The sequence below is a fragment of the Falco biarmicus genome, chromosome 7, assembly GCF_023638135.1.
Source record: "Falco biarmicus isolate bFalBia1 chromosome 7, bFalBia1.pri, whole genome shotgun sequence".
In the NCBI taxonomy this organism is placed as follows: domain Eukaryota; kingdom Metazoa; phylum Chordata; class Aves; order Falconiformes; family Falconidae; genus Falco; species Falco biarmicus.
The window spans coordinates 32059152-32203330 of NC_079294.1; the positions used below are offsets into that span (position 1 = coordinate 32059152).

Below are 144179 nucleotides of genomic sequence, written 5' to 3' on the forward strand. Positions count from 1 at the left end.
AAAAAAAAAAAGGTTGTAATCATGAGGCAAGATCATCATGCTTAAAAGAGATTTTTCCCATCACGTACCGTGTTCTGCGTGGAACAGCCATATCTCTTCCACCCGAAACATGTTCTCCAGGGACAAGGGAAAGAGAAGGACAGGAATGGGAAGAGAATAGGATAAAAATCAATCTCTCATGAAGTACACCAGATGTTAAGAACATTGTGTTTCAAATATTACTCCAATCTCTAACTTCTGGGATCAGTACGAGACCTCTAGGGAGGACTCTTTAACCCACATCTGCCTGTTGCCAGTTGTTGGTATTTTTGCAATATTCCTTCTCAACAGCTGCTTCTGACTGCTGTCAGAGATGGAACCTGGTCTACTGCTGCAATCTGCAATGGCAATTCCTACATTTCACAAATCACCCAGTTGCCAAACGGCTGCATGCCCTCGGCAGCTATGGAACTGGTACATGCGTATCTCATTAAAACAAGATTCTTATCACATCAACATTATAGGATTAAATATGTGGAATCATAGTTCAGTTCAGTTTCCTAGTTGAAGAAACATCTTTGTGGTTTTGACTGTCACTCAGTGAGTATCTTGCTTTCAGTCTTAGAATTAAATCTGGATAGTGTTTGATGTCACCGATTGAATTAAATCCAGCCTACTTTTGATTTATACTTTCACTCCTTTATAGGAACCTGAGAAGGAATTGTAAACTTTAAGTAGGGCTTCTGCCCTACAAACTGGGAAAATTACTGAAAACACTGAATACTGACAGAGAGAGAAGTCCTTGCTAGGATGGAATTAAAGGACAATTGTGATCATCGTCTCTAGGACTGAACAGACACAGACCAACACGAGTGCACAAGAGCAAAATGGATGCAAAATGCTGAGGATTTAAATGAAGCTTAACTACGGTGTGTTTCATGTTCTTTTTTTGCTGAGATAAATGAGTTACCAAAACCCAGTAAGTTTGGGCAAGTAAAAGAGGCAGTGCAAATATCCGAAATATCCGATGCTCATAATTTCACCCATGAACCACGCAGAGGAACATTTACAGATATACTTGGCCTGTGACACCCCTAGCAGAGGCTAACGAAGCAGGGGCTGCTGCAGTGACGGTTCACAGTGTCCCAGGCCAGCCCCTGTGTCCCGTCCCCCTGCCCCGGGTGCGTGGCTGCAAGGGGGGGGGGGAGGGGCTGGGCCCGAGACGGCGCGGGGGGGGGGGGATGCCCAGCCCAGTCCAGCCCAGCCCAGCCCAGCCCAGCCTCCTCCTGCTTCGCAAGGCATCTGTGCCATCTAGCGCCTGCTCTGCCTCGCTACCCAAACGTCCCACGTGGAGCATCCCGTGGTTGTGGGAAAGACATTCTGGGAACTAGTTAGCTGGGTAACGCTGATGAGTTTAGCTGGGTAAAGATATACCTGAGGCAGGAGATGCACAAACTCTGTGGCATCCATAGGCACGCAATCATCGAGTCATTAAACATCAGGGAGAGACGAACGCAGGTAAGTTACTTCTTTCTCCCCTTTCTGCTCTCTTTTCTTGATACATGTGAAAAAGAAAGTGCTGCAGTTTTGCCCTCTGGGAACTATGCAATGAAATTCCACTCAGAAGGCATTCAAAAATCCCTCAATGTCTTTTTAAGTGCCTCAGAGTGCTTGGATGTGTCCCTCTGGAGAGAAAGTACAAAGATTCATTAAAACAGATGTTAGAGTTGTTACTCCAGAGGTAAATCAAGCATGAAGTGCCTTAATGTTTGCCTTTTCTCTAATTAAGCCCCTACTTAATCACAGCTTTCATAAGGCTCTATTCAGATGGGTCTTCAAGAGCAACATGGCCAATGGCCTCTGCTTATCAGAGCCCCCAAAACCCTTACTCACATATTTGTAGCATACTGGGGGTCTTCAGTACAAGATGTCAAAACTATGTGACCAGAAGAGAGCGAAGGAAAATGGGCATCTTCAGTGCTGGTGGTTCCTGCTGTAGCAGAGAATTTTGTAAGGGTCATCTAGATGTTTTCATCTAAAAAGTCACCATAGTTCACAACACAGAGGAAGGCAAAACCAAAAAAAAATAAATAATCCCCCCAACCCATCATTGCCAGTTAGCCTGACTTCAGTATAGCTGTTCAAGCAAGACACCAGAGTTCCGATTTTTTCCCCCCAAGCCAATAGAAATAATAGAGCATTTTATCTGACATCACATCTGTATGGCTTCAGAAGACACAAAAAGGCTTCTGGATTACAGAAAAGTCCTTCCTTGATGTTTTCAGAGGACCGGTACACTCTCTGAAGCATGCAGCCTGCTGCCTCCTATGGGAGACAGGATCCCAGCCCGGGCAGGTCTTTGACCTGGCCAGACCAGCTGTCCCTGCGCCCTGCCTGACATGTGCAGGACAGGAGAGTCACTTGCCGAGTGAAACTCCTGCAGACAGCACTGACATTTTCATGGGAACCTAAAGATCTTATCGAAGCTGCTATGTGCAACAGCCTGAAACATCTTTAATGTCACGTGATGTTTTTAGTATGGCTGAAAAAAGCCCCACCAGGCAGCCGTGTGCCAGGCCAGAGCAGCTGAGCACATCTGCAGGGCAGCAAGCAATGCGGCAGAGATGCTGAAGGTGAGCACTCCGGCCAGATGTGGCAGAGATGCTGAAGGTGAGCACTCCGGCCAGATGCGTTTCCCCATGCTGCTGCCACATGCCTGCAGGCTGCGGCTCCCTGTTACAGCAGGATGGATCAGCTGCTTGACCAGACACTGTTCCCTGCATAGAAACAAGCGAAGGAGCAACAGGCAGTTGCAGGAAATGGGGTAAAATGTGGGCAAAGGGAATACTCTGAGAAATCTGCGAGTCTCGAGGAAACTTTCCTGCTGGCAACTACGACCATGGCTAGCAGAGCACAATGTAGAGCAGAAACAAACCCGACTGCCCCAGAAAACCCCCTCCTCTCTCGTTTTCTGCCAGTGTTTGGGTCTGTCCCAAGCCTTTCCCCGGCTCTGCCTCCGGGTGCGGGTGCGGCGGAGCCCAGCGGCTGCCAGCGGTGCGGCCAGCTCAGGCGCGCAGCTACCGCCTGTGTGCTCGCTGTCCAGCGGGGAAACCTCAGCAGAGCTGCTGCCTTAACTCTGGATTGACAGGAGGAAAGGCCAAGCTTCGGGCCTCTCGGCTCCCCTAAGGTGCTCCTGCGTGCTTGGGAAAAGGGCTGTGCGGGAGGCTCTTTGCACAGACAAGCTGACAGGCAGGTCGAGAGAATTTTGCTTGGAAGGGGAAGATACTGAAGGGAAATACCCAAACTAGGAACCCCCTAGCATTAGTGACTTGAACAGCATTGCCTCATTGTGAGATTTTTTTATATATATCATGTTAACTAGAGACATTTTAACAATTTAGATTTTGCTCCATTAGTGTTTCCAAAAAGTGAATTATCAGCAATGTAGTTACTGTGAGTATTTAATTGTCTTTTAGGAGCTCTCCTTGTCTTCTCAATCGCTGCAATACAAATGACACCTGGCAAGACTTGGGTTTAGTGCAATAGCTGAAAAAAAGAAATATGCAGAAATCTTCAAATGTAAAAAGAAGAGAGGGACTGAGAGGGATTTATATATTCAGCCATGGTAGGAACCAACAAGAGACAGTGATAACTCATGCTCTATTATTGTGATAATGCCTAGGGGAGCGGGGCAGAAAGGTGGAATGCTAACTGTAGCCAGAGGTGAGGGACTTGGATTCTGAAGTAGAACTAAGAGGAAAGCAAGGCTCTTACCATATTTAATTTCCTTCTTGCAAGGAAGAGGTAGGATTGCACAAGGAGAATAACCACCGCTTGTGCAGCACCATCACTCTGGTTAAGTTTTGTACATGGGACAAAACAGTATCTCCTTGAGAGACCTCTGTATGAAACTAATACAGGAGTTAATCCCTGTACCAGCTCATCCCTCAATGTGTCCACTGCTGCAATGTGCTGTGCACTACATAAATTAACAGCAAAGTGAATTTGTTTACTGAAAATTCAGCACTGGCTAAGAAAAGATGTACTAGCAGTTTTGCCAGAATGGGTAAAGCCAATGGCTAAAGCAGAGACCTGCTTACTTCTCACAACAGCAGCAGCCTTTTGAATTTGAAGGCCTTCTTCCAGAACCTGAGAAAAGTTTTTGAATGATCGTGGCAATTTTGTGCAAGGGCCAAACAAATGCAATGCCTGATATTCACCATTCAACAGATAAAGCCAGGATCTTTTAATGTTTTAATGAGAAAGATGTCTGCCTATTACCTAGGCGGAACACCGCCTGCTGAACTCTCAGGGTTTTAAAATGACAAATTATTTGACCCCCAAAGGGGCTCAGGCTTATGTGGGTTGGACAATCTCTTGCTTGATGCTTGTTAAGCAACCGGCACACAGGAGCCTGGTCTGCATCTGGTGGTTCTGGCTATATTAATAGTATTGGACCAGTAACTAATGAGAGCTGTCAGAAACTGGCAAGCACCGCTTGTAAAGCTGCCGCTTGAACCCAGTCCCCCATGCCCCAACACTCTAAGGTATTTGATCACTTTTTCTAAATGAGTGTTTACTTTTCACATTAACTCACCTGAAAAGTTATGTTGATTGCTTAAAAACAAAGCAGAGAGAGAACATGTAGTTCTAGCAATTGCAAGGCTACAGATGTTTTTTTCCCTGAACTCCCTCCTCCCTAACTCCTCCGCTTTGGCCATTTGGTAGAGCAAAGCACATTCACCAGCCCTGTGTGTGCCTGTGCATTAGTCCTCTGCTGGGGAAATGATGCCATATATTCAAGAGCCTGACTTGCTCTTCAGAGCATACAAAATGGTCATAAATATAAGTACGCTAAAGAGCAGGAATGTTTATTTATGGCATTGTTTGCCCAGCAGTGGAACCAGTGTCCTATGGCTGTTTGTTCTTGCACCATAGCCCTGCTCTGGGAGGCTGTAATTCATCGTGAACTGAATTCTAGTTTCACCCTCTCAGTATGAGGAACAGTTTAATTAAAAATGCAGGAATAACAAAGACAGCTGCCATTGACATACAGTAAATAAACCTTTCTCAGTCAGACCAATGCCTTACAAGAGGCAGTTTTCCCAGCCTACGTTTTTACTTTGTTGTTTGGTTTTTTAAAAATAATAAGCCCCTCTAGTATAATGAAGTATAATGGAAAATGCAAACATGTTCATCATTGCAAGCAGAAAGCTGCCCCTGGCTATTGGTAACACGCAGCCTTCTGTGTACAGAAGAGTGCTGGGATAAATGATGGTACCCTTTTCTAATAAAACAGCTCCTGATAAATGTTACTCAATGTTTATTTTTGTGCTATTGTCAATCATATTTTAAATAGGAGAAAACAACATGGGATTTCAATTTGATAAAGCTGTCCTGGTTTTTATGCTCCAAATATCAGGTCTTGATTCCCTTCTTTTTCTTTTTTTGCCAATGAACAAATGTAATTTTTGTTGTCCTTGGGTGGAAACTAAGAAGAAGAAGGGTAAGTCAATATCAGAGATCCTGTTTCAAGGCTTAAAGGAGGGTGCATTTTTTTTGGCTGACATTTAATTGAGATTTTCTTGTTTCTTTTGAAATGTGTGATGACAATGTTTTTTCCAGCTCACATTTATTTATCATTTGGTAAGTGTATACTTCATTTCTTTAATGAATGAGACAACTCCTGGAGGAAGAGCTAATGACAGTACTTTGTTCTTATATAAATATATGTAATTGTATTAGCTAAAAGCTAGGTCACATTGTGTATACTTGTATACACATATATAATTGAATGATGCAGTAGAAAATAGACTTCTGAAAACTTCTATGATGGAAAGGACATATTTTCCAATCAAGTTTATACATGTATATATGTGCAAGAATAAACTTTTACCCCATCCAGAACTCGGGAGATTTTGAGAATCTAGGAAAACAAGGAAGAAAAACAGCGAGAAGTATTTCAGCAAATTTAATTCTCGCATTTTTTTTACCTTGCCAAGAAAACCACACTGTGAGGTCACCTCAGAATTGAGAGGATGGAAATGACCTCACTTGAGTCAGCTTAAAAGTAACACTATAAGAAACAGTCTGAAATGACTGCGCCTTATACCTTGCACCTTACAACACTGTTATTACCAATACCGGTACAGAAATCTAACAGGGTTATGCTTCCCATGTTATAGAAGAAATCTGATTAACTATTCTTCGGTCTGAATAGTCTTGTTTAGCATTGTTAGCTCAGCACTAGTAGCTAAAGTAGGTGAAGCCTCAGGCTTCAAAAGCTGACCAAGAGTAAACTTTCTAATAAAACTAATGCTGCTAACACAGAACTAGCCGAATCCAGCAGATACGAGTGGAATGAAGAAGAATAAGGAATGAAGAAGATAAAACTTGCTGAAAGCTCATCCAAAACTCCTGGGGTTTCACCTGACCTTATTAAAATGTCAAAATTGTGGAGCTCCTTCAGAAGGGATGTGAGTTTATTGAAATAGTCATAACCAGTCACCATAAAAACAAAGGGAGGAAAGCTCATAGCAATCAAGTATTAAATTCCCAAGGAGGCATAAAAAAGTATTCAGAAACAAATTGACCCATTTGAAAACAGGAGTTTTATGATAATGCAGTGTCCCGTATAATACCCCTATTTTATGTGTATGCAAAAATAGGTTAGGCAACAGAGATCCAGAATATTGGTTTGTACAGGACATCAGAGCAATAAATGAACATGTGTTTGTACCTCATTTGGTGGTTCCAGACCCATCAACAATATTATTACAAATTCCAGCCTGGGCAAAATACTTCACTGTTATTGATTTAATAACTGCATTTTTTAGTATTCCTATAGCAGAAGACATCCAGCATCTGCTTGCATTTATGTGGAAAGGCCAACAACTAATGTGGACCCACTTGCTCTAAGGGATCACTGGGTCTCCTATGATATTCTGTCATTTGCATGAAGGCAGCTTGGAAGATACTACATTACCTGGAGGTTCTATACTTGCACGATATGTAGATGATTTGTTACTTGCTAGCAATACATGTGATAATTGCTTGAAAGATGCTATTTGCCCATGTACTGCTTTAGCAGGAAAAGGTCACCGTGCATCTTCCAAGCTTCAGCTGTGTCAGCAGGAAGTAAAATACTTTGGATTCATATTAAAAGGACAAAGATTAGCAGACCCAGAGCAGGTCCAGGCTATTGTAGAAATACCTCGGCTGGTAACAAGAAAACAACTGCAAGGATTTTTAGGTGCAGCAGGGTGCTGCAGACCCTGGATACTGGGGCTGGAGGGCTTAAGGAAGCCACGGACAGAAGCTACCAAGGCAGAGGAAGCGGAGCCCGTACAGTGGTGTCCGGAGAGAGCAAAGGCTTTCCAAACTGTAACATGAATTTTAGCTTTAGCTCCAGCGGGTGAATTGCTGGATTACGCCAGGTCCCGCAGCTGTCAGCGCGGGCGGGCAGGGGCGCGGGCGGGCAGGGGCGCGGGCGGGCAGGGGCGCGCTGCGCAAAGCTGGGCGCACAGCGCCCCCCCGTGGCTGCGCGCTCAGCGCAGCGGCGCCCTGTGGCGCAGGGACTCCCTCCGGCCTGAAAGCGATAGCAGCCACAGGGCCTGTCACAGAAGGCAGCAGACCGTTAGTCCTGGGTCACCCAACAACCCGTGTGTGTACTGCATGAAGGACAGCTGATCCTTAAGCAACGAGCTACACCAGCATTGTCCCCAGAAAGAGCGCATCGCTACGGATTACTGATTTTAAACGCAGCTAATACTACTTTGAAAAGATGTCACGTTTTGAATGCAGCAACCTTACTGTCTGTTCCCTCTGATCGCGACTGTGCTAAGGCAGTGTTTCACCCCAGCTGCCTACAGCAAGACCTGCAGGATCAGCCTCGAGAGAACCTAGATCTAACCCTGTTCTCTGATGGATCTTCACACTACGCAAATGGAAAACACCACACAGGCTGTGCAGTGGTGAGAAACGTAGAGGTACTTGTAGCAGAACCCCTACAACCCTTGGTGAGTGCCTGAGGGGCTGAATTAACTGCATTGGCCAGGGCAGCCTGGTGACATCACCAGCAGGTTACTACTTATACTTACTCTAAATATGCTTTTGGAGTGTGTCATGCAATGGGTACGCCATGGAAAGAACAAGGGGGTTCCTTACCTCATGGGGAAAGAATATTTCTGAAAGAACAGAAATCCAGATGCTGTTGGAAGCTGTTAAGCTTCCAAGGGAAATGGCTGTAGTACCCTGTCTAGCTCAAGCCAACGGATCCAGCAAAATTTAAATAAATAATGAATTGGCAGATAAAGCAACTAAAGCTGCTGCCCGCCAATGTATACGTGAGTGTCTACTGTAACAGCTCACTCTGATGATGATTGGCCAGAGATCAATAATCCAGCCCAAACACAGGCACAGATTACTCAGGAAGAACGAGCTCAATGGGAAAGTTGGGAAGCTGAGAAAGATGAAACTGGAATTTGGACTATTGGGGGAAAACCCTTTTTATCAAGAAACTATTTCATGACTTTGGCTAGGTGGTTTCATGATAAAACACACCAAGGAATGACAGCAATTGTTAGCTAGATTGAAAAAGTGTGGGCAGCCCCCAGAATACATACGGCAGTAAAAAGGATTGTGAATTTTTGTTCCACGTGTTGGAAGTTTTCCAACGCAAAACCCAAACAGGAGGTGGGAGGACAACCATAAGCATACTTCCCATTCCAAAGATTGCAAATCGATCATGCTGACATGCCTCCTGCGAGTAGATTTAAGCACCTGCTAGTAATCGTGGATCAACTCTCAGGACGGGTAAAAGCTTTTCCCACCAGGAAAACTGATACTGCAGGAATTGTCAAAGCACTCATAGGAAATCATTCCTGGATATGGAATACCTGAAACCATAGAATCCAATAGAGGTTCTCATTTTTCAGTGGGAATACTAAACGCTATCTATGAAAGTTTACTAATACAGCAACAACTACACATTCCATATCATCTGCAGTCCTCAGGAGAGGTGGAAAGAATGAATAGGACTCTCAAAACTAAATTTGCTTGAACTTGTAGTCAGGTAGGTTTGAAATGGCCTGAAGTTTTAGGAATAGTGCTACAGGATATTACAAAGACCCCTCGCCAACATTTAGGGTTGTCATCAGCAGAGTGTTTGGGCAGGCACTTAGCTGTACCTGGGACCTTTGTCCCTGCTAGGACCAGCCTCTAAGTTTGAGATGAATGAGTCACCAAATTTGTATTTGGGATACAAAAATATCTACAAGAAAAGAGGGCACAAGCCAGATGGTTTCAACCAGTATGAGCTGGAATGGCAGCGTATGACATCCAGTCTGGAGATGCAGTAATGATAAAAGTCCACTTTTGCAAAACAAAGCTGCACCCTAAATGAGGGGGTCTGTATTGTGTTACGAACTTCTTACTTTGCTGTAAAGCTTTCAGAAAAGGATAACTGGATTCACGACTCTCATGCTAACTGCCAAAAGGTTATCAGTTAGATAGACCATCATCAACCCTGTGGGACTTTGTCAATCCTACCTCAGAGACTGAAACTGGAACCATTTGAGTTCATAAAGGCTGAAGGAAATCCCAGAACCACATCATTTTTGTTTTCCTTCTAGAACAAACTGGACCAGGGAGTCGCCTGCTTCTTGACCTAGCGGACCATCAGATACTGGAAATCAAGGACAGTGTCCTGTTTGGTGTTTCCACCATCCTTACAGACTGGAAATCACCCCAGGCTCAGTTCCAAGAGGGAAGGATTTGAGATGGCATTAGCATGTCTTGCTTTCATTATCCTGCAATAGTTGTGGCCCATGTCGTCCTGGGTGGTGTATTAATAACTGTTATAGAGGTCATTGGGAAAACCGTCATTGAGGATGGAGTTGGGGAAATATAACCAGAAGAGGCACAGCCAGATACATAAGCTGCTGCTGTGTATGCAGGTGGCACCAAGTGCCCAGTGAAGAAGTGTTAGCCATAAAGCTCAATTTTTTATTATTAGATTATCTTCTATAGCTTCTTAAATAGGAAATAGAGTGCTTACCCTAGTTCTGGCATTAACCCTTCTTTGTATAGATGTTCTGATTCTTTTTCTTTTCTAGAAACTCAAGGACCAAGGAAACAATGAAAAGAGAATGAGGTAACTTCAGAAGGTTGTCAGCCCAGTGACAGTGAAAACCAGTGAGAAATCAAGGGACCACCAACAAGAACTAAGTGATTGGACTTGGGGATCGGTTGCTGGGTGGTATGAATATAATTGAGGGGCACGATCTGGGGTAGGGGTCCCTCTCTTGAAGCACCCAGCTTGAGTTGTAACCTAAGAACGAGTAAAGAGGAATTAGAAACCTTCATTCAACTTTACATTAATCAGCAGAACCCTAGTGTCGGACCTGTTACGGCGGCCGGTGCGCTCAGATCCATAACACCTATCAATACTAAAATTGCTTATACTGGTGTAGGCACTCTCATAAGGAAAGGAAAATAAACTCTACTCCTACAAAAGCATCGACAGTACTGATTAGACTGATATAATTACATCAATAATAAAAGACCATCAGACCTCTACTTAGCCCAGTGGTACCAAAGCCCGTTTATACTTTGCAGTGCCCTTTCCCCTTTTCCAACCCAGGATTTGGGTCTGTGTTCTGTAACTGCAGCCTTCGCCTACAGAAACTTGGCAGTTCGTAAAATCTAAAGTTGGTTGCTCTGGAAACAGACTGCAATTTCTTCCAGCTTCACAGCAAGAGCTGCTGAACTCCAAGACAAGCGTAGCATCTCTGCTCAGTTGCTTCCCCAGGCCGATGATTTTTCCTCAGGAGTCACAGATCATTTCCTCCTTCTTACCCATCTATAAGGCCAGCCCCAGGAGGAGCTTTTGATTGACTTGAGGAAACACTGAAGCCTTGAAGTACCTTTCACAAAAGGAAGCTGGCACAGGACATCTCACACGGGCCCAAAAAATACCAGACAACATCTGCCCGAGTATCAGAAGGAGGCATGGAAGGGATCTATAGAGGATTATAGAATCAGGACCATTTCCTAAAAGAGAGCCCTTCTGCTTGGCACCTCCCTTCTCCCCATCCTACGACCTCTGACAACATCCTACGTTTCTATGAGGACTATTGGATATTACTTACATGTTGCCTGCTTGTCAGTCTGTTACTAGTCACTGAACTCTGGTCTTCCGAGCTCCATCCTTTACCCAGCCATCATCAAAATATTTGGAATTGCTCGGGCACCCAAAACACACCCCGCTGGCACAGGACAAAGCTGTGGGTGTTTAACACCCAAGAAAGCACCCCCGTTTCTTACCAGATTTTCCTCCTAGTGTCAGGCAGTATGAGGTGAGATCATCGGAAAGCATCCTTTTCCCATCTTCTCTCCCGCTTGGGGACCTGGATGCAGAGCGACCACAGTACGCACGTAGTACCCAGCTCTTTCTCAGTAAGGTGCAGATTACCTTCCCTACGGCACGGCAAGGCAGCACTCCTGCTTCGGCTTTGCTAACTTGCTGTTCTACTAACGCACAGGGGAAGAGAGAAAGAAAAGACTAGGGAAACATCAGGAAACTGCTGTCTTACCTGCAAGATCCTGCCCAAACCATCTCCTCAGCAGATGTCTTGAACAACACGGACTCTTTATTCTCTTGATCCGAGTATAACAGACCAGGAACTCTGTGTCAAGGATGAGGTCAACCGGCCCCATGTATTCACAAAATAAAAACGAAGGCTCAGAAGCTATTAGGTTTCCGTTTTCTGTTATGTAGTACTGGTTTCTCTGTATCAGCTTGGCCCCTACCAACACTGCTGAACTCACGCTTTTATTAATCTACTTGGAAGTTGCTGTGACAGCCTAAATAGACTTAATTAGTCCTTTAATTAATGCGTATTTTAGTAGATATAAGCTGTCACAAAACACCAGATTACTTGAGGCCTTAGCATAACTGCTGTGCCAGCAGAGCATTATAGAAACCATTCAATACTATGTATTTCATTAAATACTAGAATGAAATTGCCCATATGTACTTGATATAGAAAACTTCATCTCTAATTTGCACCAGTGATACACATGCAAATGATCAGAGCTGGAGAAAACATTCTCCTTTGCCTTCCTCTCTTCCTGCAGTAACCTAGTTCACATTAAAGGAGGGCAGCCAAGCGGTAATATTTTCCAGTTTCCATTTAATAATTTGTTTAAGTTAGCTAAAGCAACTATAAGGTTTTTCCTCTAGGTAGAAGACTCAGAGTATCCTAGTAAGATAAAGACAAGGCAAAGAAGACAGTCACAAGAGAGCTTTCAGTGCTAGACAAGTATTCTTTTTAAGACACGGAGATATTTTTAGGGTCCAAGCTCTGCTTGAGCTCCTGTGGGGGTGCAGCATCAGCAGATTAAGCAGTGAGAACTCATGCTGAGCTACATCAGAGGCTGCAGGAGAAAACCAGTACCAGAGTATGCCCCACAGGCGAGCATGGAGAAGGTGAGGAGGGCAGAAGTGTCATGGTCCATCTTGAAGAGACTTAGCAAGGCAGTGGACTGGAAGTGAGAACTAACTAGGTGGTTAAACACAGGGAAACAGAAGCAGCTGAAAAACTTCACAGCAGTGATGGAGAGGAAGTAACGATACTCTCATTGTCCACCCAGCTGAGCTCTCCTCATGATCATTTGGAATTAGAAATTGCCAAAACTGTCCTACCTTATGCAGGTTTTCAGACAGTGGAGAAGATGCAGAGTTCATGTCAGAATCCAGCCTTGATTTTGCTGATGAATTGTAAGCAAAAATACATCAGAAGATGCAGAAAGGTCCACCTGGTCTTCAATCCCTTCAGGGATGCAAACCCAGTGCAAGTTCCCTTTCCATAATGTAAGAATGTGATTAAAATGGCACAGAAAAGGAATGAGGGCATGCTTGCCTTTGCTTAGTTCCTTTCTTCAGCTTTCCTTACAAGCAAATTTATTTAAATTCTTGGTTTTATTTTTCAGATGTCACATTAACCCCTAAGTGTGTCATCTTTTCACATGGGTGAGGAAACAAAAGCTTACCAACTCTTCCCCCAAAAAACCTTACCCCCTCTACTCAAAGGGCATGAGACAGTATGTTGCAGGGAGAGCTTCATACATAATTGATAAGCTCTGCATGCTTATGATTAAATTCTCACAGCTCTTCTTCAGTAACGCAAGGAAGCAAGAGAAAAGCCCTCCAGAGATGGGGGAGGGGGCTTCACTTATTTGCATAGATGAAAGTGCAGAGTTTGCTGCTCTTACACAACCAGCAAGTGGTTGGAGGGGGCACTCAACTCCACACATTTCTCTTTGACCAGCTGAGCAAACTGGTACCTCCTATCACAGCAGTGACACTGGTTCTATTCTGTACTGTATGAGACAAAAACTCAGCCCAACGTAGAGCTGGCAGGTCAAGGTTCCCTGTGCTCCCACCAATACAGAACCCACTGCCATGCCTCAAACTTTTGGGTGCTTTTCCGCCTCTCCTTGACCGCTAAGTGCAAACAGCATCAGCTATGAGGAATTCAGAAATCTCAACTAACTGAAAACAGACACAGGCTTTGGGTTTTATAGCAGATATCATTTAACAAAAATTCAAAATATAATTTTCTGAAATATTTTTTATAATAATTTAAAAAATTGTTTTCCCAGGTCAGGTTTAAATGATTTAAAAGCACAATTATTAGGAAGTACTCTTCAAAAGTGACATTTCACAACATCATTTTTTCCATTAAAGCAAAGGTCATGGTTCTAACGTGTTCAAATACAGACTTAACTCCAAATATTAATTAAGAAAACACCAAGTAGCAACACTTCTTCCTCAAAAATATACGTATCTCCCAAGGTCAGCCCATTGCCACCTTTACTTTTTTTGCACAAACTAAAACATATTAACACAGGACTAAGGAAATTAGACCCAGGAGAACAGAACAGAGAAATATTATCATCAGAGGAGAAAGAAAACTGGGAGAGATATCCATAACCAGAATTGTAGACTCGCTGGTAACACTACCTATATTCGCTGCCTTTCTCACTGAAGTAGCTGCAGTAAAAGCCAAACCTCCCATTACCACCAGTTCAGATTCTATTCAGACTGTATACAGCCTATCTTTGCCTGTCCTTTAAGGACATGAAAATTCAAATTAAGTTTTATCATTACAGTATGCCCACAGTGAAATTTCACCCAGTAACTTTTATCAATCTCACAAAAAGGAGTAATAAACAGAATTATTTCAAAACTTATTAACTTCTATCAATACAGAGAGTAAGAAAAAATAAGTATGAGCATAAGAAAACAAGATCCAAAACAAGACTCAATAGTAAGTAACCAACTGCACGTTAACAGAGCCTTTTAAATCAACATTTTCCTTTGTGCCTGCAAAACCAAGAACAGGCACCATCCTCTGATACTACGTGTCTTCTAGCTGAGCTCCTCCATAAGCAGTGACAGCCTTGATAAGGGTTGTCCTTGCTTCTGTCACTGAGTGATCTTGCTCAGTTATCTAATTTAATTTTATTGATTTCTTCTTCTTGGCTTGTTGTTTGGACACGGTACACAGAGCAGATTCTGAAATGCCCACTGATGTCTGAGGCACAAGTAGTTTTCCAGACTGTGTTGGGTACTTCGTTTTCATAAGGACTTTAAACAGTGGCTGGGACAACATATGTTTTAGTTGTTTTTTCATCCCCTTCAGCATCTTTTGCTTCTGGCTTTCTTCTTGCTCACTAGTTTTTCTTCCTTGGGGCAGAAATCAAAGATATAGAAAGTTACAAAAAGACAGTAACTTGCACTGGCCTCTTCAACCAGGCTTTTGTAGTGCTAGAGGCAGATGCTAATCTCATCTTTCTCTCTCTAACAAGGTCATACAACTCCCATACAGTCTTCCAGTCATCTATGACACTTTTAGATCACCCAGGCTGTCCACAAGATAACAAGATCAAGAAGAATCCTGACTACTGAGTAACTACAGCCCAGGTATCATTCTGCTAAATCATTCAGTTGGCTCTCAACCCAGAACAGACTTGGGAACAAAAGAAAAGGGGGCCTAGAACATAAAGTATTAACCCAGGGCTTCCATCTGGGGCAGAAGATTCTTCCGAGTATTTCATTCCTTTAGGCATGCCTCATTTCAGCAACTGCAACACAGGATGCCCTTTGTTTCTTATACATAAAAAACAGTTAGGTGCTCAGATTTAAGAACATAGGAGAAAGCATAACATAAGAAAGACCTGAGATATTTTAATAGGGTCTCCTGAACAGGAGAGAATAAATGATATCAAGGTTGCTGTAATGTAAATTGAAAGGATATTACTAAATCCTTTGTAACAGCATCAGAGGCATTTCATTTATGGGAGGAATGACCAAGATTTTATTGTCTCAAACAAGCTACAGAAGAATCGGAGACTGAATACATTTTAAAGCATGAATTTGGCAAGATTCTGGGTGGCAATTACAAAGTGCTTTGCTTGAGAGCCACAACTTGGACTGGATGTGCTGTTTTGGAACTCACGCCAAAGCACAGCATACTCACATTATGTCAAAACAAGACAGCAGAGTGCTAATTATCTGAGAGTGCTCCTGCAGTTTGGACAGAGCCGATTACTGTTTGCTTGCAAAGTGGCTAAGAACAAACTAGTCCAGCCACGAGTCAAAGGAAAGAAAAAAATTAATATGAACATGCTTCAAAATTAAGGCATCTGCATATTTAGCAGCTAACAGGTTAGAGACAGCTTAAGCTGAAGTGACCCAGGCAGCACCCCTATTCAGCATGCCTTCAAAGAACTGGTAGGAAATCATACCTTTAGCTCCTAAAATTTGAACACAACGCGGTATTTTACAGTGCATCTAAACATTGCAAAACTTCACGGCATTGAACTTATAAGTACCTGTATTTGCACAGCCCTACACATTCTCTCGGGCACAGCCTGCACAACATTGAATTTTAAAAATAGAAGAAATCATTTACCTCTAACAGACCACCAAAAACCTCGGCAACTTAAATGTAAGTATTGGCCATTTAGCCCACACAACTCAACCTACGTAAGGCTCACATAATTTTTGGTGTTTGCTAGTGCTTCCTGGGTGTTCCCACACAGAGCTGTCAGGCTCCTGTCCTGATGCCTGACTCCCGGTGGGGTGGGAGAGATAAGCAGAAGTGGAGAAACAGCTTTTTCTTTGACACAGAGGGGGCATATAAGGCTGTTAAGATTACCCTAAAATATTTGCCAGAACCTAAACAGTTCTTGTCTTATGACATGTGGACTTGCCTTTGATTTGCCAGAATTGTCACACCTCGCTCCCTCAGCTCCAGGACTAACTACTGCACGCCCATCCTGAAAACACCAGCACCACCACATACAAAGTAATGACACTCCTTTCCTTCCCCTTCTGTCCTGCAGGTTTTAAGAGTTTCTCTGTCATGGTGAGGCTTCTTCTGGATACCAGAAGCAGCTATGGGATCAGCTGAGCACGCCCTTAAACAAGGATTTTTACTTGCCCATAAACATGTCATCATCAAGATCAATCTCAAGAGCCTCTGCTGCTTGCTGGAGCCACGAGTTGTGCTGCTTTGCTCGACTGTTGAAAAATTCTGCCTTCTCAATCTGCCGTGCCAAATTCATCCGCTCCTGCAACAAAAGTACATTTTAGACAGTATGATCAGGTTTAAATGTGGGTCACTTCACCAGAATCAGTGTTTCAGAGCATGCATTCCAACGCAACTGAGGTACAGAGACACTTTTTGGTGTCCCAGCAGATGTCCCATGTCACAAAGACATGTAATCATTTGCTAAAGGGTTTTCCTTCTTCACATCCATGATAGAATCTGACTTCTAAAACATCTCAGCCACTAAACATGCCTGAATGTTAAGCGAATCATTGCAAACACTTCAGAGACATCAAGGGCAAATCATGATTTAAATACCTATCATTTCCAAGTTACATATTTACATAGCACAGCTGGATCTTGAAGTTACTAGTCTTGGCAATAAAGGACAACCACTAGCTTCATCCTACTCTGAAGAAGTGCCTGCAGGCCATATGGAAGGAGTTATGTTCTCAGAAATGCACCTGCATGTTGTTCAGGCACAGGACAAAATGTCCTGTCCTCCTTCCCTGCTACACACAGGTGGAACAAAGACGTCCAGCAAACCTAACCTGACCTGCAGCCTTCCAGCTGGGCCAAGCTGTCTCAAATAACTAATTCATTATGCCAAGAAAATCTGCACTGACAGTAAACAATAATGAAACAAAGTTCTGCTGTTTGGAATGTGCCTGCAGTTACACAAAACAAACCCTGTGCAGTACACCCTGACCACCTCAATTGAATAGTCTGGTGCTACACAGTTAACAGCACCAGACAGAACTGCCAGGATAATGAAGATGCAGAGAAAGAGGAAATTAAAACATGCAGTGGTCTAATAAAACAAGTCAGTCACTTCTTACATCATTACAAGAAACTTTACAAAGAAACATCTTTGTAAAACTTGAGTCCACTTTCAGTCTCCCCTCTACCCTGGTTCCCCAATTCTACTCCTCTTAAGCATGAAATCCCTTCAGACTTCTCCTGAACTTGAAGGCAGGCATGCAGAACCAGGGAAGGAATGTGCCAAAGGGACATAAAGAACCAGCAGCACTATTGGTCCCAACTACAATGGCTTTGTGATTAAGCCCAGGGCAAAGTTAAATGAGACCTGACCATATGAAGGACCTAGGAGGCTGAAGTCCTGCAACTACAATTACAAAGACATCTTTTCCGGAGAGAGGAGCACTATTATGGATAGAAGAGAAGATTGTGAGATGGTGGCAGGAAAATTTAAGTATGTAAACAATATTTATTTGCCCATTAATTGATAGAGCATGATAAGAGCCAAGAACTAGTCATCAAGAAACACAGAAGGGACCTCTGAAGAAACACTCTAAAACCAACAGATTTATTTCATTAACCAGAAACATTTGTGGGGGGGTTGAGGGAAAAAAAAATAAAAGCCAAACTCTCTTTGTTACTACCAAGAGGAGAAAAATGAGTCTGTGGAAGCATTTCTTTGATTTTCTTCCTCTTTCAGGAAGCTGCATCTCCTGAAAGATTCACACTAAATACCCCATTTACAGCAAGCTTGGGCTCTGAAACTTGCTGACATTATCCCCACGGTGAGGATACCACTGCTGCCACTGGGGCAGACCCTGGGCTCAGTCCAAGCCAACTGGATAAGCATGAACCAGAATACTATAAGGAAGGTATCCGTTGCATTATCTGGCTGCTTGCATTTTTCTCCTGTTCTCAATGATTGTACAATATTCACACACTCCAAACCCAGCCAGATTCCTTTCAAATGCAATATTTAAATATGCCCCATTTGTACATGGCTGATGTCACCCAAACTGTTACAGAGACTGCTGAGACATGAGAAGTAGAAAAATCTGTGGTGACCAGATGCTTTCTGAAATACTTTGTTTTCTAAATCCTAACTACTGTCTATCTTGTGAGTTCATGAATGACCAAATTCTCCTTAAAACGGGCAATAACCTAGAAAAATGAAACACACATAGCTTGACAGGGTTCAATGGCAGCTGTGGCCTCAAAGTATAGGAACTTTTAGAAAAGCAGAAAACTCACTACTTCAACTGAGGCAGATGAAGACCACTGAAGATCTGCGGACCTGCTACTGTTCTCTAGTCTTACTAACACAAGAGGCTATAAACAACATACTTAACAGAGCCATCCCTGCTCCCCAGCCACAAAACATATTCCCTTCCCTGTACTGTTTTTGGGAATCTAGTCAGAAGCTCCTCATAATAACATTCAAGAAACATGTGATGTTTATGTTTGAACACTTTTCTTGGGCTAGTTATTGAGGAGAAATCACAAATATTGCTTAAAAAAAGATAGTGTGATCAACTTCATTTTCAAATCCAGGTCCTGAAGAGTCGATTTCACCTGAAACCAGGAAGAAAGCGATGGGCAATGCAATAATGTAAGTAAGCAAGCACCTGCTCAAGTTGCAAAGAGATTGTTGCTTCTTTACCTTGACAGAAGTCATGCACTTGGTTTCAACTGGAAAAAATGGCAGCTCTTCACTTTTCTGCAATGTTTTATAGATTTTCCTAAAATTCATCAGGTCATCAGGGCCGATGAGCAATAGGCTAAGGCCTTCATTGGCAGCTCGGGCTGTCCTGCCACTTCTGTGTACATACAACTCAGATGTACGAGGGACCTGCAAAGATTCAGAGAAACCATTAAGCTGGGCATGGAAAGCTAGCAGCAGCCTGTCATGCTTTTGCCAAGAGGTTGCCAGAGAATACTGGTTTTTAATATACACATGGAGCATTGCATGTAACATAGCTGAAGGTAACCTAAAAGATGATGTCAGGACACATTTTTTGTTCTCTGGTCCAGTATTCTTCCTTGCACAATCTTTTGTGAGTCTCTCCTAACTTCTGACCCTCTGTCATTTCCTTGCAAAGCAGGAAAAAAATTGTATGTGTCCTCAGAGAGGAGCTACAGGGCTGAGTCATTTGACATCTTTGTATACTGAAGTTAAGCAAAAAACAAGGAGAATGATATCTGTTACATCATTTCTCATATATAATCATGCACTCATGAAGTGCTACCTACTACAGTCAGTCACTGCAGCAATGATAGCCTTAAGTACAAAGCACTAAGGAGAGTTAAATTAATAGTGATTAAATCTCTGTACTTGGGACTATACTATACACAGGACAGAGAATCACAGCTTTATAGTGTTCAGGGTTTGGATCAGCAAAAGCTTATTTCAAAATCAAAACAGTGAAAGAAAAAATATTAAAAATATTTAACCTGGTAGTGGATGACATGCTGCACATTGGGAATATCAAGACCACGAGCTGCAACATCTGTTGTCAGGAGGACACAGCTGAGAAAGTGAGAACACTGAATGAACATAAAACTGAAAAGTAAACCATTTGCCAAGGAACATGAAACACAGCAACCTAGAATTCTACCACAGCATTTTAAAGAACAGATTTGTACTGTATCATCTGCTGGAAATATGCTGTTTGTTTGCCCGTACAGAAAAGGGTACCCAGTATTACAGAGGCAGTCTTGAAACAGCAATTCTTAAAAGAAAAAAATGCAAATGTTACATTCAGCAGGTCTATTCTGTTTCCAATAAAGAATTTCACCACCTTGCTTGATCCTGTTTTCCTATGCTTTTATTCTCTCCCAGCTCACAGGAATGCTAGTGCAAATCACTATTCAATGACCTAATCCAACCACCTGGAAGGCAGGTATGCTCACTTTCATTACCTTTTACAGTGGTCTGCTCAGACTGGGTTTAAACACATCTTTAGCCTGACATGACCATACCATTAACAACACAGTTGATCTTTTGGCAGGACAGACAGGTTATTACAAGTTTCAGCTTGTTCAGAAGTTCAGCTGAGAAAAATCACATTATTAACATTATAGATTTAATTAACAGCTTTTTGCAGCTGAAATATCTTCTACCAAGTTGCCCTCAAATAAGTTCTCTCAGTAGAAATATAAGGGGGGGATTCTGTTCTGACAATTAGTATTTCTCCTTTAACCCTAGAAATTAAGAACTCAAAAGAAGTCATTCTTCTACATAAACAGCCTACTAGAGAGATTAAAGTCTCCCTAGGGTATGAAATAATTAGTTTTTAAAAAATCTCCCAGAAACTGAATCAAGTTACTTGTAGGTAACAGCAATTTGTTAAGATTTTACGGCATCTGACAGCATACTCTATTGCTACAAGGTTCAAAGCAGAAATAAACAGAGAAAATTCTACTGCTTGCAACCTGCAGGAGGCTGTGATAGATGGTCTCATAGATTTCTTCTTGCCTTGAAAATCTGCAGTCTCTGAAAACACCCCATGTGGCCTCGGCCAATGCTGTTGATACTACATTTTGCCAAGGGATGCTGCAGATCTGTCACTGCAATTCAACCTCTCTTCTCTCTGCCTAAGTCTATTACCACGGTACAAATTTCCATGCAGTCTGACAGCACACAGCACTTCACAGCAGGACTACGCTGGGAGGCTTCTGGATTATGGAAGCACTGAGACCACGAACTTCCTCTCAAAGGCCATCCCAAAGCCAGCAGGAAACAATAATTCTTAAAATGGCAGGATAGGACTGCCTGGGTAAACCTGAGCGCCCACTGCTGCTGAAAGGCACAACTCAACTGCCCCTTCTCTTGCATTGCTGTAGGATACCTTGACCCAGACGAAGCTATTTATCTAACTAAACCCACAAAGCCCTAACCCAGCAAAAGGTGGTTAGTTTTCTGATGGCTTAGTGAAATGAAACACCTTACAGCAGGATCAAGTGAGCTGCACAGCCAGGGCACAGGGCAGAGATGTGCAGGATGGTTATAAAAGTATCTGGCTGAAAACAGGGCAAATGACAGCTCCTTCAGCAGCAATGAGCTGCCAGATGACCACAAGATAATTCAGGCTCAAAGGGACCTCAGAAGGTCTCTTGTCCAACCTCCTCAAAGCAGGATGAATTATAAGTCTGGACCAGGCTGCTCAGGGTTTTATCCAATTGAGCCTTAAAAAAAGCCTCAACGAATGAGCAGCCTGTTCCAGTGCTTGTCTGTCTTCACAGAGAAAAAGTTCTTTCTTATATAGCCTGAACCGCACGATTCAACTTACACACACTTTTCCCAGGTGACATAAGCCCAGTGCCCTCAGCCTCTCCCCTTGCAAAACCAGTGCTTCCTGACTACCTTGGTGGTCCCTCACTGAACTCACTCCAGTTCACCACCTCAACCATCAGGCGAAATCTCATCCTTAATCGTTAATAACCTGGACTCATGAACAGGGTACTCACATCCCCAGCTAACTCCCTCAACCTGCTCCTACTCTGAAAGACCTGTTCTCTCTCCCCACTACCCTTTACATGATTTCTTTTTTCTCTACTAGTAAGTAGAAAATAACTCACCTCTCTCGCTCAGCAAACCTTTCCAGGTTTTTCAGCCTTTGCTTTTGGTGCATGTTGGCATGCAAAGGAAGAGGATCACAATTTAAGATTGTAAGGAGAGAAGTGAGGCGCTTTATGCAGTCTATGCTGTTTGCAAAGACCATGGTTCTTCCTGGGTACTGGAGAAGGAAGTAATAGAGATAATAGTCCTTCTCATTTGTATTACAGTGGATTCTGGTTTCTGTCAGAGTCTCAACAGTAGCCTCTTTCCTTGTTAAGTCTATTACTTTGGGTTTGCCCTTTATTCCTACTTTTTCCATTAACAATTCTAGTTTGGTCTTCTTGTCCATCTTTTTAGCATTCTTCTTCTGTAAAACTCTTGTGGGAGTCTGATGGACTAAAGTCAAAGTGGCAGAAAAAACGAAAGTCTGTCGTTGAGGGTTATACTGTGAATCATTTAAGATTTCCAACAACTGAGACAGCTCTAAGAAGTGACCTTTCTCAACCATTCGGTCTGCTTCATCAATCACAAGGCACCTGTCAAATAGAAAACACACAATAAAAATACACTTGTGCAGATAAACGCAAATCTGCTACACTCAAAAAGAACTTTTCCTGCTAAACATGTAAGGGAAGTTTTGCATGTAAAACCCAAAGGAGCACCAGGTATGCTGGGGTAGCTACAGCAGTCTTCCACATTTCCTTTTGAAAAATGAAGTTTCTAAAAGAAAAATGAGGGTTTTGCTACTAGCTTTAATTGACATTTCTGCCTATCAAGATAACCAGTGTGCATGTCGATAAACACTCTGGCAGAGACATAAGTTCTCTTACATAGTCTAAATTATTTAATCAGTTAGTAAATGTAATCAGTACGCAGTGATGCCCCCTTCAGTATCCAGCAGTTAGCCTAACAGGCACCTTTACCTGAGCTGCCGAAGATTTGAAAGATGTGGGTGTCTCTCTTTAATTAACTCCCACAGACGGCCTGGGGTTGCAATTACAATTTCTGGCTTCCGATTCAGTAAACGTTCTTGCTTCTGTGCAGCCATGCCTCCAACTAGAATTGCAGTCTTAATGCCTAGAACATATAAATAATAGTTTTTATCTCACTAATTTATCAGTGAATGTCTTTACATACATCCAGACAAAGAAGTATTTTTAAAGTCTCTACCACAACTTTCAGCAAGCATTTTAGCCAGGAAATTTCAGGGTGTTTATGTAACACTGAACACACACACCCCAATTCCCTCAATTTTACAGAAAAATCCTCATTATAGTTAGAAGCCAAAAATATTCTTTTAGTGCACCCATTTTAAATAGCAGGAAGAATCGTGTATGTCCTCCATACCTGTTAGCTTTGTTTACCTGTACTTCAGAATCTCCTATTTTGCCAATTTTATCTGCATGAACCAGCGTGTTCCTGTTATTCATAACAAGCAGGCCCCTCCAAGAATAAGACTGAGAAATGCTTGTCAAGCTAGTAACTGCTCATTTGCTATGGAACAATCCTAATAATCCAAACAAGAAGGCTCCCACCCAAGTAATGATTCTCTGGAGCGCACATTAGCGCAGACCCTCAGTTAGCTTTAAGCAATTTGCTCAGGTACTAAAAGGTGTTTAGCAAGAGAAGCACAGACTCCACACACGGCTTATTTCACTCTACTCTACAAACATACGCTAGCCCATGACAACCTCAATGCCACCGTGCAAGATTCCTCCAGTATCTAAGATACCACTGACCCTTCCTCCCCACTACCTGCGGAACGCCACGCTTCCAGGTGGGCATTTTTTTCAAAGTGACTTTGAGACAACAAAGAAAGCCTACATCAAAACATTTTCTCTTGCTGCTACAATGATATATCACTTGGACAGCAGATTTTTACTCACAAATACCACTGCTCCTATCAGAACCGTACTGACATAAATTGATTATTTCAGGCTAGGAGTTAAAATTAGCTTTGTAATCAGTTGTAGACTGATGAGCACAGCAGGACATAGAGACACCAAAAGAAGGCTTTTAAGCACATCTCACACACTGCACAAATATCCTTTTCAATAAATAAACAATTACTACTGTTGGAGAAGTAGGGAGTTGTTTCCCAATTCTCCTCAACTTGAACAGTTTCACATCCTCACTCACTCACTTAACAGATGTGCTGACCTCTGGTCTGGAAAAGAAAGGTACAGAATGGAATTGCTTTCATCAGGCTTGTCACCCAACAATATGCTGTGGCCCAACTGCCACATAGGTGAATCAGACAATCAAGCAGTGCCTTCTACCCTCGAAATTTATGGCCATAATTTAAGTTTTTTGATAGACAGATGTATTTATATATATAGTTTGATCTATCTATTATCTACATAGATATATCTGTCAAAAAGGGAAATTATTTTTTTAATTATATATATATACACTCATAATGAAATTATTTTTTATAGATAACCTACATTACTCAAAACCAGGACAAGTTAGCTGTGACTGGGTATCTAGTGCCGATTCTCTGTTGCTAAAGGACTAGTCAACAGCTATTTCAAGAAACATTTTAAAGCAGAATATCCCACATTAACTGTTTACTTCCACATGCGTCTCCTTGAAGAATCTCAATGCATTTCTCAAACATCAGTGACTATGAACCCTAACTCTTCAAAAGCCACCCCAGTTTTATGATGCAGAAGAAGCTGTGGCACGCATTCTGGCTCAATCCCAATGCCAAGATCCAAACACAGCATAATTTGGGACATGGTCCATGGGGTCTACATACCTGTAAACTTTGCAACTGCATCAATGTGGTGTTTTACTTGCACAGCTAATTCTCTCGTGGGAGTAAGGACCAGTCCTAAAAGAGGTCTCTTTTCATGGGAGCCAACAGTATGTGCCTCGTCACCAGAATCAAAGTCAAAATTCTCCAGCACCTTCACACAGCCTGTTGTGAAAGATGCATCATCTTCATCTCCGCTAACTTCAACCTGCTGATGGATTAGCTTTTCCACTTCACCCTCACTTTCCCATCTTGTTTCTTCATAATGCTGATGGGACTCTTTAGAAGCACTGTCATTTCTGCTTGTTGAGCTATTTGATTTTTGCCACTGCAGCACAGAGTGAATCATTGGAATTGCAAATGCAAGCGTTTTGCCGCTTCCTGAAAAAAACCAAACAATAATAATAATATAGACCAATAAGTCATTTATTTGAAAAGATGAGAAAAGCAACATCTAATCACATACTGACCTTGAAACATACAGTTGTAACAGACACAAACTCTTGATCTTTGTAAGACTAGAAACTTGCAGCAATAGCATCTTTTCTCCTGTTCCCTTTGTACATCTCCCTGAGGGCACCAATAGCATGCTCCCCAGGGAACAGGTATTTTTCCAATCTCTAGCAGGTCAGGCAGATTCATTTGTTCTGAAACTGTTTTTTAAAAGCTGCAGTTGCAGCCAAGATATTTTTAAAGAACTGTATGCCCGTAAGGAGAATACCATGCCCTAATTGACAGTTCTGATCAGTGTTCTCCAAATAAAGGAACAGCAAATGAGGCCAAGGGCAAACTGGAATGTACTTGAAGGATTCACTTTCATCTTCAGTTTACAGTACCATGTTTACAACTTTCTAAGAAACTGTATTTTGAAATACGCCACCATCTAATTTCCTGATCTATCACAAGCTCACATTTTCCAAATCAAAACATATATATCTGATTTTAAACAGATAATCCACTTTGGAGAGAAGGGGGCTGTGAAACACAAAAATGCTCCCCTGACTTTAATTTCAAAGGTTCACTGTCCCAAACTGCAAGTCACATCCATGCCACATATTCCCTTCTGAACTATCTGTCATGAATAAAGATGTTAAGCGAAGTCTGGTAGACACATCCATCCCAGTTAAGGTTCTCATAAATATCAGCTCATTGGTCACAAAAGCAGCATCCAGAGCACAAGACACTATTACACCATTCCTGCAATAGGCCACTGCTGGCAAGCAGTCCTCTGGAGATCGCATCTCAATTCCTTGAGCATTGTTTGTCCGTTATCACAAACCCATTATGGTTTGCCAAATTCAGCAACATGGAATTTTGCCTATTTAGGGGAGAACCTTAGTAATAGTTACTATACAGCTATGACCACCGGCATTATCCTGACCAATACTGCTGCAAAATCTCCTCGTATTCACTTCCCCACCTTTCTGCATGTCTGGGAGATCTCATGACTTCTCCACTTGAAGTAGAAAACATTTATAATCTGGATTTGCAGAGCACTTACGCAGTAAGATTCTGTATTACCAGAACATCTGTTTTTAAGGTGAAGAACACTGCTGATCTTGAGTTAAATGTAATACAGTATGTTTGGTGCAAGTGTCAGTACTGCACTCAAACTAGATTATGGCTGTGATAATCACGACTATTCTGCAGGCACTAGATTCACCCAAAAATTAAACAAATAATCAGCTCATGGGGCACATTATCTTCATGACACATGAATCACACACCACAGCCAGGCCTGCAAAACCAGGAGAAAAGTAAATCTTCGTATATCTAGATATTACAGCAGCTCAAGCCAATTCATGCTCTTTTAAACAGTTTTATATTGTAAGATTTTACAGTTTGGTTCCTTAACCAAAAACTTCACTAGTTCTGCAAGGTAATGAACAGAGCCAGTTAGACCTACTGCAAAAACGATAAGCCCTGACATTCCCTGTATCTGATCTCCACAGGGATCCACTGCCGTATCAAAATCTTGCCGTTCTCCCCTACAGTGCTACACAAGGGACTTTCACCTGACACATTCCTCCCTCTGTCCCAATGTTAAGAGACGTTGCAGGGTGTAGAAAAAAAAGAACTGGATAGTTTCAGCCCCTTCCAGCTTGCAGCGCTTCCTAACAGACAGTTGTCTACATCTTTTCTCAAGTTTCTCCAGAACACTGATGATCCACTGGGCTCTCTGGAGAGAAGAACCTGGCTTTCTCTCATGAAAGAAGAAAATAAAAAGAGCAAAACACAGCCCTACTACCTCAGGGTAATGTGAAATTAGAGAGCAACAATACAACCTCCCACCAACTGTGCCTCAGCGCTGCCAAAATGGCACTTTTTGCAGTGCAAGAACACCATTTTAATTTTCAGTTCCATTTTCAAAAACATTCCCTGCAGGGTTTTCTAATCTTATTAAAGCTAATAGCACCAGCCTAGCTCTGATTAAAATAAAAATGCAAATGACTGCATATCTTATTAGTTACTATACCTTCATGCTCAAAAGCAGTAAATGGCTTTACAAGACAAGCAGTGAGATAAGGCAACAGGAACAGATGAAAAGAATGCAAAGGAAGCCTTTAAACCAAGGCAGCTTCCAATCATGCTTCCTATTTTTAGGGTTTTTTGGGAAAGAGACGTTGCACTGCTAAAGATGGTAAAATTTCAATGGTACGAGCAGCAAAAAAAGTCAGAGTGAACATAATGCTTTGAGACTTCACAGCATCAAGTAAAAAAGGAGCTGTAACAAATTTCATGAAGGCTCGCAATGCTCAATGACAAAGGCATGAGCTGATCACGAGATGGACAAGAGACAATACCTCTCAAGTGATCAAGGTAATACTCACTTCAAGTGCAAGCAGCGAGAAGGGCTGGTGACAATATACAGGCCAAACCGAGACAGAGCACAGGGTGGGCCTGTTGTGCTACAACAAAGGCCTAGGCCACATTCATGCCTAACGCGGTACCTAGTATTTATTTACTGTTCCAAGCTACTACTGAATCATCTTCAGAGGAACCTAGTTCTCTGCTTTGCCTTGGCACAGGGACATCCACAGGAGTTAAACTGCTGGAAAAATGACCCTGTTTGTTTCATTAATTCCAGTCTTTGCAGTGTATGACTTTGCAGTTCCCAAACTAGGAAACAATTTGAGAAACAACAGAAAAAAAGACTTCTGTCAAAAGCATAAAAACTCATTGAGACTTCAAAGCTTTGCACAGCGTGTTTTGTAAAGGTGGAATGTCCCGTGTTTCTGAGTTAGAAAATTTTAGTATTTGCCAATGAATCATTGCTAATATGTTGGATATGCCAAAGATACAAGCTCTTCTCCTACATATAAATGCTGCTTCTGCTACATAGAAAAACTCGTAAACGTGACATGCATTTCAATAGGGTAGATGGGAAGTTCCCAGCATATACAACTGGTTTAACAGATCTGTACCTGTTTCGGCAGCACCAAGAACATCCATGTTATCCCGGATGGCAGAAGGCAAGGCTAAGGCTTGAATAGGAGTTGGAGCACTAAATCCCAGGTGGCTCAAGGCACGCAACACTGCTTCAGGTACAAACAGGTTTTTCCATGCAGACACATCAGCTTTGTGATCAGTCGAGGCAGATAAAGCTTCTGTTGTCCAGTTTTTAACTTTTTTAGAAGTAGGTACTAATGGAAAAGCTTCCTGAGCTTGAGAAGCCTTTTTTTTAGCTACCTTTTTTTTCTTTGGAGCATCCTTTCTGTCTGAAGTGCTCTCAGCCACAGGTCCATGGGCCTCACAATCTGCTGCTTCGATTATTTTGTTAGACTTTGCCTCTTTATCAACTGGCATATCAACTTCTGCTGTGTTAGAATCATCACTTTTATCTGGTTTGCTTCTTAAATCCTTGTTTTTCTTTTTCTTTTTGGGAGGGACGACAGGTTCTTCCTCCTCCTCCTTAACTTCTGAAACACTCTCAGCCTTTCTCTTTGTCTCTTTTACTTTCCCTACTTTGGAAGAACTTACTAATTTGTACTCTGTAAGTTCCTCCAAGCATACTATATCGCCGAAGTCCTCATCCCCAAATAGATTGGGGTCGATTTCCACAGTTTTCCATTTTCCTAGTACTTTAATACCTTTTTGTTTCGGTTTAAAGTGCGATCTAAATCTCCCTCCTTTTCTGGTCTTCATTTTTATCTAAAAAAGAAAGTGTGGGGGTGGGGAGCAGCGCATCAGATCAAAAATAATCAGGACTACATCGATGACTCAAAAAGGAAGGCACAAGCCTTTTTGCCTTTTTTTTTTTTTTTTTTTGTTAAGAGCATTAATATGAATGTTTAACTGTTTTAATATTAATTAACGGCATACAGCTACCACAGGCCAGGCCTACAGCCTCGCCCCTGGAACAGCGCCAGGGATAAAACCAAACCCGCCGGATAACCACCCCCCCCCTACTCCCCGGCCCCGAAGCGCTCCCGCCCTGCCTGCCCCGGCCGCCGCCTGCCCCGGCCGCCGCCTGCCCCGGCCGCCGCCTGCCCCGGCCGCCGCCTGCCCCGGCCCAGCCCTCGCCGCCGCGCACGGGGGCTCCGGGCTCCTGCCGAGACCCGTGGGAAGCCGGCGGGGCCGCACCGCCTGCAGCCCCAGGGCCCCGCCCCCCACCCCGGCACTTACCGCGCTCAGCAGCCCCCAGACCGATGCACAGAGCGCCCGCGAGGCCCTGCCCGCCGCCGCTAACGGCACCGCTAACGCCGCCGCGCGCCGCGTGCGCCACCGGGCGCCGCCATTGCCACGCGACGTCACTCCGCCGCGCCGGCGAGCGCGTGTCCGAGGGCGGTGCCGGCCGGCGTGAGGCCGGGGCGGCGTGCGCGTGCGCCCCCGCGGGGGGCGGGGCCTGCGCAGGCGCGGGGGGTGGGGCCCGGCCCTGCTTACCCGGCGGCGCGCGCCACGCTGGCCGGCCTCGGCGGGGCTCCGGGCCTGCGGAGCGGCCGCCTCGGGGGCGAGCGGCTGCGGTGACGCGCCCCGGCTGTGCGGGGAGGGTGGTGCCGCCGGACGGGACGGGGCGCCCTGATAGTCCGGTGGCTCGGCCCGCCCTGCCCCGGCCCGGCTCTCACCCAGCTGGGCCCTCGCCTAGCCGGCCGGTGGGGCGGGGTCGGGGGAGCGTGGGTGGCCGTGCCGAGAGGCGGTGTGTAGCCGCCGGTGCCCGCCGTTTCTGTCGGAGGTGAAGCGTGTGAGCCGGTCAGCGGTGAGGGCTGTTCTCAGCACGGCCTGACTTCAGGGGCTGTAATGGCCCTAGGAGCGCTCTGGGCTCCTACCGGTGGCGGTGCGGGCGAGATGAGGGAGCCGGGCCGTCTAACGTGTAAGCAGCTCAGGTGAGGGCGTGAGGGCACTCCCGCTTCTCTCCCGTCTTGGGTTACCGGAGAGTAACGTCCCCTTGCTAGCGTTACTACCGACATAACCCGTTACTGCAGCCCAGGTGTTACACAAAGCGAGCGGCAGGCAGTGGCTTGCAGCCCCCTTGCACTGCCAGTGCTGATGGTGGCAGCCGCATCACCATAAAAACATGGGGTTTTTCTAATCAGGCACTGATTATCTTTCACGGGAACATCAGTAGCTGTCGTGCTGTTAGCACAAATAAGACTAAGGTGAAGATTAGACATGCTGCTGTAGCCTTGACTAAGAAGGAATAGCAAAATGTGTTTACCTTCCTGCAACTGAAAATTTTCTTTTGGAATAGAAACGTCTCTATAGATCATTTGTGTGTTACTGTGTGCATAATAAATCTAATTCAAGACAAAAATGCATAAAGGGCCGCTTAAATTTCAACTCTGAAATTAGCAGATAAGGTTGAATGTCATTAGCATTGCTCATTCAATAAAAAAACTTGTTATTCATACTTGCTCATGTGTTAATGTATTCTTTATTATTCCCTGTTTAGAAGAGTATTGTGGGAAAATCAATGCGATTTGGAGAAGAGTTGCAAATAGCTATAGAAGCAAGCATACCATTGAGGTCACAGCATGATTATTTTTTTTTTCCCCTCCCTCTGGTGTGATCAAGTGCTTTTTGCAATTTGATCTGGGTGTAGAAAGAGGACATCAGAAATTATATGCTATGATAATGGGAGATTTTTACTTCTGCTAAAAGATTGGCTGGTACTCTGATACTCTGAACAGCTTCTTTTGGGAGTAAATATGGGGAAGAGAGGAAAAAACAGGTTTCTAGGTGGTACAGACCAGGACAGTAGATTAAGGTGCGATTACACCAACAATTGCCGTTATTTCTTCTCTGTGGTATCTTGGTTCTGTGAGAATATAGGAAAACAGAGGGTTGCTTGCTTTGCTTTTTATTGGTTTTTAATATGGTAAGGCTAAAGGCAGAAATAAGCACATTAAATGTTTTCAAGGACAGCTTCAGGTAATCATTGTTAATGACCTGCTAATGCGTAACATGAGTTGCTTCCACTTCATATCCTCATGTGAGCAAGGCTAAAGAACATTTGATGCTTTGTAAGAAACAGTTGAAATCAGTGAGAATCTCAAAGGAAGTTCAGGGAGCAGGATTTGATACGGTAGCTTTAACACTTCAACCAGCAAACCCTATTTATGTAGTACTGAACTGGAGATAGCAATGACTGATGGTGCTAGCTCACTGATAGGAGCTGTGACTGCATCTTCATGTCCAAGTTTAGTTAGGGGTCTCAGCAGTCGTTATGCATTCCTTCATTAAAAGTATCTTTCCTTCCAGGTTGTGTGGATTCAAATTTGTAAGTGACAGTTTTGCTGGTTTACAGTTTTTCCATTTTATCTCTCTCTCTCTTTTTTTTTTTTTTTTTTTTTTTCCCTGGATATTAGCAGAAACAAAGGAAACAGATTTCTCTCAAATTCTGGTGTGGCTGACTTAATGTTGATCCCAAATAAAAAGTAAAAAATCTCTCCATATATAGTTCAGAATTTGTACCTCTGTCCTGAAAGAAAAATTGAATATGGAAATGACTTGCCAAATCATGCTGAATTATGTTTTTAAATGTAATTACTGACATATCTTTACAAGGCATAGGAGTATTCTGATTTTTTTCCTCAAGAATCCATTTGTGGATGCAGCTGGCTTTTCTTCTTGATCAGTATGGAGCTCTAGATGCTATTTATAGACTATTTATTACTAAATCTTAATTTGAAAGAAGGCACATGCCTATTTCTAATGAACTTGGAGGTTCAGAATGGTCTTGCCTACATTGAGGCTGTGACTCTTCTTACTGCCATGGTATGGACTTGTGTAAGAGGCATTCATTTTCTGAGTTGCTTTGAAAAAGGATAACTGAGGGAACTAAACATTTGCTTAGTTTGAGAGTAACATGAATCTTTCTGAGCTTTTGTAACCTGAAATTGACACAGCTTTGGTATGTTGTGACACAGATTTGTCAAGGGGAAGTGTGCATTTGTGTCCTACCAAAGAGTCAGCTGTTACACTCTTGGTAAATATATTTCCGTTGCTGACGATGCAAAGCCAACTCTTGCATCTATCCACGAAAAATGAAACAGAAGTTTGCTTTACCCCCCAGGACGTTTTTAGATCAACAGTTAATTAAATACCAGGAAATTGTGAATTGAAGATAATAACAGGTATTAATAGTTAACAAGTCATGCCATTCTGCTTGCATAACTCATGTCAGTACATAAATATTTGATTATTTTATCAACGATTTCCAAATTATCTATGCCAATATGTCTGAGGGCCCAAGAGAAATTGAGGGATTTGATGTCTTTATTACAGAACTTTAGCTGTCAACTGATCCTTCTGTCCTTCCCAGCTATAAGCTTACAGTCCTGCAGATCAGTAGCCCAGAGATTGTCATTTGGTCCCTACTGTGCAGTGTTAGATACTAGATATCGTAGTTTGCCAATTAATATTTTTCTGTTTTGTAACATATAAAAGATTTCTCCTAAGATAGGTCGATCCAGAGACCTTTGTGACCAGTACTGGTGTTCAAGCAGCTGAATTCAGTGCCAGGAACAGCTGAATCTGCATGTGAGCAACTGATGTAGGCTTTCATTCAGTAATCAAATTCTTTGGTTTCTCTCTTGTTTTTTCTTTATCACTTGCAGTAAGATCAGTATCTGCTTAACTGCTGATTTTAATAGCCACTACTGCTAACAAAAGAATGTCACCATACTGTGATTTATATTAATACTTATGGTGCATTTTGCACATGAAAAACATATGGTCTGTGGTGTACTTGATGCCTCCTGTGCTTTGTAGGCTGCAGAATCTGCTCTTCTGTCTTTTCTGGCATGCCAGATGAGTGAGGCTGGTTGTCCTGGTTCTGAAGCAGGAAGGTAAAATCTTGGCAATCTCAGGCTGAAGGCTTTTGTTGTCATATTTAAAAGTTCTGGAATACTGTTCTAGGATCTGACAAGATCTTAGGACCATAAAAATAATAACTCTAGGAGTTATTTATTATAAAATCAATAACTGGTTGTTAACTGGAGGAGAATTTTAGTTTGGATTCTTCTTTCTGTCTTCTGCAGCGTTCTGCAACATTTTTCCTATGTTTCTCCAGTTTATTAGTTCTCTATTGTTAAAGCTTATTTGAAAACATATACCCCATTGCCTGTGCTGCTTTTTTCTTTTACTTTCTTTGCTCTTTGTTCTAACTTTGCAGATGAGTTGCTTGCTTACCTCTGTGAAGCATTTTTGGTATATAATAGGCTTTGTCAAAGACATAGTGCTGCTGCTTTGGCTAATGTCTTCACAAAGCCAGAACAAGATAATCTCCAGGCATGAGATTTAAGAGTACTGGTACATTTAACTCTAGTTACAATAGCAAAGACCTTTTCAAGCACAGATATATCAAGGTAAAGATTTTTCTGTGTGACTGAAGAATAGCAAAGACACGAGGGGAACATTTGCAATGGTCACAGATGCAGTCAGATGCAATAAATACTTCAGAATGTATTTTGAAAGGAAGAATGATAAAGGGAGTTATGAAGAAAATAGGAAATGAAACAAAAGGCTGTACTGGTTAACCAAGGGGAAATGGGAAATCGGGCCATGTTGGTGTGTTACCGTGATAGGGTGACTGGTTTTCTGGGCAGAAAAATAAAGTTCATCTAATCTATCTGGACATCCTCAAAATATTTTTTATATGAGAAATGATTAAGGAATAGGAGAGAACTTTGAGGTGAAGGGAGCTGGCTAAAGAGGAAGGGAAATGCATGTTTCATTTGGGGGAGCGCATCAGTGTGCGTATTGACAGACTGACCTGTTGGGTACATGGAATTTACTCAAGGAGTTTCTTAAAGTCTTTGGACTAATCTTATTTCATTAATAACTGTGATACAACATTAAATTTACTGATGACACAGTTATTAATACAGAGAGGAATTATGATATCAGGCAGAATGAAATGACCTTGAGGACCAGAATAATTGGATGAATTTACTCATACAAAGTGCAGTACCATTCAGCTAAGGCTACTACTGAGAATTTATACAATTAAAATGGGAGTTAATTAGTTTTAGATCACTGTGGATGAGAGTATTAATCAATCACAAGTTAACTGTGGGCTGCCAGTGTAGTATATTTGGTAACCAAATTCCTGTACAGAAATTCATTCTTCACAGGAGGCATTACTTTCCTGGAATTTTTACTTGCAATACTATATTCCCATCACCTTAATTCAGGAGGGGTGAAGTCAAACTGTAGCAGATACCAAGGGGACTGCTGGGGTGATCAGGGGAATGAATGAAGAGCCTGTTTTAGGAGTGAAGACTAAATGCTGAGCTTAGCTTGTTTAACCTAGGATTAGAGCAGGCATGGCTGCAGTCTTTAAATATCAGGAAAGGAAAAATAGTTTAAAGGACAGCACTGGCACAAGAAGAAACTCAGTAAACTGGCCAACAGTAATTTTAGGTAGGAAATCTGAGGTTTCTATGGCAACCAATGAGTAAAGATTACTTGAAGGCAAAAAGTTGTTAGTTTTAATATAAAGTTTGACATGCATATGACAGATAGTGTTCATGGTTGTCATAGCGAGGAAGTGGACTCATCGGCTATCTCTGTTACGAATATAGCAGTGCCAGTCTTGGGCTGTGAGGCAGACTGGCGTGGCTTGGCCATGTCTGTACTGGTACACTCTTACCTCCCAGGTTAGTGTGCTGGCATCCTCACTGCCTGTGGCAAGGTGCCTGGGTGGGCATTAAAGCCTGGCCTGAAGGAGTTGAAAGATTGACCCTCAGGTCCCGTACCATGCCCGGTATTGTTTAATCTGTTACTGGGTCCAGAGGTGTTTTCCCTTCCCGGTTCATTGTGAAGGGTTGAGAAAATTCCTGGTAGACTGTGATGTAGAACTCCCTACTGATGGCACTGAGATTTTTGTCATTACTATTCCTATTTCTAAAATGTAAATAAATTCTGCTTTACGTGAATATTTGAAAAAATAGTAAACCTGGACAAAAAAAATGTGCATTTTTTTACAATAGGGAATAATTCACTTAAACTTCATAAAGTAGTTTGCTATTAGATCCTATTCTCAGGGCAAAAATCCAACAAATAGCTGGAAGACAGGAGGAAAAATGGTGCTTTCTAGTTACTTTGTTGTTATTCTGTCTTTGTGCATGTGCTATTAACTACTTTTGGACAGAGGGTAGCAGATTAGACACTATAGAAAGAGAACATTACTAGTTCTTACAGAAAGACATGAAGGACACAGTGACTGCAATGTTACAAATGTTATATATTATGTAAAAACAAAAAAAGGATCTTTCCTATGTTCTTGTAAAACAATCTTATTGGAGGGTATTAAGTTAGAGGAGAGAATACGGGAGACCAAGCTAAAGAAGATGAAAGCACAGTGAGTATATTCCAGCGTTCTTTCCTTTATAACCCTTTTAATGATATAGGTGTTCCAACGAGATGACCAAAGTGGCAAAAGAACAATCAGAAATTTTCTGCAAATGACAATAGTAATATGAAGCAACAGTTTCTTAGCAACAAACTGGAAAAAACCCTAAATAATATTTTTTCCTGCTGAGGTTTGTGTATGCTACGTTCCAAGCATTGTTCTGATGTAGACCCAGATTTTTGTGTTTCGTTTACATTAATGTTCTTACAGGTTTGCCTTGACATGAAGATTTTCCGAAGAACCACTGTTTGTGGAGACATTCTTACCTGGAGTATGACTGGAATGAAAAATCTTTTTAAGGTTAAGGCATTAGATGGAACATTAAAGCTGCATTTGTTAAGGGTTTGGTGAACTGTAAAAAAAAAAAAAAAAAAAAATAAAAATGAAAGGGGCAAACCATTGCAGGCAGAGGATGCTCATTTGGAAATGGTGAGTGACCACTGATACAACTCTGGCTGTTTCTCAATGGTGGTAAACAGACTGAATTGAACTTCTGCACAGTTTACATGCTGAGTCCTGAGCCAAACTGTGATTACACAGTGCATAATTACATAGTGTACTTTACGAAAAGGTTGGTTGATATTTTTCTGTGGAGTATGAAATTGACAGAAAAAAGAGGAAATGAACAATTATGTGTTTAATTTTGACCTTTACAGAAACTTTTTGGTAGTCTAAATTAAAAAAAAAAAAGAAAAAAGAAAAAAAAGAAAAGATTGCTTTCAAGTTGACCTAAAATATATTGCCTTTTTTCCCCCCTCCAATATAATCCAAAAATATTCTGCTGTATTTTTCCTCCTTTTCTGGTTTTGCCATTCCATAAGAAATTCTGGCTTTTAACCTGGATGGAGTGCAGACATTTAGCCTGAAAGCATTTCTTGGCATGTCTTTCCAAATCCCCCCAAACCAGTTCCTTCATATTCCAGCTGATTCGGGCATTAGAATACATGCTGAGACTTCCTAAATTTTTAACTTCTCTGTGAGTAATTTGATTTACAGGTTAATTCTTTGGGAACATGGAACAGTTAGGGGAAGAATCACAGCCTTTTCAGAGCAGTTTCCAGAAGGCAGACACCTAGCTGCTGGGTGGCAAAGGAGAACTGTGCATCTGTGCAAGACAAATCCCTGCACCTAGGAGTCCTTAGGTCAGGTCAGTGTACTTGAAGAATCCTTCGGGTACAAAGTCCTTCCATCTATTTCATTATTTTTGATTTCATCTGTATTGCATTTAGTTTATTGCTTTCAAAGGCACAAATAACAGGATTTATCTTCTTCCCCTAGGGAGGAGTGCCATTTCCCCAGGTGCTTTGCAGTTGTCTCCATCAAGGAAGGATTATTTAAAATCAGCCCTGTTTTGGCTTCGCAAGCTTATGTGGCTCCTGTGTTAAAATGGAGGTTCCAGTTCACTCTGGATTTCACAAAAGCAGTAAGAAATAGCTCTTTATTCTATTACAATAGCTGTGACAAGGTTAGAATGAAGCTGAAAGTAGAGCTTTATTTGGGGGAAGAGAGTAGTGGAAAAGGGAGGAGCTGCATGTAGCCACAGTGGAAGGGAAGTGATGCGTGACTTTCATCACAGATGAGAATGACAGACCACTTGGGGTGAATATGCCTGCAGATTTACTATCAGAGGGGATTAATTTTTCTATATGTGGTTTTGGAACAAAATATGCAAGCTTTTTTATTATTTTTTTTTCTCCTTCTGTCTGGCAAATCTGTGGGTCAAAAGGAAATGTGTTTATATTGAATCTGGGCAAGATAATTCCTTCAGTGATCTTTATTCTGGTCCAGTATTCAATTTACAGAAAATAATTAATCTTATTTTTATTCTGCTTTTCACATTTCCAGGATATTTGTAAATCTCTTTGACAAAGCTTCCAATTTTGAAATTGATGAGATTCATGCCTGCCCAGTGTGTCCTGGGCTAAGTTAGAAAGATTTTTAAAGGCGTTAAGGGAGCTGTTTACGTGTTTATAAAACACCCTCCTCTTTACTGGCTTACAAAATTTATGTAAAACATACTATGATAAATCAGTCTAATTATGTATCTAAACTCCACATTCTTCAGTCTTTAAAACTGAGTTATGAAATACCTGATTTGAAAACTGCAATGAGTTCGTAATTCAAGGCACACAAAAGAGAATGTCTTTGGTCTCATAAAACCTTTACGATTCATGGGAAGTATTTGCAAGGTGAAATAACCACAAGTTGGCTGTGAAAGAACTTGCAAAAAGAATTTTTCTAACTGAGATTGGGATTGCAGTATGTCTTACTAATACTTAGCATTGGCCGAAGCCTGCATGTCAGGATTCTGAATTTGAGAGGAGAATGTTATATAATTATTCGCCGCCCCCCCCTTGTGGAGCTAGTTAGTTACCTACTCTGAGAGGACTTGGGTTCAGTTATAACTATTATATTTGCTGTCTGATGATGTTCTCTGGTTAAAAGGGAATAACGCAAAGGAGATGTTCAAAGTAGTATTTCTTGTTCTCATTCGTCATCATGCCCTGAAAACTCCAAATGGTTTTGGTTTCCTATTACATAATAGTTTAATTATTTATATGTACTTTGAATTAGATTTTTCTGCTAGTAATTCTGTTATACATTTCAAATTAATGGAGATGCTTTAATTTTTTACTGCTTTAGTGGTTTAACTGAGCACAGGGGTTTGGCCTAACAAAGGCTCTATTTGGTATGCAGAGAAGTAACACATAAAGGACCACATTTACTTTTTGCTAAATAGAAGCTGAGGTACTTACCAATCATAAAATAAAAGTTAAACAAATTCTGGGCAATATACTACATAGTATTATCTAATCCTTACAGTTTCTGGAGTTAATTTTATACTTTATCAACGAAACTCACTGGGTCATGTGGGCATTTCACCGTAGTAGTGAAATGTTGTGCCCACTGAAATAGGCCCTTGTGAAATATTTACGGGGGGGTGTGTGCGTGTGGTGTGTGTAAACTCCTGGTGTGAGTGTGATTGCTTGGTTGTGTTCCATATGATCATTGCAAAGGCTGCTGTCTTCAGGCCTGGAGAATTACTTAGCTCAGTAGCTAAGTGCAGCTCTGTGTGTTGATTCTTGTCCTGCATGCCTTTTGCATTACTGAGCCACCCCAAAGGAAGCCGTCACACTAAATTTTTAAAAAAGATTTTCCATGCTTATTTGTTCACCAGTCGGGGCTAAAAATGTCATACCTTTATTCTGAAATAAATGCTCTCCCTTGTAGCCCCAGTGTACTGTATTTGTGAGCCAGAACGCTAAATCCTCTGGCATCCAAGGCCTAACTGCCTCCATTGGGGAGGATGTTCACGGAGACCTGCCCTGCTGGAAGTGCCAGCGGTGTGTGACCTGTGCCGGGGAAGGGCTGTAACCGTGAGGCGCACGAAGTTGTGAGGAGTGGAAGCGACACCTTTGGTGTAGAGTTGCGGTTTGCTGCCAGGATGTCCAAAGCTTTTCTTTGGGTTTTTTTTATAGATTAATGTAAAAGCATTCACAGGGGAAGGAACCCGCTTTGGACTTTTCATCAAAACCAGCGTGTTTATAGGTTCCACCTGGGCAATTCTGCTCTGAAATAGCGGTGACAGTGGGGCAGGACTGGTGAGGAGCTCCAGCACAGCTGGAAGGGGATGCTGCCTGAGCTGGGGGGACGGTAGCAGTGGGGATACGGAGCCCCGTGGGCACGGCTGCAGCAGGCCTGGGAGCCGGCGGCTTCCGGGAGGTCGTCGCCGAGGGAGGGGGGAGCCCATAGCTGGGAAAGAGGGGCCCGGCGGGCGGGCGGCCGGGGCAGGCCAAGGGGAGCCCGGTGGGGGCGGCCGGGCGGCGGGGGCAGGGGGAGCCCGGTGGGGCAGGGGGAGCCCGGTGGGGCAGGGGGAGCCCGGCGGGGCAGCCGGTGCCAGGGGGAGCCCGGCGGGGCAGGTGGGGCAGGCGGTGCCGGGGGAGCCCGGCGGGGCGGCTGGCAGCACCGCGGGAGCGCGGCCGGCGGGGCCAGGCCCCGCGCGCGGTGGCGGCCGCTGAGGGGGCGGCGCCCTCCGCGCGCTCGGTACCGCCGCGCCCGGGAGCGGCTTTGCCCCGCGGAGGCCGCTGTAGCGCCGCGTTGCCCCGGCGACCGGCTCGGCGGTGCTGGGGCGGCCCCACCGCGGGGGCCGGCGCCGTGCGGGCTGCGGGGCTGCCCCGGCCGGGCCCGGGAGAGCCGTCGCGCTCGCCCCCGCGCCGCCGGGGAGGGCGCCTGGGGGGGCTGCGCCGCGGGACGGGGGCGGGGAGCGTCACTGCACCGCAGCAACCGTCCCTCCTCCCGGGGTGGGGGGGGGGGGCGCGCAGAGGCGGCACCCGCGCACCGCGGTGGGGGGCTGCTCCGCTCCGCGCCCTGCCCCGGTGGGGAGCCAGCCCCGCAGCCCGGGCGCTGCGCGGAGAGACGCCGCCGCCCCCTCCCCGGCCCAGAGGCGGCGCCGTCCCCCTCGCCCCGCGCCGCTGCGGGCAGGGGCGGCCCGCGAAGAGGGGAAACTTGGCTCGCAGCTCCCCCCGCGCCGGGGCACCGGGGGCCGCGCCGGGGGCTGCCGGCACCGGGGGCTGCGGGCGCCGGCCCCGCTGCCTGCCCGCCCGGGCCGAGCGGACAAAGTTTCCCGGCGGGAGGCTCGGCGCGGCGGCGGGCGCTGCCGCAGTGTGTGCGCCCGGCGAGGCGGCGGGCGCGGCCGGGGCGCCGGTCCTGCCTCCTCCGGTGCGATGTGAGACTCGGGGCGAGCGGCGGCTGCCGGAGGCTGTAGTGTTACATGCGTCCGATAATCCTCTTCTCCAAAATGGATTTTAGTCAGAGCAATTTATTTGGATACATAGAAGACCTGCAGGAGCTAACTATTATAGAGAGGCCAGTACGCAGGAGCCTGAAGGTATATACTTCAAAATAGAACGATGCTTTAAAGTCAATTTGAAATTGTGTCTGTTTGATTTATGCACAGCTAACTGAACAAGCAGTTTATTTTTTACGGACCAGAATAGTAAAGATTGTTTTCGGTCATTTTGGAATAAACGGCCTCGAATTCTATGTAGCAGGGACTTAGTATTTTCCCTGTAAGAGTATCGTCCTCGAAAAAGAAAAGAAAAAAAAAAAAAAAAAAGACTAGCTTAGGTCTTTACATTAATTTATATGTGATTTGTTTAGACTTTAAGTGATTAATAGTGGTAGCGTCAGACATGGAACTGTACTTCTATTGCATTCCGTCTTTTCCTGGTGAAAGATTTATTTGATTGAATTTGAAATACTGGCTGCAGATTTCAGGGATTAAATTCAAATTGCACGTGGAACTATCCCTGGTTGTGTGGGGAGGAAGGGGATGTTTTAAGAAGATTAAAGCGATGAAACAGTAAGGCATTGTAAACTCATAATCTCTATTTCACGCTTGACAGACACCAGAAGAAATAGAAAGATTGACAGTTGATGAAGAACTCGGTGATATTGAAAGGGCTGTTTATCTACTCAGGTATTTCCTAACATTACTGTGAAACACTGCTGACTGTTGTGCTCACACAGAGCTTTTTTAGTGCTTTACTTTTCACTATTACTTTGTCTTTCAGTAGTAGGTTTTTTTGGTGTTTGTTTTTTTTTTTTTTTTTTACTTTCTGCTCGTTTAACGTGTAGGCAACAAAAATAAGTACTGTCATGTAAAAAAATTGCATAGAATAGGATGCCTGCATACATGTATAAACGTTTCTTTTCTGAGTTTCTAATATGGCCCTCACCACACTGAGTTGTACTTCATCTTCTTTTCCTCGGCAGTTGATTTTGCAAGATTCCCTAAGTGTTAACATTAATGACACCAATCATTCAGTGATTTCATAGTCACTCTAAGGCATGAACAGTTATCACAGACTGATAACAGAGCTGTTTGATCATACTGTATATGTCTGGGCTTTCGGAAGAGAAAACTTGAGGATTAGTTTTATAGTCCGTAGGAAATACAATAGAAGATACTATATAAATACTTCCCTGTGTTCTGGTGGTGTTTTATTTATTTATTTATTTTACTTCTTTCTTCTTGTTCTTCAGGATATTTACTGGCAGCTACTTGAATAACTTTAATTTTGATAATTTAAAATACAGATCTTTCAACTACTGTGTAAGTCATCTTTGAGAGTACAAATGTTCTGAGGGATTTTAATTTGAGTTTGCATTTTTAAACAATGCCTAGTAATTGGAGAACCAGCTGCAGCTCCCTCTCAGTTTGCTTATTCTGCTATTTAAAGTGCTCTTCTAGTCTATGCTTGTCTTCAATGGTTAGGGTAGATATTCTCAGTGCCTTAATTTTCTCTTTTTGGGGTCTGTGTCATTATTTTTAGGTAAGCATTTTTCTCCACTGATACTACTTTTGATACTGAGTTTTGTTTATTTTTTCTTTTAATGCTTAACTTTATTAAATAGTAGATTTTAAAACTTGCATTGCTAATAGTTCCTGTAATCAAAGGAGTCTGTTGACTCTAGGGAAATCCAGAGGAAACAAGTCTGCACGTGGTGTATATCATTGCAAAGGATGCATATCAATTTTAGACTGCAATCAGCATAGTTTAACTTTTTTTTTCCTTTTCCTATGTGGCAGCAAATTTCTTTGCTTTTTCCCAATTAAAGATCATGTTTCCAGCATTATGTCTTTATTGGATCATTGCCTTATTAAAGGGTAAAAGGTTCCACTTCATATCTTTTGTCTTACTAATTGCTTTTCACCCTGGCCTTGAACTCTTAACATCTTCATCTGCTTTCTCTCTACTTGAGCAGCTGCTCTGGGGACATAATATTTTTTTTCTTTGTGATGAAGTTTTCATTTTTGTCTCTGCATTGTCCTCATTGCTGAAAGGTAGCTTCGCTTCAGCTTGCCTTGATAAGCTTTTCATAAGTCAATCGCTTACTGTGATTGTCCAGGTATGTTAATACAATAATCCATTGGAAGCTTTTGCTGTTCAATAGCGTACTGCCTTCCCTGTACTAGAGTTGAAAAGCTGCCTGTAACACAGGTAGTATCCTTTATATAATGTACAAAAGTATGTATTTTTGGCTTGTGTGGCATTTTTGATCTATTATAATACACTACCCCTTCCTGTTCCTGTTTGACAACAATATCAGCCTGGTCTTTTCATGCTTCAGTTTCTCACACAGATGCATTATTTGCTGTCCTTCAGGTTGTCCCTTATGTGGGACTCTCCTTGATTTTATCCAAAAAGACACTGCCTTTTCTGAAAATCTCACCATAAAAATTGCTTTGGTGACATTGAAATGAATTGTTAATGATATCTGTATTGTGCCCCATTTGGAAAGGATGGTGCTATCTCCATATACATTAAGAAATATACAAGAACAATAATAGAAAGAAAATCTCTTCACTATCTAGAGGTAGTATCAAAATACTTAATGTTGTGTCACATTGTCTTTTATATTGTCATTTATGTAACCCTAGTCTGCAGATTGGAGAATTTTAATTTACTGAGGAGGGTGTCTTTGGTATTGCTTGTATGGTACTATGGGGCTGACTAATACTGAGAGAACCTTTGTATGATACAGCAAAGCTAATGTTTACTAATTATTATCTGTGAAAATCTAAAAAGAGCCCTCACATTTTAATGACTTTCATTCTGAACAAAAAACAGCCCAACCACTTTCTTCTCTTTTCACACCAACTTTTCCCTCCAAAACCTGCCCCCAACTTCTCTTCCCCAGCCTTGAATTTAGATACCTTGGTCTGCTTATATGCAGAGTTGTTGCATGTTTAATAATGGATACTTGCTTTTTCTAAATTTCTGCTTCTGAAGTCTTTTACTGTTGTAATCTGAAAACAAGTACATTGACATCTCCTAGTTGAAGAGAATAGTACTGCCTTTTACTGTCTGAGGTTTTTGATGCCTGAATAGTGTTGGTGGTTTGGTTTGGCGTGTGCTTTTTTATGTTTGAGGTGTTTTGGGGTTTTTTGTCTTTTTTTCTTTTCTGTGGCTGATACTTGCTATACTGTGTATATGAGAAGGTATTAATTCCCCAATTCTCATCAGTTTTGTCAGTCCATTCTTTTTTCACCTCTTGTATTTACTTCTCATTTGCCAATAATATTATGGAGTTTCTGGCATGCTCTTCTACTTCTTGATATTGTAAAATTATTTATTCTGCTCATCTAGTATGTATTTGTATCTATCTAATGATTATTTTGTATTTCCACCGTGTCTTGTCTGGCTATATTTAGCCATGATGTGTTGTTATAAATTTTGTAAATTTCTGTTCATTGTCTGAAGTATGACGTGTCTGCAAATGTTCTTAGCATGTGGTGAGTATGTCTACACATTAATCCTGTTTGAGATCTCACTTTCATAGAGATGTGGCTTCATTTTAATGAATTTTCTGTTGTTACCTACCAGTTTGTTTTTACAGTCTAAAGTGCTAATTGTAATTTTGATAATCCTAGCAAGTTTCTCTATTTTTTTTAATTATTATGTTTAGGGGATGACTTTGCTTTCAGTCTCCCTTCCTCTGCCAGTACTATCCTTCAAATAACTATGTATTGAGGTAGTTTGGCAAGGTGATCTAGGTAAAGCTGATAATTTTCAGTCAGATTAGTTTTCAGCTAAATCAACTCCTTGGTTTGGCTCATCATGTGTATATAGAAACAGTTGTGCAAGGAAGAGGAAAGGACTCGGTAGGTCTCCTGGTGGCCAGAGTCACTTTAATATGACGTAACCATGGGTGAACTTCAAGTTTAGATCATTGTTGCCCAGAGTACTGTTTTAATTAGGTAACATTCTGCAATTAGATTGAACAAGTTCTAATTTAATAAGAATGCGGTAGCAAATTGGACTGTCTTTTGTTGTAATCTCAATTAACCTTGATTCTGGTTGAGGAACTGGACTTCCTTAGACCAGGTTGTTAAGGATGTTTTTTAACTTCCCATTGGAATCAATTGGATTTAGGTACCTAAAAAGGGAGAGGCATTTGAATGTCTAGGATCTATGTTTTACAGCTTAAGCTGGAGTGCTTGGTGGTTTTTGGAGAGTCTAACTGGAATCACTGAAGAGTTGTATTCTGACTGTGTTTCACATGTTGCTGGCCCAACAGAAGAAGGAGGAGAGCAAAATATCTATGTGCATCTCAACCACGTCAGTGTCAAGATTGATGGCTTATCATAATACCATCAGCAGATTCAGACAAGCTGCCAGACTTTGCACTAAAGTGACTGAATAGTTTGCGTTCCACCTGAGGGCATGGTGACCTTTACCAAGACAGTGGCAATAAGCAGCTCAGGAACAGTAATTTTTATTTCTGTTACAAACTTTTGCCTGTAGTCTTAGTTTCCATGTTTTCTGATGTTTGATTGATGTTGCTACTTTTATATGTCTTACTCTAGATCACTTTTTTATGGCATACAGCCAATAGCAAAATATATATTCTTTGCCCGATGTGAATCTGGTTTGGGTATAGCATGCACACTGTGGAGTGGTTTGTTTTCTGAGGACTGAGTAGATTTCCCTAGGGGTTTTACATTGTTGTGTGTGCTATGTTATTTTGTATTCAGCTACTTCCCATTGCTTGTGTCTGCTTAGTGTTAGAGCTTCCAGGCCTTGACATTTCTGTCACACTCAAAACAACAGGGCAATAATGAGTTGTCAAGGTGGGAGATTGAATTATTCATCCTTTTGGGAACATACTGTACTTTGGTTTTGGAGTGATCCTATCTCTAGAAAACAAAATCCCCCTCCAAAACATTTAGCACAGGTTTTGAAGACACAATAGATACTTTATCTAGGTTGAAAGGAATTCAGTGCCTATAAACTTAGCATGTGTTAAGAAAAAACCCACACCCTGTACTTTATTGTAGCCATCCTTGATTAGCTAGAATATTCCTAAATTCTAAACATCCTTTTATACAGAATATGTTGTTAATTGTGAGTGTCAAAACCACTATTTAAAAGATTTTTTGATTTTTCTTCTAGTTTTAGTTTTCATCATGTTAGTTTTGGAGATTTTCTCTGTAGGTGCAGACAACTCACCTTTGATTCTAAACAGAAGCTTTAGTTTAAATATAACTTTAGGAGCTGGTTTTCTAATGGAAACATTGTCAATTTTATTTGTGCTACATAAGCATGAGAACTGGCTACTCTGACTACTTCTGAATTTCTGGCCCTGTTGCATACATAGAATACTGAAAGATCCAGCTGTCATGCTAAGTGCGTTGGAGAACTATTCTTTCAACTATAGTGCCAAGCTGTAAATATTAACATAAAAAGTATTTCTTCAGCCTACATGCGCACACACACATATCTTTTATTTTGTAAATTACAACTTCAGTTTTATAAAAGTTTCATTCCTGATGGACTTAGTTGGATGGATTAATTAGTTGCTTGGCCTTGACTCTGTTATGCAAATAAATTATGTATATGAAATTTATTCTTTTACCTTAAAGTGAAGGGTGTACCTTTAGTCTGCTGGAATGACACTAAGTCACATAAATGCTTTTGTTGATCCTGTTTGCTGAGTAGAAACTACAGCTGACAAACCAGCTGTAAATATACAGACCAGAGTTAATATAGTGCTCTGAGAAATCTTAATAAAAAAAAAAAAAAAGACAAGGAGAGAGGAAAATCTTCATTTCAGTTCTCTTTCTTGGGCCAGTCAGTGTGGGAAGATTGCAGGGCCAATCCTTTCCCCCTTGTAGTGTTTGTGCTATGGTTTTGTCCGTGTACACATTGGGGGATTTATCTGAGACAAACCCTGAACATAGTTGTTAGTTTTAAAACAGGTCGACTGTGTGACCCAGGACTTTGTGCACCTTAAAAACGACCTGTTTCAGCACAAAGGACTTGAGTGGAGTGTGGGAACAGTGCTCAGGAGTGGGTGAAATAGCTTTGAGATTTAGCACTATGTTTGTCTGGCTTATCATATTCTTGAAGCTAAGGTTTCCTCGTGTGTAGTTTACAGTCAAAGTAAGTTGAACGAAGCTTTTCCTATATCAGAAAAAGCAGCTCTTCTCTCCTTTCCTTACATGACTGTGTGTTACTGGCAAATTTTGTGTGCCAGCACTGATGTTATTGCAGCCATGCAGTCTTGGTCAGTTTAGGGAACCATTGCTAATTCTAACAAATTTTTCAGGTACTTTCTTCCAACAAAATGTGCAACTGCATGACTGCTCATGCTACTATAAGCTGGAACATGAGCAGAGAAGATGTCACAGCTGGTAGATCACTCATCAACAGCAGAACAGATTTAGTTCAACTTACTCTAATATTGAATCTGTACTTTGAATCTGTGAAGTCAAGTACTGGTTGAAACGACCAGAGAGTATAAAGTATCAACTGCAGTGTATTTAATGAACCCTTTGACATTACATGGATTTCTGGAAGACTACCTGAAAGCTGCAACAAGATCAGTGGTGGCTCTTCCTTATGCATTGTCAAATTATCCTCTGGAGATGATGTCAGTTACGTTTATGTTTCAGAGTATGTTTCTATAAACAAAGTTGAAAGGACTGTGGGTTTTCTTGACTTCTAAAATTTGTTCTGTTGCCCTGGGGAAAACCGTATCATGCTCTCCTAGAGAAGATCTGCATAGGAATATCCAGCTAAATATTTACAATGCTTCTTTCTTTCTACATGTCAAATCACATACAGGAATAGCATGTTTCTCAGCAGGAGACTGAGTCTGTTTTATTTTTGTTTAGATGAGAACTGGCATTTGATAATAACTTTAACAGTTGCACAGTTCATTTTGTGATAGCACATAATTAATACATAAGTATAATAATTCCCTTTATATCACCTTCTGTGGAAAGTTCCAAGTGTTTACAATGTTTTGTACTTGTGAGGAGCTTTTATCCTTGTGCTTGCTCAATGTTACTACTTTATGTTTTTATATCCTTTGCCTGCTTTGGCAAGAAATAATAGTATTGTACCAGTTTACATCAAGACCTATGGATGCATCGAATGGAAACTGCATGAGGATGTAGATGGGAAAATATAACGTTTTGTATTAGAATATATCAAAGGTACAAACCCTTTAAAAAGCAGGTGAAGCTGTCCTTTTATGACAAACCTGAGAACACTTTCACACGATGGTGCCCTGATGAATGTTGCATGCTAGTGACTGAAACAAGAGTACCTAGCGGATTTTCTTGCAAATTCCTTCTTGTATTTTGAGGACTACTCTGTTGTAGACATAGGAAGCCCTTCACATGGCATGTTCTGGTGCTTCCATGGCCCTGCATTCTGACTACTTCATTTGCTGTCGACAGAGAGAAGCAGTGGCAGTTAGTACTGGCCTAGCTATTCTTCCCGTAAAAGCAGTAGACATTTCAGCTTTGTGAGTATAAGGATAGTAACGTGTACCATGTGTATCAAAAATCTGAGTACTCTGAGACTTCCAAATAATGATTCTTAATGCTGATATACCACATATTTTTACAATAAGAGTTGTTTTAGATACTCCTCTGAATCTCCACAAAATGAGGCAGATAACACATTATATAGTGTTGGTTCACATTGCTGCACTTTGAAATTTTGTGAGAGGGGAACCTGTTTTACTGAGGTGAAATCCTGATCATAATTTAAGGACTTCAGGAACTAGGACTTCAGGAACTAGGACTGCAGGCCTGGGCCTGTGTCTGTGCCTCAGCTGATGTGCTGTGACAGGAATAATTTGGAATGAGACAAGAAATAGCTTCATCGAGATTTAAAATTAATCCTGTTCTCTGGGGTATACTTGTAGAACTGTTTTATTTAGCTATTTTTAGAGTTAACTTTAGTAATAATGTTTTGTCTTTGCTCCACCAGCTGGTAGTCTAAATGCCAACACCGTGGTAAAGTTACACTGGATCTTTGTCAAGCTTCAGAGCCCAAAGCTTTATGCCACAGGAAAGAAACCAAGATTATTTATCACTTAAACAGAAATTTTTATACCAGGAAAAGAGAGTGGGAATATAGACAGTTATTGAGACTAAGCAATTCAAGTAGGTCTCCATTATTGATTGAAAGCTTCTCCTACGTTGTTAGGAGCATCATTTTAAACTTTCAGGGCCCTTTTTTGTATAAGAAAAATTCTCTTTAGGTCTTGAAGACAAACTCTAAAATAAATTGGAAGTAATTTCTATAGTGAGGATTTCTATTGGCAGTGCCTGGCAAAACCCATATTACAGCTAAAGAACCAACTGTTTAAAGTATACACAACTATAGGACTCTGCCTCAAAAAGAAGGTGGCTTCAGATTCCAAACCTGATGCTGCAAGTGGCATCTAGCCAGAGTTACGTCCTCAGGGAAAGATTTTTAGAAATAGGCCAGCGATGAAAAAACAGGAAGAATCTTTTCATTTGAACATGATAGTGATAGGAATGCTACTTAAGTAAGTTCTCAAAACTCACACTTTGAGAGTTAACATGTCACTGGTGTTCTTACATCTTGATTCTGCCGTGCCCCGCCCCCCCCCCCCCCCCCCCCCCCCCATTACCTTTCTAGATCAGGTTGTGTATGGGTCTTTGCAGTCTGAACAGTAGAAGTATCTTTTACAGGCTTTGAAATGAAGGGTTCTCTAACTTTTATGCCCTAGTCTGTTAAAACTAGTTTTACATGGCGCTCCCGTTTGTTGCAGTTCTTGAAGTTTCTCCTCTCTCCATGAATAACCTTGCGGGTCTCACGGAGACACTTTTTGTCTAGATGGAGTCTTTCTCATTGAATGTTAATTCCCTATAGCCTACCAGATGAGCACCCCTATCCATGGAAGAAAAATGTCTTTCTGCTTTATGAGTCATAATAAAACAGAATGAGAAAAGAGACAAAGAACCACTTGGAAACTTCTGCTAGATCTCTTAGATACATCTGTCTGAGGCATGTTTTGTTGCCTCTGGCTGATACTTTTACACAAGCAGGAAAATGTACCAGATATTTCTGGTACATGTTATTATTTGAATGGATTCCTGATGATGCAGGTATTCTTATCTAAATTCTACCATTTAGCTTCTTTTGCATTCAAATAAATGTTTCAGTGTGTTTCTTTTTGCAAAGTGTTATCCTACGAGGGGTTAATGTTAATGAATAAATATACCATGCTCTGGATGTATTCCTCCATATCTTGGTAGCAGTTGTTTCGGGAGCAGTTTTCTTTATTCCATGTTGCATGACTGTGGGTTCTGAGAATGTGTACAACTCACATGTGCAGATTAGCTGAGTCATTCCTTGTCAGTCCTATCAATTCACAGCAGGACCAAGAGGAATTACTGTACTTTATTGAACTTTTATTCCAACTTTTTTTATTTCCAATTTCCAATATTTATTTATTTCCAATTTCCAATATTGTTGGAAACATCTTGCCCATCTACGCCTTATATAGTAATAGATTTTAGATGCTTACTCCTTTTCTAACAGACTATGGATAAACAGTACTTCTCAGTCATTGTATAATTCCAAAATTACTCTTTATTTACAGAAATATGCTACAGTGTGATTTCAGTCCCAGTGTTTTCCTGTAATTCCTACTTTCTTGTTCTTCCACTGTTCTTAAATTTGCTATAACATAGGAAAGTCAGATTCAGGCTGTGTGTAAGCAGGGATAGATGAACTGACGTGAATGGAATTGCATCATTTTAAGTGTGTATGAATCCAAGGTGAGTGTAATAACTAGGGGTCTTGTTTTATTGACTTTGTCTACTTAAGGTAGCTGGGAAGGTATTTGTAGGACTTCAGACTTTTTTTTTTTTTTTTGTTAACCTTACATTTTCTGTAAGATTATTTAAATGAAGGTGACCAGCATCACCAAGTCAAAACAATCTATAATGATGAAGAAAGAGTGAAGCATCAAAGAGCATATAGTCTTACGTTCTTTCTGTTGGGAGTGTGTGTGGGAAGAAGTAATTTATCTATTCTTCTTGTCCTTATCCATTTTCCAATAAACTTCCAGTTTAAGAGAATTCTGGCTTTGCAAATAGATCAATACAGGTATTTTTTTTATAAGGTATTTTTCTCATGGGTTTTTGAAGTTGTCTTCTGCTTTATTGTGAAAAAAACCCACAGGATTTTTTTTCTTTCCCCAGCATACCTTAAATTGGAATAAAATAATGTGGTTTTATGTTTTTAAATGGTAACGCACTGTAACTTTGAATAAAATTGCAAAATTGGCACGTGGTGTTCTGTGGTATTACAGAAGCATGAGGAAGGGTACAAGCAGAAAGTCTTGGAGCCCGTGTTTTTGCTTATGAGAATAGCTTTGTGTACAAATTGTCAATTATGTCCCTAGTAAAAGGTCTACGTTTCTTGAAGTAAAAACAGTGGATTAATTTGGGTAGGTATCAATTAGCTTCCCCCCCAATCCGATGACTACTGTTAAACAACAAAGAACACTAAGCACTGGAGCCATCAGTTTATACTAAGATTAAATAGTTGTTCAAAGCTGTCTGTAGAACTCCAACACATTTCTCTTTACCAGCTGGAAGAAGAGCAGGAAAGTTGGATTCAAGCTGGGTCAAAGCATTGATAACTCAATTGATATAAACAGAGCTGCACAGTAGGAGAAGCACTGTTGCACTCGGTGATATTATTGCATTTTGCTTGCTAGGGGTTATATCTACAAAATGGGATGATTTACTATTTACCTGTTCTGTAGGTAACACAGCATAGTGTTAGACGAGAAGTGCAGTTGACCTGCAGGTGGTCTGACTTTCCAAAGTAGTATATACTCTCTCTATATTCTCTTCTCCCCACCCCCACCCCCCAAGTGTAATTGCTTGGTAACTTCTTTTACCAAGAGTATATTGAGAAAGCTTGACCAGGGACAGTAAGGAAATGCTTTAAAAATGCTAACTATAGTTTTGTTGTAATTATGAATTAATTATATTGTCTCTGACAAAATAAACATGTAAAAGAGAAAACTGAAGGGCATCTGCCTTAATATATGTATTTTCTTGGTAATATTACATTGTTGGGCAGGCCTGGAGATAAAAATGCTGGCTTTAAAAGGAGAAACAGAAAAGATGCCATTTTCACTGCTGAAATTGTAACTGAGCTTTTTGAGGAGGAGGATTTATGTCCATATTAAATAGCAAAACATGAGTCACTGCCTCATTGCTGCTTGTACCAAAATTCTTCTGTTATAAACAGTTAATCTCGTTTATGTAATTTCATTTGAAAGCTCAGGATTAGGATACCTATTTCTCTGCCATTTTGGGAGCTAGAAGTTATTCAGGGTATAGTCTTCAGGGCAAGATTTAGTTTTATTTTTGCTTTTTACAGCTGCATCAAGTGCTAACAACTAAATCAATGGAGAAAATAATGATGACTACTTAAAATTAACCTGCTGCTTTAATGTAGGTTTTAAGACAAGAATATGTCTATTTCCTCTTACTTTTATCACCATGTGAAGCCAACGGCAGGTGCATTTTGAGGGTTACTTGCAACTTGTTTTGAACCTTGCATGCCTGTTGTATTACACATGAACAAAATAGTTGTACCATGAGTTTGTAATAAATGATTAGGTGCATACTGGTATGGAAAAATCAGCTCTTAAGGGCAGATAAATGCATTTGTGCTTTGATCACTTAAACCATTCTACCTATTTTAAAACAGTGTGTTAGAGAGTAGGTAGATCAATAAAATTAATATCCAGATCTGTGTCCTACTTTTTTATTGCCAATTCTGAAGGCTTTAAGTAGTTAATTTTCCAGTGCCTCATCTTACTTCCTGATTAAATGAAGAAGATGGTTTTGTTGTTGGCTGTTTTCTTTTTTTTGTTTGTTTTTGGTTTTTTGTTTGTTTGTTTTTGTTTAAAAGAAGAATTGGAAAGTGGCAGCCTCTGGATCTATTGTGTATAATGTCCCACACCTATAAGACCCCTGAACTGAAAAAGATTCTAAGTAGACTTTAGTACTTGTTAGGTCATTTGAGGTGTTCATGATTCAGTTTGCGTGCTTTTTGGTAACAGATGCAAGTATTAGGGTTGAGGTTTCTTTATTCTGTTGCTGCTGTTGAGTCCAGCATACAGAAGACTGGTTTTATTTTTTGCCAAATGCTGTTCCTTCCCTTGCAAGTGTGTACATCTTATTTTCCTTTTCTTTGCCATCATCCCTATGACTGGTGGTTTGCCTTGAGATCATTATCTTCAGGAAACTACACACTGAGTGAATACCAGTTAAGATGGTTTGTGTGATACCTGTAAAGACTATGCTGGCCCTGTGATACTCATACAGAAATTTGGAGTTTTGGATGCAATGTAATATTGATATTCTAAGCACTGTGTGCTGTTTTTAAGGTAAATTCTACCTGTAGATATCCATTTGCATGGATGATGTATCAGACACGAAATAGAAGTATTATTCATGCAAATAATACATTGTCTTAATATTGCACAATGAATTTGGGCTAAACTTTTACTGTCCCACACCTTTTAGTGATCAGTTAATTCTGTTCAATTACCCAAATTTTTGGTTTGTAAACAAACCAAAGGGGGGATGGTGGTGGTTTGCAAATGGTATTGTATCAATGGTTGCCTTTTTCTGAATTTTTTCTTTTTTCTATTACTTTTGCTTTCGTAGAAGGATGTTGTTACTGACATAGTAAATAAATAAGCCAGATATTCTGATGGTTAACACTGGTATGCTGTGAAGGATCTATGCAGTTGAGCATGTTTGACACACATTCAAAGGGAAGAGGTATTATTTTCTTCCAGAGAAGATTCTGAACTAATTTTAGTAAATGTGGGTGGAATTACTGGTAAATGCTGTATTTATTCTTTCAATTGCAGAATGTCAAACTTGTTTTGGGATAATCATGCTATTAGAAATAAGTTAAAATATGATTATGTGAGGAAAAAAATAGTCTAACAAAAGGCTACTCAAGATCATTGTAGTGATTTTGAAGGTAAGGAATGTTATTAGGATTATAATTACCTAAAACTAGTTGGGTAGGCAGGAAGATTCTGATCATGTGCTTATAATGATTTTGACAGGAATGTAAATACAGATGAATTATCCGTATGTATAATACTCATTTGTATCTGCTGTTTGAAATTATTCTGCCAGAGAGATGGAAATATGCAAGACTTGTGTCATCACTTCAATTTGTTTATGATGTTAATTGTATTATCTGGTTTGATTATCTGTCCACTCCAAGCTGTATGCCATCAATGGAACAAACAATGGCATGACTCTGACTCTTTCTTCATTTTAACCTAAGGAGCTGAAATTCATCCTACTTCCTAAAGTGAACATGAATTAAGTAAAGCACTTTTTTGTTTGACAGAATGTGAATCAGCAACAGCTTGGAATTGAATTAATTTTTAGTTATTTGCATGTTTACCTCCAAAAGCTGCCTTTGATCTGTGGTTGCTTCTGATACGTGAGAAATCACTATCAGAGGTATCTGTTTGACATTGTATTGCTTATGCATGTAACTGAAGTAGATGTCCAATACTACTTGAAAATATTTGAATAATGAACAGAAGACAAACAAATAAGGCTTTCCACTCTCAGCTGTCTAAAATCTAGCTTATTTGAGGAGTAAGTTCACAGTTTTGTGTTTGTTTTCTAATTCTTTTTTTTTCTTTTGAGTCACCAGGCCCTTTGAGTAAGACAATAATAATTTGGCAGAAATTTAGTGTTACCTGTTTGAAATCATTTTGAGGTCACAGTCAGATTTCCTTGGTTGAGAAAAAGGAACTGCTTCTGCAGCTAAAGCTTGAAAAGACTTGCTAAAATTTTAGATATTTTTCAGTGCTTACAATTTACATTGAACCATGAGCTCAGCTTGTATTCTTACATATGATACCTATCTACTTACAATGTCTCTCTATATAACTATATATATCTCTATATACAATATATAGATACATTTATCTTGCATGTGGGGAAAATGCTGTGAGCAATAGCTTCAAACCCCTGGGTTCAGTGTCTTTACCCTTTTTTATTTTTCTTGTGGCTTTTCATTCATTCACTGTACTTATACACTGTACTTTCATTCATTCTGTACTCAGCGTTATTTACAATGTTTCTACAGGTCTTTTACATTTACATTTTCTTCAATCCAGTCTGTGTGATTTTGAAAATGGATGGTCAACTTATGTGCAAAGTATGGTTTTTGTACTATTTGTCTATGTTATAGTGGTTGATGCAGCAACTTAGATTTTTCATTCTGAATCTTATAAGCCTATTTGAAAAAGTTTGAATTTTTTGGAAGATAACTCAAAAGTCCTCCTTGTACTTTAACGCTAAGAATGTTATGGTTATTTCAGGCTTTTACCATGGTCTTCAATATAAAACAAACTCTTGCCTATACAGAAAGGCTTTTTTTTTTTTATGAAGCAATGCAAGTATAGACAAATAGACCAGTAACAGTTGCTTTCCTAACCTTATGATGTGTTTTTCCTAATGGTACCCAGAGGAATTCCTCATTAAATTAGTATAGCATAGTTTGGGTTTAAATGATTAAAGAGATTCATAGCAAGGTGAAGGGAAGTGTTATCCTCTATTAGAGCAGTCAATAAATCTTGAAAAAATAGGCAATTTTTTTAGACCTGCCAAGGAGAGGTGGAAATGCACAGATACAGCTTTCTCAATCAAGAACCTTTAAATATTCCTGAGAAGATTCTCGTCAACTTCCACAACTATCAGAGTTGCTGTAAAAAAAAAAAAAAAAAAATAAAAAAATTGATACAATGTGGAATATGTTATGGTCAGAAAGGATGATAATGCATGATGAAAAGTCACACAAATAAGTAATAAAGTGGAAGCTTTGGGATCTATTCATTATGATGCCCTACAACTGTAAGACCCATGGGTGGAGGAAGACTCTAAGTAGATTTTAGTACTTGTTAGGTCATTTGAAGTGTTCATTTTTTCATGCCACCATTAGCTAACTCAGTGGATGAAATGTACTGGTACAAAAAATAAGACTGGAGAATGAAAAGAGATCTTGTGTCTAAATTAGACTAGAAGATAAATTTAGGTCAGCAGAAGTAATTTACCCTTCTAGAATTTGGTTAGCATCTGTGATTATTTTTTTCCTCACTTTCTGTGTAGAAAAATTACAGGCTTTGTACTTTCTCAGAAGATGACTTATATCATATAACGCATGCTGTGAAATGACAAATCTTGCTGAAAGTGGAAATTATAAATTCTGGGTTAGTGAATGAGGGCTGGGCAGAGGAAAAATAGTATCAGCTACTAGCTTGTTTTTTTTATACCACCTAGGAATTGGAAATTATATTATCTTCGTCTTGGAGTGAAAAGGCTGGTTTTACATTTCAAGTTTTGCTGTCTTTTATTTTGACTCTAGATGAATTCTACCCAGAGACCGTACAAAATGCAATATGCGTTATAAGTCCTCTAAAGAAGAGGAAACACTTATCTTCTAGCAGATAGTAATGTTGATACTAAGGTAATATTTGAAAGGAAAAATGTTTTCCTTTGAGGCACTTTTTATATTCTTGAAACTCTTCTTAAAATTCAAGGGAGAAAGTAATTCGTGTCTGAACTCACAGAAACTGATGGTATTAGGAAGAATTAAGTTATTGTATCATTATAGTACATCTGTTTTAGCTCAGGAACAGAAAAGAGTATTTGTATGAACTGGACATCCTTTCTGTCTCTGACAGTTTTTCAGCAAGCAAACAGAACGAAGAAACTTCAGTTGATCAGACTAATCCTAGCAAACAAGGTTACTATGAATACAAAACTACTGTGCAGCTAAATCTTGGATTTCCATTCTTGCTTTAATTGCACTAAAAGTTTCATGTGTAGTGGAACACGTTCAGATATGTACTAAGATCAGATTAATTTCTTTTTTTTTAATGTATAGATCATGGAGGTTTTATTCAGATGTGCTGTAAAATGATCACGATCACATATATCTGAAGTAGAAGACCAGGATGAGGAAGTGGGTTTGAAAATTACGTTTTAATAGAAAAGGGTTACAGTGTCAAATGAGGTGTTCATACTGCGATATTACCAGAACTTCTGACTTATTGAAAATGGATATATCAAGTGTTACATTTTCAGATTAACCTTATTCTATCTTATTTTCAGTAAAATTATAGAAGCCTGAAAATAAAGTTTCTTCCCTTTATTTGCTCTGGCTAGACAGGTAACAAAGGGAGGGAAGTGTTAAAAGACAAAGCTGCTTATCGCTTCTTTGGCCCCATTCCAGTCTTGGACTTAGTTGTAGTCTGGTTTATATACCTATTCTAGAATCTTGCTTTTTATCATATATGTCATACACACGAAGGCTTGCATACATAAATGTTATACTGTATTAGTACATACAGAAAAAGGCCATTGACTTCTAGGACAATTTAAATCAGTTTTGAGGTTGTTACATATGGTGCCCAGCTAAGTGTGGTCTTCAAAAGTTGTTCTGATAGTCAAGGAAGTGCAACATAGGGTTTAGGAGCCCCAGTATTGTATTTTAAAATACATAAGATTGCTTATGTGTGTGTGTCTAAATGAGTAATGTTTTTTAAGTTCTTGTAATAGATTTTCTTCAGAAGGAAGCCTCTTTTTTTAGCAGTTACTGTACAATGCCAGAAATGTTAAGTAGTTTGATACATCAGTAAACTGTTTTTAAAAATACAGCCTAAATATTTTGTGTATCTTTGCAGTTTCAAATCCTAGTGCAGATTATCAGGTAAAACATAATTTTGATTCCAGATACTTTTTTGATTTGCAACATGGTAGAAGATAATGCACGATTTTGTAAAGCACTTACGGTCTATAAAATCTTCCTTGTAAAATATAGTTTCAAGACTGAGAAGCATGAGCTGTGCAAATATTAACAAAGTCTTTGTTCAACTGAGGCACTCAAATGAAGTTATTTTAAAGAAATGACAGATTCCTCCATGGGACTGGGTCTGTTTATAATACACTTGTTACAATTTATGTCAAATAGATGTTCAGACACTACCATTATATAATTTATGTTTACAAAAGTATAATTGAAATGTAAGCACACATAACATGAAATAAAAGGAAACTTACGACTTTACAGTGGTATTAAGAAAAGATTGTACTTTCACAGAAAAGTGTGAAATATGGTACTGACTGTACTTTATCAAAGGAGTATTCACTTTGAAACAAAATGAAAATTGGTCTTAAAATAATTTATCGATATTTGTGATTTTAAGAAATTTTCCTATTTGCTAGGTTTTTTCTCCCTTTTTGTTACCAAAACCCTTAAAATATGCAATCAAAGACAACATTAAAAAATAAAACTTACAGAAGTGTTAGTTTTTACTTAGCAAGAGCAGTACATAGAAAGCATTTTAATAAATTTTAAGTCTGTGTCTACGTGTCTGCATAGGAAAGATTGCTATGTAAAAATCTTCACCATAGAAGTCAAGAAGATTGTCTAATTCCCGAAGTCTTATGGGCCAAGCACTTTTATGTTATTGACGAAATATTTATCTGGATTTCTAGTTTTCCTTGGCAACCAGTGTATTGCACAGAAGAACAAAAATCCTGGAAGGAGAATTGATATTAAATCATTCTGAATGGGCTAAATCCTTCACATTCTGAGCTTTTATACAAATAGGAAATTAAGTTTAGTATTTATGAATGACAGTCAGAATAGTTTAGGTGGCTGGGGACTTCTGGAGGTCATTTGGTCCAATGCCCAGCGCAAAGCAGGGCCAGCTTCCAAGTCTAATGTAATTTGATGTTAGATCAGGTTGCTCAAGACATTGTCCAGATGAGTTTTGAATATCTCCAAGGATTCCCCCAACCTCCAGGCACCCTTTTTCAATGTTTGATAATGTTCTTTCTGACTTTCTTTTTCCCAGTACCTGATTAGTTATTGAATACTTTATTATTTTTTTATCATGTTATTCTAATCAGACACTCACTGAGGTTGGTAAATTTTTACTTGTGTTTTCAATGGATGCAGGTTTAGACCAACACAGAACATTTTGGAATCTTGTGCTGAGAATATGTCACTTATACGTATTAACACTGTAATCCCCTGCAACCATCCATCAGAACTACTAGATTTGTAAAACTAAGTTACACAAAGCATGGACTTCAGTGGTTGATTCAGCAATGGCTATTTAGCAAATCATTTTTGCTGAACTGATATCGTTGGCCACAGTGTTAAAGTCAGTTCATAAACACAGTGCTTTAGTTAGAGCTTGGGTAAACATTGTACCTCAGTCGTCTTTACAATGCCGTATTCTGCTCCTGTCACTGTGTTTTGCAGGCTAGTGCAAATGAAGGTGGGGAGAAGAGAGATATATGTAAATTTATGTTCTCTTTTTCAAACTCCTTTGTGGTAATATTCTCTTGGGGAACATTCAGTGACTAATCTTCTTTCTTCATACTGTAGAAGGAGCTGTAGTCCTTCATTCCCTTTCCAGATAGAAATGTTCCTAATTGAGTACCCAGGGACTTTTAAAACTTGTTTGCTCCTAATTTGCAGAATCTGTTTTTGAAAAATGATTTAAAAATGAAATTCAAATTGAATGTTTAAGCATCCATTTTTAGTAGCTAGCTATTTGAAATATAAGAAATCTTATTGTCTGCCCTGAGCTTGCTGAAAGTTTGCAAACCTGGAAACACCCCTCCTGAATGTAATCATAGTATAGTTGTGGTGTAAAGGGACCTCTGGAGATAATCTAGTCCACCTCCCTTCTCAAAGCAGTGTCAATTAGAGCAGTGTGTTCAGGGTCTTGTCCTGAACTCAGGATTTTGAATCCTAAGGATGGAGACTCTACCAGCTGTCTGGGCAGCTCATTCCAATATTTGAGCAGTCTGACATAGAAGAACATTTTTCAAGTCTATTGAATTTTTCTCCATTGCCTCTTGACCTGTCACTGGGCACCACTGGGAATAATGTGTGTCTGTCTTCTTTAGCACCTCACGTCACATTTTATACATATTAAATAAGACCCCCAAGTCTTCTCGAGACTAAAAATCCCTGTTGTCTAAGCTTCTGCTCAAATATTAGGTACTGTAATCCTTTAATCATTTTAGTGGCCCTTCAATGGACTCCCTGCCATCTGTCTAGGAGTTTCTTGTGCTGAATAGAGAAGAATAATCACCTCCTTTGAGCTGCTGGTGATGCTTTTCCTAGTGTAGCCCAGAGTGCTGTTGTCTGCCATTGCCACAAGGACACATTTCTGGCTCCTGGTCAGCTTGGTGTCTACTAGGACCTCCAGGTCCTTTCCTGCCAAGCTATTTTCCAGTTGGCTGGCTCCCAGCCTGTTCTGGTGCACTGAGTTATTCCTCCACAGCTGCAGGACTTGCATTTCCCACTGTTGAACTTAGTAAGATCCCTGTTGGTTTGTCGCTCCAGCTTGTTGAGGCAGCACAACCATCTGGTCTAACCAACCCCTCCACCCAGTTTTGTGTCATCTGTATACTAGCTGAGGTTACACTCTGTCCCATCATCCAGGTCATTAATGAAAACGTTAAACAGTATTGCCCCCAGCATAGACCCCTGAGGTAAACCACCCATGGCTGGCTCCCAGCTGGCTGCCTTGCCGCTGATCAGAACCCTTTAAGCTCCATAGTTCAGCTGGTTTCCAGTCTGCATCGCTTTCCATTTATCTAGCTTGTACTTCATCAGTTTATCTATGAGGATATTATGGAAAATTATGTCAAAAGCCTTGCTAAAATAAGTTAAAACGGCTTCCACCATCCAAGCCAATGATCTCATTGCAAATGGCTAAGTTGGTTGGTCAGGTGTTCAGGTGTGATTTCCCCTTCACAAATCCAGGGTGCTACTCCCAGGGTTTTTTTTGTGGTTTGTTTTTTGTTTGTTTGTTTGTTTGGTCCTTCTTATGTTTGTAAATGGTTTCTAGGAGGATTTGCTCCAGTATCACGGCAGTCCCAAATAGAATGTAGACTTCATTTTATGAGGGTAGGAAAAACAAGTAAAACCAAATGCAGGGGCTGGAGGGAGAGGCTTAATGCTACGCTTGCACTTGAGAAGTACCAGCTCTTTAACGAGCAGTGTATTTAGATCGGCTCTGGTACTGCTGGCTGGCGGCGAGCAGCTGCTGTTGCAGAGGCAATAAGCATTAGGACAAAGTGTTCAGGCGTGAGAGCTTTCCCCCCCCCCGCCCCCCCCGACTGAGGATTCCCATCACCGTAAAGTCACTGGGATCTCCTGTAGGATGAACTCAGAAGATGAGTCCTGAAGTTTTATATTTAAATGATATTATCTATGTGGATTTTTGCTAGCACAAAAGAGGTTGAGCTAAATTCTTTCTAAGTATAGGGCTGCGTTGATTTCTTCTATAGTTAGCACTGTTAAGAAAGGAGGAGTACCTTCATTACATTGAGCTTACTGTGACTCTGAATAAAAGATTTAGCATTTATTTTAATATATTTATTAATACAAAAATGTTTAAATCTGAGCATTTAGCAATAATTCACTATAATCCTGAAGTCTTTAACATTTAAAGAAAATCTATTGGTGCAGTTCCTTTGGTAGAAATAGAAGAAAAATCTTCTGCAGTTGGAAAATTACAGGCTGTGTAGGTGTTGAAATGCCTCCTGCTTCACATTCTTACTTGGCAGCAAGCCAGATACTAAGCTTTTCTGCTTTAAAGGGAAATACTCCCCTTTTCTTTACATTTCCGATGGATAAAGGTTGCATTTTGGCTGCATTTTTTAGCAGTTAGGATTTCTTCCAACTTGATACAAAATGAATAAAATTTAAAATTAAATAGCTTCTCCAAGTTACCTTGACCTTTTCCATTATTGCTGAATATTACAAAGGTACGCAGCTTTTCCTTGCAAGTTGTATTGTAAGAAGTTGTGGGCCTTATGTATGCCATGACCCTTTTCTACTCTGGGAGCTCTATATTTCTCAGTTCTGCTTTAAAAGCTTTGTTGGAATTAGTATGTGATAGTCAGAGAAATCTGCCATAAACATGAAATACTTTAATATTCATGGTTTTAAGTTGGATAATAAAATGGTTTTGCATAATGCAAAAATATTGCAAGCTGTAAATAGATCAGCTATTAATCATTAACTTAAGTCTATTTTCAGTAGTTGACAGAATACTGTCCTTTTCACTGAGTTTAGATGTTATTTGGAGATGTGTGTTTATTGAAAGAGGTCATACATGTTTATGAAATAAGACTACAGGGAAGCTAATATTAAAATCAGTCTCAAAATCTGTACTCTTATCCATTCTTTCTGATTTTGAATGGCATTGAAAAGGGCTTTGGTGTAGCTTTGCCCTGTCAAAACTTGTCAATATTCTTGTGTTTACAGACAACAGTTACAAATATAGAGGGGTATATATGGTAACTATCCAGAAAATTGATTCCTAATACTTTCTGAGAAAATTGTATCAGCTTAATTTTACATCTCTAGTAGTCTTAACAGAGGATTAAAAAGCTACAAAAATACTGATCCATTTTCTCAGTTAGAATATACACTGTAAAAACCCCAAACGTGCAGTATTGGATTTGTAATTTTCTGTGTTCCTGAAGTAAGGTTTAAACCAAGAGAAAAAGATAACCCATATTCAAAAAAATACAGGAATTGGTGATTGTTTTTATGCTCTGTCAAGCCTTTTCCTCTTGACCTTGAAATAATATATCTTAAATAATTTGTCTTGTTTTCAGCCTGTTGAGGGTTTTTTTTCATTAATATTTTTACTATTACATTGTGATATTGTTAATTTGAGTGTATTTTAGGGTTTTTTTACATCTGTGTTGAGCTCCATCCCCAGCTATAATTTTTGTTTGCTCTTTATTGCTGTAAATGTATAGGCACAATAAAAGTGAAGTCTCTGCTCTGGGAATGATTCCCAGATTTTGCTCAGCAGGTCAGAACATTGCAGCCCTGATGTCAGCAATGTGTGAATACCCTCAGGACAGTATTCACAGCTTTCTACTCACTTGTTACTCATCTTAGTATTTATGATTGCTCTTCTCTTTGGTTTCTTATCTTTCTAATATTTAAGGTGTAGACGGTCCATTGGAAATAAGACAAAAATACTGATTCCTGGCATTCGTGGTGTGTAGCACCCATTTAAAACAGTTATTGCCATTACTAAGTGTGTGATGGATCCTTCTTGATTGCTCTGGAACTCCGGGAAGTAGGAATCTTTTATTTCGTCCCACATTAGTTAAGTGCTATAGTCATACAAGCATTTCTAAAGATGTTAATTCAAGTTCAGACTGGACATTAGGAAAAGGCTCTTCACAGAGAGGGGGGTTGGTCACTGGAGGAGGCCTCCCAGGGCACAGCACCAAGCCTGTCAGAGTTCAAGAAGTGTCTGGATGATGCTTTTAGTCATATGGTTTAGTTTTAGGTAGCCCTGCAAAGAGCAGGGAGTTGGACTTGATGATCCTTATGGGTCCCTTCCAACTTGAGATACTCTATGATTCTAATATATTACTACATGAGAAATCAATGGGACCCCTTGCAATGGTGAAGCTAAGGATAAGCGTGAAGGCCAGTAGGACTAAGGCTTGTCAGGCGTTTCTGTGGGCAGGAGCCATCATTTACTTACGGTGCAGGTGCATGCAGGAGAACTAGTTTTTGTGTCTGTTTTTATAGCTGGTAGAGGGAAATGCAGTTCAGAAGCACTGTCCATCTCAGCTATTCAAGCTGAGATAAACTGCTTTTGATTGAGTCCTATTTCTCTCCATTGATTTTAAAGGAAAATTAGACACAGATACAAACAATCTAAGATCAGGTTCATTCTATTATATATGCTCTTGATACATGCTTTCAAATTACGGGAACTTTATGTTACTCTGTACAAAAAATGAGATGTATCTGCCATCGCAAGTTTGCCCCTTTCTGGGAGGGCAGAGGTTTTCCCATGTTAAGACCCCTGTACAGAGTGATAGTTTGTAGTTGATGAGTTAGGTAATTACACCTGTCTGCAGAATAGAAACCTAACAGAGATGTGAACTGGTGGGTGTGACTCTCCACCTTGCAAAGAGAATTTGGATTCCTGAATTCCTGCCTTCTAGCCTGTGCTTAATCTTCCAGGACATACTGCCTTCTAACATGGAAAATTATCTTTGCGGGGATAGTGAAGAATACTTTCTTTCAAAAATACACTGAAATAGTTTGCTAAACATGATTAAGTTAGTCTTGGTGATACCTAATTGTTGTTTGAATGTTTTTACTCAGAAATTATAGTGTGCAAAGAAAAAAATCTCTCTGGTAGGATACTACAGTATTTCTGTTGGGATATTTTAGTCTTTGTTGATTTTCACCAAACCTTTTACTTTTGTTTCTTACTTTTTATACAAACATATCTTCATTTTAAAAAGCATATTTGTATGCATTTAACCAAATAGATCTAAATTGGCCTGCTTGACTGTACCTATAATTTCATTTGATCTTCTGAAAGACATGAATGCTGAGGATGGTGTAGAATATTAATGGAAAGTGTAAAGATCTTTTCAACTCTAAATGCTGCAGAAAGGCTTTACATCTTAACTGTGAATTCCCTAATATACTTCAGAGGCAGAACACAACTGGAAGGTGGTTGTGCAGATCTACAGTCCTGTGACCAATTTATGTACCTGGTTTCCTTCCTGAGCTCATATGTTTCACTAAGAAAACTTGGAATAATGACAGAATAAAAAGTGGTATATGGGAGTATTTAAAAGTAGTTTTACTATGATTTATCACGTGTATAATCATATTGTATGTTTCATTGCAACGTCACACAAAGAAAAATGCTTGCATGTGTGCAGTTGAACATTGCATGCTTATTTAAAAAATAGCTTCTTAGCTGTTGGAACAAATCTGAATTTGTTTAGCACAATGATTTTATGCATTTAAACAGGAAAAAGATGTATTGATGTTTAGTTTTATTTTTAATTTTGGCATCCAGACCCTTTCTATTTCTGATTCTGTTCTAGAAATTTATCCACTTGGGTATTTTTTATTTTTATCTCATACCTTCATTGCTGCCTACTGTTTCCCTCCCATCCTGCTTTTTTTTTTTTTTTTTTTTTTTCTCCCCACTTTCAATTGCAGGATACCACTGAGACAGACAGAATGAGGAGAAAGGTACAAGATCTGTAATCTAACCAAGTTATTGCATCCTTCTTTAATCATATTTGTCAATGTACATCTGATTATACATATGGCTTTTTCCCTACAAAAAGGAAAAAATTGTAGACTTCTGTTAAAATGTTCTATGTTGATTGTAGTTTTCGTTTATGTCTTCTGTTTGTCCCCCTCCAATGCTTTATCACTTGTACTGTTATAATAGAAAAGCTTCCAAAAAAACACTGCCTTCATCATCCAGTTTGAAAAGATCTTTCAAGCATTTCATATTTTTTCCCAGTGCTACACTAAAAATTGAAACATTACATATGAGAAATGATACATAACAGCTTTTATGGTTGATATTTTTTAATGCTGTTTTCTACTACATATTACATTAACAAAGTAATGCTTCTTTTGACTTACTATATGAATAACCTGGGTAGTGTGGGCTTGTTGTTTGTTTGGTTGTGGTTTTTTTAAGTGAAAGCTGTGAACCTGTAACCATTGTAGAGACTAACATATTGTTTGTATATATTTTTGGAAGTTCTGGCCAGGATATCCAAGGAACAAGTGTGGTGGCAAATCTTCCGGTCCTGATGCGACAGAATCCTGCAGAAACACTTCGTCGGGTTTTACCAAAAATCAGAGTAAGTTGGTTGAAATGAGGTTTGACTGTATCTTTTTACGCCAGTACAAATATTTTAACAAAGGTAAAAAAAATCCCACTTTTATTGCAAACTCACTCTCTAGGAGAGGTATGTCCAGTAGATCTTCCATATTAATTCACTGGATTTACAAAGTATGTCAGGTATTGTATTTTTTGAAAAATGTTACCACAGGAAAAGAAAGCACAATTAGTACTATTTACATATTCTAAATATTTACCAGTGTTTTGACAGCTTTTTGAGAACTCTTTTTGAGAACCAGACTGTAATAACAGTTCATTTTGACATTCTCGATCTCCTTCCATCCAAACATTAAGATTTTCATTCTGCTACCCAGAAAAGTATACTTTGCTTTTAACTGTCTGAAGTTTCATGTGCTGCCCTCCCCATGTTTAGTAAGTCACTGCTAGCTGTGGTAGATGTATGCTGGCCATGTAACGTTATACAGTTATTTCACATACACATATGTTTGTATAAAGGATATTTGGGTTGTTTAACCTGGAGAAGGCTCCATGGAGACCTTATTAAGGCCTTTCGATACTTAAAGGGGGCTTATAAGAAAGATGGGGACAGACTTTTTAGTAAGGCTTGTAGTGACTGGAGAAGGGGCGATGGTTTTAAACTAAAGGTGGCTAGATTCAGATTAGACATAAGGAAGAAATTTTTTTATTATGACAATGGTGAAACACCGGCACAGGTTGCCCAGAGAGGTGGCAGCTGCCCCATCCCTAGAAGCATTCGGGCTCAGGTTGGATGGGGCTCTGAGCAACCTGATCTAGTTGAAGTTGTCCCTGCTCATTGCAGGGGCATTTGATTATATAACTGTTAAAGGTCTTTTCCAAGTCAAACTGTTCTGTGATTTTAAGGCAGATAAATAGGTCTATATTTCCGCTCTGCCCTGGCTATGACCTCTTGCCTAGAAGAAATGAAAAAGTGCATTTAATGTGTGGTTTAAAGCAGCTTTGGCTAAATAAGAACAAACTGCATCGCAAACACAAATGCAGTCTAATAACTCTAAAGCAAAATAACTCTAAATAATTCTAGTAACTCTAGGTAAGGTTACAACAGGAATTAAGACTTTGGTTATGTTAGCCTGCCGGTTCAGAGTGGGTTTCAGTGATTTTAAATGCTACCAGCTGAGTGGAAAAATACACTGGGTTTGGATGTCAAAATATCTGAAGGCTTATTTTGGTAACAGCAAATTTCTGAGTTTTGTTTGTATTGGATCAGTGTATTGTCAGTCTTCTACTGATACTATTGACAATTTTTATGTGATGAAATCAAAGTTTTTATTTAGAACAGTCTCTGGCCTGGTCTCATGCAATTGATCACTTTGGTATAAACCTGGTTCCAATTTATACAAATTGTCAGCTAAAGGAACATTGTGTTTGTTCGTAGATGTTTGGCTGTGGTAACTGTTTGAATGTATGTGCTTTCTATGTGAAAAGACGTAAAAATCAGCAGGGTTTCTTGTAGAAATTTAATTTTCAAAGCGTTGAGTTCTGTTCATAATGTTATGGACAGACTCAGTTGCCCCATGCCTTTTTAGAGTTACATTTGACATTTTCAGTGGTGTGATTCAGTCCTGATTTTATCAGGACACTTTGAAGAATTTAGGTTCCATTCCGCTCTCCTCCGCCCCCCCCAAATTTAAAATTCTTTCCATTGTTAACACAGTTTGCCAACGGGAATGTTATTTTGTTGTTACAAACAACTAATGCTTAAGAAGAGTATTTAGATCACTTTAGAAATACAGAAAGAGTTTAACTAGTTACTGACTCAAACTAAATCTGATGATCTAAACTATATTGAACTGAAAGTTTCAGTTCTGTTAAGAATCTCCTCGGTTGCATTGTCCTGTCTATCTCAAGCACTTTGTGGATGAGAAGAAAAAGTCTTCTGTAGTAGCTGGTGTGAGTTTTCTTGCTATATCTGTATCTGATTCTTGTTGCCAGTTTGTAAGAAACTATGTAATTATATTAGTAGCAGAGGTGAGATGGCTGAGTCACATGCTTATGTTACACGGTTTTCTGTCTACCAAGGAGATGATTACTAAATGGTAAAATGCGCCTGTACAAAAATGATACATATTTGTTACAGTAAATTCTCATTTATATTTCATTGCTTTCTTTGCTGAAGTTTTGAAGAAATTAATTGCTTCTTTCATTGAAATGCTGCGTGGATATATATCTCTCAGCTTTTTTTTTCTTCTACTTTTAAGGCAGCTACCTTAACATTATATTAATTCCAGTATAATAATTCCAGAAAAAATGTCATATTATGAAAAATTAGTTGGTGTATTTCTTACTGCTTGTGGAATTGGTCTTAAACTGAATCCTCCCTCTGTCTTCTAACCTTAAGAAAAAGGCTGCTCAAGGGACAACTCAGTATTTGTGAAAAACTAATTTAATGAGTTACATTCTGCTCATTTGTTATGGATTGGTTGACTGAAAGATGAGGAACAAATATGTACATAGTTCTCAGCATGATTATTTAGCAAACATTTTTCTGTACATTATTAAAACACATTCCTTGCTGCATAGGAGTCTTAGGTTCTGTGTGGTAGGGGTACTTGGCAATATTCCGTGCACTGATATGTGCTGATGGCCACCCAGCTGAAAAGCTGCTTTGCAGAAGAGGACCTGGGGGTCCTGGTGGACACCGAAGTGAACATGAACCATCAATGTGCCCCTGTGGCAAAGTATCCTGGGCTGCTCTGGACAAAACGTTGACAGCACTTTGAGGAAGGTGATTCTTCCCCTCTACTCCATCTTCTACTCTACTACACCTGGAGCATTGTGTCCAGTTCTGGGTTCCCTGGTACGAGAGAGCCATGGACATACTGAAGAGAGTGCAATGAAGGGCCGTGAAGAGGTTTAAAGAACTGGAGCATCTCTTCTATGAGGAAAAGCTGAGAGGGCTGAGACTGTTCAACCTGCGGAAGAGAAGGCTTGGAGAGGAACTTACCAATGTGTATAAATACCTGAAGGGAGGATGCTCAGAGGACAGAGCCAGGCTCTTTTCAGTGGTACCCAGTGACAGGGCAACAAGCAGTGGGCACAAACTGAAACATAGGTTCCCTCTGAACATCAGGAAACACATTTTCACTGTGAGGGTGACCAAGAACTGGCACAGGTTGCTCAGAGAGTTTGGTGTCTCTCTCCTTGGAGGTATTCAGAAGCTGTCAGGACATGTTCTGGTTCTAGGTGGCCCTGCTTGAGCAAGGGGATTGGGCAAACTGACCTCCAGAAGACCCTTCCAGCCTCAACCGTTCTGTGATTCTGTGAATATCAGACATCACCTTTCAACTTCATATCATCTCCTGAAACTTTTGTGATCCCAGGATACTCCTTAAGATGAGCTGTTCCAACTTTTGTCTGAGTATTTGAATTCAGCAAATGGCCGAGAAACAGCAGTCTTCAGAACCGAGGATTAGTGTAGACTGTTTAAAAAACATTAAAGTACTTCAGGTTATCATGGTCTGTGTTATAAGTTGCAGATCAATAGGGGTTTTGTTTAAATATATATGTGTGTGTGTGTATAAAAAATGCTTTGCAAAAAAAGAATGACTTGAAGTTGCAAAGTAATTGAAAACCCTTTAACTTACACCAAGTTTCTGGAGTTACTGCCATGTGTTATTCTGATATCTATAATGCATTCTTTCCTAAACCAACCTACTGGCTTAAAAAAAAAGTTGCTTTCTCGTTGGTTTTTTATTTATTTCCTGTTTAACATAATGACTTCATTTTTGTCTCTGGTGTTTCTGCTTTGAGAGCAGAGTCCTTCCTCAAATGAAGGAATAATAAGAAATGCTGGGGTTTTCTTTACCCTTATTTGTCAGGATATGGAGAAATTTTTGCCTTTGCCTGTGTTTAATAAGATGTCTAATATGGGAATACAGTTTTTGATTCTAGTCTTAGTTTTTTTTATATAGGGATGGAGAAAAATATCTAAAAGGATGATGACTATTGTGATCAGGGCCTAGGGCCTGGAAAATATTTGTACGGTGGGAGCTGGAGCTCAGTGTGTTTAGATCAGGCAGTACTTAATTACTTTGTAAAAGTATCTTCCTGCATAATATTAAATAGGACATGTATATGAAGAAGGAAGAGTTAGGAACTGAAGATAGAAATATTAGACATGAAGCAGACAATAATAAATCTGTTCAATCTTTGAGCAAATAACTGAGAAAAGTAGTGTATTTTTCAACTTGCAATGGAATTTAAATCCAAACTGATTGCTTTCCTAGATGATAAATTAAATGAAACTTAAGTTAATGGGCTCAAGGCAGAGGTAAGAGAGTGAAATATAATGAAGTCAGTCTAAATCTAAGTCTTCTTTTCAGATTTAAGCTTTATAAATTGAAACTTTCTGGAATGTATAGGAGTTAAATTTCTTTCTGTGGCTATACTCTTATGAAGCAGGTTCTTCAATGGTGCTCTGTTATCTAATATTTATTTAATCTGTAATAGAAGAACAGTTCTGTTCTGCCCATGTTCACTGCACTTTTAACTGCAAAAGAGTATCTGGCATCATTAACCGCTTGACCTATTTTTTTCTTATCCTTGTTTTTATTGGACGAATAGTCCAGACCATTAACTGGAAACTGTTATAGTCTATAAAGGCATAATTGAACTCAACTGCGATTGGAGTCTTGCAGATGTAGTCTGGCATTGCAGAGAAATAAGCTGACTTAAATTGCTAGCCTTGGCTTCACTTCTGTAGATTGGGAAAAATCATTTGTGAATTCAAATTTGCACATGAAAAACAAGTTGTATAGTAGTTTCAGGGTGCTATTTATTTGAAAGTATTGTCACCATATAACTGGATAGGGAAACTAGCCTAGCATACTTGCAGAAAACCCAAAGCAAATGTAAATACTGTTTTGGTTACAGCTGAGGATAAAACAGATACAGGAAGGAATAAATGAAAGTAATATTCTGGCTGGATACGTTACAAATTTTTATTTCACTTGCCAGAAATTGGTAAGTCTGGTTACTTTTATAAATAAATGTAGAAAATGATATATGCAAATTGCTTATAGTTCCTTAAAACCTAATTAAATTAAAATTATATCAAAGACCCTTTATGTGTTTAACATAAGGGTTTTAGGACTGAGTTGAATGAAATCAAAAATACAATGCATCAATAAATATGCCAGATCTAAGTAATGATTAAATTGGGTGTCAGTATTTTGGTTATGCTAATAAAATAAATATGTTGTATATCATTTAGATGTTAACATAGGAATGAGATTATGAAATAATTTTAAATTCTACATTTAAAAATAAGTGACATCCTTGTATGGGTTCTTTTGCATAGAGATCCCCACTCTGGATTTCTGCATGCAACTCCTCATGAACCTTGGAAGTCATTGAAATGCAGGTTTAGGGAACACTTAGACATTCTTATTGGCATTTCTTGTTGTGCCACCAAGTGGCTTTTTTCAAACAATGTTAGTAGTATTTTCCGTGTTTTCCATCCTTGGGCACTGCCACCAGAAGTACTGGAGGGAGGTTGCAAGTGTCTATCTGATTGACTAATAAAGAGATTTTTCCAAATGCTGTGATTGCAGAAAAATACGGCTATTCCTGTTGAGGTGTACACATCAGGCCTCATTTAGTGCTGCCTGATAAGTTCTAAACTAATTTTCGCAGTTACTTATTTTTCTAATCTATCAGTCTCCCCTTGAAAGCTTTTCTTTTTCCCTAGTTGATTTTATAGTTTAAGAGGAGGTGGGGTAATTTTCATCCTCTCTTATACCAAACATTGATTTTAAGGTCCATCCTTATTGTACCTTTGAGCTTCTGTAATCTCCATTATTTCTGTGTCTTTCTAGTCCTACATCAAGATTTCTGTCATGTCAACACAGTTCCTAAAACAATTGACTATGTTTCTGCTTGCAGCATTCTTTCAAGAGAATTCTATCGCTGCAGGACATAAAGTGCATTAAAATAGAAGTAAATTTTCTGCTTTTCAATTAATGGAATAAGCCAGGCTTTCTAAATTTTGCAGGTTTTGATGCCTGAGTTTAATCCGTAGACATTAGGATAGTTCAAGAACATGCCAATACACTTAAATTCCATTAAATACACTTGTCTGAGATAAAGAGGAGAAGCTTTTTTCCTCCAGAATAAGAATCTGTGAAGGGTCCATGTATAGAAAAATACATTACTTCCTAAATGAATTTACTTCAAATAAGTTTAAGTCCCTCAACTTGAGTTCAGTGAAACTGGAATGAGGGGATCCATATATTTTCGTATGTGGAAACATCAATGAGTTTCTGAGTGCAAACGTCAATGCAGGCAGGCATGTAAGCAATCTAGAAATTTACATTTCAATGTCTCCCGAGGTCCATGAGGAGGCACATCCAGAGAATGTGTTCTCACACATGATTATCCAGAGTTGTGTGGATCTGTGGAGGAGACTATTTGGAAACTTTATTTGATGGTAAGTAACCCTGTTTGCATTGCATACAAAGTGAATACGTACATAGAATTGAATTCAGCTCCATTATGTTCTGGTCTGCAGTGGTGTCTTAACATCTACAGTAGGTAGATAGTTCTTTTGATTATTTTGGAGATGTTCTTTTGAGCAAGTGTAAGCCAAAATCCAGAATAATATGCACATTGAAATTACAAAACTGGTAGGTGTCCTTATTCTTGGCTGTGGCTGTTGTAATAACAGTGGAGGAACAAGGACAGAGGCAGGCTGTGGAGATAACAAAAGCAGTTTCCATGGCTATTGAATGCAAATGTTTTAGCACACTTTGATTGGTAAGCTGTGCAATGCTGGTTTGTTTTTTGTCGTTTGTTTTTTAGTTTGGGTTTTTGTTTTTTTTTCATTTGGGGAGCAGGGGCACGGAGAATGCTTTTACAAATATATACAGCTGTAAACTGAGGCAGCTGTTGAGAGATAAGCAGTGGTTCTCTTTGAAACCAGATAAAATACAATTATACATTTGCACACACAAGCTGGTTTACATCTGTGCAATGAAAACTTGTTGTTTAACTTTGAAGTAAGCAATGTCTGCTAAATAATTTCTCAGATGTTCTCTACAAACTGTATTTTCTCAGCAAAATACCTCTGCTATGTAATACTCAGGTGCACAATGGATATTTTCTTAATCTGGTCTAGGCTGATTTTTAAAAAAATTAAATATAGCTTATCCTTGATTTTTGATATGTGATCTGCTGAAAAAACGGTTCATCTAAAGCACTTAAAAAAAAGAAAACCACATATATTAAGTGTTAAATAGGAAGTATGTGCTTTAAACTCTTACTGGGTTTGGATAAAATAAATGTATTGCTTTAGTGGTAGAATAATGCCCTTTATTTTCTCATGAGATAGAGAGAGACGTTTAGAGAAGTAAACAAATGAGATGTTCATCTAGCTGATGTACATACTTACAATGCTATGTCATAGATTGCATCCTGCAAGGTCTTTGGTGTGTGCATAAATCTGAAGTATAAATTGCCTTTTTTCTTTCATTCAAAAAATGTAGTAATATTTCATTCCCATGTTATCTTTGTTTAACTTTTGAACCGATGCTTTGAAAGATAGTCTACTTACTTATATTCTTATAGGTTAAAGCTGAGTACTGGTAAATGCTGAGTTACTTTAAATATTTTAGCACATCTTGCTTTATTTTTAAGGGGCTTTTTATACATATACACACATTTTCATTTGTGTTCCACATCGGTTGGCAAGGGACAAAATTTAAATTGCCTTCTTCTACTTTAGTATCTCTCACTGGCTGAATGAAATATTTAATTTAATTCATGCACATAAACAGCAGAAGTGCAGTTGTTGGCTGGTCTTTTTTTACCTCTCATTTTTTAAAGTAGAAAAATTCAGACATGTGCATTGATAAAAATGAAAGTCACAAAAAATATTATAATTAGCTTTATTTTTCTTAAAAGGTTCATGCTATAATATAAGAGATTTGAATATCTCCAAGTAATTGCTGTTAAGAGAAAATAATTATACAGCCAATTTCGTAGTTTACCCAGGTTGTTTCATATCCACCCTTAGAAGTGAATGTAAAAATTTGAATGTTCTTTCAGTGCACTTCTGCACTAAATTGATATAATTTGTAATTATACAGGAGGTGCTGCATGTTGCAGGAGTGGAAATGCAGTTAACAGCTGCTGTTTCATTTTTGACTGTTCTGCAAGAGGAGTCTGTGTCCATTCATACATACTCCCACTCCTTCCTACACATCATTCTCCAGAACCTGGAACACAGAGATGCAGGTCAGGGCTCTAAAACTGTATTGATGACTGCTTACTGCTATATATTTTGTCTCCTTAGTGACCGTACAATAATACTGTGTAAAGCAGTGAGTGCAGTTGTGTGAGTGCAGTTGTGTGACTTTGTACCTAGACCTGCATGAATGAAAAGATTTTTGTATGCTGAGCACTTACAGGCTAATATTTAAATGTAATTCTGATTGAAGCAAACAAAACCACTGTGCCTGAAGGACTAAATCCCAAAGTTGTTACCGAGTCTGAGCTTCTACTGAAGTACTGGAATTTTTTTGGCTGAGAAAATGGAGGAAGGATGGTTGATGATTAGTTTTTCTTGACTACTTTGAGGCTACTTTTAGGATGCAAGGAAAAAAAAGTGGCCTTTTGTAAAACTGGAAAGTTTCAGTGGGCATAAGAAAAGAATATGCTTTGGGGGGCATAAGAAAACATTATGCTTCTAAATGAGGGAGATAATCTTTTCAAAACAAACAGGATCATTATTATTTTTGTACAGGAACAGAAAAGGTAAAAGCATCAGGGACAGAATTTGCTTCTCACCTATCCTACTTCTTAGTCTGAAGTCTTGAATGTTAGTCTAGTGGCTTTTAGATATATAGCTCCTTGAAGAGGTGTGTGTAAAAATTGAGAACTAATTTTGTAAAACTGATGTGTGTTTTATTATACTTGTTATCTGTAGAACAACATACAACCCATTTCTTTCTAACAGGTGTCAGCAATGCATGGCTAGAAACTCTTCTTGCTGTAATAGAAGCTTTACCAAAAGAGACTATCAGACATGAGGTAATAATATTCTCCCACATACGCTAACAAGTTAATAATATGTTGTAAGATTGTTTTTCCCTGCAAGTTTCATTCACTTCAGTAAGATTTGTGGCAGTTCCATGCCTGTGAAAACAGTAATGCTTGTGGAACATACTGTAAGAGAGGAATGTGCTAAAAGGTGAGACAGGAAGGTGACCTTAAAAACAAATTTTGGTGTTCTTTGGCAGATAAAGACTATTTACTGTAACACTTCCACCACACTTAGTATCCTCAGTAAAAGGTTTTTATGTATCCTGTTTTGGTTTACAGTATAGTATCTCTTTCTGTGTCTTCATGAAGAAACTACATTTTCTTTGCTACCGGACTAAAATTCCAATTTCTACTAAGTGGGACCAAATACTAGACATCCATTTGATTGTGTATTTCAGTTGTTCTTGATGTACAAAACCCCAAATGCCCTGCAAAGACTTAATTTTTCACTGTATAGCTCAAGAAAGAGGAAGGAAGTCTGTCACTAAGTCATAAAGTCACTCCTTTTTACTCAGCTAATTTATTCAGTTTTAAGTATTCATATTTCATTATTAAGTTTAAAAGCTTTGCAACAGGCATATTTTATTGTTTTTATAATTTATAACAATATGGAGATTTAAATATATGATTGATTGTGTAGTATAAAAGTACCTATTAAAATAGGGGGTAATTAAAATCCAACACTGTTTAAAAAATAAATTTCTAAAAGGTGAAAAGTTTGGTTGGGAAAAAAAAAAAAAGATAAATTATTCTAGTCACCTCCAAAATCCATTTGTAATGTAATTTTAAAGATGCCGTTTAAGCAAGATGGGGTTTCTCTCCTGGTTTGCCTCTAGGAACACATTTGTAAGTTTCCACCAGAATTTGCTTTGGGAAGATCACAACTGATAAAGCAGTGTTGATTCAGCAGCTGTACAGACACCTGAATTTGAAAAGGGGCCTTTTATGTTACTTGAAGGATGCTTGTATCAGAAAACTGAGACTATTCTAGTTGTTAATTTTTTTTGTAAGTAAAAACCGTAAAACAATCGTAGGTGCTGAGGATGTGAGGAAAGGTGTGTGCTTCAGACCAAAGGTCAACCTAACTCAGTGTCCTGTTTCTGGCAATGGTCACTTCATGGGAGAGACTGTGTCTAGCTCAGTAACTGGAGTATTACTGGACATGGTGTGTTTGCCGTCGTAGTTCAAAGACCAAATAAGTAACATGCAGTGTTGTACATAACTAATGATATGCTTATTTATCCAGTATTGTAGTTAGAAACTTACCTTATATACTAATTTTAGTCTAAGTGATCTGTTTGACCTTACAGCGCTCAGATTCTCTCACCTCAAAATTTCAGCTGGTAAAAGGAGAAGAAAAATGCTTTTAGAATACTTTCCTGAGCTTTACCCTTATTACCCTTTTATAGAGCTCTGCAAGACAGATTGGGTGAGGAACTGTGGCAGACTACAGGAGATAACTCTGTAATGTTCCTTTTGGCCTGGCACCTGGATTTCTGTGATTATTTCTGGGCAAAACTAATAGATCTAAATATGGTGCTCTACGGGCCTTTGTTTCTGGCACCATAGTGGTGATTCGAAAAATGAAAGCAGAGCTCCAATAAAGATGCAGGTTTTCTGCATCTGTACAGAAATGAAACCTCTTCCCTATAGATCCCCACAGTATGCATAAGCAGGAGGGATCATTGGCTCAGCGCTTTATGTTAAGTGGTGTTTCCTGGGAAAACTTATGAAAAAGAACCTTAGAGAGGCTTCCTTTTTCTTTTTCTTGTTCAGGAACATGTTTAACAACTTTTGTGAAAATTAGCAGCTAACAGCTATAAATATTCATATACAACTTAGTCCTAAAATTAAGACACAAGTAGACAGATGTAAAACTGGGTCTGTGATGTGAATCATAAACTGTTATTTGGGCCAAGATATGGTTTTAATATACTATAATTAGCACTGAATATTAAAGACAGGTTTCCAACAGAGTATTAATTTACACAGCCACTATTACTGTTAGTATTGAGCAATTCCATGAAAGGAGTAGATGACATTTGGGATATGCTTTTTTGGATTGTTTTTTTTAAGAAGAGGAATACATTATTTACTGCTCACATCTCTTTTTTTTTTTTTCTTTTTTTTTTTCTGTTTTCTTTTTTTCTTTCATATAGATCCTGAATCCACTTGTTTCCAAAGCACAGCTTTCTCAAACGCTTCAGTCCCGCTTAGTTAGTTGTAAAATCATGGGAAAATTAGCTAACAAATTTGAAGCTCATATGTAAGTAGACTGTACCTGTATTTTCAGTCCAGAGTGTATGCCAGAATTTCTTTGTTAGTGGTCAAAAATTACTACAAGAAAAGTAGACTTTATTGCAAAAATTAAATGCTTTCTTTTTACAGATCCCTTTATCTAGATATTAATTAATTTAAGAAAAGTGTTCATTATGTAACTAGCATATTCAGACTGGATGATGTTCATCTGTTTACACCTTCAGTTTGTATGTTCTTCCACAGGTTCTAATGGGTACCATTTTCATGCCATTCTTCCATATTATTTTTCTCACCAGGAAATAAGCCAAACTGTGGATTTCTCTGCAATTTAAAGACAAATTCCAACTTCATCACCTTAGAGTTTCTTGCCATAAAGAAAAGAATTCTTGTTCCTAACTTTTTGTCTAACCGAATTTGACTTGTATATACATTTTTTTGTCAACCTGGATTATATGTAGGTGTATCAGGAGCCACCGTTGTTGCCTAATATTATCCCAGCTCTTAGATTCAGTGTCTGTGGGTTTTGGACAGTGTTGCAGAAAAGGGAAACAATGATAAAAATAAATCTGAATAACATCTGCCCAAAGCAGTTGGTATGGAGCATTCTTTGGACAGTTTATCCATTCTTATGATAGCAGGACCATTTCACAACACGGGTTTCCTATCCAGGCAATTGTCCATGTGACTTTTACATTACAAAAGGAATACTCTGGGGGCAACCACATGCACAGAAAACATGTCTAGCTGAGGAAATCAGCTCCAATAATGATTTTGATCTGCCCCAGAATGCAAGAATTCAGCATAAGATAGAAAGATAAAAAGCAGGATCGTATGACAAGACATTTACAGTTTCATTACATTTAAATTCAATTTTGATCTTTAAATTACAGTTTTTTTCTTCTGTAAAAAGTAACTAGAAGCAACCAAAAGGAAGCCATCTACACCTTTATTTGCTATGTAGACTGCACTTGTCAGACATGCAAAAGTCAATAAGCATGGTAAAGTAGTATTTTCTGAGAATGTTACTGAAGCCTTCAAATCTTTATCTTCAAAATCTATAGAATTCTGGCAGAATCACAGTGGCTTTTATTTATTTGATGTTACATTCTTATGAAAATAAAGTGAAAAATTGGAATCTTACAACAAATTATGGTAGTATTAGTCATTAATAAGTTCAAATAACCATACCCTCTTTCACTACGTTATTTAATATGATTTCTTACTAAATAGGAAACCCCTCATTTCAGGGAACAGACAGTAGCACCATTTCTGCACGAAGCTACATGTTAAGAAGTGGGTGAGAATTTTCTGAAACATACTGCTCCTGTGGTAGAGGGCTCTGCGTGCAGTTCAGAGGGCTGAAGAGACCTGGATCCACAGGTTTAGAATGTGGCAGACTGAGTAAGATTCGTGACACCCTTTCATGCCCCCTGCAAGTGGGGTCTTGGTGTAGGCTCAGGAGACGTGTCTGCCCTTAGGAGCAGGCAATATATAAGCATATCTTCGCATTCTTCTTCAGAAAGGCACCATTTTTCCTCATAAAATTTATACTATAATTTTTTTTCCATATTTCACAGGACTCCCAGGTTATTTTATAGAGTATTGAAAAAGTCCTGACCTTGGAATAGAACATGAGTTTTTCTACCCTCTGTTCCAATAGCTAGTTAAAAACAAGGCTTTCTTGGAAGTAGTCCCCATTTCAAAGTATTCTAAAATGCCAGACTCCCAAGACTTTGTACAATTTCTGTAACTTGAGGCCAAATGTTACTGTAAGAAGGAAATTAATTTTCACTAGGATGAGTGGAGGCTGTGCAAGCTGGCTTGAAAATTTGCTTGTCTGTGGCTTCATATTATTTCTCTTGAGTTTTGCAACAACATAAGGATTTGGATAGAGATATTTTATGAACGCTCATGACAGCATCTTGGGCAGTGAAAGGAAACACAATGGCTGGTTCTGCCAATTTGTAGTATGTGTTTTTACTTAAATACAAAATAACTGTTTTGAATTCTATCTGCCATTGATTTAACATGAATGCTTGGAACTGCTTACATAAAAGCATTGCAGTACTAAAGCTTTTAATTTTAAATTAATTTTCTGCTTCCTAAATGTCTCTTGGGTGCTACACACACACCAAAGATGAGGTATTAGAGACAATTAATTGGGATTTGGATTCCATTTATAGAATTCTTTGTATTCTTACAGTGGCTGTTCAAAAATTCTACTGAAGATTGTTATTAAATGAGGACAGCATCTCTAAGCCTACCTTCTATTTTCGTAATTAAAAAAAAAGATGAAATATGAGCAAATTATAATGACTGTAAATAATCCTTTTTCTGCTTCTTTATGGCACATATTTGTCCGATGTACAGTATTCTTTTATAAGTGCACATTTTCAGAAAATTTGCCATGTGTGATAAATTAGTTTTAAAAAAATGCCATTAGAAGTAATATATAGGTAAATTTTGAGTATGACAGTGGATTTTATATATTCTTGTTCTGTATATTAATAAAAGTATTCACATTCTCAGTATTAAAAGAGAGATTCTTCCATTGGTAAAATCACTGTGCCAGGATGTGGAGTATGAAGTGAGAATTTGCATGTGTCGGCAACTAGAACATATAGCTCAAGGAATAGGGTGAGTACAATTTACATAATGGCTTCTCAACACAAAATCTTTCTCTAAAATACTTAATGGTAACCTAAAAGCTACTTTTAAGATCTCTAGCTTAATTCATGTGTACTCAATGATGAATCTGGAGCGTACTGATATGTTCTTAGGAATTGGCTGTTGGCATCTGGCTCTTTTTCCTTTTTCAGATTTTTGTTCCTCTCTGATAGTAAAACTGCTGAACCATACAGTTTTTTGTAAATAATGAGTTTATTTATAGCATCTTGAAATCATTTCAATTATCCATTGATGTTATTAGGCTTATTTAAAAAGTGGAAGAGGATTATGGCAAATTTGAGCAGTTTCTAATCAATTACTTTGCAGTTTTTTGCAAAAAGATGCTAAAAGTGTTTTGTAAGCAAATTTCAGTTCAGTATCAACTTTTACTCTAAGCTTGAAGACCTTCAAGATTGCACACAATAGGAGTAGAAAAAAACTGGAACTTCTATTTTGCTAAAAAGAACATGTTAACTGCCCATACAGGATTGGTCTCTGAGTGAAATAATATTTTAAAATTTTAGGTCTGTTCACCTGTTACTGTGTCAGGAAGAGAAAACAAAAGCAGTAACAGCTTTTAGAGACCTGAAGAAATTATCAAGTGAGGTTCCCTGCCCTGGTTTATGCAGACGGGATAGATTAGATCTTAGGAGCCGCTCTGGCCTTTAAAATTGTGAATTTATGAGCAAATTCAAGGATGAGGCTGAAACTGAGATGTAATTTGAAAGCTATGGTAAATCCGCACTTCAGTGTGGCTGTGGAATGAGTTTGTGTGTGTGTGTGTGGTGTTTGCTTTTTTGATTTTTTTAATGGAGAATTATGTTGTGGCTCAGATTCTGAGTTATTTAAAAAACAAACAAAAACAAACCACCAAAAATTCCTGAAACAATGCAATTTACCTCTCAGCCATGGAATACTGGGAAAGTGTATGTTCAGGCAGTGTTTTAGCTTACTCTATTATAGGGAATGAATATTCACACAAGAACTAAGCATTACTGCCATGTGCTTAATTTAACTTTGTTTTGGTAAGATCATGTAGGATAGTAGTTTATAGATGCCTAGATAAACTTGTCTATATCGTGTACAAAATAATTTTATATATATGTGCTTTAGGCAGCTCTTCTGCAAGGTACTTGTCCTGCAAAAGTTCAGAGAATGTGAATAATGTGAAAACACAATATTATTTATCTCACTAAATAATTTGTTTGTCTTTATACTTACTGTCTTTGATAACAAAACATAATTAGCACAGTAAATAATTTTCATATTTTCCATCTTGAATGGCTTTGGGTTTAAAAGAACTTGTGATTACAGAAAAGAAAAGGAGTATTTGTCAGTATTGTTGATATTTGTAAAACTGAAAATTTAAGACACGTTTTGCCAAACTGAATTACTGAATAATCTGCGCTTGTGTTTATTTTTACTGTGTGTGTGTATCTCATATATATCTTTATGTATCTTGAAACTGGATTCTATTTCATGGAGATTAAAGATGAGTGAAAGAGGGGATTCTGTTTGTCTTCAGAGAGTGACCAGGGTGGTTTGGGTTTTTTTTTCATATATACTGAGTTTTGAAGGGAGGGACCGTTCTAACTGTCATACTATTTTGAAGTTTTTTGATGCCACCAAAATGGAAATCCACAGAAATGCATTTCCAAAGCATCTGTGGTTTTTTTTGCTTCCTGATTGATTTCAGAATGTAGTCCTATCCTTTGCTCCCCTGACCCTTCATAGGCCTTGCGTTCTTGTCTGTCTCAATCACCTTCCTTCCTCTCTCCTCACTGGTTATTGATCAATTCCATGAGATATTTTTTTGGTGTGTTATTTGAGATACTGTGTGCATTTCCATGGATTCCTCTAACCTTCTCAATTAACCTCTACTATAGTCAAGAGCTGAGAAGCAATCATATTAATTTGGCTTTGAAAATGATTTGTGACACATAATACAGAAAAGTATTTTTTAAAATAATGTAAGTAGGTTATTCTGAGTAAAATAAATTATCTAGGATATACATATAGTTAAAGAATACTTCTTTCAGATATAACTGGAAACATTTTTTATGTTTTAAAAATGTACAGCTGCCTAGATTGTCTTGCTCTGTGGCTCAGTCTATTGAGAACCAAAAAGTGGTTTTAGTGGTAGCTTTTAGGAGCACTGTGAATTGTGTGAATCTGCTTTCAGCAGTTTTGTTTGTTAACAAAATTGACTTTATTATAGGTGGGAGCTGCAAGTCTTGAAAGAAGATAGGTGTTACACAGTGGCAAATGATAGTACTGCTGATGATTTAGCCAGCCTTAGAGTACTGGTTTAATAGAGCTAAATATGTAGTTATCAGTTAGTGGTCCATTGTATATATTTTTCTTTCTTTCCTCCCCAGTGTTGATTTTTAGCATTTATGTATCCATATACACTACTTTCACAGGTTTTTGTCTAGTCCCTTCCCAATGATTTAGATGCTTTAATCTAGTAACAAATGGTGAACTGTCGGTATTTTTGGTGTGTGAACTGTATTGAGGATGAGTAGGCAGTAGGAAAATAAAGACAATTAAATAAACAGAAAGAAGCACATTATTAGGTAAATGCTGAAAGCATAATGTGACAACAGTCCCAATGCTTATTTTTACTATTTAGTGGTGTTACCACTAAATGATATCATGACATTTTCAAATAACTTTATATGAATGATTAATCATCTTTTTGTTAAGCTACATCTTAATCTGTTGGTAATAATAATAAACTCTGTAAGCTGCAAATCACTTTGCTGATTATAAACATTTGAAAGTGTTATTGTTCATAATTGACTTACAAAAGGGACAGCTGCTAGTTGTTTAGCCTGATTGGAAGAAGTATTTTGGGGCATTTTCAGTAAAAATCTGTCATCCTTCCTGGAGGTTGTGATCAGGCCTGTATTAAAACTGTGATTGAAATGACAGAATCTAAACTCTTCATGCACAGTTGCTCAGTGTCAAACATAGGTGTGAATTCGTCATCTTATTTAATGCTCACATAGTGTAATTTTATCAGTCTTTTGCTGCAGTTTTATGTTTTGGGCAGTATAAACACTGAGGGCTGGATCTCTGGTTATTACAAACTTTTGAGGTCCCATCCTTGAAATGTGGTGCTCACAAAAGCTTTCAGGAAGTGACAGGGAGGCAGTACATGAGAACAGGGCAAAATGGGCTTCTTAGCTCAAATGGAGGCAAATTCAAACACTAGAAACTTGCCTACTATAAATATAAAATGAGCGTAACAGAAAAAAAAAAAAAAAAAAAAAAGAAAAAAGTACCGAGTATGTCTTCCCTGTTCTTGTTGATAGTAGGGCTGCAGAAAAGCTCCTTCTAATCCCTTAAAGCAATCAGGAATCAGTTATACACTGGGGCATGGGAAATTATGCTGATTGGTTTCTTCTACAGAAGCTGTACTTTTGCTCCAAGAAGTGAATTTCTTTTCATCTTACTTGTGCCAGTCACCTTACTGCGCAAATATTTGTGTCCAAGAGTATTTAACTCTTCCTTATTCACCTCTCTGATTAAACTCTGATTTCAAAGTCAGTCCCTAATAAATAGTGATCTGCTGCCGATGTTTGAGTGGTGAGGACCATCACACACGCAGACACTGCTAGTAATTACCAAGGCAAAAAGAGAAGCAGAACCTGTTCCTTACTACTTTAAAACAAGCCTAAAAGCTAGTGTTTGGACTAATTAGGAAACCGTGTTTTCTCTGAGCAGTAGTTGCTTACCCTCTGTAAATAAGGAACATCTTTGGAGTGTAAGATTTCCAGACACTTCAGCATGACTCACGTTTAATCATTTTGGCTGTGGAGCATTGCATTGAGCAGTTTCTACATGTTTGATCAGAAGAGTTTTCTTAGTGACACAGGGAAGTAGCTGACTCCTTTGTGTTTTTTCAGACTGCATTGTCTCTGGTTTATTTCAAGCTAATTTCAATGCCTTTTTGGGGATAAAGTTTCACATTTTAAACTTGCATGTTTCTTTGGCTGACAAAAAATAAAGGCCTCTGATTGCCTGGAAGTTTTTATTTTATTTTCATTTTCTTACAACTTTGTCGAGTTTTCATTCTTAGCCACCCAAAGAATTTCTAAATGAGTGTTTCAAGGAAGAATTCTGTTTTGCTGGAGCAATACTTTTTTCATTACATATTTTCTCTTGACTGCTTGACTCGCTTTGCAGGACAGAACTAACAAAAACTGTGGTGCTTCCTGAATTAGTAGAACTGGCAAGAGATGAGGGCAGCAGTGTACGCCTTGCAGCTTTTGAGACGTTAGTGAATCTGCTTGATATGTTTGATGCAGGTAAGCATTTAATTTAGGCTTACTAGCCCAGTTCTTAATGCTTTAATGGATCTTATAAATGTATTGAAATGCTTTTTGTTCCGTTTGCGTTCTTCAGACATTTCTGGTTTTATTTTGTTTATTGTTTTATCCTTTATATATTTCATGACTTGCAGTGCTTTATAGCACTTTTAAGGAAGGTGAACCAGTTGTCCCCAAAATCAGTTATCTTACTCCAAGTTTCTAATGTAATAAGGTTAAATGGAATGAGTAAAAGTACTGTATAAATGACGGGAATATTGGGTTGTTAGTATTCACTTAATGCTGTCAATACACAAAATACGAATGTTAGCTCAACAGATGCAATTGCTTGTATTTTTTTTGCTTTTATCTAGGTTTTGCTTCTTAACTGAAGTAAAGCCAGTCCTGACTAAAGGCTGCAACCTGACTTCTGAGCTGAAGCACCCAGACTGGGGCAATGATATGATATTTGTGTGTGTATCAGTAAATCTTGCAGGTTTTAACATCCAGTGTTATATGTCAAATACACTTGCAAATTTTGGAACAAAAAATATTCCTCCAAGTCCCATAAGCTGCAGTGCGCACAATTGATTGGTTTTAGAAGTACTAAGCATCATCAACTTCTATTTAAATTCCTTTAAACTTGCAGATATATGACACTGAAAGCTTTCTTCTTTGCAACGAGAAAGTATGTGTATTTAATAAAGCTTTTCTGTATTTAAAAGAGAAAATGTACATCCTTGTATCTTTCTCAGCATGCTTTATCTTTCCTCTAACGAACATGCGTATTTCATGCTTCTCCAGGTGTAGGGGTGAGTGTCTGTGTCTTCATATAAGGAAGGAGAAATTCTCTGTTCTTTATCCAGTTCTTTTGGCATAATGGTGGTGGATTACTTACAGTCATGGCTCTTGGGTTCTTGTTGCCAGTTCAGCTCAGCATTGACCGGGACAAACTTTAGGACTGCTCCAGCACAGGGGAACATTCTGGGTGACTGCTGTGCCTTGTCCTCCAATCAACTGCTCCATCTAGATTTTTTCAGAGGGATGTAGAAGACAATAACAATCAGGTTTTCTGGCTCTGTATTGGTTGGTTCTCTGGTGTTGATTATTTGTGGGTTTTTTAGAACTGGAAATGTACAAAACAGCAAAGTACATGATGGATCATTGCTATAGTCTGTTTCAAAAAAATATTTTATATTGTTGATCGTTGCTCTCGCTGCTCATTATTTGCCACTTTGCTCTTTATACTGTCTTTTTCCAAACTCTCAGTTGTTTATCTTCATTAGCAACTCTGTATTTTGCACCACGTTTCTCACTCCTACTCCCATCTTACTGACTCTGCTACTCCTTCCTGATACATAAGTGAGGAGCAAATATTTACTGTGCAGGAACTTGGTGATGAATTACTAAAATACATGATTGCATATAAGCCATATGGAAGAGTACATAAAGAAATAAGATAATTTTGGGGAGAATACCATAAATGGAGTTTTTAGCAGTTAGTGCTTATATCAGTAAAGTATGATAGTAAGTTAATTTTCAAATTATTGAGCTTTTGCATTGACGCTAACAAGTTTGTGCTTCTCTTTGCACCTCCCAGTCTTCACTCCTCCCTCCCTCAATCGCTGTACCTACTGCTTTTAGCTGTTGAAAAAAGCTTAGAGAAAGCAATCAGGGATTGTTTGCAGATTTGTAAAGAATGTGTTTCTAGAAATTGGTTTTGTGTGGTTTTTAGGTTCATGGCTGAACTACAAAACGAACATTTTGAAGGTAGATGACCCGAAATTATATCCTAGGGTGTCTTTCTCACAGCATCAAGACATTTCTTCACGTTGACCTAAGTATTTTATTCGGCCATAATTATCTCCTGAGTTTTGGTCTTGATCTACAATTAAAAAATCCTAATCCCTTTAAAACTTGAACATTTTAAAATATGATGACTTTATTTAAAACAAGCCAAAGCACATAAATTTCTTTGACAATTTATTCCTTTATTTTATAAGGAGGCAGAGTGCTTGGATTTGGCTTTAATCTCTGAATGATTTAATTTCTTTCCTCTCTCCTTAATTATTTTTTTTCTCTGTGAATTTATTGTTTACTAAAAGATTTTCAATCTCCTCTTCTCAGTAGGTTGGAAAAATTCACTTCCAGTGTATCCAGATATTTCCTTTCCTGTCATGGTCATGTTTGGTCTTGATCTCCCTGTATTCCTACTATTGTAGGAAATCTTATTATAGGAGTATTGCAGTATTCTTTCTCTCCCTGTATCCTCGGTGAATGGAGAAGTTAGTGCCTGTTCATTTATTCTGTCTCAACCTTTAGTGGGGGAATGCCTTTTCGTTAAAAACAAACAACAAACAAAACAGGTAAGGTACTGAAATTTAGGACCTGAGTTATGGTAGTATGTTTGTCATTCTCCATACTTTCTGTTTTCTACCTCCAGTAAGTACCTGCCAAAAATAGTCCTGAGCATGTTAAATGATATTTTCATAACTTGTTATGGAAGTCTACTCTCTGTGCTTTATTTTAGATGTTGATAAATGGCTAACATTAAAAATGTCTTTTGTTTTTCAGATGATAGGAGTCAAACTGTCCTCCCCTTAGTGAAATCATTCTGCGAAAAATCCTTCAAAGCAGATGAATCTATCTTGGTTTCTTTATCATTCCATTTAGGGAAACTGTGTAATGGTTTATATGGTATGATTTAATGTTCCTTTAAAAAACATCTTAAAAATTAGGGAAGACTGGAGAATTTGAAGCCCTTGAAAAATATCCAGATTTGAATGTATCAAATGAAATGATTGTTAGGGAAGGAAAGATGGAAGTAAAACTCTGAAATCATCTATTGCGTAACTATTGGGTTTTGTAAATTTCCTTTTTGGGTCTCCATCTGTTTATTTTTTCTTTTTTTTGTTTAGACAGGGACAGAGGTTTTTGTTTAGAGAGGGACAGAGTTGTTTGTTTAGACAAGGTCAGAGAGGAAATGTGGTGGTTTGTGTTTATTGGTTTGACTGATTTGTTTTGACTCCTTCTTGTATATTCTAGAGCTTATGAGTTGGATGACTAAACTCTTGAAACTAGAAACCTTTGAAAACGCAGTATGATATTGACTGTGTATGTTCACTTCTGTGCTTGATACCCTTTTTGAGGCACCGCACAGAGGTGGCCCATAAGGAACTTCGGGGGAGGAAGGAGTCCTAATGGCATGTGGATTCCCAGCTGCAGCTGAGGCCAAATCTGTACCTACAATTGTGGTTTTCACCTAAGCGCAGCAGATCTTTCCTTGATAATTCTGCCCACCACATACCCTCTACACAGAGCTTACCTGGGGAGGGACAACACAGAATCATGGATTTATATTGTAGAAAATTTCTTCCTAGACTCTTAAACCCTTTGATCTTTCTTATGGATCTTTAAAATTTTCATGTTAGAGACTGTCAAAGGGACCATTGCCTCACTACAAATAACTTGAAAGGGCTGTTCCACATGTCAAACTGTTATTTACAGAGATACAGAGCTACGGCAGTCCATACTGGTTTTATCGTGTCTTCCCAGTCATCTTTTCTCTAGGCTGAATAACTTAATGGCCCATTTCTCTTCACTTCTGAATGCTGTCTAGCAAGTTCATATTTTTCTTGAAGTGTTACACCTTGGCAGAGGTGAGCAAAGTGAAAGGGTTGCTTCATGGGTCTTCCCAGCTGTATTGCTCTTTGCATTTTTCAGTATGAAAATCTGTCCCCCCTTTTTATTTTTCCAATAGTTTGACAGTATTTGTTCAAGGGCACTTTTGGTTTTTTTGTTTTGGGTTTTTTCAGGGTTTTTTTTGGTTTGGTTTGGTTTTTTACATAAGTATGACAGCTAGTCTCTCTCTTTCCTGGTCTTGTGCTGGTGATATGGATGTGGCGAAGCATGGTACCTTACCTTTGTCCTAATGGAATAATAGTCTAAAGTTTTAAGACCACGTATCCAGTTTCTGAAGTTAATTTTAAACTCTATCTTGTGAAGAGTAAACAGTCCTCTTCCTAGGTTGATGCTATCAGAATATTTAATAAGCCAAGTCTCTAATCCAACATCTCAAAAAACCAATGAAAATACCAAATAGCACCAGAACTAGGATAGACCTTTCTTTATACATTTGCCTAATCTTGTCAGTGAGCCATGGGTAACTTTAACTGTTTTTCTAAGCAGTTTTGCATCATCTTTGTAGTTTTTCATCTCTCTTTCCTGAGCCCTTATTTTGCTTGTGAATAACGTGACCTTTACTGCATCTTTTGTATTCAGAGGACCTGTAATCCAGTACTAGAAGGAAATGGAATATATTTGACAAGTTTTGCTTTTGCCATGTTGGCTGCCACTCATTTTCTTACTTTCTTTTCAGTATTTACAAGTAGATTTTTTTTTAATTTTTATTCCAATTTTTTTGAAAAACATGAAAGTAATCTGACCGATCTCTTATTATGTGACTTGTCCTTCCCCTCTCCAACTGTTAAATATCAGTACCACTTTTCTATTCTGATATCTCACTTATTTAAGATTTCAGCAGCTAGTACTTTAAATAGTTTTGAATACTGGAATGAAGCACATCTGACCCTGCACATTTTGAAAAACTGGTTTAAGTATTTACCAACCTGTCCCTTCTCTACTTAAAGCTTAAATCTTTGTCACTGATATTAATTATACTGAGTCTGATGATACTAGTGGAATTTGAGAAAGAAAATAAAAGCATTAAGCATTTCAACCTTCTTGGTACCAATCACTGATAGCTTTCTTTTCTCTCTTCAGTAGAAAACTGCCTTTCATTGATTGTTCTCTTATTAGTAATGTATTTATAAAATGACTTGTAATTTTGGAAGTCATCTTGTTAGTTGCATTCCATTTTTTCTGAGTTTTCTAATTTTATTCTTACACCTCTTTGTTATCTGTAGCAACATGACCTTATTTTTCAACTTTCTACAGGCATGCATTCTTCATATGGCTGAGTTCCATAAAGATTTTAATCAAGAAGAAATCAGTCTTAGAGGAACAAACATACATATTCATAATCCTGCAGTTAATGTTCTGAGTATTTCAATAACTATATGGACAGAAATTAAGATTCACTCTCTTATAGTTAGATGTTATTTTTATGTGATCACTTTTTCTGTATAATGTATGCTGATGATACTCTACTGAGATGAGGCAGGAGGTGGCATAAAGATCGACATATTTGATAGATTTGTAAATGAGATTTGTTTGGGCCATTATTAATAGCATTTGTAATGAAGAAAGTAATTTTTTTTATTATTATTTTTAGGCATTTTTACTCCTGAACAGCATTTACGGTTTTTGGAATTTTATAAGAAGCTTTCCACACTGGGTTTACAGCAGGAAAATGGCCACAATGATAATCAACTACAACTTCAAACTCTGGAACAGGAAAAGAAGTATATTTCAGTGAGGAAGAATTGTGCTTACAATTTTCCAGTAAGCAACATTAATTTCAGGTTAAATAATTTGTGTCATGCCTATAGTTCACTAAATAGGACTGCATGAATGATAGAGAAGTTATTCCCAATTGTGCCTTGTTAGCTAGATTCTAGCTCTCCTCTGGAAAGCTCAAGTTGATGGCTTAAAGTAGAGCTTCTCCAAAAGAGTTACCAGAAAAGATTCCTCTTTCCATAGCCTCAGAAAATTATTGGGAACTTTTGACTTGGAGAGTGTTGTTCTAAGAGGTTACTGGTCTCATTTTTTCCTACACATTTTCTCCAAACCGTTACCACAAGGGCTTTGAGAAAATGGCTGTGAGAATCCCTGGTTTCAAACTGCTCAGAGCTAGGTTTTTGCATTTGCTGTCAACCATGGTATTCCAGGGAGTTGAAGATTGAATCTGAACGGTTAGATTCATGTTTTAGTAATATTCCTGTCTGAATACAGAAAGTCTTTTCAAGTTTATGTGATGTCTTTAAACTTGCCATTCATGTTTCTGTAAATCTACTTTGTATTTCAACATTCTGCATTTATATTTAAAGAAAACATGTTTGTACGGAGAGCCAGTAGACAGTTATTTTTATTCTACCTTTTAAAGACAAGCACCCTGTAGGTAGGTAGACATCTGTTGGTTCATTTGAGCAAAACCAAGGTATGTACACACATAATTATGTTGAAATTCAGATGCTCGCTTTGCTGCTTGCTAAAATGTTTCTTGTTTTTGAAGTCTCCAGTTGCAGCTTCCACTAGTGTACAGGAACATTAACGATATTTATACAACTAAGGTGTTTTTATGTTGTGGTTTTAAGTTATGTCATCAGAAGAAAATCCTGCAGTGTGTCTGGAAGATATATAAATTCAGTTTAGTTCTCAACTCCAGAACTTGTCTGGCACCTGTGTTTTGACATGGCCATCAGAAATGACACACCTTCTCTTTAAAATCACAACCTGTTATCTCCCAAGTGTCTTGCTTGTTGTACCTCAATGTTTTCACCTAGTAATCTTCGATAATGTGGTCCTTTAGCTATACAGTTAATAAAGGAATTTATCTTTCCACAGGCTATGATCGTTTTTGTGGATCCAAAGAACTTCCATTTAGAACTGTATTCTATATTCTTCTGCCTTTGTCATGACCCTGAGGTTCCTGTCAGATATACTATGGCCATAAGCTTCTATGAAGTAAGTCTACAACAGTTCTTTGTTAGTACTTTTTATACTAGTAAAATAATACTAGTAAATTTATATTTTTTTAAAAAAATAAATTTATAAAATTTATAAAATTGTATTTTATTATAAAATTTAATTTATAAATTTTAGTGAATTTAGTAAAATTATACTAGTAAAATAATAAAAATACTTTTTTTTAATAAAATCTTTTTATTTTATGCCGTTTTCTGCTTTAAGCCTGTTTGTGACTATTTAACCAAAATAAAAAGACTTGAGAAAACCTGTTGAAATGATTTAGTTTTTCAGAAGTGTTCAATCCCTTCTAGCCTGTATTTGTACATGTGTATGTATATGTTAGTCTAAGTTGTGTGACATTTGGCTACAAGAGCCTACTCCTAGGTGAGATTTTAAGGAGCAAAAGCTAGAAGAAACTTATAATGGTTTAGTACCACAAACATAAGCAATTGTAGTAATTACAATATTTGAAGGCTTTCAATGCTATTAGAAAGCAATGAGGAAAAAGGGAGAAAGGAACTTGCCATTTCTGGTCTTGAAAACCTTCTTTAGAACTGTACAGTTTGCTACTATGCTTGTGTTCTGTGGAATATATTTACATGAATCAAATCTAAGTTAAATGCTTAATTTAATATGAAACTGCTTGGAAATTTGTGCAGATGTAAAGGCATATGTATTCTTATTATTCCATCCAGTTTACATTAAGTTCCACTGTATTATTTTTGTAAAATTTAAAAAATGTACAACTGCATAGATATTATTCACTGTATGGGGTGAATTCTGAAAATGAAGATGAGCTCTTTCCTGATTGCAGTAACCCATATAGGGAGACCTTCAAGATTTTCATAGTGTTTTACTCGAGCTAGCCTTTTATCTCACTTTGTTGCTGGGGGAATTAGTAAGTTAACCAACTTCTGAAAGCATTTAAATCACTAGTAGAGGCATAAATGAAGCTAAGGTGGCTTTATTTCCACCATTTTAATAAATTTCCCATTCTCATTACCTGTTGATGACTTGTCTTAATGAACAATAATGCAAAGTAATTGTTGAAATTGTAAAGCTAGCATCTAATTCTATGTAATATTTTGTGTTAGGTGTATAACACTTTTAAGGTACTGTCTAAATATAAGCAAAGTATTTTAACTGATTTAAAAAAAAAACAACACTGTATAGTTATACCTTGATCTGAATATACATTTAGTGCTGGTTGATTTAATTTTAACACCATAACTAGGCAACCAATGACAGCCAAAAATGAGTAGTTTATGGCATTAACTGCAAGGTGGATTACTTTTTGTTAAATAAACTCCTGTGGCCATTTCCTTAAAGTTTTGTCTTGATTGGAAGCAAGCTTTTATTTTTGCTTGGCATATATAAACAAAGAAAACTATTAAAAAGCATCATCTAAATATTCTGTATGGAAAAAATCTCATTCCTCATATTTTTCTCATATTTGCTATAAAAACTTTTTAACAGTGTGGAGACTGCTGGTGGTTTTTTTAGAAATTTATATGTGACTTATGAATCAGAGTAAAAAAAAACAACCAGAGAACTAAGGAATGAAAACTTCAGATGAAAAGGTTAGGGAGACTTAAAATTCAGCACAGGCTAAGCCTATTTTTATATTTTATCTTCTGTAAATTATATAGCAGGCTGACTATTCACTCTCCAAAGGAGTATAAAGTACAACATTTGATTATTCTAGAAGGAATTTTTCTAGCCTTGCAGTGCAGTCTTAAAAGTTTTTGGTAAATGTGAAATAGAGTTAATTCTAAAAGTATGTTTCATGGATAGGTAACAGGCCTGTTTCTTTGTATAAGCATATTTTTAATGTGATCCATGGGAAAGTGTACAGCTTTAGAAGGCTGATATTAAACAATTGTTCTGCATCCCTTCTTCATGCTTGCTGTAAATAAGCACATGTAATATAGTTGTTGTAGTGCCATGGAAGTAAAGAATGTTTCACCTTGCTATCTCATTGTCATTTTTTAGGTTGCTAAGCTTTTAAATTCTGGTGTATATGCAATACATAAAGAACTGGTTACCCTATTACAGGATGAGTCACTGGAGGTAATATACTTTTATTGGAACTTTCTTTTGCTTGTTACATTGAGGCAGATTATCTTGATGTTTGATAACTGCAATAACACGGTACAGTAACTGTTTGAAATGATAAACAGCTTTTACTTCTGTTTCACAGATGCTTCATAAAGATGCCAGCCTTCTGTGAATAAAAAGGAGGAAAATAGAAAGGTGTTTGAATTTAGTAAACCCACAGTGAATTTATTAGCTTTTAAAAATAATCGCTCTAAATTCTTTTAATTGTTCCATTATTTATTAGCGTACAAGTTCTATGGAAAGATTTGGTTTTCATACTATATTAAAATAGTCATTGATAACATTCCAGTTATTTGCTTTGTTTTATTTTCATTTATGGACTTGAAGAGGAGATGAAAAAGATGTGTGTGGTTCAAAGATCGAGATTTATAGAAAGAGTTTCAGTCCAAGATCTGGTACAGAATCTGTGAGTGTTTATAGGACACTTTAACTCAGTTTCAACCTGTGTAAAACATGAATCACTTCGCTATATTGCAGACAATATAGTCAGACTTTTTTGGATTGAAAAAAAGACAAATATTTATGTTTGAGACAGAAATCACCATTTCCTCTGATACCACTTATTCCAATATTGATCTTTTTTGTTTTCTGTGTAGGATCTTTAGATGTGGCATAGAAAAATGAGCTTTGCTTTCAGGTTTTTCTTTTGGTTCCCTTTGTTAGACATTTTCAAGGAAATTAAAAGTGTTCATAGCATATCTACTTATTGTTTATGAAATTCTGACCCGTCTTAAAAGATTTCTCAAACTGAACACCTGAAAGCTGAGACTGAGCAGCTGGTCATTTTGAAAAATTCCTTGGTAATAATAATAAGTACTAAATAATAAAAAGTACTCGGTGCTTTGTCTTACACACCACCTCAGGCAGAATTGGTGCCAAAAATATTTAATTATGTACTTTTCTAGTCTAGTTTCAAGTAGTACAATATTTGAAAACAACATTTGAAAGTATGGTTATTCTATTAATAGAAGATATATATTCTATTTTCATTTATCTACTGGAGTTTTTTGTAAAGCAAGAAAAATTGCTTTTAAGATTCAGCTGACAAATACATATATGAAAACATTCCTTGTGTTTGCCAAGGCTTTTACTTAACTGTCTATGAAATACAGATCTTTCTTCAGTATGAATGTACATTTTCAAATATTGTTTGCTGTGAATAGTTTAGAAAGCATTGACTGTGGTATTCACTTAAATCAAAACTATAGTTTGTTTTCTTAAACTGAAATTTAAGATAAATTTAATTAAGTGTGTACTTAGTAAGGAAGGTATTACTTAATACACTAAAACATCAATTTTAAATCCCAGTCCTCATCAATGCAAATGTATTTAATCTCATTCTTTTTCTTTCTTTTTTTTTTTTTACATGGATATGAGAGAACAGTAACGTAAGAGGTGTCAGCAGGGATATGTTGGTGAGAGATAAAAATCGTGTCAAGTTAATATATAGACCTCATTCATGCAGCTTTTCTTTAAATAGGTGTTAGATGCCCTGGTAGGTCACCTTCCTGAAATCCTTGAACTAATGACTAATGGAGGAGAAAACAGTGGATCCGAAAGCAAGGTGAGTATTCTCAGGGTTTTTATATTTTTTTTATTTGCTTTCTAATGAAGGTAGTAACAAAGTTGTTCAGGCATATATTGTATGAAAAGGCTTAGATAGTTAGTTTCTGCTTTGGAAAAATATAAAATTTCTGTGCTGTTTTGACTTTTTGTTGACATTATAATTTTTTAAAGTAAAAAGAAAAGGTTTTGAAAGTTCAGACTTTTTTCTAATTAACCAGAGATTTGCTGAAATAGATCACATTTTGAAATATAATATTTAAGTCAACACAAAAGTTGGTTTCATGCTGAAGATGTGATAGCTAATACCTAAATATTATTTTTTAAAAAATATAGGCAACTGCCAATAGTTGCTGTTTTCAGACACAGCTTCTGCTAGAAGCAAATCTATTGCCTGAAGTATAGGCACTGAATTATGACTTAGGAGATCTATATTCGGCTCCCAACTTTGCTGATTTAATTGTATGAACCACTGAACAACATTTTATTCAATAACTCCTCACCTGTAAAATGGCATGTTGAAAGACCACCTGTTGCTTCAGGATGCTGCTTTGAGCATGCTTCCTAAATGTATAGAGAAATTGAGATATACTAAATCAATTTATTTTCATGTATGGACAAAAGCTGAGAGTGTAATTTTAAAAAGGGAATCTGTTGGATGTTTATAGCTGTAAATGTATATAACTGCAATGTCAAGTGTGGCAGTCTGTTTCATTTTGCTTAGTGCTAAAGAGAGTTTAGCTTGGCTACTATAAAGTTTTGCTGACTACTGAAAAAAGATATATAATTCCTGCTAAAATTAATCAGGGAGCTGGGAAGAATAAATGCAAAAACTGAGAGGCTAGAAGGAAAATGGGGTTTATTTGGTTCGAGAAAAAGACTGGGGAGGGGTGTTATGATGGTCTTCATAGCTATAAAAGAGTATTATGAAGAGAACAGTGATCAGTTTTTCTTTGTCAGGAAGAGGGTTGGAAATGCAAGTGTATTTAATCAGGTATTGGAATAGCTTTTTGACTAGTTAAGTGGAATTTACCGCTTAGGGGAGATTGCTTAATCCCGATCGTTAATTTTTTGTAAGAAAAAGTTAAACTAATATCTGCTGAAAATGATCACAGCATAGCTGATCCTGTCTGAGGAGAGTAATTAATTGACCCCTTAAAATCTCTTTCCTTCTTACATTGTTGTGATGTACTTTTTACGCATAGTAACACACCATACAGCTAGAAGATGTAAAATTATTTTCATGTTTATATTTTTATTTCTAGTTATTGTCTATTCCTGACTTGATTCCTGCATTAACGACAGCAGAACAGAGGGCAGCAACTTCTTTAAAATGGAGAACTCACGAGAAGTTACTGCAAAAATATGCATGTCTCCCTCATATCATATCAAGTGATCAGATTTATTACCGTTTTCTTCACAGAATGTTGACAATCATTTTGACAAATGTGAGCCTGCCTGTCTCTTTCACATTGTTTTTTATCTGTTTATGCTATTTAGAACAATGGCTGCCAGATATTTGCTATGTGTAGTACTTAAATATATCAGGGTCTTAAAGTACTGTTTCTCATTGCATGTGGTATATCAGGTTGGGGTTTTTTTATATGACTGAGAAATTGCTCTGAGAACTAACCCCCATTTGAGGAACAAAATTGGATTGACAGATTGTCATGTTTTTCCTCCCACCCAAGATTTCTTTCCTTTCCTTGTGCTTATTATCAGTTTATTTCTAGGTAAATCAAAACTTTTCCCTCTGAGATGCGCCTTCTTTTTCTTGATTCCATACGTGACTTTCCATTGTGTTTTGTTCTATATGAAAGAACAGTTTACTCTAAAAATGAATGATCATTTAGAGCCACTAATCTGAAATTTTACTGAATTTAAATCAAGAGTAAAACTGTCTGTTGTAAGAAAATATGTAAGATTTATTTTCTAACACCTGCAATATAGAAGGTGCCTTCCAAACATGGAATACTTTAAGGTGTTTATGAAATAGTTGAATAAACATGTTAGGCAGAAGAGATAAAAGACATAGGTGGGTCATGAATTGGCCAAACTTCCTTATTCTCCCTTATATTGTGGCAATTACTTCAAAATTTATGAAGTTAAACTTTTTAGCTACTTTTCTGCTTCTAGAATTTTTGTACATTTTTAGTCACATTCCTTCAAGTATGTTTAATTCTGGTCCCTTTGTTTTTTCAAGAATGTCCTGCCAGTCCAAAAAGCAGCTGCTCGAACTCTCTGCGTTTATTTGCGTTATAATCGCAAACAAGAACAGAGGCATGAGGTTATTCAGAAACTGATTGAACGTAAGATGATTTTTCCATGATTACTTAGAGATGCAAGTTAGTTTTGACTGAAGATCTATTTATGGTTATATTTATTCAGTGTAACTTCCTGCTATCATTACTTAGAAGGCAGTCAGTTGCTCCTTTTATCATCAGTCAAAACATGTGTGTATGCGAGGAATGTATCTAAAGCTTATGCAAAGGAATAGGGAAAAAGGCAATGTGGGAAATTGATAATATGCCAAGATCCCTTCAACCCTACTCCCTGAATCCAAAATTGCTCAGCTGTAGGTGCTGCAACATACAAAACACACTTCCTCTGTAGAGGTAAAATTCTTTAGAGGCTTCAACGTAAGAAGTGCTGAATAAATCTTTTCAGAAATGAATTTATGAGTGAGTTAGTCACCTAAGTTAACTTTCTGGTCTATGCTAGGTGTTTTAAAGATAGGTTAGAAGGTTGAATAGTTCCCACTGGCAATCCTTAATGCTTACATAGTAATTCTGCCACACTTATGATGTGGTTTGAATGGCGTACAGGGCTTTGTTCAACACAGTAGCTAGTTAACTTGCTGGTTTTGCTTTTGCAAATGGTTAAAGGGATGGATTAAATTTCTGAGGACAAAAAATGCTCGCTGACAGAAATGGTCATTGAATTGAAAAGGTTAGGCTTTCACTGAAAGGAAGAATTAAGACAGGCTGAGAAGGAGTGCCTTGTGAGGAGTGTAATAATCATCTTTAGTCAAAGGTTAATGTTTGAAATGTTTACTAGCTGACATTGAAAACTTAACCAACAATATCTGTGGATTGTTATTTTTCAGAACTGGGCCAAGGAAAAAGTTATTGGAACAGGCTTCGGTTTCTAGATACTTGTGAATTCATTATGGAACTGTTTTCAAAATCATTCTTCTGTAAATACTTCTTTCTACCTGTGCTTGAACTTACACATGATCCAGTGGCAAATGTGAGGTACTGTATGAAGAGTATGTAACAGTGTACAGGAAAAAAGCTCTAAATAATATATTACGAAATATAGTTACACGTCTTATGTCTTGTTTAAATAATGGGACTTAAGTAAAAAGATAGATTCCTTCAAAGTGAGCAGTACTAAAGGTGTAGGGGACTACAGGACAATGTCAGGAAACCACAGAAGCAGGTTAGTCTGAATGTTTGGGGGACTGGTTCAAAGTGTCAGTTTTTGGGAGTGAGAAAGGAACACGGAGGCAGAGGAGCAAGCAACAGGTGAGATCTAAGCAATATGCTGTTTCATGGGTGTAGAGAAAGAAACATAACTTCACAGTCTCCATTAATTTCCATCCATTTCAACATTGTGGTATGGAAAGTAAGACACACAAGCAATTCTTTCAGTGGTCTGGGTTGCACAGATTTTTTTCTTTACTAAAGAGATAGGGACCAAACAGTCATTACTGGTAAAAAAGATAGTTGGTTTTTTTTTTTTAAATGTATTTTGTGTGATTTTATGCTTTTAATCATATTCCTGATGTGTGTACTTCATGTTGTCATCATTAACATGTCTAATAATACTAATGCTGCAGAGATTTACATAAGCATAATTTGCACACACATGTGTGCATTCAGTAAGCTTTGCTAAGTAAAGTTGATTACCAAGTGAAACGGTTTAAACAGACCTACTAACTTATTTTATGTCAAATGCTAGCATGCAATACAAAAAATAAGGTTTAATAAACACCTGCATCAAAAGGTGAATATTTACTTTTTTCTTTTTTTTTTAGAATGAAACTATGCTACTTGTTGCCAAAAGTTAAATCTACTCTGAAGATTCCCACTGATAAACATTTACTTCAGCAGTTGGAATTATGTATAAGGAAACTTTTGTGTCAAGAGAAAGACAAAGATGTCCTGACTATTGTGAAAAGAGTAAGTATTTTTCTTTTCCCGCAGCATTTTATCTTGGGGTTATCACTCAAAGTTAAGATGATCAAACTTACGCCTTCTGTTGATTCTCTTAATGTAAGAACAAAAGACTAAAGAATTCTATTGTTTTTATGTACTTCTGAACAATTAAGAGAACATGTAGTATAGTGCATTCTGTCAAATTTAAGAGTTGGTGTTCCCTTGGTTACTTATGTTGCAGTTATTTCTTAGTGACGGATTCAGAATTTTGGCTCAATGACCATTTGTGAAAAAAATAGCAGATGAGTAAAGATGGGATTAAAGGTTGACAGTAGTAAAAATGATCATGTCTTTGAGGTAGAGATAGCTTGATAGCCTTATTTATTTTACAATATACAGGTAAATGATTTGCTGGATTTTGAAATTTACAAGTGTCTTTGTAATGTGAATATTCATGAAAAAGTTCATCTTTGAGACAGAGCATGGGCATCCCCTTAAATAAGCTTGGAAATTAAGTAGCTAAAGTAGGTGGCTTCCTTTGGCTTCCTTACAGAGCCAGTCTGCAGGAGAGGTTGGATGAACACCTGCTTGGAGCACCCTGGCTTATTCACAGATTCCTGAGCTGTTTCTTTCTTTTAAGAGTTCTTAAAAACTATGACAGTTTTTAACTGCATTGGTAGCATTTGTACAAGCATAGGCTTCAAATATTTAAGAAGAAAAGGCATGTTTAATTATGAATACCACTATTCTAAGCTTCTTGTCTGGACATTTTTTTTAATTAAATGTGCCATACTGTTGAGTAAGGATAATGTTTTGATTTTCTTTATAGACAGTGTTGGAATTGGACAGAATGGAGATCTCTATGGACGCTGTAAGTACTTACTAACTTTAATACTTGCCAAGTACTTTTAATTCCCATTTTCTTGTAGTGATTTTTTATTTTTATTGATTTTATTTTGAAGTTTCAGAAAAGATTTTACGAAAATGATTTATTGGATCAAGAAAAAGAGAGACAAGAACATCTGCTTTTGGAAATGGTATATTTTATAAGTACATTCTGTCCTTTTTTTAATAGTTTGTAGCTTAAATATTAATGAGGCAATAATTTTAAGGTAAGGGAAGTGTATACTGTGGAGACACCCTGGTAGGTTCATAATCTGTGCGTGGTTTTATTCTACACTGTACAGTAGGATTAAGTCCTTCAAAGTAATGAATAACTTCCTTTTCTTTACCACTTAAATTTTACTGTATCAATTAGAAAGGCAAACTGGAATTTCTTGAAAAATACTCATGCTCGATGCATCTATAGTTCTAATATTCCAAGCCCTTCAGTACACCTTTAGGAAATCTTTTTGACAGCACTTAGCAATTTGTCATGCATGTATAACATAATCAATTGAATAATGAAACACCTCAGAATTCACATACAGCTTCCTTAGGCAAAGAAATTAATATCGTAACGTCTTTTGTACCAAGGAAGCCAAAGGAAGCTCTCTGTGTTACAAGCTTTCCTGTTAGCCAGAAAAAAAGCAAGCAAGGCCATTGACACCTTCAGCCTGGCAGGAGGGGGACTTCGTGCAGGTTGGATTGAGCAAAAGAAGATACAGGTTACTTAGGATTTGGAAGACAAGTCTGAAGAATGTTTTTTTAACTTACAAAAACTGTTTATCCCCAGTTGTGGCTGTAAGCAGAAGCTGCAGCAGGCACTTCACCACATAGCCTATTACACCTTCACAAAGCCCAGAGGAGGTTGCTGCAGTCCTCTGTTCCGCTTAGGCTGGCTACGCTGAGAAGCTGACAGGATTTAGAAGAGGCTAAATTTCATTAGCATGGTTCCTCTGACTTGTCGGAATTAAACTCCTCTGTGGAGAACCAAAACAGGTTCAAGACTGTCCAAAAAGTGTGACTTTTTCCTCTTTGGGGTTGCTGCAGAGCCCGTGTTTGTGGCCCGCTTTGATGTCGGTCACGGGTGCTCCCTGGCACAGCTGATTTCCTCTGTTCACGATGCCTGCCTCGTGTACCTCCTGGCACCTGCCCTTAGCTCGAGCCAAAGGTTCCAGCTTTGCTCTCGGGACCTGCGTACACATATTCCAAGACTTGAACTGAGCTTTAGCATTTTTTAGGTAGATACAATTTGGGGCTGTGGTAAAATAGCCTCCAGTGTGCTCTGTATTATTGTATATTGTCTAACGTTAATTTTTACCCTTTTTCCACAGCTAGACTTTAGAAAAGCACCTGTATTTTTATGATTTATCCCATTGATATACGCATACTGTCTGTATCAGAAAGGTCTCATTAAGGATTGACTGAGATGTACGCAGTAAATTGTGTTATGTTGCAGTCCCAAATAGATAAGGAGCCATTGAACCCAGTTAGATGTATTTGACTGCTACAGATTTTAACACTGAACATGTTAATAAGTTTCCTTAATTTTAGTAATTGACTTTGTAGATATTATCCAGCAACCTTGACCTGAATTAGTTACCTTTCTTTTAGTTTTTTAAACTCTGGTACTAGAGTGAAATGAAAAAACAGAGTAGGACAATTAAGGTTCACTTGGCACTTTCTATTATGAACATAGTACAGAAAACAAGCTAATATCATATAGCTTTTTGAAGTTGATAGTGTGATATCTATTCACCAAGAATCCTGAAGTAAGTATTGACTTTTGAAATTATTGATGTACCTGTGTTAACACTGTCTTCTGTCTATGGATGTGATCTCAAAAAGTATTCTGCGGCTAGCTAATATTACCGAAAGGCAAACAAAATTCTTAAACATAAGGAATTGTAATACTTGGTTTTGTTTTGCATAAAGGCTTATCAACTGTAGATGTTAATTTTAGACCTTTAAAAAGTTTGAGCATGTGACACACCTTACTATTTGAGAAGAACATCTTAATTGAATTGTATGGTTGAATTAAAAATATTGCCAGTTCTATTATCAGAGTATCTGTGTAGCACAAAAGTTTTACATCATGAGCTGCCAATTTCTGTATCTTTTTAACTAAAAAAACCCAAATGGCCAGGCATAATTTTAATAAGAAATTATAAATGCAAACTTCAACTCTGAGGTTCCTTCCTAATTAAAGTCAACAATTTTTGGTGTGATTTTTATATAGGGATATGTACCTTTATTTCATTCTGTGCTATTTAGTTGGTCCTCTGGATATTTACTAGGGGTTGTACTAGTAGAAGGAGGGAATAGAAACTGACTGTTATTTTGGTGATTTTAAACAATCCCTAACTGAAATACAATTTCTTTCTTTTATTTTCCTGAATGATACCTAAGAAAATTATTCAATTTTTTTTAGGAACAGTTAGAAAAAGAGAAACAACAAAATGAAGGAAGATCTACAAATATTAATGATAAAATTTTTGAAAAGAAGCGTAAGTCTGTTTTTTTGTGTACATATTGTTTGTGCATGCATTATTCTTCTACAAAGGTAGAAGAGAAGGGAACAGAAAAGAGACTGTACAGCAAATAACATATTTCTAGAAATTGGCAATAAAACTTTTTGTCTATATAATTTTAAAGAGATTTATGAAAACTGGCTTCATTATGTTAGAAGGAAGACTTTTTGTTAATAAAATACATGACACTTAGTTCTCTGGTATTTTTCATTTTGGGATGTAATGTAAGTACTTGTTTGTGGTATTTATGAAGTGTTAGTAGCACTGGATTACATATTATTACTGTTTACCCCAGGACTCTGTCATGTTATATCCTCTTTCTTTATTTTAAGTTAAATTTTAAGAAAGAAGTATTCATGCTAGACTTTTTTTTAGGTAGAGACAGTAAAACATCATCAGTTTTGGCAAAAAGTATCACTCTATCTGTTCCTGGAAACTCTTCTGGTACATCAGCAGGTAAGAGTTCTTCAAAAACTCTTCTATAATGTTTTGATCTCACATCAGCAGGTTAAAGCCCAGCAAAACTGCTGTTGGCATTTGCGGGCCAGTTTCATCTACTGCCCACAGGAAAAAATTCCACTCCTAGAACTGAATGTGTTTTCTATAGGTTTTAATTTTGTTTTGTTCTTTAGTAAATAAATAGGTGGTGTAAGGTTTATTTATTGTTATTGAAGTATTTAAATCAGTTTCTTCAGCTAGCATAGGCAGACAAAATGATATATAAAAAACTTTTTAATTACTGAGGGAATGCAATGATATCCATATTGAATTTTTTTGCTACTTACAATTTTAGGCAAAGAAGACAAGAAATCCAAGTTGGTTCGAAGTCAGTCTTTCAGTACTCAAGCACTACATCCAAAATACAGCAACATAGACAAGTGTCCTAAGTATCTTTATTATCTTCATTGCTTACCTCATAGGCAACTGTTTACCTGATAGACAACAGTTATGAAGTTATATGCAGATAAATGTATGAAAGTAATGATATGCTCACTGAATTGTGACCCAAATTTTCAGCTTTCTGTTTAACTGATTAAGGTATGCAGTTTTGAACTGAGGGAAGAAATACCATTTTAAGGCATGCCGAGGTCTACAAATTCTTATGAATTCCTTTTAAGTTAACGTATATCAACTTTTATTACATATTCAAAAATATTTTTTCAGTATGAACTGCTAAATCTAAACTTGTACATTTCTAAAGAAATTTCAGCATAACTTTATAATTTATTTTTTCAAAAATTAAGAAATAACCTCAAATATTATAAACAGTAGCATGATGCAATTGAGAAGAATTCTTTTCTGTAATAAGACATTTTTCTTTTGTTTTTTAAGTAAAAGCTCTGCTACAGGATATACATCTTCAGTATCAGGATTGGGAAAGAGTTGTATGTTATCCTTTAGTGGTAAGTAAGTTATAATGTAGTTTACATTAGGTTTTTGTTTAGTTATAGTGTATTGGGGCCCCACTAAGCAGGCATACTGTAAGATATCATACTCCTAAAGAACGCAGAGTAATATACATCAAATATATCTGAGCACTTAAGTGCTAGTCTAGGTGACTTATTTTTCAGATTCTTCTTTTGTTGTGTGTGTTTGTTACACATTTGTTTAAATTTACATTTTAAAGTAGTAAAAGTAAAACGCGTTTGACATTTCTTGATTGGCATTTTGGATGTCATAAAATGGTCAGTCTTGTAATTTGCCTTGACCTGTTTTATGTGAGGAAAGGGATATTATGTGTAACTTCTTTGAATTAGGATAGAGAAACCGCTGCCTGGAAATGCCCCTCTTTCAATTTGCTGGTGGATGTTTGGATGATTAAAGATTAGAATGAGATTAATTGCTTCCTAGAAGAAACTGTCTTTTTCCATTCACTAGACAATTGGCTTAGATGAAATAAGTACATTTTAAGCAGCTAAAGGTTGGCCAATTAAATCGCACTATTTTCTTATATTAAAGGTATTAAACTTCTCTTCCAAAACATGTCTTCTATTTATTTTTATTCAGTGTTTTTTTCATAAAAATACTTGAAGAAATATTAAGTTGAAACCGGTTTCTTACAAAAAGTTAAACTTTGCATTATTGCCATAGGAAATATGCCACTACTCTCACAGGAAAAACAGCTTGGTCCGTTCACACTCCTGTGTATTTTTTTCCAGACATAATTCTTTGTCTAAACTGCAGCTCTTTATTTCAGATGATTCTTTCCGGACTCATTCTACTGGTAATAGTGGCAATGCTGCCTTCCCTTCCAGTTCTTCTTCTCGCAACTTATTTAACTCAGCTGACCAAAAGACCACTGGAAATAAGGAGAGTCAGTCCCGAAAGATGAGCATGTAAGTGGTTGTCAAGAGGTGAAATTAAGCTTATGGGTAACATTTTCAAAGGGAACTCAAAAACACCATGTGAAATGAAATCTATATTTATGATACTTCTCTGCCCAGATTTTGAAATACTAAACAGGTTAGAAATGTGATGTGTGCAATTATAAGTGTTTTTAAGATTGCATTGCATTCCCTTTTAATTAGTCTTTCACATTGGTTCTCCTGCACTTTGCATTCAGCTGATGAATGATGAGGAGGGTGGAATGGGACAAAGTGAAGGTTAATGCGTTTGATATAAAACTACAGTCACTGTGGTTTAGGTGCCTATAGTTTGAGATACAGAATGTATGTGGTGTTAGATGATTTTATTTTTCCTTTTCCTGCTTTTATGTGCTTATGTATGTTTATGTTTTACTATGTAACAATTTCATGATGAATTTTGAGAATTACAATGAACTGGTACTGCTACTTGTTATTAAGGCTGCCTTCCTTGCCTTACATTAATCATTTAGATAAAAAAAAATATCCAATGCTAGGCATCTCCCTCAGGCTGGTTTTCTTTAAACATCAGCCTAAACTGTTCACTGTTTCGCAAGAACAAAATGAAAAATTAATTTGTTTGCTCCCGTGTTAAAGCGTAACAATCTTAGAAAATTGCTGTGATGTACACTTAAATCTCTGTAGACTCTAGCAGCTAATTCCCTGCAGATTCCTTTTACACTGTAACTTGTAGTTCTGAATTATTATCATTGGACTGCCTGTAAGTTTGAGTGCTCAAACTGAGATTTATTTTTTTTTCTCTGCTATCAGAAATTTTCTTTCTTAGCCAAGGCAGAATGGAGAAAGGAAAGGAGCCAGCTATAGCAAGAAGTGTTGGGAAAGTAGACTTGAGTGTAACAGCAAGTAGAACTAGAAGCTGAGAAGGATGGGGAGATGCAAGTAGGCCTCGTGAGTCTGAACAGGGGTGAGAGACCAAGAATGAAAGGAAGAGTCCAGAATGCGAGGCTTGCATTCAGCTAATTGTATACATTATATGATGATACAGTCTCTTGCTGTGTGATCATGTAGGTTTTGTTCTACTGGAATTTTACCTCCTTCACTGTACAAGAGAAATTTGATATGAAATTTAATCAAGCTTGCATATAGTGACCTATTGTTTTAAAAACAGCTTTTTCTATGTAGAAAAGGTTGGAAGGTAAGTAGTGAATGAAGGTGAACTGTGTCAAGGCAGGGTTTCACAGCAGAAGTACCTTTAGGTGTCAAATCAAGTTGAACTCTATCTCTGTCTTTGCCAGAGTCTAATGCCTTCATGAGCCAGCAGTGTGCCCTGGTGGCCAAGAAGGCCAGTGGGATCCTGGGGGGCATTAGGAGGAGCGTGGCCAGCAGGTCAAGGGAGGTGATCCCCCCTGTATTCTGCCCCGGTGAGGCCACACCTGGAGTGCTGTGTCCAGTTCTGGGCTCCCCAGTTCCAGAGAGACGGGGAACTGCTGGAGAGGGTCCAGTGGAAGGCTGCAAAGATGATTAAGGGACCGGAGCATCTCCTTTGTGAGGAAAGGCTGAGAGAGCTGGGCCTCCTTAGCCTGGAGAACACTGAGAGGGGATCTTATCAATGTCTACAAATGTCTTAAGGACGAGTGTCAAGAGGATGGGGCCAGACTCTTTTTCAGTGGTGCCCAGACACAGGCACAAACTGAAGCACAAAAATTTCATCTGAATGTGAGGAAGAACTTCTTTACCTTGAGGGTGCCAGAGCACTGGAACAGGCTGCCCAGAGCGGTTTTGGAGTCTCCTTCTCTGGAGACTTTATAAACCCTCCTGGATGCGATCCTGTGCAACCTGCTCTGGGTGAACCTGCTGTAGCAGGAGGGTTGGACCAGGTGATCTGTGGAGTTCCCTTCCAACCCTGACCATTCTGTGATTCTCTTAAACACTACACATGGTACTTCAGGCTTTTTATAGGCGATCATTAGATGGTTGCTTATTTCGAAGTTTGTGATTTCAGACTCAGCAGTTAGATTTGTAGGCATGCTGACATTTTCAGCTATCTATAAAGAAAATGGGACATGTATCTTGAGTATGATATACAGTGCTACATACTCTCAAAAATTAGGGGTGCTCAAAACCCCATATGCTTTCACTGTATACCTTTGTTCCCTCTCTTTAAAAGCAGAAAATTAGTTCAAATGTTGTAACATTTTTAACAACCAATGTAGAAATTCCAATTACTTATTCAACTCACAAGGATTTTGGGGAAATAAATGGATTAATATTCATAAGTTCATAATTATAATAATATTATAATAATTATAACATTCATATTTAGATGCAAAGATCAGTTAAACATATTTTTTATATCACAAAACTTTTCCAGATTTCCAGGGTTTTTTATCTGTCACATAAAACTGATACCTTTTGTTTTAATACAAGGGGACAGAAAAAGACCCATGCAGAGAAGTTTGTACCTTTGTCTTCAGGCAGGACACTGGAACGTAGCAGGCTCAGCTTCAGGTCTCATTGTACCATTCCCAAGTGAATACTTTAACAGCACATTACTTAAAAGTAGATATCTGATCAAACACAATGATCTGGACAGTCTCCCTCATTCAGAAAGTCCCTAAACTGCACTATAGCCAAAAGGATATACTAGGGAAAGAAAAACATTTTTAAAGAAAGAATAGCAGGCTTAGGATGACCTACATTTAGCCCTGAATAAGAGTTTCAGTGTTCTGTGGTCTTATGGGAAAACACATCTCTCAAGTTGGTATAATGTCTGCTGCACTGTAGATTCGATTTCTCTTTTGTAATCTGGCTCAATACCTAATTGTTTTCATAAAAAATTGGAGCACCTTAATAAAGAGATATTGAGATACATATACAGGAATGGTTGGTGGTATATGCATTCATCTGGATAACCTTGCTGACCACAGATATATTTGGGTGTAACTCTCCTTTGTTCAGAAAGTCAGTCTTGGTGTTAAATATACACATACTAAAATACAAAAAAAGTCAGTTTCAAGGAAACATTTTTCTTCTGAGTTGAATGATGGGAAAAATTAATATCCAAATATATGGGCTCACAGAAATGACTATCACTAAGAGAAGAATTTGGAAACTGTACAATAAGAGCTGCAATTGAATAGATATTCATGAGTGTCACAATCTATGCATTCAGTAAGGCAGAAAACTTGTAAAAAAATAATAACTGAGTATATATTTAGACTATATCATTATGTAAATTTCTATATGTGCTGGTTAAATATTGCACTGACCATCTCAGTTCTGGCAAGTCCTAGCTTTTTGTTTGACTCTGCAACATGAATAATGTAAATTCTGCTATACTACTTTTTCTAAGTAATTATGTGTTTGTGAAGAATGGAAGATTGGGGAGTAATATGTTGCTTAATAATTAAAATACCAACGGATATAGTTATTGATTCTTAATTCAAAGTGATGTATGTTTGGAGAAAATATTTAATTGTTTAAGAGTAATCTTTTCCATAAAACTGCTCTGCTGAATATTGGCAGATGTTCACTTTTGACAACATAGTGCAGTTTGCAGGGATGAAGAATTTCTAATTTCATATATTCATGTTGTTAGAGGAACTTGTCAAAACCCAAAGTTACTTTGATGCAGAACCGAGATCTTTACTTACCATACTCATGAGTTCAAACACTTTGCTTGTCCCATTTCAGATGTCTGTGCCAATTAAAATGTTCTTTCTTTTTGAAAATAATGTAGATGTAAACAAAACCCCAAAATCTCAGTAAATCCTGATCCATTGCTCACAAGCAGGTGACAAGAAAATGATCATGAATTCGGTGTCATTTGTAAGACCTTATTTAATACTTAGGCATTAGAAAATGCAAGAATTATGCTGAAGATGCACCGATATAACTTAATGGTGGTATCACAAAAGATGCTGATTGTAAGTACTTTATGGAATAGGAAAGAATCACAAAGAGCACTGGTTGAGTATTTCATCCTACAAGAGACCTTTCTTAAGTCAATTTGCAGAGCAGATGTGCTTTTCTGACTTTCTTCTGTTGAAGAGTCGCCAGTAAGACCATGAATCATCCTAGTGCAGAAATTCACGATTCCTAAAAACTGTGTTCCATTAAGTAGTCCGATCATGTATTATTATGCTATGTAGTTCTATGATCTTTTTAAATGTTTTCATTTTTATGAGATTAGAGATATTTTGTTTTAGGATGAGAATAGCTGTTCTGCCTCAGTTTACATAACTGTAATGGGACTGATTTTGATATGCAATTGGTTAAAACTATTTTCCAGAACTTTATAGATTCATCAATAAAAATATCCACCATTTCAGAATTTTGCATCTGGCCTATAGACATACAGATAGTGCTTGATTTTATTTCATTTTCAATTAAAACCTGCTTCAAGAATGAGGGGTGCAGGTTTTCCATCCTGTAAAAAATGGGTGTAGATTTATCATTGCATACAAATCAATTTCTTAATAATGAATAAATAAATATTAAATTAATAAATAATAAATAAAATAATTTATAATATGTACGCAGCTGACCTTTAAGGCATCCACATTGGGGTGTGACTATGTTGTAACAATTATATGCGTAAGTATCTTAAAGTAGTGTCTTTCATCCAGTCATATAACTGCTTAGGAAGTTGAGCACAAGATGAAGTAGTTCTGCTACTAAGCTACTACAGTTTTAGTTGCTTACTTACAGCTTCTGATCATGTTTTCCTTCTGCCACTTAAGCTGGTAAGAGTTCTGAGCTCCAGTAGGACTGGCATGTGATTTAGGGGCCATTTCTAGGACAAAGCTAGTTGGTATCCTAACAGTGGTGTATTATCATGAAAGGTTCCATCAGCGATTTTAAAAGGGTGAAACAGAACAGTATCTTGCTTTGTTTGTAAATAGTGTTTTAAAATATGGATGCAAATATTTCCACAGAGTTCTAAAAGTTGAACCCTGTTCTTCCAAAGATCTCTGACCATTACAAACAATTGTTAATTGACATAACTACAACTCTGCAAAAACAGTGTATGTAAAGATTCAAAATTAGCCAGGCTATGAAAAGTTCAGAAATTGCCCAAGTGGCATGATCAACAGAAGACCTAGAAATAACACTGTAAAGAGCTCTAAGCTTCTCCCCCTCCCCACATTTCCCAGATTTTATCTTATCATGGGTTAAGCTGAACACCTCTGGCATTATTTGTAGACTTGAGTAGACTAATTGTATTACCTTAACGATCTCATTTAGAAGTATGCCTACATTAGCTTCTGTAGAAAACTTATGATGAAATACACCCATCTTGTGAAGAATGCCCTCAGAATGTGTCTGTTTGACTTTTTCAGTGGGTGCAGTATAGCAGCTAGTAATTTTTAAGGTACAGCAGCTAGGAGTTTTGTTAAAATGTTGCATGCAATAGCAATTTATTTTGCTATGTTATTTATTAATATAACAACAACATATTATGTGTGTTTCTTCTTTTGTATGAAGAAAAAACAGAAAATCAAACTCTTAGATCTTCTGACAGAAAAAGAAGGGAACCAGAGACTGGTGGAAGCAATGTTCTGGTGTGATAAAGTGGGAGCAGCAGATGGGACTCTTTAATGCCTGGAATAGATAAAATGCATCTTGCAATGTTAAAAATTTTTATCATTGAAATAAAATCCCAAGCTGTAGAATATGTTCCAGTAAGTAATCTAACGGTTGCAGAATTCTTACGTTGTAGTGAAATGTTACAAAATATAACTTCAGCTATGTGCTCTTCACTGCTGCAGCTAAAAGAGAGGATTTTGTTTTCTTCAATTATGCCTTTGTACTTCAAATTCTTGGATTTAGAATGCACATATCCATTATTTAATTGGCTTACTTACAATTATAGCAATTCTTAGCACCCATCTTTTATGCAAAAATAGAAGGCATTGTTATGAATATGAAAAAGTAATCCCACATTTTAAGGAACCTTTAAACCTAATTTAAGACCAAAGTCCAGAACCATTGATCAGTCTATAAAAAAATGTAAACTTCAGTAGCATTGTGCTGTGAATTTGGAGGTAATGTTTTCACAAGTACTAAGTAGAGTTCATAAAAATCCTGTGTACGTTTCAAAGCAATCTAAAAGTAGATGTCTCCAGATGATACAAAAAAGTTTTGTTTCATAATTTTTGTTGTATAAATACTTGTTTTAATTTTTAGTATTTCAGATTGTATTTTCACTTGAACAATTTATAATGATGAATCTAGTTTTTAATCTACTGCTATTGCAAGCTATCATGCTTTAGTGATGTCATCTGCATTTGTTTGTATTAATGCTAATGTTTCTATCAAAATTTGTCTGTGGAAAAACATGCAATTCTATTTTAAAGAGTTCTATTAATGCCAATACTTGAGAAAGAGCCTATGAAGCTATTGTCAGCTTCTCTATTTCAAAATGGAAGCAGCATAAATATATTGATATCAGAAGTATGTGATTTTTAAAATTTATTGGTGTATGATAAAGATGATCTGATCTGTGAATGCATATGCGTGCGTGGTTACTTTTTATAATGTAAAAATATGAATGATGATTTACTCAAAATAAAATGTGGGACAATGCTGTACATGCATGTTCTTGAAACAAAAATTTCTCAGGGCATCTTTTATAATTAAAATAACTAAAACCATTTACCTATAGAAGGTATTTATTTTAAATAGTAATAATGCTAGAGGTATGCTGTCATGTGTGAAGTACAAAATGTGTCTTCAGTTTTAGCAGTGGTTTACTGTCTGAATTCTTAAGCTTCTTACACTGCAGCTGTATTTAGGTGTCTTCTCTTTCTTCAGTCACCAACACTGTTCAGATTTTGTAGAAACACTCAAGTTTCAGTTTGTTCTGCAGCCTGGTGTAGGGTCCTGTAAATCACAGATTTCTTTAAAAGCTTCTTTCAAGTATTACGATGTTTAACATGCAATAATGATGCAGATATAGAGATGACGTATGCTGGCTCCTCCCAGTTTCTGCTTTTGTCTCATCCATGAAGGCACATGCTCCCTGGTCCCCAGGGACATCTAACTCAACGTGCCAGCTACAGCTGCTCACCCATGGGCCACAGGACACTGTTCAATCCGTTCTCAGCCTGATTTCTGCCAGGGGCCAAACTCAGATCAGCAGTACCCAGCTGCAGAACAGGACTCAAAACTGCGTTTGACCCTCAGATGCCTTTACTAGAGCAGTGCAGAACAACCAGTAAGTCCAGAAACTTGAATTCAGGCTACTTCTCCCCTTAATAAGCACCTAATGAATTCTGTATACAGTCTGTCATTTGTTTCTTATTGGCTGTCATTTGTCTGTCATTTTTAACTGATTAATTTATTTAGTGCTGATAACATGTGCTCCACTCAATAATCCTACTGTATATTAAATTTCTGCTTATGCAATATTTAAATGCTCTATTTAGAAGTTTTTTGGTCTGCACATCTTCCTTGTACAATATTCCTAGTGTCTCATGTATACTTTCATCAGTCCTTCACACTGTAGACCTCCATCCCAGCAATCTTTCATGAGGCTGCTTACTTCTGGGTTACTTCTGTTGGGCAGCACCAATACTTTGGAACCCTCTGTAGCATTGGTTTTACCTGCAATTCAGAGTAACAGCTGGAGGTCAACTGTACAGTGATACTTGGGTGGCTCTCTATAGCAGCATTCCTCCCATCAGTCAGCTGGAGGCAGGAAGGAGTGTCTTTTCTTTCTGAGTACGTACTGCAATGCGGAGTCAGGTTAGATGCACCTTTGTAGTCTATCAAATACCCGAGTCTGCCTGCTAAATCCTTTTGTGAGTGGCTTACACCAGGTGCCTGGTGGTAGTTTCTGTGGGTAGACATCTGATGGTAACTGAAGTGATTTTTAGACATGTTTACCAGCTTTACCCTGGAATGTATCTTTTGTATCTTCTCTTGTGGATGCATCTCTCTATGTGCAATTACTGACAGATATTTTTGAATCTTCTATGCCAAATGATTTTAAAAACTCATCTACCTCCTTTTGGGTAGCTCTTCTGTGAAGGCAGTATGAGCAAGTAGAGTAATGCTTAAATCTGTTAGTTACATATAGCTAGAAATAGCTTTTTGCATTGTTTTGTACTTTATGTATAGAACTCAGCTGCTAATTAAAATTTACTAAATGTTAAAGCTCTTGCTGTTCTGTGGGAATCACTGTATCACTTGAATAATGTAAATTGCGTTTAGATCATGGAAATATTTCTCTGAAACATTTTGGCAACACCTTTTGGATTTTAGGACCAACTCTGTGAACAGGTTTATGCCACTTTTATGGAGGCATGTTTTTTCCTACCAAAGTCTGTCTTAGTTCAGGTGTAGAGTCCTGTTACATAGTTCACCCTGATACCTAGACAATAATACATGCAGAAATTCTGTTTTAGGACAGGACCAGTTTGGTGTTATGAAGTAGTACAGATTCGGATTTTCCAGGTTCAGAATACCTAAGGTTTTTTTCATAATTATTTTGTCTTCAATAGAGTATTTTAAAAGCAGGCACATCATGTACCCTGAGAAAATTAGGTGATTTGATACTCTGAATAAACACTTTGAAAGAGGTCACACTTCCAGATGATATGGACGTCATGATAGACTCAGCATAATTTCTGCAGTAATAAAATAAAGATCTTTAGACAGAGGCTGTACATTCTCTTTTAGGGCTTGATCCTTCATTTGTTTTTATAAGCAGCAAAGTCCTGCTAACGTTGAAGTCAGTAGGCTCTTTGCAACAGAAGGTAACATCAGATATCATGCCTGCATTGTTTGTGAATGAGCTTCCTGAATATTACGGCATATGAATTTCTGGGTTTTTATTCAGACTTATCGCTAAAATGCTGAATTTCCAAAGTTCAGTTCTGTGGGGTTTTTAATTTGCATGGTAGATTTTATAAGACATATTTTAGTCACTTTGGGCCTTAATGAATTTAATTTATTACTTGGGCATTAATAGGATGACCTACTGCTAGCCAGAGACACAAAACAGGTTTCACATTTTCATATTTAACTGTCTTTTTATTCTAGTGTAAATTAATAAAATAGAAATAAAGCCTCTTACATACCCCAGAATAGAAACTGTTACCTGTATTCACACTTTTGTTGGATCAACCACCCTGCCAATGAATAGTAATGTTTTAAAAGTTTCTTCAAAAATCATAAAAAGGAAAGGTCGATCCACTTTGATGACAGGAGGCACTGTGAATGCAGTTATTTCTGACCCACTAGCTGCTGTGGCCTCAGTTCCTTCTTCATCCACTTCGATTGCTGCCTTTTGGACAACCTGAAATGCAATGTAGCAATAAAATGTGACAGAAATAAATATTAACATGAAGAGTGTTGTTCCAAGGCATTCAGTTGATGTAGGCTTCTATTAAGGATTGAAATGAGTACGTCTGTGCAATCTAGCTCTGTCTGTTAGAGCAGTAGACCCATATGCTGTCTACTTCAGCAGCAGATGGGTTAGTACAGCCACCACGACCACAATACCGACAGTGTGGATGCTAGTACAGGTGTCATTGTGCTTTTCCACATTTCTGAGCATAGGCCTCACTTAGAGATTTTGTCCTTGCAGCTGGTAGCGTGAAGCAGCCATTGCATCTGCATCATGTTCCTCTTGGACACCTAACTGTACAAGGGAGAGTTTCTCACAAGTGGAAAGTGTGTTTTCCGAAGTCACAAACACTGGCTGGCTGGATATGTCATTCACGGTTAATTTTGTGAGAGCAGAGGCAAATGCACCAATCTTGACTTGTTTCCTGCTTATTTGTAATTTGCATATTGGTAGCACAGAGTAAATATGTACAGCAACGAGGTGCAGTCCTGGATTGGTCTGAGGACCTTCCCTTCACACTGAAATTGCAGCCTGGCAGGATCTGATTCTTCTCCCTTTTTGTTCTTTCAGCCTGTGTGTACCTCTGAGTAACTCCCCTGTATTTGGGTCTGTATTGGCGAACTGCCCAGACAGCTAGTGCATTCCAAACTCCCAGACTCCTAATTCTAGGAATGACTTAGGTGAAGACAGTTGAAGGAGTTCAGCAGTGTTGAGCACTCTGTTAGACATTCTTAAATAATGAAGCTGACTATCATGATTCATAGGGACAGGACACTCCTCTGGCACTTTGTAGCTGATGCACATACTGCTTCTAATATCAGTTACCAGCTGCTGCTATTTAGGTGTGATTTTTTTTTTTCCCGTAACACAATAGTTAACTGCTGAGAATTAGCACGAAATAGTTATATGATCAAGAGGAAGGGAGAAAAGTGCTGCAGGTTGCCATTGTATTTCCCAAACTGAAAATCACTGCAACTTTATCCATTAAATATTTATTTTTAGGATTACACATTTTCCCGGAAAGGCTATTTTTTTTAAGCCAGCAGACTTTTGAAAAACTGTAGTTCAGTTCAGTGTAGTTCAGTTCTACACACCTCATACTTGAAGTGAGGTCCGTACTGATTAAGGTGTGCAGATTGCATATACTTGGGACATGGGGTCCTTTCCCATTACTGTCCCTATAAATGTAGATGACAGTCTCTTGACTGGGCTATTTATATACTACTATAATCCGAATAGCAAGTAATTTTAGAAGGCTTACCTGTGAGACTGCTACATATCCTTGATCTGTGAGATGACCGAGATCTGCTGTACGTGTAAAGAGATTTTTAATTCCAAGAGCATGTAGCAATTTCTTCATTTTGTATTTTTGCTCTAGTTTAAACTTTGGAAAGGAAATATCCACTTTTCTGTTTGGAAAAAAAATATTTCAATGCAAAATTAGACTATATGGTAGGTCACTTGACTGCTGAAAGGCACACTACTCAGGAATTAAGCTTTACACAGAAAAAGGAAGCAAAGGAGCCAAAAATTAAATAGTCTTTGCTGCAATTTGGGTTGATAGAATATGATCTCTGACCTGTTGACTGCCAGAGACTTCTAGAAATCGTTTCCTTCTCTGTGTAAAATACTTCCACCAGCACTTACAGTGCCCTGACACCAGGGTGACACAATAATTTACTGACCAGTGAAAAGAATTGCCACTTCAGGAATTACATTTCACAGGGATAATCTGGGTTTCCATTTTCATATGCAAATTTATTCATTACTCTAGGTTTCTACTGGTAGGAAAAGTTTAATAAATATACTGCGTATCTAGATTTATTTTGCACTTTGCCTAGCAGTGCTAAATTTAAGGAGAGAGAAAGCCTCAGGAAGAATTTGGAAAAGCTAAACTGACTATGCCTTTAGAGAGACGGACATTTCTGAGATGACCCACTGACTTGTCACCTCAGAGTAGAAGCTTTCATATGCCACTTGGGCTGTGGGTAAGACCTTAAAAGACCTCTACTCTGTAGAAACCTAATGCCACAGAGATGCTAGCATGTGAAAAGGGTTAGGAAGACCCGCTAATCTTTGTTGTGCATTGTTGCTTTGCTGCAGTAGACATGAAAGACATTAAGACCAACAGGTATCAAAACATACCTGGTTTTCATGTTTGCAAGCCAGGATTCCACAAGCTCTGTAGTCAAATGGTCTTCAAGTGAAATGTAATCTCCCTCTTTTTCTGGGATGACAATCAGCATGTGGGCTTTCCCTTTGTAGGGTAGCTTTATCACAGTGCATCTTAAGTTCTCATCAAAACTTGAATTAACTTTGCCTGACTTGAACATCATGGGTACCTTTACACTTCTGTATTTGTTTATGTGGAAATTCTCCATTTCTGTGAATTTGGTATTAAATGGGTAGACCCACTTGCCTGAGGAAAGAAAGAAATTAATTATGTGCATTCAGACTTAAGAAAAATGTTCAGAAACCCTTAAAAAAGTATAAGATTTTTTATGTATCTAGTTGAAGTGGATGTTAATTGTGTCTGGGATATGGGGATGAAAATTGCCGTATATATCGTATGTGTGCTTTACGTTTTTTACAGCAGGAAAAGGAGGTAATCTGCAAAATGAATTTCTTCATTTGCAGGGAAAGAAGGGAAATCTTTTTGTGAGGTTGATTAGTTGCCAGTCAAGATTAGAACTGATAATCTTTTTGTTTATTGAATGCCATATGAGCATCTGCCTTTTATTAACATGTCACATTCTCTGAAATTCTGTACCAGCTGTTCAACACCCTGTTTTTAAATTAATTATACAATCTTTTAGATGGAGATTGAGCAGTGCACTGACTTACGAGGTGCACTGGAATGTGACCTCTTCTATACTAATGATTCTGAACTCTGCTGTTACTTTCAAAAGTAGCCACAGCCATGTATCCCTTTTCTCTCATTTTCTCCTAGGGAAAGTAACTTCATCATTGGACAAACTGCACTTTTGTAAATACAAAAGAATAAACTTAGGGAGGCTGTAGGGCTGGGGGATAATGTTCTTTGTCCTCACGTGGGCATTTATTTTAGGGGGGTGTCCCGTGGATGGCACCTGCTGAGTGCTTTGGACTGTAGTGGCTATGATGATGTTTTTTCTGCACAGCATTCCTCTCATCCCCTTTGTCATCCCAGCTCTTTGTCTTTGCTTTTTACCTAACTGGGTGTCTCTGGCTTCTGTATGGCTGTCTCAGAGTAAAGGGTGGGCTGTGGCTCCCTGTCAACTGCCAGGACCTCCTTTTGGAGTCCCTTATCTATCTTCTAAGCCAGCAGTCAGAAAGACCCCAACAACAGGAAAAGGAGCATAAGATACTTGGCAACAGAGGACCTCTCCACAGAACAGTCTCTGCTCATCACTGCAATTTTTCCCCTTCACCGTGTAAGGTAATATAACGGAGCATTCTAGTTCCTCTGAAGAAAAAATTTCTTGACTGAGATAGAGAAATTTTTTTTTTTTTTTCATAATTTTGCTTACTGTGTAAAATCAGTCAATTATTTTAGGCCCAGTATCCAGCATTCAAAAGACTATCACGATTAAGGCTTTTTCATTTTAATTGGTGAATGAAAATTAAACATCCTTTTTAGTCATGAAGAAGGATCATTCAGAGATGGATTTGAGGTAGTTTGATGCAGAGCTTTTTGTTCTCTCTGAGACTCTGTTGTATAGACGAAAGCATAGAAGAATTTGTGGTTCCCTATCATGAAAAATCATTTCCTATTAAATAAACCTAATAGTCAAAAGTAAATCTAGATAAAGACATAGAGAAAACAGGACATCTGAATTAATTTAAATTTTCCCTGATGTAGCCAAAGCTGTATCCTTGATTCTTCTAATAAATAATAATTTGGCAAAATAAAAACAATTTACCTTTAAAGACAATGTAGTCCACAAGTAGCAGTTTATTTTGGCGGTCAAGGTCTTCAAAAAGCTCTGGGATTTTTCCTTTGGTCCTTTTGTTAATGTTTTGGTTTATGACAGATTTTGCCTGTGTAAAGTTTTGAAAGTCCACTCTCAGGAATTCCATATCAAAGTACTGCTTTGATAAATTGAGGAAAGATTCCTTGAGTCTGAAGTCTTTTTGGATAAAAGAAAGGGTACCTTGCACAAGGAGTAGTTCTTCATTCATTGTGATGTTATCTTTCAGTTGTTTAAACAAAGCTGGTAAATGGTGGCGATCCACTCCATCCTTCAAAGCATGGAGGTTTAGACTTTTTACTATTTGTCTCTGTGTTTCCCCTTTGGCTGCAAGCGTATATGCAGTCATGAGAGCTGATACAGAAAGGGGAGAGATGATTACATTGTTGTCATGTGTCATTGCAATTTTTCTGTAGAGGTTAAATCCAAAATTTGCAGTCTTTTCGGTGAAGTTGTAAAGAGTGAACTCTTCAAGACCTCGGTCTTCAAAAGGCTTAGAGATATTTTCAAGATAATGTAACTCTTCAGAAATACTGACATTTTTATTTCCTTCTAATAAATTATTCTCGTTTTCCTCCTTTGGAATGTTAAGGTTTATGCCAGCCTTGATGAATTCAACACACATTTCACTTAAAAGAAATAGGTAAACTCCTGTTTTCATGTTGACATCCAGTAATGAGCTTTTTTTCTTTTTTTTCTAGTAAAGAAAATGGAGAAATATTTTTTTTTAAAAAGGCAACACAGTGATTTTTTAGTTTGTTCTTCTATTCACAATGCAAAAAGTCATAATGCAGCAAGATGGTCTTTCTGGTTCTTCAGTGTATATACTCTAAATGTAAGATCTCGTTCCTGTTTGAAAAGTCTAATTTAGATCAGTGAAAGAGAGAAGTTTCCAACATCATTCAATGAATCCAGAAAAAATATTATGATCTTCTGATGTTGGTGGTTCCACATCAGAAGTATTCCACCAATTTTCCCTTGCTAACTTGTAATTCCTTTACAAAACAAAACCTGCATTTCAAGTACAATACACAGCTCATAGATGAAAAATCAGCTTGTTTGGACCTCTGCTGCAGCTTTTGCTCCTGTGAAATTGATGTAATCTATAAGCACAAGAATTCTAGGCAGCATGTGGTAGAAATTACATGCTTGCCTTTCATAATTTCATTTCACTTTTCATCCTTCTGCTATTGGTTGTTTATTACTCCATTGAGATCATTCTTGTGATCACATACAATAGGATTCCCTGTTCTTTTGTACTTCTCTGTCCAGCAAATGCTGAAGCAGGTTTGTCAGTGCCATCTCCCCGAAAATGCCATATTTCAGTGTGAAATAGCACAAGGATGAAACAGTTGTTCTGTTCTTAAAAATACAGTATTTTACACAAGTTGTCTGAGCAAAGTTAATGCAGGGTGTCTGCATTATGTCCAACAAAATGTTTGGAGAGAGCTAGGCACATCTTACAGAAGACCTCAGGCAAACTTTAGCATCAGACATTGCTTGTGTAAATTTGCACATGCAAATGCACTTCTCAAGCATAAATGCAAATATGCCCATCTTTCATCTTTCCATCCAAGCAATATATGAACTGCTCTCCCATACAGCAGGGTTCATTTGCACTGTATAGAAAAATTTTGAATGGCCATAATCTTCAGAGACGAATTTTCCTGTTGTAAATTGAACAGGATGTTCAAGACCACCAAGCCTGCACAGAATCCTTTTGTATACCAGTGGCATGGGAATGGATAAAGGAGATGAAAAGATGGAATATATGGGCCATCATTAAAGTAGTAAGTGATTCAACAATCTAGAAAACACATGGCAGCTGTTAACTACTCCTTTTAAGTTAAGGATCTGTAACAGCAAATTACGGTCATTGTATAATTTGTGATGTGGCATATGGGAAAGCTGGTTTTATTTGATTGCCATTTATTCACAGTTCAGCTGAATTTCACAGTTGCCTGATTCAGGATGTGGGAGTTAGTGCTGAAAAGGTGTGTTGATGTGAGTGCTGAGACATTTGGGTGCCAACTCACAGGGTGCTTTTGGCAGTCAGGTGGTGTGCTATTTTCTTTTGAGATAATAGGTCACGTTCTGTACTTGGTGCAACACAGATGGGCTATAATGACTTAATCAGGAGGCAGCGAATCCCTGAATGTTATGCCTCTTCTTGCGTGCATGGCAGCCAGGGAACAGACTAAAATATGCACCATGCTGTAGTTCTGAATAATTTTCCTTTATTCTTCTTTCCCGTTAGCTCTTACTTTATTTTCATTGAGATTACCAGTGTCTGGATTCTGCAGGACTGGACCAGGGAAGGGGATGACTTGACTTCAGCTGCTGCCTTGCTGGCCAAGTGGCGCATGTGACTTCTGCCAGGGCTGGGATACTTACTCTCCCCTGACAGACTGCAAGCAGCGCTGTCCAGAGCTATTACAGAACTGCTAGGAATTTCTGCTCATTATGTAGTGAGCCACTTCTGTGCAAAGTAACACAGGCACCAAGGTACTGTTTCTGCCACAGTGCTATGCCTGCCCGGGCATCAAATAAGGTCTTTTCCCCTGGTAGTCATCCCTGCTTCAAAGAGGTATCCTTGGACACTGCAGAGCTGGCTCTAGCAAAGAGGCAGGGATTGGAAAACTTTGCTTTTGGTCATATGAAGTCAACAGGAAGGGCTTTCTGTGACAGCAGCAGTCCCTCTGAGAGAGCATCTGGCCTAACTGCTCACTAAGTGTTGCAGAGCACCAGATCTTCCCCATCTTTTCTGGGGACAGTGCAATTTCTGTGTAACATCTGACAGCCTTGCGTTTGGCAGATGCCACTGTTGTGTGTCCCTGAGAAGTTTGGGACAGTACTTCGCTCGGGTGGGCTGCCAGATCCCCTGGGACATGTAAAGGGACTGAATGAATCATATCCTATGGTATGTGATCACAAGAGTGATCTCAGTGGAGTAATAAACAACCAATAGCAGAAGGATGAAAAGTGAAATGAAATTGTGAAAGGCAAGCATGTCATTTCTACCACATGCTGCCTAGAATTCTTGTGCTTATAGATTCCATCAAGCGGTGAGCTGCCTTCCAGAGGGCTCTGCCTTCCAAACACAAAGAGCTTTCAGATTGAAAGGATGGGGCAAACTCAGAAGCCCTTGTTTACAGGCACATCCCAGACCACTTAGCACTCAGGAAGAGTCCTCCCTCAGGCATACACAATTGCTACTGATTTGGGTGGTATGAACATCACAGGAATAGGCAACTCACAATTGCACTGAGCATTCACTGCAAATTTGGGATTGCAAATAACGAAAGTTCACCTTGCAGCAGCTTTATGGCTCACCTTTAGTAACAGTTAGAAATAAAGCATGTCCTCTAAGACTAGGAAAAACAGCCCTGGAAACAATACAGTTATATTTTTGCACATTATAGACTTGTATTTTTAGACCTGAGTGAAGCTTATTGCTGATTTTAGAGAACTCACTGCATGCATAGAGTAGACAGTTCATTAATAAACAGACAAGTGTTAAAGCAAAGTTGACAGTCATTCCATTTTAAGAAACATTTGTTTCTAGTAGTTTCAGATATCAAAGAAGTTTCTTGCTCAGATGTATTTTTCTTCTGAAGGCATTAGAGCAGGAGAAAAATAGAATGCTCATTAAGAACCATTTCAAACGTCACATTTAGAGAATAACTGATAAATATATAGAATTATATATATATAAAAATATGATAATCCTTCCCTTTATAATCTAAATGTTTCATATAAATCTTGTCTTACCTATTAGGCAGCTCCTCTGTTACTATTCTCAATCAACTATGTTGAAAAATGAGATGAAGATGTCTGTCCCACATAGAAGTTTTGCAACAAATATTTGCTCTTCCGAAGAGTGATAATCTGGTTTTGTCTGTTAAAAATTAACTGCTTTATAAATACCAAGTATTGTGTTTCCCATAAATGGCATAATGATGGAGGGTTATATTCCAGTAAATATGTTATACCTTCCATGAGAAAAAAGAGAACAGTAAACTCTTTACATCCAGCCCTTCAGCACCCCAGCAGGATTTGGCCCTGCACATCCAATCACCCATGAGAATTATTTTACAGGCAGGCTCCAAGTTACTCAGTGGTGGAAGCAGTATCCAATCCTGCTTAAAATACCCACTTTTGTAAAAGAATAGGTCACTGCTTACCAGGGCCAGTGGGAACATGAGGGAGGGACAGAGAAGGTACAGAACACGTGTAGGGTTGTTGTCAGCTCCCTTGCCCTGCAATTCAGCCATTCCTGTTGGAGGAGAGACCGGGGCTCCGCTCCCTGTTTCAAGAGCATGCCAGCTATTCAGTAACGTATCAGTATGCCAAAATTCACTGACTGATAAGAACTGAGTGGTTTCTCGTATAAAAGACAAAATGGAGAGAGCTGACATTCCTGCAAAAGTTGTACAGAGCTATGGGAAGCAAAAATAACCTTTTTGAATTTTCAGTTTGTCTTGCTTGGACAGATTTGACAGGCCAGTTTTGGGTCTTGAGTATTTTTAGTTGGGCAAGGCATGTTTTTTAAGACAGATAGTTTACTCAGCAATTTCTGTGGTGTAGGCATGATCTAAACTCGTAACTATTTTGATCATTGGCCTAATTCCAAATAAAATATAAACATGGAACTACCTATCTTTCCCTCATGTTCCTAAATTCTTAAAATACTCGCAAATGAAACAGAACATTTTGTTCTGACTAAATTGTAGAAGAAAAATAATTTAGCCTTAAAAGTTGAGATAAGGGGACTAGTCTCTACTTTTCAACTTATAATATATTATGATATATTATTATACGCAGTCTAAGTGGAGGCATTGTCAGAGCAAAGGATGAAATTTTAGAAAGTCCATAAAGAAATTGGGCATCCAGGACTCTGTGCAGAAGGGCATTGTTGCTGCTGATTATTACTTATATAAAGGTGACAACAGTGTTTGCTTACAAGGTATAAGATTTGATTAAGAAGTGCTTAAGACCTGAATGTAGCCTCTCCATGGTCTAACCAGGTTTGTATCCACGTCACAGGGACACATTACTGGAGGACACCTGCAGCTTTTATGCTCTTAAGAAGTTCAACAGGGGGGGTCATGAAGAGTTGCAGGCTCTAGGTACCTAAATTCTTCCTTGGTTTCAATTATTTTAAAATGTTCTTCCTTTTAGAAACAATCCTGGTCATAGTAGACCCCAAGTGCAGGTATTGTATTAAAGAACGCAGGAATATAAGACAGAGTTACTGACGGAAGGCCCTGCCCTAACATCATGTGGTCTATCTCCTAAATGTAAAAAGCTCCACCGTGAATGCCTCAGTGACTCCAGAACTTGAGTTCTCTGTCCAGATGACTGGACATTTTTTTCTTCTTCTTAGTCTATATTTATTTGTGGTTAATTCAGTTGGATTTGAAATTCAAATGTCTTCTCATTATATGGAAGAAATTTGCATCTGATGGTCAAACAAAGCTGTATTACTGTGATTGCTTCTGAATCCATTTGTCTTCTGGAGGCTGCGCTACTGTGGTTGCGACCCAAGATGACAATACAAGGAAAACCTGCCGCACACAAAACCATACCCAGCTTTTGTGCTCAGCAAAATTAGCGATGTTATTTGCAATGACAGTAGCAACCAAGCCTCTTCCTAGCCCTTGCACCAGGACCCTGACACGCATGGTGACCGCTGAAAGCCCTGCCTGAGTTAGGAAGCAACAATATTGATAGTTAATATTCAAAAGCTGAAGTCTTGCTCATAGGTGGTAGGAAAAATAAGGGTTTGAAGAAGTCTTAAAGTCTTTGAGTCTTCCAGTTAAATCTTTTCTGGACCACAAAACCCACATCAATCCTATTTTACCTGGAAGAAAAAGGAGGCTGCTATGAGATGTATTGGCTGTGTACAGAGATCTGAGGGAATTGTCTTCCTCTCTAGTTATTCACAAAGGCCTTGCTAGTTTTTCATGCTGGGTAATACCTTCCTGAGAGTATCCTCTACACACTATTGTGAGTAACATATTCCTCCCACCAACTACTATTTATATTGTCAGTCACCCCTTGGATTCAACAGAGCTTTCTGAGCGGTAAAACACCACACAGCATATGGGTAACCCTGCCAAACTATACGTATCCACAGAGTGATTTACTGGGAGAGGATTGCTGGTGTGTCACACTGGCAAAATTGCACTTTTCCACAGTTAAGACAAAACTGTCCCTGAGAACAGAACAAACAAGGGCAGTACACGTGTGTTGCTGCCCAGTTGCGTCTCTGCTGGGAGCTTGTGCCAGGACAGTGCTGAGGCTGGGCAATAAGCGACTGGTACGTAAGCAGCTGAGCTAAAGACTGTCTGTTCATTAACAGGCAAAGCGATTCTGGATGCATATACAGCTCCGCAAAACTTGGCAGTGATTATGTACTCCAGGTCCTCACCAATCTGTTTGTCAAAGGCCCTGTGACTCTTGAGTACCTGGGGGTAGATACTGCAGGCTCAGTTGCTTGTTCCAAGTATTCAGAGGGTTTCTGTTATAAGGCCCTTTCATCCTTTTGCAGTTCTTCTTGTGGGGCTGGCAACACCTCTGCTTTGGTGGCTGCTTTTCCTTTTACTTACTTTCGCCAGTCTGTTTTAGGAAATATTCAGTGACCATGGAGTGACCAGTCATCTTAATATTTGGGGGGTTTTGGGTTTAGGTTCCCTGTGCTAACTGTGGTTGCTTCTAGTCACAAGCTGCTTGGTACAGCAATAGCCCCTGTTTCACATGCTGTGACCCATTTTGGTGATGTTTGTAACTTGACCATAGCTGAGCTTCCAGGTGGGCTGTGAGATATGATGGGCATGATACCAGTTCCAGGAAGGAAACTGGTGATTTAATTAAGTGCATCTGTACCAGGTTCCTAGTAAGAGATTTTCTGGAACCTACTTTCTTGCCTTGCTCAAAAAAGGTAGTAACCAAAAATAGATACATTTCACTCAAGCCCCTGCAAATTTCTGTCCTCAGCTAGTGGATACCCATTTGGTTTTTCAAGGGCAGACACAGGGTATTTACATCTGTCTTGATGGAGCTAGTTGAGGTTAGTCAAAAATACTGTCCAGGCTGGAGTCTGATGAGAAGAATTAGGGTAAAAATTGTTAATTTAGGACAATATTTGGGCTCAATGTTATCTAAACTCTTCTGCTTTTCTTAGACTAAGCAAAATACCAGTGTACCAGGAGTAGCGCAGGAGATACAGAAATAATTTTCAAAGATCTATATTTCTTCTGAAGTCTCACTGTGAAATTACTCATAACACATAAATGAACATGCTCTAACAGGTATAAACCAGCTCTCTGTACAATCTCTTGAACATAATTTAGTTTGTCAACAAGATGATTCATCAAGGTGGCTGCTGCTGTTTCTCCCACTCAGAGTCCAAGTTATAATTGAAATCAGCTGGATGCAAACACCCTAATGGCTCCACACCTACACTTTTTATAAGCCCAACCCATTTCGTAGAGAGCTAGGCCTATGCAGCTGTTCATATGGGAGGATTCCTGTAGTGAAAGCATCTTTAGAAGGTATATATTCCTGCTTCTCACCTGGGGTGGGATGGGTGCGTTACTGTACAAGATGGACAAAGCAGTAAAGCTGCAGTATTTCATATCATAGGGCTGAATTATCTCCTTAACATTTTCAGCTTCACAGTCAAGCACTATTTGTCCTTGAACACAGAAATGAATTTATAATTATCTGTTAATAGGACAGTCTACTATGGAAGCTTTTATAGGGAAGCAAAAATGCTGCAACACTGAAGTATATTTGTGTCAAGAGAAGTACTGTCAGTTTTCAGTAACAGGTAAAACAATCATCCAGGAGGTACGGTGGAAGTAGCATGAATCCTGCTTTATTCCAGGAGATGGAGTAAGCGACCTTTTTAAGTCACTCCCACCGAGTAAATGACATTTTTAAGTCACTCCCACCCTTGTTTCCTGTGATCCTCTGACTCACAGCACAGGAACATCTTCATTCTTGATAACTTTTTTGCCCCGCATTGTTACATACAGGAATGGACAAGCTGCTGTTTGCCTAGTCCCCCGGAGCCAGCAGGTGTCATCCAAACCTCTGTTTCTCTGATGGGAAGAAAGACAATGTTGTGTGTTTGGACATCTGCCCTTCTCTGTGCTGTACAAAGTTTTTATCGTGAGGCAGGACTTCAGCAGGCAGGAGACACAAATCTAAAAAAAACAGCACTGAAAGATATTTCTGTTTTGCTGGGAAGGCGTCTGAAAGTTTCTCCAGTAGATGTGATATGCCAGTGCATTTTTATTCTAAATTCCCCTAAAAAATCAAGTTTAAAGGCAGGAATTACAAAGTGTCTAATAAAAAAGACTGGTATGTCTAAGGGGAAAAAAAATACCCCAACCTTATTATTGCATCTTTAGAGTGGCAGAAAATTTTAACATTGATGATTTCTGATTGCCTGAACTTCAAATATGGCATTTTCCCACTATTCCTTATGCAAATTCCATGTTTATGTGCACTGTGCAGGCATCTCCTTACTGCTGTAATAATCAAGTTGAGTTCCTGTGACCTGCAGTCTTTGTCTGGCCTGATGTAATGAAGAAATCTTTGCACTTTGGCCTCTCTAAAAGACAAGCAAAAGATGCCCTCCTGCACTTGTGAAATGTGCTGAGGTTTACTAAGTACCAAACGTGTGCCAGGTAGCGTTATCCACATTGTCCAGAGTGGCTGGCAAAGAGCTCTGCATTGTGGGGTTGTTGGGTTTTTTTGTTTGTTTGTTTTTGTTTGTTTGTTTGTTTTCCTTTTAAACATGGATGTCAATCCAGTAACCTACTACAGGTCTGGTACTAGTTCTGATGGCTTGAGTGTGAGCTTCCTGTAGGCTGCATGTGGTGGGTAGTCAAAAGGAATTCTTCTTCCTAGAGAAAGTATGTATCTGCCTGGCTGTGCTTTCACAAAGCATTTAAATAAGGGTTTGTTTTCATACAGGACCTGATGTCTTTAGGCTGCTTCAGCACTTTACCTGTTCTTCAATGGGACAAGTCAGTATCTGTGTGCTTCTATTAAATTCTGCATGCTAGTTTTGGGACCAGTCCCTTTTAAAGGCAATCCCTGAGTTTACCTGAAAACAATAAAGCTAAAGTGGAGAAGCAAGGGCAGATAAACAAATCTTTAAGGAGACATGAACATTTTCTTAATACTCTGCATAAAGCTGCGATATAGCAACAGCATAGTTCTTGTGAGTTTGAGTTACAAGGATAGTACGTTACACACTGCTAGATACAAGAGACATCCATAATGATCAGTCTCAAATGTAGGGCCAGAGACACTGGATACTTGTGTCTATCACTTGATCATACATATAATGTCTTCAAGAAACAGACATACTAAAAATCCACTATCAGTTGAAAATTTGTAACTAATATTTTCATTGTTTCTTTCCCTTAAGGAAAAATATTTAGACAGTGAAACAGTTAAATGGGACAGCAACCCCTGTCTATGAGCTGTGTGGGGACTCAAAGACTGTTTTATGTTTCATAAGAATATTGTGTTTAATATGTGGGCAGTGCCAGATGTGAGGTGTTAATTATTCATTTCCTTGATTTAAGTGCTAATGTCACTTAGCAACCTTACTCGTCTTTGAAACGGAACTTTTTAAGGATGCATATACATTGCTAGTGAGAATAACATTTAAGTTAGCAAAATGATTTGGGAAATGGAGCAAATGCATGAATCTCTCTCACTCCTGATGGGAACCAGGGGAAAAGTTTATAGTTCTTTTGAGAGGTTTCCTTTAGACCACTACAGCATTTTGTTGGTCTTCCCGGTTCCTGGTATTTCCTGGCTAAAGTGCCATCCAACTTTGCAACTGTGACACAGTGAATTTTCAGCTTGTTTTTTTTTAAGGAAATTTTGGTTATACTTTCTCTGTCTCATTCTCTCTCTCTCCCCCCTTCTCTCCATTCCATTTTATATATTTTGAATGTATTCTCTTCTGGCATCCAATCTGAAAAAATTATAAAGGTCTGAAACATACCAAATTCATACAAATTTCATGAAATTGAATGGCCTGATCTAGGACAGAGACACTTCTTCAGCCAGCACTGTGGGAGGAGCTGGTGAGTTTGTCTGCTAGACATCAGAGAATCCACACCAGAGCAGCTATGGAAACCAGGTTTCACTGAATCTGTAGGACAGATAACTATTTTTATATACCCCAAAAAAAGTGCACAGGTTTGCTTTTGCCTGTTTATTTTTATGCTGGTAAGTTAGGCCCATCGATGTGTTGGAGGAAAATGAAATCATAACATTCACTTGCTGGATAGAAAAGACTAGTGAGATACGTTCTTGCTGAGCAGTTTTTATGAAAGTATCCATACCTAGAGGGTGATAGGGCAGCTGGAAGGAGGGGAGAAAAAAGGAAGACAAGCAAGATGGCAGGAAGCTGGGACTTTACTGAACAGTGCTCAGAAATAGTAACCTTCCTTGGAGATGCTCAAAACCTGGCTTCAGATTTCATCAGGTCATGAAGCATAACTGGCCATGCAAGGTTTGTGACTTGGCTAGTGACAGCATTTTGCCACGTGTTTGGTGTTGGCAAAGCAGTCTCTTTGGACACTGACTCACTTGGAGTAGAAAGTTGTGTTCCCACAGGATATGGACTGTGGACCATGGACCAACTTAAAGCACCTTCACTGTCAGAGCCTCTCTGAAGATTCAGCTGTAAGTCCTGCTTTTCTGTGCTACAGCCATAAGCACCATATCAGCACTGCTCTATATGCCTTTTCTTGGAAAGATTCCCGCTCTCCTACAGTCAGGATTTTGTGCCAAACTGAAGCATTTGAAAGCCTGTAATACATGGTATTATATATGCCTTTACAGAGAGTGGTGTGTCCAGCGTGGGAGCAGTTTTACTTCAGACACTTCCTGGCTCTGTGGCCAGATCAGAATAAGTCGCTAAACACATCGAGGACATCCTTCTTACCTCCCAGAAGGCCTCATCGAGTATCTTCAGTGTTTCCTTCTTAGTCATTTTTGATTGAAAGCACCTATTTTGCTCCCTGTATAATGAAACAATTTTTGGATCCCACTGAAGTCACTCCATACTGAATGATGGTAACCTTGGTCAGTAGCTGATTATAGAATGAATGTGACATTTCTGCATCATATAATTTGTCTTTGATGGGGGTATTCATTTTTCTTCTTGGCATTGTAACGAGCATGGAAGCATTTGCATTGACAGGAGGTTTAAATTACCGTTCACCACCCGTTCTTCAGTCAGCAGTGGTGTCTTCAAGTTCCAGTCATTGTCATTCTAAAGGACAGCCAGTCCTGTGGTGAGACTTCTTGTCAGCCAACATGTCTATTTAGTAGAAGATAAACGTAGGGTGAATATGATATTTCAACTACATTTTTATTAAGCAAGTGGCTATATTTAACAAGACTGCTCTCTGACCAAGAGGAAAACAAGTGCTCTTGGGAACACCAGTGCAGTAATAGCATGAAGTTGAGGACTGTGTATCAAGAGAGCGCTTGAGAACAGGCTTTAGTCTTTAGCATCATGGTTCATACACTTGTCACCCAAACTCATATCTTCAGCTTGACCTTAGTTATCTTACAGCTTAGGCACATCACATTCGTAACATGCATTGGGAGACCTAAGCTTGGACACTAAGTTGCTCTGCAGTCTCTTTCTATAGAAAGAATATAGTCATTGGACCTACTTTGATACCTGTGGTAGGTCAGACCCAGTGATAATCCACCTTGTCTGTACTCCATACAGGCTGGACTGTATAAGCAACTGTCTTCACTTCTAACATGTTCCAAACATCAGGTCTCAACTCCTTCTTAGGCTTGTGTATGAGTAACATGGACTGCATGTGACAAACGTGCTTAGATGCTCAGCCTCCTGCTGTTGTGTACCAGATCAAATTGTTCTTCCCAGGTAATGTGTAACATGGGCTGCAGAGGAGGGATGTCTGCTAGCAGCCATATCAGAAGCCCTAAAGAGAACATGAAAAATAGAGAACTCATGTATTTCATCTGAAGAAAGAAACCTATAAGTTACAAACCATTACAATAATAAAGAGAGGGAAATTAACAGTCTTTTTCAGTGTGGGTATGTTTTATCATTGTATCAGTAAAATTTACCTGACACAGGGCTGTCTACATGAGGAAATAAAGCAGTAGAACTGTGACAGGAAAGTGTTACTACCCTAAATCCTTATGTGGACTTTCATTCCAGCATGACTTCTTGGTTGAGCTTAAACTCTTTGCCAGATGACAAATTTAAAAGGATGTCTTATGCCAGAACAAAAAGTTTTGTACAGAATATTTTCACTCTAAAAGTATTTTGCTTTAAACTAATCCTTTGGATCATAGCAGAAACCTGTTCTTGTGTGCATACTATTTTAATATGAAGGTGGAATTGTTCATCAAATATAATTTTTAGAAATCAGTGCAACTGTTTCTGCCTTTTTGGCCAAAATTCAACATGTGAAGCCTTGCAAAACTCACTGCTTCCACTGCTAGCTAGCACCACAGGAATAGGTATATTGCCCACCCTGTGTCTGTGTGACTCCCACACTTACCTGACTCACAGCTCTTACCCTAGGTGTGCCCAGCCCGGACATGGTGTCATGGGTTCTGAGTTCTCACTGAGAGCTGAGCCACTGAGAACCCCTCTGTAGGAGCAATGATAATGAATACAGCTGTGCCTATAGCAGTATAGCTCGTGCTGCTCAGGGGAAGTGCGATAAACAGTCTCTGTATGAAGCAGTTGTGTAATGACGTAACTGTATTACTTCACTGAGCAAGCTGTGGGTTTAACAGGCCTTGCTCAGGCAAGGACCAATTTAGTAATCGATTGCACATGCTGCAGTTCATGTTGGTAACAACACATCTAGTTCACGTAGATATGATAGATGCAGATGTTGAGGCCAGTCTGCACAATGATACTGAAAAGCCTGCAAGCAAACAAGTTCTAACAAAGGAGGTCGCAAAAGCAAAAGTGGAAGCCAGGCTGAAATTTGGTCCTAAGCACTGGTGAAATGTCAGTGCCTCTTCTCTGTTTCAGTTCTGCTGGAAAGAAAAATAAGCTGTGCAATGGAGTCTTTGCCCAGAGTTTTATCTCCTAGTTTAAAATCAAGTGATAAGGCATGGGGTGGAAGAAGTATGCAAAATCAGCGTGCTTGCTGCAATGCAAACATGAAGGTTATCTTAAGTTTACTCTGAGAGACTGGAAAACAAAGGTATAAACTAGCAAAGCATTTTCTCACAAAATCTCTACTGTGCATTGAGAGTGTCTTAGCCACAATCTCCTATAGAGTCATTTGGTTTAATTATACGAGCGGTTAACACTTTTGTGATCCCAAAACATACAGCAAAGATGAGTGTGTGTGTGTGCGTGTGCATTTGTGTGTGAATCTGTAGGAGAGATGACAATGAACATAGCTAAATGCCAGAACGTCAGGGCAAACAGGTGCAGAGCTGGCAGGATCTGGCCAATGTCCTGGTGCCCGTTAGGAGGGTTTGCTCAGGAATGGTAGCAAATTTCTGTCAGTCTAAGAGCAGGTCTGCAGAAGGAAGCTGAGAAGAAAGTATGCCTTGATGGAGCACAGCACCCAAGGAGGCCTTCCTAGCATGTCAAGCAGCACCAGCACGGCTCAGCAGTGGGGGAGCAGGCAGGAGGGCACAGGGTCCTAGAACCTGTACGCATTCCGTAATCTCAACAGTAATACATTTGAGCTGGGACAAAATCTCTGTTATAAAGCGCTGTCATCACAGTCTCCCAATAATCTAGAAAATGTCCAGATTTTGTACTACCTTGTTGAATGGTCTTGGGGTGTGAGGCTCACATCTTCCTGAAGCGCTTAAGGAACCACTGAGATATATACGCCCTGTGTTGGTCAATGCAATCTGCATTGGTTACAATATGATACACATAGTAGGCAGAACTAAGCTGAAACAAAATGTCTTGAAGTGTCTAATTTTGATTCTGCAATGGTATGGTGATCCCATTTGTCATATCCTAAAAATATGGGGTTTGCTTGTATCAGGTTAGAAGGGACATTTGGATGCCGGTATTTCTTCTGTGGGGCAGATTGCGCCCTCAAATGCGGCAGCAAACACAGTTATGCTCCTGACTTCAGACTTCCAGCTTCATGGAGATCTCTTCTTTCCCCTGCAGTCCCTGTCTGTGCTACCCAGGGAAGGACAGCACAGGCAGGGGCATGGGAAGGGTGACACTGGGGCTCTTGCATCATGGCCAGTGGTCCTCCTGTTGGCAGCGAGGCTGGGAGCAGCAGCCCTGTGGCTTCTTCCACCAGAGCTCCTGTTTATCCTCAGCCCTCACCATAAGGATACCCTTGGTTTCTCATCCCAAGTGGCCTTGTACGTATCCAGGCTTTGCCCCAGCACTGCTGGTCCTGGTGGCCAGGAGCAGAAGCAGACCGAGCTAACCTCCCATGCTAACGTGGAAGGCTGAGCTTTTCTGCAGCTGCCAAATTAAACACATACTTTGTTTCTTGAACTTTGGATTTGTGTTTCGCTAAAATCTGGAATCATTAGAAAGTTTTTCTTCTGAGACCAGAGGAAGCTGACTTCATGAAGAAAAATGCGCATGAGATCTGCCAGTTTGGGAAGACTGCTGAGTCAGCCAGGCTTCCCCAGCTGATGCTGGGGGGCTACGTGGGACAGCATTACCCTCACTGCCCAGCGTGACAGACTGAGCTCATTTCCACTGCAAGGCCACTCCAGAAAGTGTCTCTTTTCCTCACTACTGTATGAAGAACTCAAGATATATTTTGAGAATATATGAAAAATAAATCCCTCTAGCATATATTGCTAAAGCTTTTTGTTAAAGTTTTGGCTGGTATACAAATATTAAGTCATGCTAGGCTTTTATCTGTGGCCAAACATGTTACCTTAGTTAAACAGTTATCTCCCTTGCTTTGAAGCCAGCTATTTCAACACACTAGGTAGTCTGATAATCTCTCAGCTGCATCATTTAGCAGGCAGATAGCTTCTCTGTGTAAAAAACCATAGCACACCCAGGGATATAAAATAATGGATAGAACTAGATCAGGCTGTGACATTCATATGCTCAGATCGACTGGAGAGTGGTCACAAACAATCAGATTCTCACACTGGTCTCCTTCAAGCAATAACCCACACAACCATGTTGCACCTGGCCTGCAACAAGCTGTCCTTAAAACTGGTGGCTGTTATCAGTGCCCCAGCACCAACAGAACCGTATGTTTTGATGTCAGTTCTGGTTAGAGGCTGGGTGCTCTGGGAGCCGTGATTTTGACACATGTGAATGAGCACACGGGCGGTTTGCCACAGCAACTTCTGAGTAGCTGTCACAGGAGGACAGTCACAGTCATTTACAGCTGGGAACATTTGTTTTTAAATAGTTTTTCCATGTAACCGTGAAGAAAATTACCTACTAGAGCTTTCAGCTGTGATTTCACCTCCTCTTGGTGAGCTGCTGTCCCTTGTCAGTGGTAGAGGCATGCTGATGCCTTCCACCAATCTGTAGCTGCCTGGATTAGTCACTGAAGATAAGACAGAATAAATAATGATGAAATCTTATTTCTTATGGCTATCTGTGAAAAAAAAAAAAAAGGTGCTTTTGGTCAAGTTGCTAAATGTCTAGTGACTGAATAACAGAGTATCAGTACATCAGGTAAGGAAGCAAAGAAAAAGGAGACATACTAACGCTTTTGTCCTGCTTTCCTCTATTTCCAGACTAACAAAGAGGTTTTAAGTATTGTCCATGGGACAGGCTTCCTCTGACCACCTCAGCAGAGCGGAGGCGAGCCTGTTAGCCCTGGAGTGGTGACCCAGAAGGTCCCTGGGCTGTGGGTCACAGCCTCCTGCCTGGGCTGCCCCTTGCACCCAGAGGGAGTGGGGGTGGCGAGGGTCTCTGACCTGTGGCCACCCAGATCTTGTCCCTCAGTGATGTGGCTGGCCCTGCACCAGTCTTCCCTACGGTCTTGCTGCCCAGCTGTGGGGAAGAGCTGGAAGTCCTGGGGTCTGACACATGGCAGGGGACCTGTGGGGAGGGAAGGCTAGGCAAAGATCATTGAAGGAGGATGGGGACATGGCTGCCTCCCAGGTCTGTCTCATTGCCTTGAATCCCTCTTCCTCTTCTTGCACCATCTTTTTGCCTTTTGTCCCATATTGGTCCACAAGGTTTTAAATGCTCGGCAGCCGGACGAGTTCAGTGACTGACTGCAAAGGGGTGGGTTTTGAAGGGATGTTTTTTTCCCAAAACGTCAGTTCTGTATGTGCCATCACCTAGGCACTGGGAGAAGGGACCTCTGGGACACTCGTATCACCCTGTGAAGCTGATCTTGTGCTAAAACACTGCCTTTTGGGTAAACCCACGATTTACTCCTGCTTCTGCTCTAAACACCACAAAAGCTGGCATCCGGGGTAGCTTTACCATTCCTTTTCCAGACACAGCATGTGTCTACTTGTGAGTCTCTTGCATATTTCTGCCCCCCTTCCCTTCTCAGAAATCTCTGGGATCATCCTCCCATGGCTGTGCTGCTGCGTGCACCATGTTCTGTGCTTTCCCATGGGTGCTGACATCCTCTGACTTACTGCTGAAACAGGGACTTTTGGTGCCACAGCCTCAGTGCACCCTGGGGCTGCTCACCCGCTGCCTTCCCCTTTTGCCAAAGACGACAAGTTGGACAGGTCTGTTGTCACTGATACATCATTGCATCTGGTGTGGCAGCCCTCCAGGTGTCTCTTAACAGAGAGAAGCTGTAGACAGTTGTGGGGTAGTGGGTGCTGGTGCCTCCTCATTGAAAGCTCCCATTTTCCCCAGCCCTGGGGTCTTGCTCAGTGTCTCTGACATCCTGCAGTAATTACGATGACAGAGAGCAAGTGAGATACTAGCCATCCTTGTTCACATCTGTGGCCTGAAACAGCCCCTACCTTGAGTTTTGGTCAGGGGAACACCATGTTCTGGCAGGACTGTCTCTTCTTGAACAGCTGAGGCTTTGGTCATGCTGCTCCACTCATTTCAGAGATTACCTTGCACTGTGTGGGTATTTTCATATCACATACAGCAAGCAAGAAAGCAATGGGGCTTTGGCTCTACCCAGGTGTGCAAGGCACTCAGTATTACCAGTTTTTTTGCACCCAGTTAACAGAGTAGGTGGCTTGAATTACCACGGATTTCTTATACTCAAAATCCTGTTATGGTGAAAAAACCCATGCCTTGTATGCAAAGATAAGAATTTATCAGCAGAATATTTAAAATCTTAACAGTCTTAACCAAGAATTGTTAGTCTGGTTACAATACTGAGACTTACAATTCAGATTATGTGTTGTTAAAATTAGTACACACAAACTTTTTAGTATCTTCCCCATTCTCTGGTGTTATGCTCACCCTTTCTCTGGCCCACTGGTTCCTCAGGTTGATGGCTTCAGCCCTAAGGGAAGGAGGCGGCAGGATGGCAGCATCCTGCACCCTTGCTGGGGGGAGTACAATGGTGGTGGATGCAACCTCTGTGCTCTGGAGCCTGCCTGGGGTCATTTTTATACATTCGCTGGTGTGCTCTACCCCTTGCTCTTCCTTCATTGGTTCACAGGTCCACACTACGTGTGAGTTTACTACCTGTGCTGTGGTTTACACACACTGGGTACTCAGTCTCTGTTATCCCTCAAACTGGTTTTACCCAGCTTGCAAGGCTGCTGTCCTTTGATGACCAGTAACTGAGCACTGCAAGCTGGTATAGCCCTGAAGCCTCCAATATCATCCTGTGCCTCTACTCTTCAGTCCCCTGCTATCATCCTGCCATGCCTGTACTCCTTCATTTTTCATACTAGGGCCATAGACAACTTCACTTTAAGAATAACTACTTAATATCTCCTAGTTACAGAAATATCTAGATGTGTAACTATGTAAATGTTATACCATACAATCATATAAAGCTAAGGAACAATTTCAGAAAATCAGGTAATAGTACCTGATTGCTGGATAATTACTGTAACAAACAAAGAAGCTAAAAAAAAAAAAACAACCAGGCAGGCTAGGACAAGTCCAAGCAAAGCCTGACAAGTGCAGAGACCTGAGGCCTGTGCTGCCAGTTTAACACAAGGCAGGTAGCTGTGTGACAAGCAACAACTCTGCTGTATTTGCAAAGCTAAAGGCTATGCTGACCCATGTCTGTCTCCATGCTGAACAAGAGATGTCAGACTACACCTGCCTGAAGTGTAAATGTGAGATTCCCCCTTGACTTGTCTTTGTAGCGGGGCTGAGGGATGGGGGGGGGGGGGGGGGGGGGGGGGAAGTGAGGGGAGTTTTGGTTCCCTTCCTCCAGGTACAGCCTTGGATGATAGTGAGAAAAGAGTAAAACATACCCCAAGTGCCTCCTTCCAGAAACAGTGTGTGAGCCAGGGAGGCCGTTGCAGCCTGGTGACGTTGTCCGTGGAGCACGTGGAGGCTGCTGGGCTACAGCCGATGGCATAGCCCGGGTGCAGTCAGTGAGACAGGGGTTTCTGCCTGGCCAGAGGACACCCAGGGTGCCCAAACCTGGGATCACCACAAGCACAGCTGTGAATCACATCCCCACACTCTATAGCTGTGTCGACAGCTAATGAACCTGGTCGTTAATTGCTCCCAAGGTGAGCCTTTGGCTCATTTATATCCACATATCACCCACCGGCCTGAACAGAAATAGCTCAGTGACCTGCAGCCCTGCCTTTCTGCCCAGCCTTCCCGGCTGTGCTATGCCCTTGAGGTGGTCTGTGGGAGGCAAGGAACCCTGTTGCCTCACGCCCTCCATTTCTTGGGAAGGAGGAGAGCAGGACCTGCTGGTGGAGCAGGCAACACAGCCGAGCCAGCAGCGTCCACCGCCCGCATGAACAAACGGCGCCAGTGGGTGGGAGAGGTAAAATGTTAGTCTGCAGGAGGGAGAGTGGGAGGCTGTGAAAAAGATCTGGTGCAGAGAGGAAACACGAAGAGCAAGCGTAATAGGGAAAATCTGTTTGGTGTTGCAGCGACGAGAGCAGGTTTAGGGGAGCAGGACTCGGTGGATGTGGGGGGAGAGCTGAGAATGGGCCACAAAACAAATGGCATAGCGCAGCATGGACGTAGGCAGGGAGCAAGCTGTCTGCTGCTCTTTTGTGCTAAGTGTGGTGCCTGCCTCTTCTTCCACACTGTCTCTGGCAAATCCTGCAGTGGAAAATCACAGCACGATATCAATACACCAGGAGCTATTGCCTGATAAAGCAAGTCTGGCAGACAGCTCCTGGATGCCGATCTTGACATTGGCAGGAAATCCCCTGCGGGAATGGCAGACACCCCTCATCACCACCGCTCTGTCTCCCATGGCTGGCACACAGGTACCGCATCATTCGCTGTCCCTGCAACCTCTCCAACACATTTTGCAAACACATGGAAATTGTATAGAGGGGAAGCACAAGCTGTGGAGTGACAGTTCTGCATGGCAGCATGTCTGCCCCTGCACCGCCCTCCTACAGCACTGTGCATCTGGGACCTCTGTTTCTTCCACATTTCTTGATGTAAAATGAGGATCACTCTACTAAAATCAATTATGTCAGTTTTTCAACTGGTGCAAATTGGTGCTACTCTAGGGAATTCAATGCATAGCGAAGGATCTCAGCTCTGTGAGCTCTCTCATCCCTAATGTTTACAGGCTGAATACCCGTTCTTGAACAGTAGTTGACAGTAGGAGTGATGCTGGCTAAGACTGACCCTATTGATGCTGCACTGTGCAGTCATATTTCAGGAGGACAAGAAACCTGCACAGTCAGACAGGGTACCTTATGAATTATATCCCTGTGTGGATGTCAGGCCACAAAGCCACCCAAGCAGATGGAGGTGAGTGCAGGAAGGAGCCAGGAAGATGATGTAGTGCACATGCATCTCTTTCACTGGGAGCCCTGCCATCAATGCCTGTCATCAAAATGCTTTAGTCAAAAAACACCATCAAGCACCACATATAAGAGTTAACAGGAACATTTACTATGAAGACAGAGCAGAAAGGAGGCTTTCCTTTTGGCTGTGAAAGGGGAGACAGCCCTTGGCACCAGACTCATTAAAAGCAAGTATGATTTTATTTCAGAGAGGGCACACAAGACCTTGCTGAGGCTGTGTTAGCTTTCCAAGCTGTTTGACTGCTCCCAGTGTGATTCCCATGCCATGCCACCATTTCATCGCCTTAAAAAACCCACAACTGTAGGGAAGAAAGGGGCAACTGTGCTCTTTCTGGTACCTGTTGCCAAGGCAGGTCTGTTGAAAGCAGTCACCAGCCAGCCCTCGAGCCACCCCCTGGTTCAGGCAATCTGCTTATTGGGTGCTCCCTACCTACTTTTTTGGATGTAAAGAGGACAGCACTTGAAATATCTACAATTTTCTAGACCATCATTATATGTTTTCCACAAATCTCAGCTGACAGTATGCTTGTGTAATTACCATCCAAATACCTCGCCTGTCCATCCAACTACCTCCTCCTTCTGACCACTGATGGTTACATGTGTGAGCAGTCAGCTGCTTGCAAGGGCTAGCTAAGTCTTTCAAATTGGCATTATGTAGTTGAAAAGTCTTTGGGTTCAAGAGCAGATTTGATCCTTCTGCTCTGTTTTGAGTTGCAAGAAACTCAGGAAGATTTGCTGCTAGATTAATAGTAAAAATGACAGAATGTTTCTGGTGGAGAAAGCAGATTTCTTTCTCTGTTGAAGACAGCTTTTCACATTCCCAGTGCTGCCCTCCACTAGAAGCTTCTGTTTCTCGTGACCCTGCATTGTTGATTCAACTCTTCCCATCTCTTGTTTACTTACTTATGGCAAATTACAACCACTTCTGCTTTGTTTGCAAGAGTGTTAATCATTTTACCTGCTATTCTGGCTGACAACCACATATTAAGCAAGAGTCTTCTGTTGTAATACAGATGTCTCTCTCTGAATGCTGGCAAGTCTTAGGTCTTCCCTTGGCTTTCAGTCAAGTAAAAAAGTCATTCTTTGCTAGCTCAATTTAAAACATTTTCCTTGTTTCCTTTTAAGCAAGTGTCTCGATCAATACCAGCAGTTTTTGGTAAATGGCATAGAATGACAACTCTTGCTAAGAAACTATATACTAGGCTGGTACAAATGGAAATAACTCACATCATGCAGTTTCACATCATCTTTAATCAGCAATAGCAAGCAGAATTCATGTCACTTCAACTACTGATAGTTGGGTTAACTATTTTTCCTATGAAGAGTGTACTGTTTGTATCTCTATCAAAAATCAGCATGAGGAAAGGACGGTTGAATTCAATGGTTGGATGAATAGACAGTGTCAGTATTTCAGCAGCAGTTCCTGCTGCTGCCTCAGTACCTCTCTCATCAACATCCAGAGCAGCCTTATGAACAACCTAAGAAGAAGAGAACAGACAGTCATTCTGGGCAGACAGCAGCCACCTGGGAGATGAATCAGACCCCATTTAAAGCAGCACTGTTTTGAAGGATCCATTGCAAAGTGAGTAGAAGCCGCAGAGATGTGAGCTGTGTTGTAGTCATGGCTGCTCTAAATAAGCAGAGTGATGGAGATACAGAAATGTCCTAAAAAAAAAGTCCCAGGCTATTTTTCCTCTGTCCCAAAGATTGGATGAAGGATGGAGGCTCCACTTGTAAGAGTTTCTATCTCTAAAACTGAGTCTCTAGGGTAGGAGGACAGGCTGTGGTGTGCCCAGGAGTGTTACTGGCTCCTGTCAAGGAGCTGGGTCCTCTCATGTTTCAGATACTGTCCAGGAAATCTTGGCCAATACCAGTCTTGGAAAAAACAGGTGTGCAGCAAAGTGATCTGATCTCCACTGTCACTGAGGGCCAAACTCTTCTTGTAAGCTTACTAGCTGAGGCCAGGGTGAGCCCAGCTGCAGGCAAGCTGGGAGCCAAATTTAGCTGGTGTTTCTGGATGCTACCACAGAGGTGTTTTCCTGCATGTTTGTGAAAGAAAGGAGAGGGCCAACAGCCATGGACTTACTTTAGAAACCTTCAGGTCTGGGGTGCCAGTGATGCCAGAGAGATCTGCCTGGTCAGTGAACACATCCACAATTCCCATCTTGCTAAGAGTGTTCGTTATTTCGTAGCTCCCAGAAATAGAAAATTTGGGGAAGTAGAGGCTCACCAAGCTGTTATGTAGAAGAGAAACACAGAAGGTAGTGAAATATCCTCACCAACGTAAATGATGGTGAGAAAGCTCTGTAATTCCCATGAGTGTCAAACCCCAGTGGCTTAGACCCTGAGTATACAATAAGCACTAATTCAGTTGCTGATGCTGATGGTGACACAAGCACTATGATTCTTACTACTACTGCTACTAATACTACCTATCTGGTATTCTGCTTCAGCAAATCTGAGAGTGGTCTGCAAAGGAGGACAGTAACAAGATCCCCTCTTCACAGCTAGAGAAGACAAGGTGCAGAGGTGACAGCCCATGCTGCGCAAGCAGGTGAAGACCTGAAGTGGGGCACAGACAAGGTCTGCCTGGGGACAAGTGTAACAAACCCCAGCACTTTGAAAGTGAAGCAGCGTTTTTGGCATAACTGTGGCGTTTGGTATGGCTCCAGGGAAGGTCTGTGCCCTGCTGCCTGCACCTTTGGACACCCCTATCCTCTAATCTTCTTCCTGTGGGTTGGCTGTGATAGAGTTTGCCTTTAACTACGAGCTATCTGTAGGCAGCTCCTGCATAGTGTGCTTTCTGTTGGATTTCTCTTCATGTACTGTCTAAGGATCCTCAGAGCCTCCAAGTCACCTGCTGCAATGGTTCCCTTTAGGTAGCTCAAGTCTTTTGCTGTCTCACTCAAAGACAGCCTGGCTTGAATAGCAAAACAAATAGGAACCAAACCACACAGCTGTAGCCTTTATCTGATAGTGCCCAGTGCACTAGAAGATGGGACCAAGCGTATTAGCACTGGCATCAAGATAATAATAGATCTGAAACTACCATCCAGTTCTCACAACATCTCCCGTAAAGAGCTTATTCCTGTGTTGACCTTGAAGGCACTTGAACCAAGAATTCATTTAGATAAGGATTTTTGCTGATTTTGCAGCTGAGAATTATATATTTGTATTTTTCATATTTGAGGTATCACATTAATAGTTCATAACCAGTTTGTTACCCACTATGTTTTTATTAACTGTGCTGGTATTTCTATAATGATGCACCAAGAATCGTGGCTGTGAACTGCACAGCCTTATTACTTGTGAGTCAGGGCTGAGCTTGGTATTAGGCACACATTAACTTGATATTACTCATCTACTGGTGCTAAGAGCTCTTCCCTCCGAGACAAAGAAAGTTGTAAAACATGTCAGCTGATGTTAGTGTCAATGGTAGGAGCTACAACAGAACCTCATTAGATTCTTACAGTTTTAAAACCAAAATGTCAGAAAATCAGCACACCTGCAATTAATCACCAGCCTGTTCTAACAACCAATTGTGTGCTGCAATGGTTCTTGTAAGGAATATATTTGTGTAGGACATGTTAAGTATGTAAGCATTACTACAAACTGTTTATAGTTTATTTAAGGTTTAGTACATATGTCTGACTCATGCTGTGTTCAGTGACATATAAGAGGTAAAACATATTGGCTGAAACCTCAGTATGGGAGATCTGCCTTAGAATTTCCACCTTCCCACTCAGACAATGGACTGTTTTAGAAGTGTCGGTTGAGGCTTGCTATTCGGGACTCCTGGGAGCCCATCAGGATGGTCTCCACTCTAGTGAGGAAAGCAGCAAGTCATGTAGGCATCAACAAAAGAATAGTTAAATACCAGCCAGCTGCAAGATATTTACAGCTAGGATGCACAAGCCAAAAATAACCCACTCAGTTCCCAGAACCAGCAAATTCATAGTGTTTGCATTCCCAAAAAAGTAAAAAAGACTATAAATCTAGGTGCTGCTGCAGCTGACTGGCAGAAGATTACCTCTGGAAGAGATGTTCTGACCATTCCTGGACGGTTTCCTTGACCAGAGTTTCCTCTAACTGCTTCATTTTCCCTTTTGCTGGCAGAACCAGAAATGCCGTAGCACTCCCATTATAATGAAGACGTACCACTGTGCATGACAGCTCCTCATCAAAATAGAGGTCGAATCTGCCTGTCTGGTGCATCATAGGGACTTTCACAGTCATTTCAGGATCCACAAAGAACTCCCTTTCTTCGGTATGCTCTGGTTTAAAAGGCTTTTCCCAGCTGCCTGATAGAGAGAGGGAGAATACAACTGAATATCCGTGCCTCATCCCATCATAAACTGTATTTTATGTAACTAGTAATAATATTCACCTATTGGTCCATTTGTTAAATTCAGAATTTTCAAATATAATATTTTAAAATGTGTATCACAGGAAGGCAAATATCTTTTACCTGGTCAAAAGAGTGCATTAGATTTAAATTTCACTTTATTTTTTCAGATGCTAGTTAATGAACTAATTAGGCATTTTCTTCATACCTACCACTACTTTTCTGTTTAGGTGATCTACGTGGCCTTTCTGTAAGCTGTCATTTAAGGGCTTACTTGACATCGTGTGTTCTCATGTACTGTATGCATTTCATTTCTGTTGACTCTAATCATAAGCCTCAATTTGTAGACAAAATTAATGCAGGATTTCATCTCTCAGTGTTGTTATGTCAGGCTGAAGAGCACACCACCTATTTTGCATCAGAAATGCACCATGTTTCAAATTTGTTCCTTGAAATGTCCTCTCCTGTTCATCCCTGGCTTCTTCCATATATAAATATGTTAGTGTCTATACATAAAGGATTCTGATAGAAAAATAAAAAAAAGAGTATGTAGTAAATTAGGCCATTGAATCATGCATACTTTTAAAGAGAGGTATTAAAAGGATTAGGTCATGCGTGCATCTCAGCTCCTTCACTGAAAATTGGAAGAACATGGGGCAATCATCAGTTATGGCTAAACTATGAAAGTGAGCTTGGGCTGCACAGGAAGCTGCCGCTTGGATCAGAGGTCCTGCAGCTGCCACAAAAAGAACCAAGCCTGTGTGGCCCCTGGCTGCCTCCTCGTGCCAAGCAGGGTCCTGCCACCTCTCCACCACCTCCAGTATGCCATTAGGGGCTCTTCTGACCCAGCAAAGAGCATTTGAAATTTCCCCCAGACCAAATTTCAAATGAGGTAGCTGACATTAGATCTATTGATAAGAATGAATAACGTGAATGCAAGTCCTAGAGGACTTACCTTTAAAGAAAACAAAGGTAGCCAGAAGCATTACAGTCTGTGGATCCATGTCCTTGACCAAATCAGCAATTTTCCCATGTGTTTTCCTCTCTATATAATCATTGATCTGCTTCTCAGCCTCCATGGGATTATTGAAGTCAGTGGTAAAAGCCTCCAGCTGATACAGAGCTTTAGCATCATCTAAAAATTTTTTTAGAGGTTTCAGCTTCTCTGTTAGAAAGATGGCATTCCCCATGTTGAGCTGGACCCCGCCCTCAGGATGGCTCAGCATGTGGATGAGGTTGTGGAAGCCTTCCTGTATCTCTTTCTCCTGAATCTCTGTAAGGTTGAAGGTGAGTCCTTCCAGGATCTGAGTCTGAGTGGTTGATCTAGCCCCTAGGGCCAGCATTGCAAATGCAGTGGAGATGCTTACAGGAGAGAAGAAAATGTTCTTATTAGGTGCCTCCAGTGTAATCTCTTTAAAAAACTGAAATGCAAAGTCAGCATTGTTTGGCACCAGTTTGAGGCAAGCAACTGCTTCATGTGCATGGTGTATATGTTCATTTGTATCATGTCCATTGTGGTGGCTGGGTAGGAGCTGACCATGGGCAACAGCATGAAGCCCAGCCAGAAGCAAACTCATGTAGAATGTGGTCTTCATCTTCTTGTATTAAAATCCTATGGAACAAAGAAGAAACTATTACTAACATAAGTAAATTAATTAAGTAGAAATAGTTATTCTGTCATTTCCAGTGAATAAGAAATCTTAACTCTTTCTTTTGTTTTCAGCTCTTGGCAGATTTTTATTATTCCCCACCCCCATCCCCTTGGCCTCCTGGCAAGTCTCTGCCAATTCTTCCTACCACCCTCAACTTAAACACCTGTGCAGGCAAAATTCAGCGTGGATTAGGTGAATACACAGCAACCTCAGCATGCCAGAGAGTGGAACATATCCCATCAGAAAACACACTATGGCTAATCACTGGAAGGTTGTGATACTACCATGTTTTTGTCACTAATGGTCTAAGACAATTCCTGCAAAGTGCATCATAGGAGAAGTCTGGATGGTTTGTGACTAAAGGGAGGAAGAGGAAATCCATGCAAGTGGGCAGCAATCAGTAGCTACATAGAAACAGAATTTGAGCAAACAGGCATGAAGGAAATCTTTAAATAAACTTTTGGTCAGGTTGGTAAGGCACCCTATTTCAAGACAGGACAAACGATGGCAGCTGTTTTTCAGTAGCAAATAGAATATAAAGCCCTATATCTCTAAGGAATAGGTGCTCTTTCTTACTGAATAAAAGTGATTAACACTTTAAATAAATAAGTAAGAACCTGAAGTAATATGTTGTCTCTTAATAGAGAAACTGAACCATTGGAGTGGGTTCATTTTCAGCACAGCAGCAGAAGTCGATGTCATTAACAAAAAAAAGGCCTTATTTTTATCAGATGCTCTACTGGTCAAAGGGCGATACATTTATCAGCCTGTTAATGCTTGGCTGTGGTAGCTGCATTCCTTTGCAGAGCTGACACTCTGCGCTGTATAAGCTCTTACAGAGGGACCTTGGAAATGTGGATATGAGTATCCCAGTGATCCCCATTTCTGCGGAGAAATCTAGGGCAAAGAAACTGTGACAGACTTGCAAAGAATTTGCGGAGATAAGCCAGATTTCCTAAAAATTGTGCAAAGAAAGACATATTAAACCAATTGCACCTTTCTGCTCTGGTGTGATTCAACTTGAGAGCCTGTTGTCAGAAAGTGCTACGCTCATGGTCCTGCTTTCTCCATAACATCAGAGGGAGGAATTTGTATTATTAGTTGACTATGCAGTTACAGTTAGACATGCATAAGAACAACAAAACATTTTTGAGCTATAATCAAATATTCAAACATTTACATGTTTGATATAAGTATTTCTAAAAAGCAGGCCTATTTGCTATAACATCTACTGTGTTACTGACAAATGGAAGAACCATAAGGGTTCTTGGTAACT

The 144179-nt window shown here is 39.1% G+C and overlaps 4 protein-coding genes and 1 long non-coding RNA gene across 14 annotated transcripts in view; 1 reads left to right on the plus strand and 4 right to left on the minus strand.

Moving 5' to 3' along the window:
* Nucleotides 1-13545: 13545 nt before the first annotated feature.
* On the minus strand, nucleotides 13546-29747 carry DDX24 (DEAD-box helicase 24). 4 transcript variants are annotated; one of them, XM_056346359.1, is made up of 9 exons: nucleotides 29300-29747; nucleotides 28099-28825; nucleotides 24677-25054; nucleotides 22839-22992; nucleotides 21936-22451; nucleotides 19809-19884; nucleotides 19018-19206; nucleotides 16491-16620; nucleotides 13546-14731 (listed from the first exon to the last, which is right to left on the minus strand). In XM_056346359.1, the coding sequence occupies exons 2-9, from the start codon at nucleotides 28817-28819 to the stop codon at nucleotides 14496-14498; spliced, it is 2400 nt and encodes a 799-aa protein (XP_056202334.1). In that variant the 5' UTR covers nucleotides 28820-28825; nucleotides 29300-29747; the 3' UTR covers nucleotides 13546-14495. The 4 variants fall into 4 exon arrangements, with proteins under 4 accessions (XP_056202334.1, XP_056202332.1, XP_056202333.1 ...); XM_056346357.1 differs by lacking the exon at nucleotides 29300-29747 and having other exon boundaries at nucleotides 13546-14727; nucleotides 16487-16620; nucleotides 28099-28887; XM_056346358.1 differs by lacking the exon at nucleotides 29300-29747 and having other exon boundaries at nucleotides 28099-28882.
* A 10059-nt stretch (nucleotides 29748-39806) lies between these two features.
* On the plus strand, nucleotides 39807-110333 carry PPP4R4 (protein phosphatase 4 regulatory subunit 4). 3 transcript variants are annotated; one of them, XM_056347524.1, is made up of 25 exons: nucleotides 39807-40416; nucleotides 40934-41007; nucleotides 65034-65136; nucleotides 73262-73409; nucleotides 74131-74204; nucleotides 76376-76482; nucleotides 79005-79112; nucleotides 83334-83455; nucleotides 86030-86152; nucleotides 88749-88918; nucleotides 89981-90100; nucleotides 92096-92173; nucleotides 93702-93785; nucleotides 95050-95232; nucleotides 95988-96093; nucleotides 96891-97038; nucleotides 97824-97968; nucleotides 98774-98815; nucleotides 98907-98981; nucleotides 101258-101333; nucleotides 101733-101813; nucleotides 102151-102244; nucleotides 102690-102760; nucleotides 103555-103693; nucleotides 109169-110333. In XM_056347524.1, exons 1-25 carry the CDS (start codon nucleotides 40300-40302, stop codon nucleotides 109191-109193), a joined length of 2613 nt encoding a protein of 870 aa, XP_056203499.1. In that variant the 5' UTR covers nucleotides 39807-40299; the 3' UTR covers nucleotides 109194-110333. The 3 variants fall into 3 exon arrangements, with proteins under 3 accessions (XP_056203499.1, XP_056203500.1, XP_056203501.1); XM_056347525.1 differs by lacking the exon at nucleotides 98907-98981; XM_056347526.1 differs by lacking the exons at nucleotides 39807-40416; nucleotides 40934-41007; nucleotides 65034-65136 and adding an exon at nucleotides 71524-71604.
* SERPINA10 (serpin family A member 10) lies at nucleotides 109090-120858 on the minus strand. Of its 4 annotated transcripts, none has more exons than XM_056347533.1 (6): nucleotides 120758-120858; nucleotides 116939-117683; nucleotides 115182-115455; nucleotides 114298-114445; nucleotides 112788-112985; nucleotides 109090-109285 (listed from the first exon to the last, which is right to left on the minus strand). In XM_056347533.1, the coding sequence occupies exons 2-5, from the start codon at nucleotides 117645-117647 to the stop codon at nucleotides 112794-112796; spliced, it is 1323 nt and encodes a 440-aa protein (XP_056203508.1). In that variant the 5' UTR covers nucleotides 117648-117683; nucleotides 120758-120858; the 3' UTR covers nucleotides 109090-109285; nucleotides 112788-112793. The 4 variants fall into 4 exon arrangements, with proteins under 4 accessions (XP_056203508.1, XP_056203506.1, XP_056203507.1 ...); XM_056347531.1 differs by lacking the exon at nucleotides 109090-109285 and adding an exon at nucleotides 110338-110566; XM_056347532.1 differs by lacking the exon at nucleotides 109090-109285 and adding an exon at nucleotides 110573-111289.
* A 6362-nt stretch (nucleotides 120859-127220) lies between these two features.
* LOC130153092 (uncharacterized) lies at nucleotides 127221-135260 on the minus strand. 2 transcript variants are annotated; one of them, XR_008823213.1, is made up of 2 exons: nucleotides 132436-135260; nucleotides 127221-128988 (listed from the first exon to the last, which is right to left on the minus strand). It is a non-coding gene; the product is annotated as an uncharacterized LOC130153092 (long non-coding RNA). The 2 variants fall into 2 exon arrangements; XR_008823214.1 differs by having other exon boundaries at nucleotides 132432-135260.
* A 2877-nt stretch (nucleotides 135261-138137) lies between these two features.
* LOC130153090 (alpha-1-antiproteinase 2-like) overlaps nucleotides 138138-144179 on the minus strand; it is a 9688-nt gene continuing 3646 nt past the window's right edge. The window contains exons 2-5 of the mRNA XM_056347537.1: nucleotides 142207-142863; nucleotides 140937-141207; nucleotides 138993-139140; nucleotides 138138-138384 (exon numbers count right to left, since the gene is read on the minus strand). Of these exons, the coding sequence (XP_056203512.1) occupies nucleotides 138190-138384; nucleotides 138993-139140; nucleotides 140937-141207; nucleotides 142207-142846 (1254 nt within the window). The 5' untranslated portion in view covers nucleotides 142847-142863 and the 3' untranslated portion in view covers nucleotides 138138-138189. The remainder of the gene's footprint in view (nucleotides 138385-138992; nucleotides 139141-140936; nucleotides 141208-142206; nucleotides 142864-144179) is intronic.

Excerpts from the sequence above, each read along its gene's own strand:
- PPP4R4 (XM_056347524.1), top strand. The coding sequence starts at position 40,300 with ATGCGTCCGATAATCCTCTTCTCCAAAATGGATTTTAGTCAGAGCAAT. Across the intron at positions 40,417-40,933 it reads CAGTACGCAGGAGCCTGAAG|ACACCAGAAGAAATAGAAAG; the intron begins GTATATACTTCA and ends CACGCTTGACAG. Across the intron at positions 96,094-96,890 it reads TATTCAGAAACTGATTGAAC|AACTGGGCCAAGGAAAAAGT; the intron begins GTAAGATGATTT and ends GTTATTTTTCAG.
- SERPINA10 (XM_056347533.1), bottom strand. The coding sequence starts at position 117,647 with ATGAAAACAGGAGTTTACCTATTTCTTTTAAGTGAAATGTGTGTTGAA. Across the intron at positions 115,456-116,938 it reads GGACTACATTGTCTTTAAAG|GCAAGTGGGTCTACCCATTT; the intron begins GTAAATTGTTTT and ends TTCTTTCCTCAG. Across the intron at positions 114,446-115,181 it reads CTTGCAAACATGAAAACCAG|AAAAGTGGATATTTCCTTTC; the intron begins GTATGTTTTGAT and ends TTTTCCAAACAG.
- DDX24 (XM_056346359.1), bottom strand. The coding sequence starts at position 28,819 with ATGAAGACCAGAAAAGGAGGGAGATTTAGATCGCACTTTAAACCGAAA. Across the intron at positions 25,055-28,098 it reads TCTTGGTGCTGCCGAAACAG|GAAGCGGCAAAACGCTTGCA; the intron begins GTACAGATCTGT and ends GGTTTTTTTCAG. Across the intron at positions 14,732-16,490 it reads TGATGATGACATGTTTATGG|GAAGAAAAACTAGTGAGCAA; the intron begins GCAAGTAAAAAT and ends TTCTGCCCCAAG.